The sequence below is a fragment of the Epinephelus fuscoguttatus genome, linkage group LG15, assembly GCF_011397635.1.
Source record: "Epinephelus fuscoguttatus linkage group LG15, E.fuscoguttatus.final_Chr_v1".
In the NCBI taxonomy this organism is placed as follows: Eukaryota; Metazoa; Chordata; class Actinopteri; order Perciformes; family Serranidae; genus Epinephelus; species Epinephelus fuscoguttatus.
The window spans coordinates 36832076-36976254 of NC_064766.1; the positions used below are offsets into that span (position 1 = coordinate 36832076).

Consider the following 144179-nt stretch of genomic DNA (forward strand, 5'->3'; position numbering starts at 1 on the left):
AATGGCAAGCTGCTGTTACCAGCCCCGACGACATGAGCTCAACAACATAAGCTCTCCCTTTCCAAAGAGCTCTTGAGGGGAAATTACACCCAGTGCTGAGGTCATATACATCGTGGCCACCGGCAGCCGGGTCACATCTTACTACTGTCTGTGAGCCTAGATCAGATAAAAGGTCTCATTGTAGGGTGCTGTTAACATCACCAGGTTATTACTCACATCATTACACCATGAATGTAAGGTGCATGGAATATGTCAAGAATAAAGAGATATACACTGACTGTCCTGTATATCAGGGAGGTTCATTTATATGCTACATAATCCTAGTGAAGCAGCAGTGCTGACCACCTCACTGCTGTGGTCACACGCCATTATGTAGTGTTACTTCATTTGCTCATAGTACATATTAACAGGAAAACAACATTACTAATATATCACATAAATAGCACATACTGTATTGGGTAATTTATGTGTGTATTTTTTGTTGCAATAGAAACAAACATTAGACTCATAATAAAACAAATGCAGACAATTTCTTGGTTCAACAGTCAACTGACCAATATGTCCTTTTAAAGAGTTGTCATGTAATCATAAGAAGCCCTCTTATTTTAGCCTGCGAGGATATTAACAGGTTTTTTTAATTATAGAGGAGCACATTCTCCTAACATCCATTAAAGGAATGCCATGCTAATTTTAAATCCTCGCAGCAGGCATTGGCATCAACAGAAGAAAAGTGGATGAGTTTCTCTTTAACAGCTGTAATTTGTGTTTTCCAATCACCATGCTGATTTCTGCTCATTATACTCCGGTTTCACACCGGTAAGTGAGCAAAGTTTGGATTGATTGACTCTAATTAACTAAAAAATGTTCCAAGCCATGGATTTATTATCATGCTAGCTAGCCACAAATGTCAGAGACTTTCACAAATTATTATCCTGTTAAGATAAATATCTTTGAAATCAAACGAGTGTGGCAACACAAGGAACATGTATTGTTATACTGATGAATTTGTTTGGCATGTTTTCTGCGGAGTTCCACATTAAAGACTCACCTGGGCAAACACTGTTCCAGTGTATTGTTAGGCTGTGCAGTATGACTGAATGACAGATGCTGTAGTTGCCTAAACTTTAAAGGAACACACTTCCTAATAACCTAGTGTGCTGTATAAACTGAGGGGAGTGAACAGCAGACAATGTTTTTACTCAAAATAAAATATCCCCATAAGATACAAGATATTAACAACTATCATATGAAGCAGTGCAGAGCTGCCTGGTCTACTCTATGTTAACAGAAGACCTATTCCCTCCTGTGTGCTCCAAAACTTGGCAGTATCTCCCTCATTGATATTTTAGACACAGTAGCACCTCTCTCCACTCACATTCTTTCCTTGACTCCATCAGCTCCATGGCTCAACTCTCTACTTGCTCATGAACAAAGACAGGACGGTTTGAGTGGACACCTCCATTTTTTCCCTAGATTTTGAAACCATCTCAAAACAGAATTTTGGTTAGCTCGAGAAGGCAGAACGTTGCTCTGATTCACTCGGCTTCACGTCAACGATCAGAAGTGATCACTGGAGTGAATCCACACGAAACGGGCCCATCGTCTGCATGGTGGCGCCAGGCTGAAATTGAGAATCATGCTGCCTGTAAATCAGATTGCAAAATCTGCCTTTATACAAAAAAATCTCCTAAAACAGCTTTGATGTATCACAGACTACAACAACACAGTGAGGCTTGTGCTGTATATTCCATCCTCATCACACTGAAACGGGAATCTAACATAGAAAATACATCTCAGCTGTCAAGTGGCCCCATCAGTATATCCACAGTCCACCCTCTTTAGAGCAGCAGCATTTAGGTGTGTGCACTTTGAGGCACGCTTGCAGATAAATGTGATGACATCTAGTTGTGGCTCACTTTCATTTATTTAGGGGATTGATTAGATGCAAAGAGAGCAGATAAATGTGTTGGGGAGGCACTTTCATTTGAGATATTGCCATATAGTCAGTAAGGAATATGAGATGGACTGAACATTTTTCTCTTCAAGGTGCTTTTGGAGATCTAGCGGCACCACGCGAGTAGTCGATATGAAGTACTGCATTAATGCCATTATGCAGGATGTTCTGTGTGTATAATCTTACACAGTATATTTAAATTCAAAGCTACAGAGGAAAGCTTTCTTAAAACTCCGATAAAACTCGCAGATAAAAAAAAGACTACACTAGACTGAGCCATGTTGCAGTCAATTATGTCTTTCTAATGTTGTTGTGTTCACACTGCCCCCTTCTGTCCCCCCGAGTAGGAGAGGCATCCAGCATATCAACAAAACAACAGCGTCTCTATCAACCAGACACAGACAGGAGAGGGCAACACATATTTCTAAGGAGCAGTCTAAAAGCATCGGCCTTGAGAAAAATCATGTGTGCACTCAAGAATCATAAGACCATCGTTATTCACTTATTTAGAATTTCTTATGTAAATTAAAACAATGTAATAAGTCTGTTAAGATATAGAAAGTATTATTTATCCAGAAACATTTTACTTAACTTTTAAAGTCTATATGGAACAGCCATTTGTGCTGTGTACCATTAGTATGACATTGTTGAAACACGATGAAACAAAAATCTATTTTCTACAAGTACTAAATGTGATTCAGTTAAGATACCAAATTGAAAACAGTGTTTCCCCCGGGTTCTTTAGAAAGCCAGTGGATAGTACGCACACAACATCCTTTTGTGCACACTATTTACCCCTGGATTGCTTCAGGCTAATGTCTCAATAATTTTCACTCCTTTCTCAGGTCCTTCCCACAAAGGACTTAACTAATGATCCATGGACAAAATGAAGCATTTAAATTTATTCATTAATCATTCATCTCCAGCTCATTGAAAATGCTAAACTTCCACAAAATTAAGATTGAATATTGAAAAGTGATTGAGGGAGACAGCTCTCAGAGAGTGAGGAGAGTGGAGGAGTGCGGGGAGCGGCAACAAAAACAGGGTCTTTCAACAGACAGTGGTGTCTACATGGGTATGGTCAAGGTGGCCAAGGTGTACTAAGTGCTAGTTAAGGTCACGGGGTTTCACTAGTTGTAATTAGATCTTGGAATCTGGAGAAGCGTAGAATTTCTGTCAACACTGCCTGTAATTATTCTCTTTTCCAATTAATGGTGACATAGATTAATTATCTGATGAGGCAAAGCCAATTGCAATCATTCACCCAGCTAAAATTAGATCAGTCCTGACAGCAGCATGAAAGTCACCTGTTTCATTGTTATGGATTTGCTGCAAGTAAAGAGGGGGGAATAGTGAAGCGTGCTAGGGTAAGTAAGTTGTCTGGTACAGGTGAATGTCCAATTACACTGCTATTTGAACTGAAGGCATCTACTCATTCGATCCTGGACTGGCTTGTTTGTTGACCCCGGCATCATCAGTGGTAGTAGAGTCATCTGTCAAGGATTGCAGGAACGCAGAGATGAGCTGAATTTCTGCTGACAACCCCTCCTGTTTGAATAAGAGAATAAATGAAAACAAGCTAATTAAGAAAATGCTGTTTGTGAAGAGAGGCAATGATACAAGCTCCTCGCTTTATGTGCATCCCACACACAGCTGATGGTGAGTCTACATTTGTGGAAGTAAAGTTACCATCGTGTTCTTATTTTTGTGAGGGAGGAGAACAAGAGGCTCCTGGTGAACCATGTCCAGGTTCAGTGCTCTTCTGTTTTAAAAACCTCAGCATCCAGTTTTTCTATTAAACTGCCTGGCACTGTCAACCAGCTTGGGAATCTGAACTGGCCTAGCCATGCAGAAATTCTCTGACTAACAATTATATCAGAAACAGGATCTTGGATTACAGTCCCCTGGGACTGGGGCAGTGGGCGTCTGCTCCAATCATTACTGGCCATTCAACAAGGCTCTGCACTGCTCTCCGCTGTTAGCCATTGTCAATTATGCCATCCCTAGTGTAAACTCGCAGAACACAAAGCTGAACTGCCAGTTCTGGCAGGAGTGTAACAGGATGACAGCCCGCCGCCCCCCACTCCCACCACCACCCCCGCCCACTCCCACCCGCCCACCCTAGGGTTCCCCAACCTTCCTCCCCTCAAGCTACTTTTGAGCAAACTGCCATTTGGCTTCTGATTCGAGCACGCCTTAGCCGTGAAAGCTCTAACCTGACCTCTCTCACGTTCTGCTTGTGGGGTTAAGTGGACATGATGGATTAGTATGGGCCTCGTCGGGATTCAGCCTGCTTTAGCTCCAGTCACAACTGGTATCAGTTCAATTGATTTCTTCATTTCTTTCTCACAAAGTGGCAATGATATTGATAATCTATGCATCATGTGTTTGTGAAGCTGTGTTTAGTAATGACCGACTGAAATACCCGGTGCATAATCACTATCTAAATACTGTCAGTGCATTTCTTTGTGCATCATAAGACCACAATAAAGGTCTTAATATTTAGGTAATCATGCAGATTGCGTGTTCCTGCCTGCTCATAAACTCATAAAGGTTTTTTTCCTCTTTTCTCATAAACGTTGTACTTTTTGGAGGACAGACGCTGAGCCGGACTGTTCATGAGGAGCCTGTTTAAAGTGAGTGTTGCCTGCTCTGATGGACCCTGTGCTGAGCTGTGACGGGTGACGGTGTGGTGCGCTTGAATACACCAGCTCTTTTGTCCTTCACACTCTGCAGCTCCCTGATAGCTCCTCCCCCTGTGCCCCACTCCTCCCTGCCTTGAGCTGTGATCTGCTGGGGCCTTTTGAGGCTGGGCCACTGAGACATGGCTGCTCCCTGTAATGTCTGGACCAGACCCATCAAAAAAACATGTCAGCCGTCAGAGGAGGAGGAACAGAGAAGGAAACCACTTAATAGTATTTTCACTAGGTACTCCCCTGGAAAACCTCTAATCAAATCTGACTATATTTCGCCTCCAGCCTATCTGATAAAGTTGCATTTGATGCGACAAATTAACCAACAAAAACAAAATAGAGATTTTGCACAAAAGCCACACATTGCAACTGACAAACATGGATAGCTGGGGTCTTTGTATGCCTGACTGTTGAGGCAAAGAGGAAGTAAAAAGGGTGGAAGTAGTTCATGGTATGGTTGCATGCCACCTGGCTCTGCGGTACTGCTGGACAGGACATTTCATAAAGATTCATCACTGTCCCTCTGTCCGCTTTGACCTCATCTCACATCACAGCACAGATTAGACACCGATTATCCTCTAATTGAGGATCCTTACTTCTCAACCTTGCAGAATATGCCGCTGCTCTTCTGCAAGACAGACAGAAGGTTATTCTGCTCACAAAGAAGAGGCTGCAACACAGATATCTTCCATGTGGCATGATGAACTCACTCTGAATTAGCCAAAAATGCCTCCTGCTAAACAGGAAGCAGGCTCAAATGGTAATGTGACCAAACACATAGTGTTGTGTATATAGAGTTATCTAGAGAGGCAGAGCAAGCCTCAGACACAGGGTCACTGCATAGGCACTCTAGCAGACACATCATCCATCACATGTGTCTGTGATCTGATGAGTGAATGTATAGACTGTAATGTAACAGTGGCGTCTTTAACTTTACCATAGCAGTGAGGCACAAAGCCTTGGTGGATGTTTGCCTGGCTGCCCTTGCTTGGCAAAGAAGACACAAGGCAACTGACTAGCCGGATGAGGCTCAAACAATGCCATGCATAACATGGAGTTACTGTAGTATGAAAAAGAATACGCTTCCATCCGGTAGAATACCTAGACCGGGATAAAAGTTGAATAAAGGGATTTACCATTTAAATGAATGGTGACAGTTTGTGCAGTTTTCCAGCCTGTTTTACATGTATATGTACAAATACCTGGGCTGTTTTTATTTTCTGGTCGGTCTCTTGAGAAAGAGCCTGGCACCGGTCCAGTTCAGCCTGGCTGTAGAGGCTGCGTTGTTCTAAGTCTTTCACCAAATCTTTGTGCATCCTCTTCTGCAACAAAGAGAGCTAGGGGGAGAGAAGGCAGAGAAAAGGAATTGGTAAGGCAGGAGAGGAAATTAATGGCAGTGTTCAAGAAGAATGATGGAGGGGAATAGAGAAAGCAGTCAATAGCCCATTCTGCAGTACACGGGCCTGACAGGAATTTCACAGTCTCTTGGTTTCTCTGCCCACTCGTGTGCACTCATCAGAATCCAGTCACATCTGGCTGCCAGGATGGGGGGTTAATTTTCTCTAAATGCTTCAGCAGTTTTGTTCTAGCCGAGGCAAACTCTGTGACTGCAAAGCTGATGAGTAAAATATTTCTACTTCACCCAGTTTAACTTTATACCAATCCCCTCAAGACATATTTTACACATACACACAGAGTCATGAACCCCCCACTGAAACCAGAAATTATTCCTAGTCTCTTGGAAAGACATGCTGCTTGCTTTATTATTTGAACACAGTTTCAAGCAAAGAGGTTTAAATTCTGATAGATGCCATTGCTTTTCTTCCCCCTCCATCTCTCTACTCTTCCTACAAAGCTTATCATTGCTTGGCAATGTGTTCCCCAGTGCATTGAAAACTAAAGCGAATTAGCTCAGTCATCAGCTCCTGAAGGAAAGACAATAACAAGAATGCTCTTTATGGTGTACCCTGTTAAAACCCAAGAGCTGAAAGCCTCCACATAAACAAAGCAATGCTTACATGTACAGTAGAATCAAGAGGATTTTTACAAGAGGCACACACTGGCAAGTGCTATCAGATGCTAATTAATCAGGTTGTTTTTTTTAATCTACAAACAAGAATTTTGCTTATTTGATTTATGTATTTATACTTGTTGAATTTTCCTCTTTTTTAAAAGAAAAATTATTATCTAATATTACATAAGTCAGCTCATGTGTGTCTTCAGTGGACAGTAAATAAATAGGACATACGTCTTCCACTACAAACATACAAAGCTTTCACATTACACAAAATATGGAACACTTGTGAGGCTGACTGAGACAGTATCTGTATCTGAAGTATATTAAAGCTGCAATCTGTTTTAAGTAATACATGTTTTATATCCCAGATGTTATGATGTTGTACGGCACATTCACAGTCATATTTATACATCTATTAAGTTATGTTGATGGTGGTTGTTGTGTTGCATCTGTCCTGGGTGACAATGGTAATAAAAATAGAATAACTAATAAACTACCATCAGTGGTAGACACCGTGTTGAGATCCTTTACTGAAGTAAAAGCAGTAATGCTGCAATACAAAAATAATCCATTACAAGTAAAAGTCCTGCATTGAAAATGTGACGTAAAGGGTCAGTGTTGGAGATATCAAGATCAAGATGTCACTCAGCTTGTGGTGCTTAAAGGGCCAAAAAATACAATTGAAAAGCTCAATGGTAATGTCTCTTTCCGAAAATAAAGCCCTGGTTACTCAAGATAATCCTTAGACCTTGTTGTGAGCAGTTTCACATAGGAACTATTTTCTTTCTACCGAACTACACCCACCAACTGTATCACTGTGCAGAAGGAAGTGTGCACCTACTCATGGATGAAGGGCTCAGGCTCATGACAGCATGAGATGTTAATGACGTCCTTCTCGGCTGAGCTGTAGTGTTAGCTAGCTCTGTGGTGCTAGGTGAGCTAGCAGTAGAAGCATGCTTTCTTCTACGGGTGTTCAGTAGAAAGAACAAAGTTCCTACATGAAACTGTGGATTATTTTGATTAACCAGGTCATTATTTCTGGAAAGAGACATTGCTGTTGAGTTTTTCAAATGTATTTATTTATTTGGCGCTATTTGGAGCACCACAAGTTTAGTGCCATCTACTTCCATTATACTGGAGAGAAGTCTGACATCCCAATGGCCAATAACTCACACCAAAACACAATCTGTGGTTGAACTGTCCCTATAAATAAAAGTATGTAAAAATCATTAGTAAACGTTACTTTAAGAATCAAAAGTAAAAGTACTGGAGCATCACATGTAAGTAGCATTTTACTGTGGTGGAGCTAACTGTAATTATATAATAATAATGAAGTGGTAGTTAAAACTGTAAATCTGTGTATAACTAACTCAAATATGTATTTAGGTATGATGCAACATGTACTTAGCTACATTCCATCGCTGACCAACATTCAAAATATGTGCTTGGTGACACTTCACTCAAGATAATGTGACAAGCTTGAAACTAGATGTTGCACCATATTAGCTGCATTTTAACATGATGTCAAGAGTTAATAATTTCAGTTTTAAAGGTTAAACTGTAACCTCTGTAAATTCAAATTCCAGCTATGAGCCCATTCGCAATCATTATGTTTCAGGTTTCCATGTTCGAGATGCTTTTTGTATGGTTTTGGACAAAAAAAAAAAAAAAAGCAAGGTACAATGACGCAGGAATCTTACCATACTTGATCCCAGTAAATATTTAAGGCCTTATATTCTGTATAGTAGTTGTCTTGAAAGCATTGCACGGGTTGTTTTAAACTTGTCAGGAAAGCCTGCTGTCAGGATTATATTTCAATACAGATGGTTTTCATCGTGTCTCTCACTTGAATATAATAAAAGAGATTACGGGCTCTGCAAACACACAGATGACTGGCGGGAGGCATCTCACACACACATGCACTAATGTTCTGATCTCTCAAATGATCCTGACAATGTTAAATGCATTTACCCTGTTGCCTCCAGTTACAAACAGATCAATTAAGGGCAATCACATTGTGTAATATATGCACTAACTGGGACATAAAATGCCAACATTATAAGGCTAATTGTGAATTTGAAACAGGAAAGAAGGTTGCTTGAATGTCCCTGTATAAATCAGATTAAATGTGATCTACATTACAGAAACATTGTTGATTATAAGCTTGTTATAAAAAACCAAATTCAGGCATAAAACACTAGCCAAGAGGCTGCTGTTATAGAAGTGTAGAGTTGAAACAAACAAAAATGGTGAAGGCTGAATCCGGAGTAAAAGAAAATCAGGCTTTGATCATGAGCGTGGAAAATCCTGTCCACAGGATTTTATTTTTGCATGCATTTTTCACTTGATAACATTCATGCAGTTAGATGAGGAATTGCTCAAGTAAAGGTATTAGTCATTTTTGGAACAAATAATATGAATTTTTCATTGCAGGAGCAGTGTGGCTTCTTCCTGGTGTTATGCTTGTCATGTGTAATTCTATTCCAGTTAAATAGTGTCAAAAACTATAAAGATTAAACAGTAAAATGCTGCTGAGGTGTCTCCCTCAACTAGTCAAGACCTCTGGTGCTATTTTAGCACTGAAGGCACATTCATTGTCTGATCCTAACCTGTGTTTGCTGCTGATCCCTAACCAATGGTGTGTGTGAGGCGGGGGTGAGCAGAGGCAAATTTGTAACATCCCAATAATAAAACGCCTCACCTCTGACCACCTTACAAAAACTATAATCAAGAAAATGTAGAAGGTATAGTATTTACATGTACCATCAACCTCTCTCTTTACTCCCCTTGGTGGCAAAACTACATAGCTATCATTACATTATGTCACATCGATCATCCTCCTCCACTCAAGTTATCTCATCATTATAAGATTGCTGCAGTCACCTCCTCACCGGGCGCCAAACTAATACCTTCTTAAAATAACTGCCCATGCACAGAGCTCTATGGTGCAAAGTATAATAGCATGGACGAGAACATAAGATAACAGAGCAAAAATCCTAATTCATAAAACATAATTAAAAAGAGAGGAGGTGATAGTGAACACCACAAAAGGTTATATAAACCATACCTGTGTGTAATAATGAAAGGATTTACGTGCACGGTTCTTCTCGCTCAGTGCAGACACTTCCTCCCGTTTGGCCTCCAGAAGGATCTTCTGAAGACCTTCGTACTGGCTCGCCAGCTGTTCGTTCTCCTTCAGTGCAATTTTTAGCGCTTCCTACACACACATGAAAACAAAAAGGTTTAGTTAAAACTGTAAAGATACACAATATGTTTAAAGTAGCTATGATATAACAACCAAGACACAAGCAGGCGCAGGGTCGGCTGTGAACCAATATTATACTGTAACTACTGTAACTGTGGCACATCTACACTACACTGTGACTGGTGTTACACTGATACACCTTCTTGTCTCGCTATCATTCTGATCAATTTAGAGATTTTGTGAAGAACTTTGTATATCTTGCAAAACAAAACTGACTGGAATCATTTTATGTACAATATAAAGAGGCACAACATTACTGTGGTGTTAAAAACTTCAACTAGAGTCCCTCTGTGACTGAATTAAGTGGTATCAGAAACTCTGACTTTAATAATGACATTAACAAAGACATCCTATTTGATGTGGATCAGTCACTTCATGACCAATCTGATTAATAACTGATTAATTACAGTCCATAACACAGAGATTAAACAAGGTACAACAATATATTCACTTTCTATGGAGACGTTTGGAGCAAGTGAACAGTTTGTTATCCTGTTACTATTTTTTCAATCTTTAATACAGTGTTATACAGTATGGAATCAGTGCATGGTACGGGTGTCGCACTTAAAGCTAGACTGCTACGTATCTTCTCATACATTGTGGGTCAAACAGCTGCGTATACTAAAAACAATGATGTCTTTGGCTGCTAATATTACAGCCGATCCTTCTAACACTTTCTTTTGGCGAATATCAGCTTTTGCCATCACGCAGATGATTTAGAGTCCCACAGGCTCGATTGAACAGGTTGAGGAGCTCTTTGGTTCCTCAGTCTGTCAACCTATTAAATCAGAGTATGGCTTCTAAGTAAAGTGAGGGTACCTGGGTCAAACACTTAGTGTAATAGGATGATTTATATGTTGTATTGCATCCACTATTCGTAATGTCTGACGTGATTTGTAGCTTTAGTAGTATGGTTTTGTTATCTAGTTAGATTTTATATTTTTGTATTTATGTGTTTTAATGTGAAGCAGTTTTTGTCCCACAATGATAAGTGGGGAAAAAAAAGTCAGTTTTGGCACTGATACAGATCTGGTGTAACTAATTAGTGTGTCCCTAACTGCCACCAGTATATACCAAAAGTTACAAGGATTGGAACCGAGGACCCTTCACACTAAAATGTGAATTTTACAATCAGAGCAATCAGCATTCATAGATAGATTAGTGTTAGTATGACGATCATCTCACTAATATGTCACCACAGCTAGCAGAAGAACAGTTGCTGAGGCTGCACTATGTGCAGTGCAGATGTGCAATACATAATCAATGACCACATAGATCAATGTTTCCATGACACATACAGAAATATTTTATCCGTGGACAGGAACTGGAGAGTCAATACACAGTACTGTACATACTGTATAGTGACTGTAACACCACACCATTTAGAGGATACTTTACTTTTATGTGTACGTACAACACATTACATGCTCTCTGTGTTTGTGCTGTTAATTGAGGCAATATAAATAGCACAGATACAACAATGGACACTTTTCTGGGAAATCAAGCAAATAAATCAAAGTGAGTATGTGTCTCTCTGCTTGTCCTCTTTTCATTTGAACAATGTTCCCCCAAGTACTGGATATGTGGCTGGTGAATATCTCAACTCTACCTGCAGACATAATGAAGTGTGTCTCTGCAGTAAAACAGAACAGCACTAAAGTGATGAGTTTAACCCAGCAGAAAGAGGGGCTGTAAACATGACAAATGCCTGCTATTGATTTCAGGTTTAATTACTCCATGCAGCACTGACAAAGCCCATCTGATGCTGTTGTGAAGTGTAAATGGAACAAATTACACTTCATTGCCCATAAGAAACTGATAGCGTCGGCAGTTTGCATTGTTTACTTTGTGCTCGCCAAACGACAAGCCCTGATCAAATCAAAAAATAGGTGCATGTATGAAAGGCTGAATACTTTCAGACATGTATGGGTTGATTAGAGATAACCACGGATTCCACGGGGATAACAAGCTTAACTATTTCACCTTGTATCTTTTAAAAATCTGCAGATTGTATTTAATGCAGCCACATACTAATTCCCATCAGGCTATTAGCTCTACTGACCTGTATTTTATAGAAAAGAGGAGCCAACCTACAGGAGCTTATAAGAGCATAGTATGGGGTCAGCATTTTTTAGAAGAAATCTCTTCTATAAGAAATATCTGAAAGAGTCTAACCATTCTGCTTCATGCACTGTGGTTTCTGAATGCACACTCTGCTTATTATGTTATGCTAATGCAGACATTATGTGTGCTTTATACTGGTCTCAATGATTAAAGTGACCAATTTCCTTCCAACTTCAGACTCTCTCTGATCTTTTTATTTGCTGAGGAGTATTGTTGTTATATCATCTTATTTCGTCAAGTGAAAAGACTAAACCCTTTTTTGCATGGCTAACTTTTATCTGGCTAATGGGAGTTGTGTCTATGTGGAAGACTTCTAATTCTTAAATTGTCTCACGCCAACAACTTCTTTAAAGTTGCTGCACTTGGATGCATGGCGGCTTAAGCTCCATTGCCTTTTCTTGTTTTGAACTAATGCATTCTTGATCACCGTTTAATGAAACTATATACCACATGGCGATTTCACATTAGATAAGCCATGTGAAACCCCCATCAGCAAAGAGGCTCTGGCTGGGGCTGATAATCCTGCAGATGAAAACCTTACAATAAATAGGGGTTTCTCTTACAAAGGAGTGTTCAAATACATGCCGTTTTGTGCAGAGTGTGCCCATGTTTTACAACAGCCTATTCCTGACATTAATATAAAAAAAGGTCCAGATTATATGCTTATTTGATATTGTGAACTATACGCTTACATTGAAATTGCTATTGAAAATGTTGGCCTACAGGTAAGAAAACAGGCGCAGCATCTCACCACGACACGCATCATCAAATTCGTCCAGACAAAAGACTATAACAACAGTGAGTTGTCATTTGTGGGAAAAGCACTTAAACAAGATTGACCATGGCTTGTAATTTTAATTGCACACAGCTCTTTTCTCTGCATCTTAAGGGAAGTATTGTGACAAGCAATGTGCTGACACTAATCCACAAACAAATAAACAATGAGATGTTTTTTTACAGCTTGTCTCTGATTTCACAGCATTTGACACAAACAAAGTCATGTATTTACAGAAAGCAATACTGCACAACATTTTGTTACCTTCGTGTCTTCCAGTTTCTTTTCTCTTGCCGTAATATGAGCAGTGTGTGTCTGCATGGATCGCTGTGTTCGTTGTTGGCAGTTATTAATATCAGACTGCAAGGTGCTCATTATGAGAGCAGCTGATTTGTTTTTGAATTCCTCCACATCAAAAACACTTCTGGAAGGAGAAAGCCAACACGTAAAACGATTATTATTTTTCTAAAATTAGTTTTGAATATCATTAATATATGATTATTGCATCAGTGGGGGAGACGGTTAGAAACGTATACTTCAAAACAAGGCATGAATTAAGAAATAATCAACGTTAAGATTATCAGATATACTGTATAATCAAAGAAATACTTTTTTATTTTCTTTTAAATAATGCTGATTTGGAAGAAAATCATTATTATAAACTGTGATATTCAGTGTTTCCTGTGTATAACTAACTCACTGTAGTTCTGCTATGTCTCCTGTCATGCTTTCAACTGTTTCTTCCTTTTCATCTGAAGCATCTCGGTATTCTTCGATCTTCTTCGTAAGGTCACTGATCCTGCCCACGGTGTCATCATATCTTTTTACAGCCGCACTGTGTAAATCCTGGAAACAAACAGTTGCATTAATGTTAAAACCTTATTTTCTTCATAGTGCTTAGAGCGAGAGATTATTTTCTTCCACAAAAGAATGACATGATAAATAGCTGTGACTAGCTTTGTGCTCAATGAGCTTTACAGAGTAAACCTGACTTAGCAACTGTTCTTTGATTCAAGAATTGCTTTATGCAACCCTTAACTTTTTTTTGTCCTTACCTGAGCAGCTTTCAGGTGTTCACATTTGAGTTTTTTCTCCTTCTCAAGGTTGACTAATATGTTCCCGTGTTCACACTGAATCTTTTCCAGATTTTCTGTCAGTTTTTTGATTTTCTATACAAACAAAAGATTAGTCACAGATGCAGTTGATATAAAATTGTAATAAATAAACTCTGGCTTTTCTGATGAATTCTCTTCATCTTGCCTGTAGTGCTATTTTGAAGTCTAGACTGTTGTGTTGTAAGTTGCCGAGTGTGTTTCAGTGGCGATATCGCTGGTAGAAATGTCTGCCTTCTCTCAAATATAATGGAACTAGATGACACTCAGCTTGTGGTGCCCCATAAAAGACTCAACAGCAATGTCTCTTTTTACATTACAGCTCAGCTGAGGTGGACGCCATTAATGCTTACATCTTGCACTGTCATGAGCACGAGCCCCTTGTCCATGAGTAGATCAGGGTTCCTTCACACATTTCAAAATTCCACTCTGTTCTCTCACCAAATAATTGCCAGATGAATGTAGCCATGTTCTGGAGCTCATACAAATCCATTAACACAAAGTCCAGACGAGTTCGTCTTTGTCCAAAGAGGACATAAACTAACCGGTGCTACCTATACTTTACTATATTTTCCTGAACATATTGAGTAAATGATACTATATTTTTTGTCTCTTTTATAAATAAAAACAGAAAATGAGTTGAAAAAAGTTGAATAATTTTATTTTCACAGCGTCTCTGCAGCTTTGTTTTCACTATGTCCGTGGAAACAATGTTGAACGCTGCCATGAAGGTATGGTTTCTATACACACCATAAATAGTCTGTTTATTTTTCTGATGATTACATCATTGCATAACTCATAACTAATAAAAATTCAGACAAGATCAATATTCATGATCCTATATGCAATTCAAAAGTACTGCTGTATTTTCTGTCAAACTAATTAGCTAGCTGCGATGTCTGGATTTGGTACAGTTGTAAGGCACTTCAAGGGGCAGTAGTCTGGTAACATAAATATTCTATCATACTTTATTTTCTTTTTCTATACTTCTCCAAACCTGGAAATTACTAAAATCCAATTCCATACTTTTCCATTCTGCACAGGAACCCTAATAGATGCACATCTCCTTCTGCGCTGTGATTCCGTTGGCAGGTGTAGTTCAGTTGAAAGAAAATAGTTCCTACATAAAACTGCTCCCAACAATGTCTGTGGATTATCTTAAGTAACTGGGTCATGATTTCTGTAAAGAGACATCGCTGCTGAGTTTATCAAATTTATTTTTTTGTGCCATCTAGTTCCTTTACATTTGAGAGAAGGCAGACATCTCCACTGCTGATATCTCCAACACTCAGCAACCCACACTAAAACAATCTAGACTGATAAATAGCACTCCAAGTAAAAGGAAAAATATGTATTTTTGATTTTGGGGTGAACTGTCTCTTTAGATATATCATTACCTCGTTTTTTGTCTCCAGTTCTTTTGTTGCTGTGGTTGCATCTTCCAGTTCTTTCTGAAGTTTTTTGTTAGTTTGCTCTGAGCTTCTTTGCTGTCGATCCAATTCTTCCTTTTTATTTGCACACTGACCCTAATGCAAAAGATAATACCAGACAGAATGTCATTATCCCTAAGCCTTAAAACATGTACAGAGGGTAAAAACAGTAAGAGGAAATGTAATGGGAGTGGGATGTATAAATTTATGCAATTGAATACAGCCGGGCATTTAAAACTATCTTTATGAAACGTATAATGTTCGGTTTTTATTGAGACTGTGCTTTGTGAAGCTTCACCTGTTCATACCTTTCATCAAAGCTATATGCTTATACAAAATGTTTCTCAGACACTGAAGAAGTTCGCAAAAATACAGTGATATATTTTGAAGATTTCAATTTAAATCTACTTGTTTGTGTCCCAATGTTGTGATTACATTTTTCCTCTCTGAAGCACCTCATGAATTTACCTTCAGTAGTTCCAGGGTAGCCCTCTGATCTGTCAGACTCTTCTTCTGGTTTTCAATCTCTTTCTGTAGAGCAAAGACAGAGCCCTGAGTAAAACTGAGAAAGCATTTGGTATGTCGCATTTCCGTTACAAACTGCGACCCATGCAGCATACATAGAACATGTGCATATGTTGTCACTGACCCTGGCCCTCTGTTCTTCCATGAAGGTGAGCTGCTCCTGCTCCTTCAGTTTAGTCTGAGTGACACTGCGCTGGGCAACAACGTGGGTCAGTTCCTCCTCGGCCTTTTCCCACTGCTCGTCATTGTCAATGATTTTCTGGAGCATCTGCTTCCTCTCCTCACGCATCTGCTCCACTGCTTTCTTACTAATAAGATCACATAGAAAAGTAATGGTAAACATACATAAGTGGCCAACTACTGTATATAGTAGTACAAATTGGGGATGTTGTATGTTCATTCATGGTTTTGGCTTTGACATTGTACCTCTCAGAATTTTTTATCCTGTAGTCTTCGACTTTCTGTTCATTGTCCATGTTTTCTTTATGAAGAGCTGCAAAAGCATCACACTTTGAACGGAGCTGCTCTTCTAAGCGGGAAACCTGTGCTTCACCATGGAGTCTCTGTGGATAACATAACATACAGTGTGCTGCTGAGTGGATGCACTTATCCAACGCCTTACAGTACAGTGAATTCAAATATTATTAGCATGCATAGCTCCAGTGAGGGTCTAATTGTAGTCTGGTAGGTATGAGCCAGACTCCATCCAATGAACTATCAAAACACATCAGCATTATCAAGAGATGTCCAGTTTTTGTGACACAATTCAAACACTATTTTTACAATACTCACAGTTCTCTCATTGTCTTCTTGCAATTTCTTATTCTTTTGCATTTCTTCCTCATAATGAAGTTTCAATTGCAAAATCTGTTATAAAAGGGGGAAAAACAAGAATTGGACTACTTTTGTAAACTGTTGAAAGAAAACAGTATAAAAAAAACTTTAAATTATAAAATATAGACAAAGTCAGTTACCCTATCTTTTTCTGTTTTCTCGAGCTCCATCATTTCAGAGATACGTTGTGTTGTGGCGGCATACTTCTCTTCTGTAAGTGCCACTGTCTTTTCAGCATCCTGTATTTCAGCACCTACCGCTTTCTCAAGCATCTTCAACTGGTTTAAATCTTCCCTGGAGAGAATTTTTTTTAGACTTTTGTTATTAAGTTGGGGGATTAAAGGCAGGTTTTTATTTAAATTCAGTGTTTACTAAGGGTTGGGAATCACAGGGTTACTCATAGTACAATGCTGTCATGGAAGTGACGGTATCACAAGACATGCGACTCATTATTGTTGACATATTGCAAGAAAGTCATCTACAACGCAACAAGATAACTAACTGAAAAGGAAAACACACTCTTTACAAAGCAGAACTGAAACCTATATTGATTTTCTTTACTGCATCATTGAGAGTTTTTCAATATACTTTATAAGAAACATGACTTAATATCGGCTTTGTCAGCATCAAAGAATACATTTAAATGTTCAGGTTTAAAATCATGCCCATTCCTTTATTTTTTATCAGGACACTTGTATTCAAATCAATTTTAAAGTTTGTTTGTAGTCAGCATGGTTACCTCCATTACAGTGAATCTTGTTATGTGGTAAAGCAGCATTAAGCAGAAGTATTGTTGCTATGGTTACATGCAGTTTAATATACCTTGCACAATGATTTAAAGCGGTGATTACACTGTTAACCATATCTTTGTCTGTGGTGTGTGTATATGATTTTAACGGTCACATGCTAACCAAACAGAAACAAGTTTTTCCACGGATCCTAAATTTATTGATGCTTTCAGTCAGGGCTATTAGGGGGCAGATAGTCAACCAACGTTAGTCGACCAGGTCATTAGTCAGTTACGCCTTGTCAAAATAAGTCAAAACCTATATGACTCGACCATGTGGGAATTTAATTTGAAAGGACAGACACAGGAAGTGACCACGCTCAGCAGTCAGACAGGAGTCAGGTTATAAACAAATCACAGCCGACAGATATCTTTCCCTTCTTCTGTAAATATTCAGGCTGATAAATATGGAAAAATTGATCATGTTAGTGCAGGGCTACACAGAGCTTTTCATCTCTCCTACAAACAATAGGCCTACATAATTATAAACAGCACCTGGAAGAAGATCAGCTCTGCACGCAGGATTTCAGGTAAACAGGCCGCTATACGATAAGACGCAAACTGTCGCCGACATCGCGCTTTCCAGGTTGTTAAAGATGCAGCATTTGTACGGCCCCTAGTCTACAGGGCTGGTACTGGCAGTTATTGCACAGGCTTGTTAATAACATGTCGGGCAGGAAATCCAAAGTGTGGGATCATTTTGATGTAGGACGAACTCTGCAGGCAAATATTTGCCTATCATTCATCGACTACAAACATGACGTATCATCTGAAACGTGGAAGTAGCTACATGCCCATTAGCCCACAGCGTCATTAACAGGCGGCTCGCTCAGTGTGTGACGTGCACTTGTAGATAAAATATAGGCCTATATTAATGAAGGTTCATTAGTACAGTTTTGTATTTCTCTGTAATGTAGCACAGTGTTAACAATGTTACTGATACTATTCTTTCTCACACCTTCAACTCAAACCACTGTGTTGCCCCGCCCAAAATATATATCTTAATAATAAAATTAATATCGTAAACATGCGGGCGACTAGTCGACTAATGGCCCTAAATGAGGACTATCAACTAGGGAAATTCTTAGTCGGCAGCAGCCCTATTTTCAGTGGGAATTGCGTATTGAACTGTTTAACAACTATATGGTCATTTAGCACAAATGATGAAAAGGGGTTAAATACATCTGACTTCAGTCCAATGAGTCCAGTGTGTTTATTAATCTACCAGCTCAGCCACCTCCATGTTGAGAGCCATATGCAGACAATCCCGGCTCAGACTCTAAATCATAGATCAATGTCATATACAGCTTCTTCAACCACTCTGATTTAACAAGTGATTTCACTAGAAGTTGATAAAAGATATTAAAAGTTTTTAATGAACAAAGTCTCCAGTGCCAGTTGTACTTTGATGGTGGACCTGTACATTTTTAATGCAGTTAGGACAGATACTCACAATCTCTTAGTCAGCTGACTCGTTAATGCCAACAGTTCACGATCCCATGATATCATTTCATTTTTGGCTTCTACCTCCATCTCACTTAGCTCCTTCTGAATCAGCAAGAGAGCACTTTGTGCTGTTGAGTATTCTTCATCAGCCTAAATAAAGAAGGAAGAGAATAATGGGCTTATTATTTTCTTCAAATATTACTTGTGAACAATTCATATTCTGAATCCCACACCCACAGTAGGCTACCACCACAAGCCAACAGTGCGGCCACACACTTAAAGTGTTTCTACGCTTTTCCTTAGCTTTGGCACGTCTTAGAAAATTCAGAAAGCTCAAGCCTAGCTATTAACCTTGGGCTTAGCCTGGTTTTAAAGATTAACACTTGAATATCAGAGCTCAGGGTTACCGTCTTCAAAAGGCTCACATCCAAAGACTTATTAAGAGGTAATTAAAAAACAAACATGTCATTTCCTCTTACTGAATCAGTCTGGTGATTCATTAAGTAACTATAAAGCTGCAATGCCTCCCAGTCAAAGCTGACCACTCGGTATCCTATCCATCACTATTCTCCCTACTGGTACACTTTCATGGCATATTTGCATGTTGGCATAAAAGGGATACTTTGCCGATTTTCAACCAGGTTTGTATCATAACAATGTGGGTAGTATGTGTAAATGAGCTCCTTGCTCTATCAGCTCTAATTCACCAGATGATGCATTTTGACAGATTCTCACTGGCTCCAGGGCTAATACTCAAACTAAAGATTGCATTACCTTTTTTGTATGCCTGCCACCATGGACACAAATGCTGTGTCTCAAATCGCGTACTTCTGTACTTACACTTAATATTTTGAGTGCATAAGTGGGTTCACACTGAGAAGTATGGAAAAATGCAGTGCACTATGAGTACCCGGATGGTGCACTCAAAACGGTCAAGAAGTTGAGTGTGGAACTATGGACACTTCTCGCACTCAATGGTCGCCATCTTGGCTAAGTAGCGGAAGGGGAGGGACCACTTTTCAAACTGGAAATAGCGGCCGAGGACTGTGTGACCGTGTACGTCACTGCATTGTACAAACATGTGTTTTTTGCACTAAGCACCACTATACTGTTGTCAGGTATAAGCCAGCAGTATGTTTATTGGGTTAATTTAGCAGTCTGTAATGATTTGGTACCGCGAACGATAACGCGAATGCTAATGCTAGTTTGCTAACTAGCTAATTTGCGGTCGTCATTTCCGGTGAGTGCACAACGGCCGTGTTTGGTTTGAGACAACACTACCCTGTCGAAATTCGCGCACTACGCCAATGAGTACATAGTGCACGTAGTATACTACATGGAAGTGTACTAACGGAAGTATGTGATTTGAGACACACTAAAAGACTATAATGCAGATCTCAGACATTCAGACCAAACTCTGAACAAAAAGTAAAACTGGGCAGAGCTGATCAAATAAAAACCAAGATTCTGTTACTGTATTGCCTATTTCTTGCCTAAAATATCTTCAAAAATAAACTGCAGTGCACTGTTTGGCTGTGATACAAGGGTTTGTGAACAGGTAGTGGACGCCATAATGTTTTCCATTTTGTAAAAACGGAGGCTGAAAAACTGAACTCAAACTGTAAAACTAAGCAGTGCTGATCAAATATAAACCAAGATTGTGTTACTGGGTTGCCTATTTCTCACCTAAAATGTCTTCTGCCTGTTTAACTGTAATTTGAGATTGTTTGTTACTAGCTGGCGGCCACATTGTTTCCTGTGTCTTAACAAACAAGCTTGCATTACATCACCCACTAGCAGGAGTGTGTATTGGTCTGGTGCCGTGCATTCTGGTAGTTGTAGGTTTTCTACCTCTTGATTAAAAACGAATGCCACAGCCCTTTTCCTCTGTTTTCTCTGGCCTTGGAGCACAAACTTCAAAAGTATCTGTGTCTTCCTGCTGTATAAACAGCCTAGTTTTGAGACCATCTTTCCAGCAGTGAAATACATCTTTAAACTCAAAGTAAGGTAAGGTAAGGTAAGATAAGGTAAGGTAAGGTACAACTTTAATGTCCCCGTAGGGCAGTTTGGTTTGCAGTCAGTAAAGGGAGACATAACAATACAATATGACAATACAGCTCACACACAGACACCAAGACCACTCTCAGGACAAAAAACAACATGACCTGGCATCAATGACCATTAAGGGCAACTACTGCAGATGGGACAAAGGAATATCTGCACCTATTGGTACAGCATTTTGGAAGGATAAACCTCTGCCCTGAAGGAAGCAGCTGAAACTCAGCATGTAAAGGATGCAGAGGGTTGGACACGATGGACTGAGCCCTTGACATGAGCCTCTCCTCAAAAAGCTGTGTAAGATTTTTTTAGCTTAACCCCAGAGATCTTAGAACACAGCTTGACCATCTTTTCCAATTTGTTCTTATTTTTCAGACTGAGATGGCCGAACCAACAAATGACATTAAAAGAAATAACAGATTAAATAAAAGCGGAGTAAAACATTCTCATCAGAGTTCTGTCTACATTAAAACTTCGTAGCTTCCTTAAAAAGCACAAGTGCTGGTTCAGCTTTTTACATTGGCCATCTGAGGCTGAATTAGGTCAATAGATGTTGCTGCATCCTGACTTGAACTAAAGAAATTAACAAGTAGAAAAGCTAAATGAAAAGTCAGGGAATTATCAAAGTTATTAGGACTCATCCCCCGGGGACCACGAATGTCTGTACCAAATTTCATGGCAATCCAGTCAATTGTTAAAATGGAATGATTTTACTCAACCAAAATGTTGGATGGACACTGGACCAATGGACCAACAAACAATGCAATCCCTAGTGCCACGCCACTTGTGGATTAAAAATAGTTAGAAAAGAGTGAGTGGGTGACTAAGATAGAGCGGGGAGAAACTAATCTGAAAATTTACTTTACTTGGTGCTGGCTCTATTATGGTTTCTTGCTAAAAAACTAAAAATGTATCTGTATGGAACTACTATCAAAGACAAAACCATATCCCTTGCAAACACAAGTGTCTAGCCTTTGTGGGTTTGTAAATATAAACACAGAAATCGTTTTTAAGATATTAACAAATCAAATTAGAGGTTACCTCAGCTTGTGCAGTGTTGATTTGATTTATGATGCCTTTCTGGAGTTCCAGGTTTTCTTTAACAATAGGAATTTGTTTTTTAGCGAAGTTGATGTCTTCATGTAAGCTCTGGTTCAACACCTCAGCGTGTGACAGTTTCTCCTGGGCTTGCTCAAGTTTCTCTCTTTCCAGTTTTAGCTGCCCCTTTAGTTCGGTGATGTCTCTGATGCAAGCCTCGTGCTCTAGAAAAAAAAACAATAGTCAAAAATGAATTAGCAGGTTTTTAATTGTTATGAAGAACAACAGCATCACAATATTTTTATGAGAGGATAACACACTTCTCTGTCACTGACCTTTTTGGACTACAAAAGAGTGCTCTTGTTGCTTCCACAGTGAAATACTGTCAACTTTGTTCTTCAAAAACCTTCTCGTTTTCTTCTCTTTGCGGAGAGCTTCCTCTGCATACTGACGATCAGCCTCCAGCCGCTCAATCAGATACATAGCCTCTCCAAGGACATCATTTATTTTCTTCTCTAGAGGCGTTGAAGGACAACTTTCTAGAGGATGAAAAACTTGACAAGATTCTGGTATATTGGATAGAACTGTATCATCACTTTCAACTCAATAAACAAAAGCATAAGCAAGTAAATACATTATTGCAAAGTCACGTTAACATAATTTGACCAAATAGAAAGTGCAGTTAAATATATTGATACATCATGTTCCATAACAGAGGTGGATACTGGGTGGTACAAAAGACAAAAGATGTGAACCTGTAACTGGGACATGTAGGAATTATTGTCACACTTATGCCCAACTATTACAAGAATGAAACACCTAAATCTAGAGCTTCTGCAAATGTGTGCTGCTCTTTTATTTGCATGTGCATTAGGAAAAGTGTGTACTTTTCCTAATGCATCACAAAAATAAGATGAAATACTTTAGAATTGACTGAAAAGGAAAAAGAGGTTCACCTGGTGCAGTAATTGCGATGCCTTCGATGAACTCTGTAAACATCTCAGAATCCGTATCCAGGTCTCTGGACTGAAATCTGATGAAAGGGAGTTAAACTAATATCATATTTTAGTTCCTACTGAATATATGAAAAAGAAATAATAAATCAAAACAACAAAGGATCTCACCTCAAAGTTTTGCTGTATTGGTGCTTGTCCTGATTAATCTGTGTCTGATATTTTCCAGACTGGTACAAGACAAATATAAATGCCTGTAATTTGGCGTTTACTTCTATCTGATATTTGTCTTACACTTTCTCACATGTGTGACATCAGTTTACCTGCTGTCGCCAACTGTCCACTGTCTTCTTCAGCTCTTGGATATGGTAAATAGCTTTATTGACACATGGCGAGGGACTGTTGAGCAAAGCACAAGTGCGACGTCTACCAGAGCAGAGGGCTTGAAGATCTGCTTGATTTTGAGAAACACAAAATATTGAGATCTGTAAATCCATCTTTAGTTCAGCACGAACAACTGTGCCAGATAAGCAATTAAAAGCTTACCCTGTTTGCAGGTTTCCTTAACATAATGGCACAAAACATTATATAAATACCACACTGAAGAACCAGCCCTCATAGGAAACAAAATCACAGAACAACAGACTTTTGTTGGAACAAACACTCACCCTACTTCAGTAACTTTATTTTGAAAAGTAATTACAAAAATGTATTTGGCTGTGAAAGATGTTCTGTGATTCTTTACTTTCTCTTTGATTCTGGTTGCATAAACTCTGCAATATATTGGAGGCATCAGTGAGAGAGCAGAGACAACTAATTTGAACATCTCAAGACAAACCCAAGGGCACAATTCTTGGTGGTGAAAGGACGCCATCTGGCTGACAGAACGGGTAGAAAAACAGCAGTGATGCAGATGCCAATACTTCACATGAACTTCTGGAAAATACTGACTTAGTCTTTTGTCTATATTATAGTGCCAAGACATAAAGCTCAGTGACTGGTAAAAGTAACATTTAGGCAAATTCAAAATAGTGAAGATTACAGAAGACCAAGTTTTAATTCAGTCTCTAAATGATTAATTTAAAGCTTAGATTTAGTGTAGCAGTTAATCTACCACAGCTACAATTCACTTCTGTATATATGGAGCTGAAATTTCAGTCCTTGTGTACTATGTTGTGGTGGTGAGGTAAACTCTTTAAGGGATTTCTCACAGAAGTTATGTACATTGTTATCAGTGACATACAGCAGTAAGTAAACAGGAAACAACCACAAATATTTATAGGCTGTTTAGAAAAGCATGTTTTTAAAATAAGTGTTAAATTAAGATACAGTATAATGCGAATCACTTTTGTACAGCCAACAAACCTGTACAGAGACGTACATTTTATTACGCATTTTCAGCAGCGATGTAAGATACCAGGTAAGATGGAGGTGATATTTGTAATGGTAATGTTAAAAGAGAGAATGGAAGAGAGATGTTCACAGTAAGCAGTATATTTTAATCACTTTAATTTATTCAATTTCCCATTGTTTTATTTTGAGGTCAAGCTTTTTGTCATCATTTTCTAGATGTATGGAATACAGATGGCGAACCATTGGTGGATGTGTTTCTCTGCTTCAATCACCTGTGGGTGTGCGTTCAACTCTGCAGGGTGGGGACCTGACCCCAAATCCATGTGAACCTGAATACACACCTCTGACAGGAGAACCAAGGATATGCACACCTACAAGAGTATCTTAAATTGCACCACCAGGTGATCTTACACCTGTCATCAAAGCAACATCTGGTGTTGCCTGGCACCTTTTTAAGGACACTCTCACCATGTTTGGGGTAGCTGAAAGGCCCCGTCATTACAGTCAGACAGGTAAATGACCACCTTGCGTAGATACAACCAAAACTATCAAGGACCTGTAGATAAACAAGTGCTCTAATCAGTAAGAAATAGGTCATCAACTGTAACCTTTCCCATCTGAGATAATTAGCAGTTATCCTGCCATGATCATCCACTGATTAGAACAATGGCTCGTGAGTGAGCTGACTCAGACTGATACAGAACAGTCGAGGAAAAACTGTGGGGAGACCCGAAATGAAGGCCATCTGTTGCTGAGCAGTTTAGATGAATAATACACAGTGAAAGAACCAAGTGGGGTAGGAAGGTGGTGAGGTAATATGTCACCAGTGGGCTGAATAAGCTCTAAATCATACTGGCAGGGTGTATTATAGCCACAGAGCAGGCCCATGTGAGTCTGAAGGCCAATCACCTTGTTACACCTGTCATTTCACTAATGATATTAGATATTTAAATGTAATTATCATAAAAATTTATTCGCCACCTTAATATAATTTTTGAAGTGCAGTCGAGTCGGTGCAGACTACAGGCTGCACGTAGTGTGTGTGGGCAGCTTCCTCACTGTCCTTGGGAACACTGTGGTCTGCAGATGAACTTATTTGTAGGCAATAAATATTAACTACACTAAAGGGGAACAGCGCCTAAGTTAAGAACTCCAATATGGTATTTCTATGGTCCAGGAAAGGTCAATCAACATTTACTGTCTATAGACCAAATCACAATGTTTATTTACAAAGACGTCTAGGTAAAAATCCACGTGTCACAAACATTAAAATCAAACGGCGCTGAGCAGACATGATCTAAATTAGTTCATTTTGAGCCACCTAAAAAAATCAATATCAGTTAAACCGTAAGCTATATTTAGAATATTTTCACCGCCTTACTTTGCGGCCAGTCAGACAGTCTCGATTGCTTAGTATATACGATTAAGTGGAGCAAATATTCAAATACAGCATACACTTACACAGGTATTGATTTTTTGAGGTGGCCAAAATACGTTTTTGATGCGGCCCTGTTCACAGCAGTATACTGTTTAGCTTCTGTACTGGTAGATTTGGTTTAGCAAAGATGGTAACATGGCTCAAATTGACAACAGAAATCAACAATTTTGCAGATTTTACATATCTCAACAATGGTAATCAGTTGCCAGCTTTCTACCGGGAAGTGATTGTTGTCAGTGTGATGTCACCTTGATTTGGTGTATAGAGCAGCTCCAGGATGTGTTCTTAATCGCATACTTGTACTTTTTCTTTTAGTATGTACTGCAGCTGCCCTTAAAGGTACGTACTGTTGCATGCAGTATGCACACAATCGGGACATACTACTTTCTCATGACGTTACACCCTGAACTTTGACCCTCTTGCTTTTATATTTGTTACCTTGTAGATAAAACAGACACCACTCACTGAGTTCTCCAGAGACGGAGATCAACCTGGAGCTCTACTGTTAGTTTGCATCATGTGTAGTTTGACTTTAAAGTTATAACTGCACAGATTGTGGATTTTAACATATCATATTTGCAACAGTGAAATTACATCTGCAGTTCTCTGTCGTATTGTTTGTGATATTTGTGATTATTTTGTTCAATTAAACAATCAATATTCCTATTGTTACTATTCGACTGGTCATCACTGGTTACCTAAGTGCGCTGTCATCCATCATTACAACTTCTGACAGCTGTCAAACAGCTGTCAGAAGGTTGCAGCTCTGTATCATCCACTGCGCAGAGGATTGTGGGTCAGAATAGCCAGTAAAGCACGCTGGCTTGCAGACTGCAACATTGGACCAGATGTAGTAGAACATCCTGGTATTTCTGGCATACTGCATTTCACATACTATGTTTTGGGACATGCTAAATCTTTTCTGGCATACTATATAGTACGGTAGTGCGGGAATTGGAACACACAGCTAGTCTTTATACCTTATGACATCACAAATTTGAGTTTTAGCAAGCTAGTTTTTGGATTTGGGAGAGAGTTGTTCATGTTAACTAAGATTTTGGACTGTCTTAGACCGTAGGAAAACATGTAGGAATTTTGAAAATGGGTGTAGTCCCCCTTTAAGTTGTGTGTTCACTGACCACACTACTTAGTTTATATCGTCCATATTTGTTTGTAGGTACTTACAGTGTCTATATGTTGTAACAGGGTAACGTTATCTCTATCAGATTTTACGCCTGTTCAGACCTTTAAAAAGTTAGTCAAGGCGAACTTTTAGACCGGAAATGGATAAGTGACAGTGTGATTTATTTCACAAATTAGCTAAAGTAGTTATCAAACAAATCTAAGTGGACTCTTCTCACCTTGTGGACTGGGTCGTCCCTCCGCTGATGGGAATCTGAGCGGTTTAACGTTTGGCATTGCTGCAACTTGTCCGACAGGATTGGAAAACACCACCAGGTTTATGTCCTCCGTCCTGTGGAAACGTGAAGGCGTTGACGTTCAACGTTTACCTGAAAATATGGAAGGTAAATGCAACGGTTAGTTTGCTAATTTATTAACACATTACATGATATAAGTTTAATATCTGCCGTTAATCTTTTGGACAAAAGTAAGCTGATGTTAGCTAAAGTTGCGACCGTTACCTTCACTCATCTCGCGCTCTTAGCTAACGTTAAACTGACGGTTAATTAACTGGGCTAATGACAAATTAATGAGCACGGGGGGGTTGTTGTCATGGCAGAAAGTGAAAGCGAAAAATGGCAGGCTATCAACTTACTCGCATTAATACACCTGTGACTGTCAGCTATCTGTTAGCCATGGTGAAGTTTGTCACTGTTCTTCTGTGTGACAACGCTGCAGCTGGCCTGTAAAGAAAAAAGCCCCCCCCCTCCTCTTTTTTTCTAAAGTTTTGTCCAAATGAATCCACTCAAGTTGCCGTCAATCTTCTGCCGAGGTTGCTTAGCAACAAGGGGCTGCGCTTGGAGAGGGCGAGTTGCGTTCAAGAGCGGCAGTGAAGGTTTGTGTTTGTGTTTAGCAGCACTGAGGGGTGTTTCCGACTCGTTTCATGTGAAGTCAGGCACATGTTGTTAAGGAATAGAATAGAATAGAATAGAATAGAACAGAATTATTATTATTATTATTATTATTATTATTATTATTATTATTATTATTATTATACTTATTTTGTTTTTATGCACATTATTTTAGGAAATGATAGTAAGGCTGTGTACTCAAAACACATGCATGGTACTTTATAATAATAATAAAAAATAAAATAAAAATGATAATAATAATAATAATAATAATGGTGATTGTTATTATTAATAGTAGTAATATCATCTGGATTGTGCTAGACTAAAAATCTAAACTTTAAACCCAAATATATATATATATATATATATATATATATATATATATATATATATATATATATATATATATATATATGGGTTTAAAGTTTAGATTTTTAGTCTAGCACAATCAAGATGATATTACTACTATTACTAAATATTATAATAATAATAATAATAATAATTATTATTATTATAATAACAATCACCATTATATATATATATATATATATATATATATATATATATATATATATATATATATATATATATACATATATCTGCAACACTATATCAATAACTATTACATATTACATTATGTAATAGTTATTGATATAGTGTTGCAGACGGTTTGGACAGCTAAAATACTTCAATGCAGATCATGTGCAAAATTATATATATGTATATAAAAGAATATATTTATTTTATATATAAAATAAAATAATTTTGCAACCACAAATTTAAAACAAGGACATTTCGTTCTTGGGTTGTAAAGCCTAGTTAAAACAATAATAATAATAATAATAGTAATAATAATAATAATAATAATAATAATAATAATAATAATATTTAACAAGGCTATACAACCCAAGGACGAAATTTCCTTGTTTTAAATTTGTGGTTGCAAAATTATTTTATTTTATTACTGTTAGTCCCCTAGTGTGTTGGGGTTGCAACCCAAATAAATATGTAGGGATCAGTGTTTTATTGTCCTAATTGTTCAACCACAGGAGGAAATGACAAGAAATGAGTCTGTCACCATCTCCAAAAAAGATCTTTAGTTTTGCTGTAGCCTGAATTAAATTATGATGATGAATATTGTCTTCATTCAAAGATTTACTGAAAGGGCACTTAACTCGATGACGTCATTTTCCCAATGCTTCAAAAAATCTTAAACCAGTAGATGAATGCATCTTTGCACACCACTTTTATGAAATGTATGAGTTAAACTGCTTGCTTTCTCTGTTTCTCTCCTCTTTTTGTATCAAACTTTAACATTTTGCAGCCGGAGCACTGACGCAAGTGAAGAGATTCCGCATTACGTCATCGCGAAGGCCACATACAGGAGGCAAACGCTGCCTCTATTCTCCTCAGCCAGTAGGCTACGCTACCCGAAAATTTCCACAACACAAGCTTTGCAGGAGAGCGGCACAAGATCGGCCGCTTCGTGCAGTGATGCAGCAGCCCACACCAAAGAAACCCTGATCGCACCGCGGGACACGACCGGCTGTCGGATTCCTGGATGGAAAACAGTGATGTTGCATGACATGCCTCGAAACAAATTGTGGTAAGTCTTGTGCAAGTGCGCTGCTGCAGCTGCTGGAGGCTGGCAGAGCAGGCAGACGAGCGACCTTAACCTACTTTGTCACTCTGGGTGAAATGAGTTTTCCCGATCAAGTTTCAGCGATAAAAACAGGGCTGTGTGAGGATAAAAACATTAAAGAGGGGAGCCCTGTATGCATGGAGATATTCCTGAAACAATGAGACCTTTGTGTCGCGTACTCACAGGTGTCTCTGGCGTGACAGGTGATGTCTGAGCTGAGTGTGTACCATGAGGTGCTTGTTGCCTTTCTGCCCTTTTACCTTTGGCCTGTGGTGGAATTTAATGTTTTTGTTGATGTCCAGAGGGCAATGTGACCCTGTCTGTGCCCAGCAGTGCATCTCTTTTCAAGCTTGTGATTACATATGTAACTCTGTGTTGGCTATCACAGAGTCAAACAGAAAACATACTGTATCTCCATTTATTCCCGTGTGTCTTCTATTTTTCTATACTTTACACAATTTGCTTTTTTTAGTTTGTGCAAAGAACTCCAAAACAAAATCACAGCACCAGCAGATTTGTAGCTGTACTCTCATTTAACACCCAAAGTTTTGGCCTTTTTGCAGCTGAAACCATGGTGATCATCAGCAGGCGACAGAGCGCACAGGGCCCTCCAGCAGACATCACCGGCTGGTACCACAAAGGAGGAGAGAGAACTGTGTCTCTACCTACACAGCATTTACCACAACACTAACGCACATCACTGTGCTGTGCTGAGCTCTAACTGATTAACCTTAAGTCAATGGCGCAGCTTTTTCATTCCTGTCAGGGGATGGGATCCGGATGCCGGTGTAGTTTATAGTCTAGTGATGTAAAAATAACTCTGGCCAATCAGTGGTAACAGCTGCGATGTACTGTACCGAGCCGGCCAAACACAGATTGCTCTGTAACTCAAGTAAGTGCTTGTGTTTGGAAATGTTGCATGACAATCTGTTCCAGCATGGAGGAGGATATAAATTAACAGCACTGTCCACAATGTTTTATTAAGCTGCTACAGAAATAGCCTCACAATGTAAACAACTCACTAATAAGGCATTTTTGCAGCTGAATTTTCGTCCAACAGAAGTTCCCGCAGCGTTAAAAGATAGAGTGAGTCATTGCTGTGAGACCCTCGGTGAAATTTTGGCAGAACCCCTGCAATGTTAATGTTTTATGATGATTTGCTCTTTTAAGGCAAGTTATTTTCTAATGCTGCCAGTATGACAGTGCCACAGAGAAAGAGTAATGTTTGCTGGGCACATGCCAGGAATGAGGTTTGGGGTCTGCAACTAGAGAGCCAGTAAAGCTGTACAAGAATGTGGAGCCTTCGCATTTGTAGTTAAAGATAGAGGCAGCACAGGCTGTATCCTAGCTGACAGTTTCTAATTTCAGATATCTTCAGTCGGCCCCGTCCATTTGGGGGCTGCTTTTGTCCCAGTGTTTCCTTGTTAGAAAGGAGTTTTTGTTGTGTACGACTGTTTCTAGAAAGAAGGACTTGGCTTGGTAATAACTCAGCTCAGGCTCGGGCAGGGGAAAGGAATACGACCATGGTGCTTTATGAGAGGTATGTTGATCATCTCGCTCCCCTCGCTGTCCTACACTTGGTATTGGCTGTGCTGGTTTAATATCTGCTCTTGCAATAGATTGTATCAATCTCAGTTATTTCAGAGACTGAAGACAGACCGCAGAAGGTCACATGTCTGTCGCTCAGGATGTGTTTGTGTGCTATGTGGAGAGGATATCAATGTTAATCTATAAACTGGTGCATATTTGTACAGTTTCACATCCACTCACTAAGTAAGTGATGAATGGGCTTGCATATCCATTACTTTCAAGATGACATTGGACTACATGCTGCTGGTAGTGGCCTGACACTGCCAACATTGTTGTTATTGCCCTAAAACTGATAAAACACTGTTTGTTTTTTACAGGGTTTTCAAATGCACCACTTTCTAATATGAACTCTAAAATGATTTTGTTTCTTATGTGGATGTTCTGCTCTGTCTTGTCGTGATAGATATGCAGTTTTTTTTCTGTGGTAGCGTGCACTGCCAAGCTGTGAGCTGATTTCCTGTAATACTTGATTCTGTAATTCCAGGTTAATTTATTAGCTTAATCTTTTTCCTCTTAAACCGGATTTCAAAGATTCCTAGAGCTATGTAATTGACTGCCTATTCTGACTGGAATCAGAGGGAAAAAGTACACTGTTGCTCACTTTTTAACACTAGGTGAATTCTAATTTCCACACCATGGGTCTCTGCAGTGTAACATTTGGGTCTGCCAATTAATGTCAGAGTAATTTGAAACACCATGCCTGAATGATCGTCTTGCAGAAAAAAATGTGTTTTCGAGCCACTCGCCCAAGAAGTGCCAGTGTGCTCTCGACTATCACCGCACCAAGCATTATCTCATAGAAGATACTGTGGAAAAAACTTTTCTCTACAAACTTTGCTTGTCTGCAGTGGGAGGTGTAGTGTGTGTGTGAGTGAGTGTGTGTGTGTGTGTGTGTGTGTGTGTGTGTGTGTGTGTGTGTTGGAGTTAGGGGGGGTGATTAGTACTATGTTTTTACGAATGGAGCGGCTGGGATCTTTGCTGCCATGGCAACAAACCACATGACTAGGTGTATTAGATTGCCTCGGACAGTGTGCAGCGAGGCATGGTGTGAGCATTCTCTCTGCCGCTCTGCCCCTTTGAAAGTCTTGTCCTTGTCTTACTTAAGTTTTTCTTCTGTGCCCCCCCACCCCACCACCCACATTTCTGATAAGCACTGTAGTGTGCTACATTCAATTTGCAAATGTACTTTTGAAACAAAATGAAAAAGTGAGGTCACTGTGTATTTACCAGGGCCGGATTGATCTGCTGTGGGGCTTCAGGGGTAAAATGAACTGTGGCCCCCTTCTGCTCCCCCATTAGCATTTAATTATTTGTTTTGGCTAATTTAATTAAGCATGAAAATGCACAATGCAAACACAACATAGCCTGAAATAACAAAGGCCTTAAAGCGTTGCTGCTTCCTGTTTTTCGGTTCTTTCTAGCATAGCAATAGCATGTGTGTTAGCATTGATAGCACATACACTATGAGGTGGTGGTTTTCTCCACCTCCTTCACCTGAAAACAATGACCCCAATAAGATGAGGGTCAGCAGGCCACATACGCTTGATCCAATGACTTGCATTTTGGGAAACACTGCTGGTTCCTCTATGGATTCTCATACTACAGAGCCAGCACTGCGTACTCGCCCCAGCTGGAGAAGTGTGCTGGGAGACTGGCCAGAGGCTGAGTGGGGAGTTTGCAATGTTCCACAGTCTCTCATAGCTTTTTTTAGTCATGTAAGAATAAATAAACAACTCTGTTAAGTGCCAGAATCATATAAACACAAGAATAATAGCTGTCATGAAAATACCTTTGGCTATTTCAGTTGGAATCATGGATGCATTAGGAGAACTGGATACAGTATTGGAGGCGGGGCCCCCGTTCATTCCTATGGAAGTTGCTCAGTGGCGCAAAAAAGTGAATTTTCTGAGGTATGAAAGTACCCAGATCTTTTGCAGACCCAGATCTTCTCGTGGGGCACATATAGAGCAAGCGCACTCAAGACTTAAAACCGCCGAGCATGGCTGGCAGTCAACTTCTGACATGCAGTTTAGCACTCTGCTAACTTTAACAGGGATAAAATGATTTGTTTGTGTAGCTGCTCTGGACTTCTTTAAGTGTTATTTGACGGACTGGATCAAATCCCAATTGTGAAACAAGTCATTTCGCGGGAGTTGTGATGCTCAAAAAAATGTATCCACTGATGTACAGACATTGCTTTCACAATGTAAGTCTATGGGGAAATGTCTGTTTGTTTTTTGGGCCCCATAGCATCACCTGACGGACCTGGTCGTTGTAATCCCACTATTGGCCATTTTGTAAAATTAGCTTCAAAACCCAGCACTGTTCACACAGCAACGGCTCTCAACTAGTTCTTTGGTTCAGTAGGGGTTTGTGCTCATGACGATAACCAGCTAGCTCACGTTGATGTTTATTGGTTTGCTGCTCAGACGCAAGGAGGATGACATATGACCTACAGATGGTACTATAGTCATATGTCCTCTTTCCATTTTAACAACTACCTTCTTTTTTAACTTTGAGTATAAAATTATTTGTAAAAAAAAAAAAATAAAAAAAAATGGCGAATTCTGTAGCTGATCAACATTGTTAGCAAATGACTCAGAAAAATCTGATCACCATCACAAAGATGTCAAAATACGCTTGAGTGGAGCTTTAATATTTCAAGCTAGATTTGAACTGAGGGCCCCTGTATGAGGGCCTCAAGATTAGATAATTATGCAGATGTTGCCTTATGGCCCTTATCATTTCAGTTGATATTTAAAAACAGATGTGCAGTTTATCAAATAACCACAAACTAATTTGCTAAAACAACAGTTTGCTAACCCTGTGATTATCCAATCACAGCTATCCACATGCTGAAGCGCAGCATTCGAATTTAAGGACTTCACTAGAACGAAAAGACAAAGTGTTTGAGATGATTCTGGGTCAGTAGAGAAAATTGTAATTACAAATGACATTGTTACATTTATAAAATATAAATTTATTTCTAAATATTTTAGGGTGGCACAGTGGTGCCGTAGTTAGCATTGTCGCTTCACAAAAAGAGGGTTCCTGGTTCAAACCTGGGGTGGGTGGTTTGATCCGTGGGGTGGGGGAGCCCTTCTGTGTGGATGTTCTCCCAGTGTCAGCATGGGTTTTCTCTGGGTGCTCCAGCTTCCTCCCACATTCCAAAGACATGCAGGCTGAGTTAAATGGTGACTCTAAATTGTCCGTAGGTGTGAATGTGAGTGTGGATGGTTGTCTATGTCTATGTGTAAGCCCTGTGATAGTCTGGCGACCTGTCTGGGGTACCCGCCTATAAAATTTTAATTGTTAGGTGTTCAAATTTGGAAAATGTGAAGTGGCATCATTTCTTGTTTTCCTCCTTATGTAACAGTGCAATTTTATTTCCTGCAAGGGGGCGCAGCCTCAGCGATTTGCACTTCCCATGCCAGCTGGTCTGTATGTGCTGAGCGAGAACAGGGAGCTTGACAGGCATAGTAACAGTAACTAAGGGGTGGGGCTTAGTTACCAGTGAACCTGGAGCCTTTGGGCCCTTTGAGGGTCTGAAACTTAGCCTGGTTGGTTTCTTGCCTTGGTAATTGCTATTAGAACATTATGTAACAGTTAATGACATTTTAATGTAACTGGGAGTTTTTAAATGTCCACAATGGTAACCAGGTGGTGAGTGTTTTAAAGATTCATTATACACAGTGGTATTTCAAATGCTCTGTGAAGCTTCTGAAAATACAGCTCAGTTTAGCAGATAATGTCAACAGAATTAAGCTGAAAGCAATAGGAAGAGCATATTTGGTGATTGAACAACGCCTTCATTGGAACTGTTTCTGTGTACACAGGCTCTGACTTTACTTTCTCTCCTCTTGATCAGAATGATTGAAGACTTCAGGCGGAGTGGTGACAACATGGCAGATAGAAGGCAACTGTTTGTCGAGATGAGTAAGTGCTCAGGGCCACAGCTCAGCGTGATCTATGCCGGGCTGTTTTACTCACTGACCATAAAAACGGCAAATTCTTCTCTGTAACTTTCTTGTAAAGCAAATATCATGAAGATCAAGTGTCTCCAACCTTGTCAACCTCATTGATTTTAAACACTGACGGACACACATCCAGTATGACCTCATGCTCTCTCACTATTTACAAAGTGAGGCACACTTCTATGGAGACCCAAAGTGTTCTGCATTACACGAGACGTTATAAAGTGAGAAATCATAATGATAAATGCAGACAAATGAGACTGTCCTTCCCTAAAAAACACCTCATAGGTAATTTGTTAAGCAGCTTATTACCACCCATATTTATGTTTATTGTTAGACTGCAACTTCTCGTGGCAGTAGTAATCATGATGAGAGAAAAAGACGGTGTGTAAAGAACAACACTTGTATGCATAAACAGGAGGTCAGGGCTGATGGATGGGTCAAACAGTCATAAGACTTTCACCCAGGAAACTGCTGTTTGTGTCACTTGTAAAACCAGAAGCCACATAAGCTTTCATGATGTATGTAACATATGTCACATACTTAACTTAAACGATGTACATCAGGTTTTCCCACAGAATTAGAATCCATGGGTTTTGGTAGCTGATGACCCAGCATTGACGGTTAAGTTTCGCTTTCACAACATCAAGCATTCTGCTGCTCCATCTGTGCCCAGTGTACACACTGTGCCTCCATCTGTGCCCAGTGTACACACTGTGCACAGAGAGTGTGGTGCAATGAAAAACCGAGCAATGTTTATATTTAAATAGCACTCTGAATGAATGGTCCAGCCACAAATAAATGAACGTGTGGGAAACCCTGTTCATTACGTATGTCATGTACGTAACAAACGTACTTATTTTAACCCCAAACCATGATCTTGTCGTAAACCTAACCAGATAGTTTTGATGCCTCAACTTAAAGACCACCCTTTTACAATGTTACAACCACGTGTTAAAAGCTGCAATCGTTAATGGTCATTTATGTCATTTTTGTGTTGACCTCCTGCCACCATTAAGGCCACTTATTTAGGAAATGCTCCTGTGGGTTGTAGTAGAGATTATTTTATTTTATTTTGTTTTGTTTTATTTTATTTTATTTTATTTTACTTTATTTATTCATCATAATTTGTGAAATTCCAGGTTTTTTTAAGTAAAAATAAACGACATGAAGTTTTAATTATGATAATATATATCGTCTGTATTTATTTATATAATTACTTATTTCATTAAATCATTTATTTATTTGATATTGAACTCTTTGGGCCTCCATACACTCTCCTTCCAGAGCTCCATGTTATCTATGAACTAACACTGACATTTCCGATGTTATTTAATGATGACTAATTCTTCCTCAGGGGCTCAAGACTTGGACTCTATACGATTATCGACATACAGAACAGCCTGCAAACTCAGATTTGTGCAGAAGAAATGCAATTGTGAGTATGATGCAGTGCACTTTAACTGCATCAGTGTGCTCAGTCCTTTCCATCAAAGTGTTTACATTCAGTTTTCCTGTTTCCAGTGCATTTGGTTGATATTTGGAACGTCATCGAGGCTTTCCGAGAGAATGGCATCAATACCATGGACCTCAACGCTGAGCTCTCTGTGGCTCGTCTAGAAGTGGTACTGTCCACCATTTTTTACCAGCTGAACAAGCGCATGCCCACCACCCACCAGATCAATGTGGAACAGTCCATCAGCCTGCTGCTCAACTTCTTGCTGGCTTCCTATGACCCGTGAGTAACACGTCACGTGACGTGTCGGCGGCTGGCTGTGTACTCTCTCGTCTGAGGTTTTGACGTGGGCTAATGTAGTGTGAAATGTGACTCTGAAGTGTCTGCCAGAGTGGAGTGGAAATACAGACTATTTGCTTTCATAATGTCACAACATGCTTGTGTACAGTAGAGTATATCTTCAGAGATTTAAGAGTCAAGCTAAACTTTTTTTTAAGATAGTGCTCACTGTAGTACAAGTTTGTCTTTAAAGGGGACCTATTATGCTCAGTTTCAGGTTCATACATGTATTTTGGATTTATACAAGAACATGTTAACGTGCTTTAATGTTTTAAAAAACACTTTATTTTCCTACTGTGCTTTAGCGCCTGTCTCTTTAAACCCTCTCCTGAAAAAGCCCAGTCTGCTGTGATTGATCAGCTTTTCCACATCTTCCATCTTTTGGCATCTCTGTACTATAACTGCAGCAGGAGGTTGACTGTAATGGAGAATAGCAGCACTTTTTACCATGAAAAATCACCAATAAAAGCTTCTCAATACAAACTGGACATGCTCCAACAGGAATGTGATCTGAAATCAGGGAGAAATTCACAACATTGGCAACCAAGATTACATATTTCCCTGATGTTAGCATGTAGCTACATGTACGTAAGCAGTATACTTGCAGTCGAGAAATGATGTAACAGAGAATAGCAGCACTTTTTACTTTGAAAAATCAACAATAAAAGCATCTTATACAACTGGGCATGTTCCAGCTGAAATATGATCTGAAATCAAGGAGAAATTCACAACATCAGCAACCAAGATCACATGTTTCCCTGATGTTAGCATGTAGTTACATGTACGTTAGCAGTGTACTTGCAGGAGAATAGCGGCACTTTCTACCATGAAAAATCACCAGTGAAAATGTCTAAACATAACCGGACATGTACCAGCAGGAATATGATCTGAAACCAGGAAAAAATTAACAACATCGGCAACCAAGATTGCATGTTTTCCTGAGGATAGCATGTAGCTACATTGACATTAGCAGTGAACTAGCAGCCTAGGACTGTAGGAGAGTATAGCAGCATTTTCTACCAAAAAAAAAAAAAAAAGCTTTTAAACACAACCAGACATGTTCCAGCACAAATGTGATCAAAATGTAGGTAAAATTTACAACACCAGGAACCAAGATTACATGTTTCCCTGATGTTAGCATGTAGCTACATGTAGCAGTATAGGCTACATAATGGAAACACGTGGGCTGTATCCGAAATCATTCACTACCCCTGCTCACTATTTAGGGAGTTCTATTTAGAGGATGATATAGTGAACTTATCTGCAACATTAAAAAGCATAGGCCTACATACAAAACATGTCATATCAACGTGGGCTGATGAACCAACCTGTAACAAATACTAACATATTTGTGATAAAAACATGAAATTATACGGAGCGTAATTTACAAAGTACTTTGTGGCTGTTTGTGTTATGTTGTGATGCACTGCTCTGCTCACATTAGACATATTAATAACACCGGCAGACAGACAAGCGGAGAAAGAGCAGCGTTATTGCAACCTGTAATGTTTTGTTTAACCTTTGTTGTGTTGAAGTTTGTTTTACCAGTCAGTCATGTAATAACTTGTGAGTTTAGTGTATAACGTTACATGTAACAGTCCACCATTACAGCACAAATCAGAGCTAGTAGCGACTTAGCTTGCTAACATTAGCTAGCATTAGTAGCCCTACTCTGTACAGTAACTGTTGCGCACCAAAGAAGATCACTCGCCAACTTCTTTTTATGTGTTCAGGGACCGACTATACATTAAATTGACATTTAATTACATGGTAAAGAAACTAAAACAGACGCTGTCTGTCCCACACAGTCTGTCGGCGTTCCTTCGGCGCGTTGCATGATGGGATATATTGCTTGGTTCGTGACCCTTGGTCGTACACTAATTTTCACGATGCCTTGTGGGGTGGTTTGAGTCCACTATATAGGCTATAATAAAACCCACTATACATTTGGACAGCGCTTCAAAATGGTGAATTCTCTGTATAGTGAGTAGTGAGTGATATTGGACACAGCCTTGCGGTAGCATGCCTGGAACAGATGACCATATAAAAAAATCTGTCATGAGCTGATGTCTTAGGGCCGTTTCATAGTCGACGCAAAGGCACGCAGATAGGAATGCATTGGGATGCATCGAGACGCATTGGCCGCCATGATGCGTGCTTGTGTCTCAAAATGTGTTGTCCATGTTTTTTGATATGCGATGCAGCAACGCGTGGAATACCATGGGTTGCCAGCGGGGGTGATAATGCACGCGATGTACTTGAAATTAACCACTTTTTGTTATTCATAGAAGAAGCAGGTATGAAATATGGCGGGCGAGGAGGAAAAACTTTGTGATGTCGTACGGGCACACCCCCCATTCATATGACAGTTCTAGTGCCCTGCACTCTCATAAAATAGCAGTACTAGCTAGCTGGAATGTACCGCTGACTCTGCTACCCCCTATAGCGCGAGCGATGTATTGCATTTCAATTGTCGCCCGCGTTGCTTGCTCGCGTTTCGTGCGGCGACTATGAAACGGCCATCAGTTTAGCCAGTGTAGAAATAAGCAGTTGGAAACAGAGTACTCAGACGTTTGTGATCAAATATATTACTTTAACATAGGTATACCTCATTATTTGAAATTTTGGCTATATTTATTATGAACATCCTTTATTGTAACAGTATATATAACATACACAATATGTCCCCTTTAAAGGCCTTTTGGAAAAATTATTAAATTCATAGGATGTTAGGCACTGACAGCTTCTTTTAATATAATCTATTACCACAACGAAATTTTGTAATTGTTCCTTTTTAGGGAGGGCCATGGCAAGATATCTGTCTTTGTTGTGAAGATGGCCCTAGCAACCATCTGTGGAGGAAAAATCCTGGATAAATTAAGATGTAAGCAACACAACAAATCCTTATTTTACTTTTAATTGTGAAGAATGAAATTAAAATCACCCTTTTTACCTGTAATAAATCAGCTAATTTTATTCATGCAGTTATTAGTCTAAGTAATGCACTGCTTTGGAATTTCTAATACAAACTTATTAGTCTGTCTTCTACATCTCTCTCTGCTTAGCCTATTGTTCCTAAAGGAAGAAGCGGTACTGGCCGAGCTCTTCATGGCTGGAAGAAGTCATTATTCATTATCTGAAGGATAGGGTTTATTACATAATCTACAAAATCCGTGGGAGCAGTCGCAATGGCTCGTGAAGGGAAATAAAGGAGGGTTATGTTGCTGGTGTGTTATAACAATTGATATGAATAACCGCTTTACTTTGTACAAATAAGTGGGATAATTGTATTGTGTAATGCTGTAATTAGCCGACTGTGGTGGCAGCTGACAATTAGTTTGATTCATTTGTGTGATGTCTCCCTACATTGTTTCCAGATATTTTTTCACAGATATCAGATTCTGCTGGCATAATGGTGCACTCGCAGTTTGACCAGTTTCTGAGGGAGGTTCTTAAATTACCCATGGCGGTTTTTGAGGGACCTTCTTTTGGTTACACTGAACAAGCTGCAAGAACGTGCTTTACACAGCAGGTGAGGGTTCATTAACCACAGAGTGTTCCTGTGATTGTTTTAGCATTGGCGTTCCTGTTGAATCATCTCACTTTCCTCTGCGCCCCACGTCAACAGAAAAAGGTCTCCCTCAATACATTCCTCGATACGTTGATGTCAGACCCGCCCCCTCAGTGTCTGGTGTGGTTACCTCTCATGCATCGGCTCGCCAACGTGGAGAACGGTAAGACACCATGCAGAATATTTATAACTATGGAAAGCTAGCGGGCTGGGAGGATGTAAAGTTCAGCTTTGCATCATAATCTTGAGTCACCGCACACGCACAGTAGAGCAGACACACACCTCCAGTGAAAATGACCCATAGGGACCTTACACCCTGTGCATGAGTGTGTGTGTTTATCCGTATTTGTGATGCACTCATCGTCACAAGCCTCCTCCATGTAAAGCAGGGGAAACAGTCACATGCGTGCACAGATAAAGGTGGTGTCAGACTGATTTCTGCGTATTTGGTCAAAATGAAATGAGCATTAAAACAGAATCAACAGCACATCTGTGCTTAAATTAATGGAAATGAATCCTCTGCTCTTTGCATTGTGCCAGATATCTGGGTTTACAATCACATCTGTTTGTGCGCATGTGTTTGTCCATCTGTGTGTCTGACCCCTCCTCCCCTCCCTGCAGTCTTTCACCCGGTCGAGTGCTCCTACTGCCATACTGAGAGTATGATGGGCTTCCGCTACCGCTGCCAGCAATGTCATAATTACCAGCTCTGTCAGGACTGCTTCTGGAGGGGGCATGCCAGCGGTTCCCATAGCAACCAGCACCAAATGAAGGAGTATACGTCATGGGTAAGGGAAGGAGAAGGGGAGGAGGAGAGGGGCGGGCTAAGGGAGGTGTGTCCGCACTGGACCAGTCACTGTGGCTGTTTTTCGTTCTGCTTCACGACGATGTAAGGATGCTGAATGTTTGATGCAGGTGACAGCATTGCCGCAGCGATGCCATGTGTTTAGAAAGGAAATTAGTGTCCTCTGAATTTGCTCTTGTTTACCCCTAGAAATCCCCCGCAAAGAAGTTATCCCATGCCCTCAGTAAGTCACTGAGCTGCGCATCCAGCAGAGAGCCTCTTCACCCCATGTTTCCTGAAATGCCAGACAAACCTCTCAACCTAGCTCACATTGTGTAAGTGCATCTGCTTTCTTTTCTCTCTGGCTTCTATCGCAGATTTTAAAAGGTTTGATTTCATCCCTCAGCTGATAATTATCTTGTAGCTGCCTCGAAGTCTGAAGTGATTCCAGTCAATCTCTTGGGTCAACTGATCAATGGGGCTTAATTATAGCCCTGGGAATGATTGTGATCTGCAACACTGCTGCTACCTTTTCCTTGACTTGACTGATGCTTCGTGTTGTGGTATAAATAATGAAACAACAGCCTACACAAGCACAGACTGTAATGCTGCTTATAAAGGGCAGGTATAGAAAGATACAATAATGCTATATCTGGTGCAAACATCAGTCCCTACCATGTTTATCTGTGTTTATTATTCAAGTTCCTCTCTTTTTATTCATAGTATGTTATATCCCTTAAAGGGACAGTTCACCCCAAAATTAAAAATACATATTTTTCCTCTTACATGTAGTGCTATTTATCAGTCTTTGAGTCCTTGAGATATCGGCTGTAGAGATGTTTGCCCTCTCTCTAATATAACAGAAGTAAATGCCACCCAAAAAAAAAACCCATAAATTTGAAAAACTCAACAGCTTTGTCTCAAAATAATGCGCAGACCTTGTTAAGAGCAGTTTCATGTAGGAACTATTTTCTTTCTTCCAAACTACACCTCCCAACTGTATCACCACGCAGAAGGAAGAGTGCATCTACTCACAGATGAGAGGCTCTTGCTCGTGACAGAGCAAGATGTAAAGCTAACGTTACAGCTCAGCCAAGGAGGACGCCATTAATGTTGTTGAGTGAAGGCAGACATCTCTACAGCCGATATCTCCAACGCTCAGCAACTCACACAAAAACAGTCTAGATTGATTAATAGGCTACATATAAGAGAAATAATAATGTATTTTTGATTTTGTTGGTCGATTTAAATTCAATTCAGTGAGCTTCATTGGCATGACAGTTCCTAAGTGTTGCCAAAGCACAATGACAATTTAAGACATGGAAAATTCACAAACAGTGTATTAAAGCGACACTTACCTTTCTGGAAATTTTACACTTTTCTTTGTTTAGGTTAAAATGCTATTAATAAGCTGATGGCACACTAAAATGTAAGTGAATTCCACCAGAGATAAAACTCATAATTATACCATTCTCATATGGTTCTAAGAAAACTCTGACCAATCATTGCATTTGGACCAAATGCAATGATTGACCGAGCGTCCTGTATGTCTCCCCCACCTGGAGACCTCCGACTGACGTAGGTACTCACGTAACATTAAAAAAAACTCATCAGTCATCACTGACCACGGATAAGTTTCAAAACTCTGGGGTTGCGTTTGACTGTGCAGGACAGGTAACGTTATGTTTAGTTTGCTTCTATTATGGCATATAACATATAACGTTATATGTGACAACACAGCATCCAGTTGCTAAAGGCTAATGTTAGCCTACTGTAACGTAGCCTCTGAAACATTAACATTATCCTCCTTGTGGGTTTCCACTTATTAGTAACGTTAGCGCTACTATCTAACGCTAGCACTGTAACCTGTTCCAAAACTCATCAGTCATCACTGACTCCGGTTGAGTTTTAAACTCCGGGGTTGTGTTTGACTGTGCAGGACAGGTAACGTTATGTTTAGTTTGTTTCTAATATAACATATAACGTTATATGTGACAACACAGCATCCAGTTGCTAATGGCTAACGTTAGCCTCCTGTAGCGTAGCCTCTGAAACATTAACGTTATCTTCCTTGTGCGTTTCCACTTACTAGTTACGTTGATGATACTATCTAACGCTAGCACTGTAACCTTATTTTAAAACTCATCAGTCATCACTGACTCGGTTGAGTTTTAAAACTCTGTGTTACACTCGTTCTCCTCTTCCGTGTATCTAACATTACCTTGCCAACGCCCACGTCTATCATAGACGTAATGAGCACGTAATGGAGGAGGGGGATGGGACTTTGGAGGGAGGCAGGAATTGTGGATGTTCAAATTTTTTCTAAGTGCTGTAAGAAATGCAAGAAAGGTAAGAGTTGCTTTAATACAAAATCATAGACATACATTTCAAAGAAAAAACCCTCATTAAATGAAGGAGTAAATAAAAAGGCAGAGTGTGATCTGTGATGAAATTAACTATATGTTGGTTGTCTCTTAGGCTGTGACATGCACTGACATATCTTGCTGCGTCTATGGCACTGACACTATTTTCTCCAAGTAGATATTGCAAGAGTGTTTCAAAATCTTGGAGTGAACTGTCTCTTTAAGCAGCCAAAAGGATTCATATTTGTGCTGCCAGTTTTGTAGAATTAAATGTCTGCTTTGGAGCCTGAGGGGAGTTTTGAAGCCAACACCAATATTAGTATTTGAGAATTAAAAAATCTGATAATGATACAAATCAGTAGATGCAGTTTTTTTTTCTCACATAAACACATGAACGTTTTTTGATTGAGGATCCCTTAAATTTGACTGGAATTCAATATTTAGTGTAATCTTTGCACTCCTGGGCTGATTGTAATAAATGATCTCCATTCCTTTCCTTGTTCGATACTTTCCTCAGAGACACGTGGTGAGTTTGCTTTGATTACTTTACACATCCCAAAATGTGTCTTTGTGCATTTTTGTGACCGTAGATTTAAATCCTTTGTGCTAATTCTATATAGCAGTGTCAAGTCCCACCCACCCTAGCCTACTGACAGTCACTGTTGTCCATTCCCTTTTAAACACTTGCTGTGTTTGTGGATTCACAGATTCTTTACATCATTCATTGCATGTATTCAATATTTCACAAATCCTATAACTAATCATGTCGGACTTTGTTGCCACATCTAGGCCTGTCACAATAATTACGTTATTGAGTTGTCGTATGATTTATGGACATCAGTTTGATCATTTTGCCACCCTCAGTATTGCCTGTTGTGTTTACATGCGTGTTTGCGAGTACATGATGCCAGAATAAACATCAGGGTTTTCCCGAACATTACAAGAGTTGGGCGCAACGATTCTCCCTTGTTTATCACTAAACATTTGTTTCATGTTTAGGCCGCCGAGACCAGTGAACATCGCCAATGACTACTCACTCTCCCACTCCATGCCTACATCAGGGAACCCTTACTCCACCAAAAAGTGAGTACAGCCCTAACAATGGATGCCCTGGATTTTACTGCAGATCTTTTCAGTTTGCCACACTCCCTAAAGGCCCCATCCCCTGTAGACTCCGTGACCCACACTGTCTTTATTTTCTCGCCTTTATTTTCCAAAGTGTGTGTGTGTGTGTGTGTGTTCGTGTGTGAGCATTTGTGTCTTCCTCTTTCTTCCTTGTGGTTTCCTGTGCTGAATGTAAATGGCTTGCCTTACAGCAAGAATAATGATGTTGAGCAAAGAAAGCCCCTGACTGAGGCTGCTCCACATCTGTTGAAAGGGAGAGGGTAAGTGACACAGGTGTGCATATGGGAATGTCTTTGTAGCTCAGATGCATGCGTGAACTAATACAGATAATAATCATAGGGCATAAACTAGAGTGCTTATCCTCCTAAGGAACTAGTGTTCTCATAGAGGGGTTGATATTGTTGCACTCCAGGGGCTATTTCAAAGACGCTGGAAGAAGCATGCATCATAAAGATCACCTGCAATTAGTTTGGAGTGTCTGTTACAATCTTTTCATTCACACAGAAATGGGAAATACTAACTGCCAGTTTCAGATATAATTTGCTTTGATTGTAACCCTCAATCTTCTCTATGTTGGAGCTAAGACAGTTTAAATTCCCAGGCTCATTGATTATAGCGTATGGTTGGAATTAACTTGTTGCTTTCAGTTGCTGTTGGTGTTGTTGTGTATCGGAAGATAAAAGAAATGCTGGTTGTGTTTTTACTAGTGAAAGGCCTCTGAGCTCCTCTGCACCTGCACTTGATGAAGAAAGTGTTTCTGTAGGGAACACCACTCCCTTTCATACACAAAATACAGATGTGAGCGTTCTTCAGGTCATGCTTGATGTGCATGTCAATGCATCTGACACATTGCGGTTACTGTTTGTACGGACACCAGATAATACTTACAGGTGAGGTGCCCTCTGGTGGTTTACTGGCCGGCTTTTGCACAACAATGACTGTGGATACCTGATTATATTTAAACTTTATGACGAGGGTTTTGACTTTAAACAGCTGGAAGACTGAGAGAGACAACTTTTAAAGGAGTGGTTCTAAAGACAGATTGATGCCAAAATGGTGTAATCTTGGTCAGGCTCCAAAAGCTTAGACCCTGCACTTCCCAAAATGCAGCACAATAAGCTTCCTAACAGGCGAATGCTTCATGCCAGCAGTATGCAATGCAAGCTTTACATTACTTTAAAGCTGCACTGACCAATATTTTATATTTAAAATATATTAAATGACTGCGTAATGTTTAAATTGGCTTGCTCATAGTTGCTCTGGCTTGTAGCCATCATGATGAGGTCCGTATGTACTAGCTGGTAGAATTTTTTTCTGTTTATTTAGCTGCTTTGCTAAAGGAGCTTTAAGGAATATTTCACCCACAAATTGATCTTTTTTTGGTCAGTGACTCACCCTGTGTTATGCTGAATTTTTTTTTTTGTTTTTCTCGCGTGCTTCTACAGCGAACGAAGAATCCAAAAATGTAGAAAATTCTTGATGAGTTGAAGTCTTAGAGGGTCTGTGTTTAAGAACGGCGAAACTATATCAAAACATCCATTTGCAAACTCTTATGCAGCTCATGCAGTATGATCCAAGTCTCATTCATACAGTCGTATGCTCAGTACTTCCCAAACACTATCATATTTTGCTAAAACCTACTATTTAAAACACTTACACATACAAGTAGCGCACCAGGGTGAGCACGTGTGTTTGAACTCCGCTCAATGTGCTCTCTCAGGCATGTTTTAAATTGTGGGGTTTTGAAAGGTGTTAAGACACATCAAAATTATTTTCTCTAACCGCTTCTCCTGTTAGGGGTTGCAAGGGGCTGGAGCCTATCCCAGCTGACAGTGGCTGAGAGGCAGGGTACACCCTGGACAGGTCACCAGACTATCACAGGGCTGACACATAGAGACAGACAACCATTCACACTCACATTCACACCTACGGACAATTTAGAGTCACCAATTAACCTGCGTGTTTTGGGAGCTCTGGAGCAACGCTGACTGTTGGGAGTTCTGCAGTTCTGAAGGGACGCTTCTTCATCCACTCTGGGAGTCTCCCATGATTCAGAACTATTACTATATTGGATAAAGGTTCATGAACGTATAAAAAACATTACCCAGACTAACTTCGAGTTCTGCCCCAGGCTGTATGTTCTCAGTGACCCACAAATGACATCTCACTGTGGAGCCAGGGTTTTATTCAGACCTGTATAACAGTGGGAAAGCAAATTATAATGAGAAACTGGAGGAAACCAGGTGAGCCCTTATTTAAGGAATGGTTCACAGAGTTAGCAGAAGTTGCATCATATGAACAAATCTCTTACAGTTCTAAAGACAGGACAGAGAAATATATGTGGCGAAGTGGAGAAGCTGCTTGGAGTACGTTGTGTGTGTGTTCGTATCTTGAGGTGAATCCCACCCTACAGGGCGCTCTTTTGCACACTTTTTGTGTGTCTGCGAGATCACAGTTGATTGTGGTGCATATTTATGTAGGAATATAGATTTTTTTTTAAGAATTACTTATGTATTTTTTTTTAATTATTATCTTATTTAGTTATTGTGTTTTTTCCTCTCTTGTGTATGTACATATATTTGATTTGGTTACATTCGGTGACACGTTTATGCTAGGAAAATAAAGTTCAACAAAATATTAATGAAAGAAAATAGTGGAGGTTTTAGCAAAAAATAATGTTTGGAAGGTACTGAGCTTACAACTGGATGAATAAGGCTTATACTGCAGGAGTTGTGTGAGTTTGTAAATGGATATTTTGACATAGTTTTGCTGTTGTTAAAGGTCCAGTGTGCAGGATTTAGGGGGATATATTGGTGGAAATGGACTATAATATAACAAGTATGTTTTTTTTTAGTTTATAATCACCTGAAACAAAGAATCGTATGTTTTTGTTTGTTTGTTACAGTAGCCCAGAACGGACAACCCAGTCACGCTAAATAGGTCCATTTGCATTTTTTGCTTCAGCCAGCGCTAGGTCAGAAGAAGGCAACCTGCAGCTCTTATTGCATTCTACAACTGTAAAAATGTGTAGCCTATGCATCGACTTAAAAAACGTTTTAACGTTTCATCACCAGGTCGTACATCTACGACCTGGTGCCTTTCCCTCTAAATTTTGCTGAACTTCAGTAGCAGTGGCTGCCTGGAGTCTTTCTATCGAGGCTAGCTGTGGATTCCAAATCCAAAAAAGGAAAAGACCTGAAGAAAAATAGAGGATTTAATAGAGTGTAGACAGATTCATTTGCTTTCACCACCGATGCTGCACAGTTAAAGTACCAAATGGTCATAAATAGCCCACTGCAGAGTAGCCACCTTGGAGTAAATCATATAAATGAATGCATAAGGTTTTTTGTTTTTCTTTTTTGGGCCAACAGTGGCTCAAAGGTTGCCGACCCATGCGCTAGCTACACAGGACAAGTTTCAGTTGCTTGCAATCAGCAACTTCACCGCTGAATGCTGCTAAATCCCATGCACTAAACCTTTAAATGCAACTACCTTTTACTTCAATTCATCCGGAAGCTTCTCCTATTTTTAATTCTCTGTTCACCATGGAGGCATGCCAGAAAAAGCTTTCTTCATGAATTGATATCCAAATGCTAATTTTTTTGATTGCTAATATTTTAAGTTATCTGGCTACAATTCAAAGGCATTATAGCTAACATTTAAGATGCACATAAATAAATAAATAAAGTCGTGAACCTCCATAATGGCAGCAGGACTGGTTGCTATAGGAGTTTGCGATGCAGGTGGAAAGCCTCTATAAATACAGCAGCTACATTATAAAGACTGTGCATGCTTGACATATTTTGGCTGGCAGATTGTTTGACTTATAAATAATGACTGTCACTAGTTTTAATAATAGAGCACTGAGTGATTGATGCTTGCAGAATGTAAACACGCAGCCTGAAGAGTCTTTTTTTTAATGCTTGGCATGTCTTTATTCGTGTTTCGAGCCTTCATCACTGGAGTCTCTCCCAAACATAATATGGCCTTGTTTCTCTCTAGTCACCCATGAAAGGCTGCTTTTCAGCCGCTCTCCTCCTCTTCCCCTTTGTTGCACTTTCTCCTTTTCTCCCTCTCCGCTGCCTCTCCCCTCTCGTCCCCTGTCCCTCTATTGTCACCTGTGTAATGTCGTGTTTTATGTTTTGTGAAACCCTGCACTGTTCCAGGTTGAACTACAACCTCGATGTTGCTGATAGACTTGCAGACGAACATGCTCTGATTGGCCTCTATGTGAGCCTACTCCAAAACAACCCCAAAACATGGTTAGTTTGGTGTGCCGCTGTGTTTGCCAAACACCAGTGGAAACCATGTGCTCTGCTGAAGTGCTCCCCTCCCCCCTCCCCTCGCAATCCTTCCCCTGAACTCACCTTACTCTGAATGTGTTTCAGCCCTAACGCTGCATGCTGTCAGCTTTACAAACTAGTCAACTCGACCTCTGACACTTCTGTCAACACATTGTTATTCAGCTGAACTGTATCCTAGTTTATTTCTACCAAAAGATCGGTATGTATTAGATTTGATTCTGAGGTGAAATATAACAGTCCTTAAAAGATCTTCTAAGTATACACATGACTACATAATAATAAAGGCACAGTATGTATTTTTACTCTTACCTGTAGTGCTGTTTATCTATCTAGGTTGTTTTGCTAAGTTGTCGAGTGTTGGAGAATATCACCTGTAGAGATGTCTGCCTTCTCTCAAATATAATGGAACTAGATCGCACTCGACGGCATCAGTGTCTCTTTCCAGAAATCGTGACCTGGTTACTCAAGATATTCCACAGACCTTGTTGTGAGCAGTTTCATGTAGGAACTATTTTCTTTCTTCCAAACTGCACCTGTGTCACTGCGCAGAAGGAAGCGTGCATCTACTCATGGATGAGTGACTCGTGCTTCAGACAATGCAAGACGTAAACGTTAATGGCGTCCTCCTGGGCTGAGCTGTAGCATTATTAGCTCAGCGATGCTAGGTGAGCTAGCACTAGATGCGTAGAGGTGTAGTTCTGAAGATAATAGCTCGTACATGAGAGACTTTGCCGTTGAGTTTTTCAAATGCAATGTTGGGCAAGTCACTCTCAAAATGTAATGTATTACTAGTTACCTTCATTTGAAAGTTGCTTTACAATATAGCTCTCTGTGTAGAGTAATAAGTTCCTTATTACACTACTTTTGTGTTACTTTCACCAAAATGACCTCAGAGGAACGAACAGGCATTTTAAATGGATGAGGTTCATGTTGTTTCACAGCAGGTAATCAAAGCACAGAAGCTCCACATTATTACAGTTCATTTTAAATCCAGTGCTGCAGGTCTGACCCATTCATGCATTCACAAACAGTGGTTACCTTATATTGAAAATAGTTTGATGATATGGAACAATTAAATAGCCTATACCATTTAAAATAAATGAACAGCCTGGGACACAGGGAGGGTCAGGCAGAGGATCATAGTCTGATATTCATGAGATATGGATAAATATTTATGGGCCTGTGATATGAAACACAATAAACAAATATTGAGGTTAGCACAACAAAAACAAAAAAAATGGTGTGCGATCAAGTCACGATGACTAGCGCAAATGAATACACCGGAGCTGGAGGACCCACTTGCAGGTTCCTGGTGTGCCGGTCAGCTACAGCAGCACCAGAGAGAGTTATTTATAAGAACGGGACTGCGTGTCAGTGTTGCTCTGTAGTTGTAGGGGATGTGAATAGAAACACATTCAACATATAGTAACATCACTTACATATGTCAATCACCAGCCAGCTTCTTATCCCCGCTGCTTTCAGGCAGCCTTATGATGCAAAAGCAGAACTGGAAACAAACTGTACATGACCACTGGCACCCTTCAGTGGATGTGTTTCTTTGGTGGTGCACTGAAGGAAGTGGAGCGTTTAAAACAATGAAAACACTAAACAGTTTATTTTGGGTGGTGATGCACTTTGTGACATTGTAAATGTAATAATATTATCTGAAATCCTTTTGGTAACATGTTATATTAGTTTGTTACTATTAAAAAAGTAATATATTACTATTACGCCTTACTCCCAACACTGTTTACATGTATTTTTTGGCGCTCTGAGCACCACAAGCCGAGTGCCATCTAGTTCCTCTATATTAGAGAGAAGGCAGACATGTCTTCGGCCGATATCTCCAACACTCTGCAACTCACACCAAAACTACATAGACTGGTAAATATCACTACAGGTAAGAGGAAAAATATGTATTTTTGATTTTGGGGTAAACTGTCCCTTTAAGTTAATCACTCATCAATCCTAAAAATATTTACAGTAGAAAAAAAGGGGTAAAATAGTCTCATATTTGTCCCATTAAAGTTGTATAACTCCAAATCTCTACAGCAGGTTAGTTAGTTAATTGGTACCAAATGCTTTAAATACTTTAGCTGCTGTTTGCCTCAGATTTGACCGCCGTCCAAGAATGTAATCTCTACATAAGCAGGACTGGTGTGTGAGCTGACTGGTTTTTATTTTAACACTGGGAATGTGACATTCTCTCCTCTTTAAATCATGACTGCTTGTTTCCTCACTTACAAGCAACATGAAAATAGGGACGCCTGTATTTGCTGTGTGTGTGTGAGCACTAATATGCTTGTGTGTGTGTGTGTGTGTGTGTGTGTGTGTGTGTGTGTTTTAATGCTCCTTGCAATGTTATCTATCTGTATTATATTAGCAGCTCTCGCCTGTTGTAGTGCGTGCGTGCATTTGAGTGCTTTTACTGTACGTGTGCTTGGAAATACCTAACCATATTTTGACTTCATCAGTGATCAGACTGTAATAAGTAACCTCTCTGTGCTTTAAATACAAAGCGAATGATTACTTCACTTTTATGTAATAACCCAACTTCATTCCTGCTTTTGTGGTTTTACATAAATAGCTTATCATGGTTACACTGTTGGCTCTGCTGTGAAACTTATCAAGCTTTCCTGCCAAACAACTAATCTGACTGCTTGGAGTTTCTTCGGTTTTTGCTTTGTCTTCCTGCATGGTTTTATGTCTGCGTAGCTGTGTAGTAACTGTGTTGTGACTCCATATTCCTCTCCACCAGTTTGCTGGAGAGCAGTAACCATCAAGATGAAGAGCACAGTCTCATCGCCCGCTATGCTGCTAGACTGGCTGCTGATGCTGCGGTGAGATATATATATGTATAAGACATTTACTGCTCACAATTTTTCATCAGCATCTACTGCCAAAAGCCTGTTGTTGATGAGAAGAAGGTTTAACACACGCTGCGACTCTACCTGTGAGAGTTTCAGTGCTTTTATTGTTACGATGATGAAGGGATTTACAAGTGGTGCTTGTTTCTAACTAGACCTGTATGCCTGTTTATGCTCTTGATGGATGGCTGGTGACTTGACTGTTTTATTCTCCTCCCTGTGAGATATTAGATAAGGTAATGGATGACATCATCCAGAGGTAGAGCCGGCTCACGTGATGTCTCTTGCTTGGTTTCTCCGACAGGCTCAACAGCAGAGGATCCCCACAGACCTCCCCTGCTCTCTGGATGCCAACAAACAGCAGAGGCAGCTCATTGCCGAGCTCGAGAGCAAAAACAGGTTAGGGATGACTGCTTTGGTGATGCTGTTCAGCTCTCTTCTGTTTGTCTTGTCTCTTCTTTTTGGTTTTTTTTCGACTCCACAACAAGAAATTCACCTTGAGAATAAACAAGTTCCTGGTCTGACAAAATAAACAGACCTCAGAGCACATTCATGCAGCATGAAAACTACCATTGTTATTATTAGAAACGTTCAGGATTGGAACCTAATGAAACATTAACATTTTTAAGGAGATAAGTAACTGTATGTGTACTTTATAAATTACAGGCCAATGAATATCAGATTATGTGAAGCAGGTCAAGGCCTGTAACACTGTCTTCACGCCACGACACACATCCACACACAACTCCCATTCCTGACCCTCCAACCCTTTTTTCTCTCCCCTCCTTTGCTTTCTTTGTATTATTATTCATCCTTTTTTCCTAATTTGAACATCTAGTCTACTCAAACCATTACTATACTTAAAGCTGATGTGTTTTAAGTATTTATTATATTATTTAATTTCCTAATTTATTTCTATTTGTGGAAAATTATCTGCAAATCATATAGTTACAGCTGAAAAAATAAAAAAAGTGGGCAAAATTGCGAATACAATTTTATAAGTTGCTAAAACTGGAACAAAAACTAAGTTAAAAAATAAGTAAAATAGAAAAGGAGTAAAGACTTATCACTGAGAGTAACAGCAAATTAAACATTAAAATTACATCTATAAATAATCGTGAATAATGAAACCAAAGTGGAGACAAAAGTTCAATTACAGGCAACAGTGAACAATATGAAGGTTTTAATGCAGCTATAATTTAATATTTTTATATCAACAGCAGATCACGTGACCACATGTATATGACGGCGGGCGGTCTCATGTGGTGAGGAGCCCGCAGAGAGTTATCACCTGACTGTGCAGTTACCTTCAGCTCTGCAGAGCTTTATAGGCTCACTGTCACACTGTCATGGCTCGAATAGAACGGAGACATGTTTAATGTTGTTAGTAGCACTGTGCTTTAAGCAAAGTATCTGTTGTGGAAAAAATCCAAAGCGTATTTCACCTCATTGGTTTAGTTTTTGGCCCAGTATCTTTGCTGTTTTGGGTCACTCTCTCTGCTCTTGTAATGTTTTTTCTAAGCAAATTGCAAAGTTAGAAACTAGCTGGTGAACATAGTGGAGTATGTAGAAGTTAAAGCGCAAAATATTTCCCTCAGGAGTTAGTAGCAACGAAACCAGCTGAAAGAGAGTGAATATGGGACTTAAATTCATCAGATGGACACGGATTGATGTTGCTCCGTATCTGTTGACTGTGTTAATAGCTGAGGTGATAAAATGTTCACAACTTGTTTCCACTGCCCCCAAGTGGCAAAAACAAATCAGTTATTGCAGGTTTATTTTTTTCCTAACTTCAGTTTTTACTGCCTTCACACATACCAAGGTGTTATAGTTTACTAAACTGAATAAAATCAAAAACTGTGTGTGAAAGAAATAGTTAACTGAAATAAAAATGAAAATTAGATTTAAAAAAAAAAGAAAGAAAACAAACACAAAACTAATTAAAATAAAAACCTAGAGGAAATCTCAAGTTTTAGTTTATATCTTATGTTTTAGTCTTACTTAATTTTGTCACATTTGTCAACACAACAAATATCAGGAGAGATTGGTGCATATGTTTATTGAGACCTGGATGTCTACAAGTGAGTCAATTGCCTTGACAAACTCTCGTGTTGATATTGTAAAACCCATGTTGCCCCTGACAAACATCCCCGTGTTATAATAATAATAAAAAAAACTAAAACTAGTACTGAAACAAATAAAAACTTAACAAAAAGAGACATTTTAAATCAATAAATCTAAACTGAAACAAGCAAACCAACTGTGGAAACCAAATGAAACTAAATTCAGAAAAAGAGAGGGATGACAAACGTATATCAAAACCTTGTGTCGGGTACTCGTGAATGGGAAGCAACAGGATTGACAGCAAGGCAATCCAAAAAATATAGAAAATGTAAAGAAAGAAAGGAAATATTGAAACAGCCTTTATTGTAGTGGCTAAATCATTAAAAGAGCTGACATTTTTCGACCATTGCAGGTCTTCATCAGGGCTTCAAAACATTTTGAAAGCCCTAATATTTCCTTCCTTGTTTTCCATATTATTTTGGAGTCCCTGTTTTCCTGTTAAAACTAAATTCAATTGAAAACAAAATTGAAAAACTAATGAAAAATACATAACTATAATAACTCAGATAACTGCAAAGAGGAAGTCACAGTTCACAGCTAGTGATGCAGTTTACAGCACTGTTTTCTTATTCAAACTTTTGTACAAAATTTACATTATTGTCAATGAAATTATATAGTCACAGTGATGGGGTAATTTTTTCCATCACATATTTTTCCTGCACTGTATCTAACCACTGTCGACTGTCTGGTGGGTCTGTTTCAAGTTTCTTGTAATGGTCTTCCTGCCAGCGCCAGCTGTGAGTAGGATTTTGACAAAGTAATTATCTCCTTTCAGCGCCGCTTTAGTTATATTATATAAAATAGAGCACTTGTTGGAGATTATATTTATATAAAAGAATAATACCTCATTCAATACTGAATTCAGAATGGCTCTATTTTGGGGCAACTCCAGAGGAATTGTGCGTCTGTATGGCCACATTGCCTCCAGCGTGTTCATGCCATAGAGGCTGTTTGCTTTTTATGTTAGGCGTCATAAAGAAACAAATCAGGTTTTTCCAATTAAATTCTCTCTGTTTATGTGAATTTGTGTATATCTGCAGTGCCACACACACATGATGCCATTGTTCTAGTTTAGATTCAAACACGGTCCGATTTGGACAGAGTCCACAGTATGATCATTTGGAAGGTCGTTCCAAGGACCACTGATGGATTAGTGAATGAACCTACTGGGCACAGGCCCAGGGGTCACCTTGACCTTCACCTGCTGAATGTCTCTCAAATTAATATGAGCCAACCAGGAGACTCAAAATGACCATAGAGAGACACAGAAAGACCAGAAATAGATGCAAAGGAAGGATCTGCAAAGAGACACAAAGTAACTATGAAAACAGGCAAAAGAACCACAAAGAGACATAAAAAGACAAAGAAAAAAGACACAAAATTACATTAAAGAAATACAAAAAGATCAAAAAGGACACAAAATAAGGAGATATAAAATGACCAAAAAAAGACACAAAATTACATTAAAGAGACACCAAATGACCAGAAAAGACCCAATATTACCATAAAGAGACTCAAAATGACCAAAAAAAAGGACAAAATTACCTCAAAGAGACACAAAATGACCTTAAGGAGATATAAAATGACAAAAAAAGACATGAAATTACACTCAAAAGGCACAAAATGACCTCAAAAAGACACAAAATAACCTCAAAGAGACACAAAATTACCCAAAAAGACACAAAATGACCTCAAAGAGACACAAAATTACCGAAAAAGACACAAAATAACCTTAATGAGACACAAAATTACATAAAAGGGACACTAAAGGACCAAAAAAGACACAATATTTCCGTAAAGAGACTCAAAATGACAAAAAAAGACAAAAAAGACACAAAATAACCTTAATGAGACACAAAATTACATAAAAGGCACACTAAAGGACCAACAAAAGACACAATATTACCGTAAAGAGACTCAAAGTGACCTCACAAAGACACTAGACAAAAATAGACAGCATATGTTAGAGCCTACAGATGCACACAAAAATACTTCAGAGAAATGACCAAAAGCATCATCACACTGTACAACTTGAATTATCTCAGAGACACAAAGATGACCAAAAAGAATGTCTACTCTGCAGGAGACGAGAGAACTCATGGTGCAGCTACAACTAATGATGCAGAAAGACCACAAAAGACACAAAATTACCTCAATAAGACACAAAACGACCTCAGGGAGACAAAGAGACACAAAACCACCACAAAGTCTGTGTGTCTTGGGGCCTTTTGCATTTGTGTGCCCACTGTCCTATAATTCGCCCATACAAGAACATGTAGCACTGTAACAAAATGCACCTCCTCAGTACTTTGTGTTGATCCAGGGTTATACAGACCAACCATGCCTGAAATATTAACCTGTCTCATTTGTTTATGCCTGTTACAGAGAAATCCTGCAGGAAATTCAGCGGCTGCGCCTTCAGCACGAGGAGGCCTCCCAGCCGCCACCTGACAGGGGTCAGCAGAACCCCACTCTTCTGGCTGAGCTAAGACTTCTCAGGTAACTCTGTCTACTTTCATCCTGCGGCGTGTTTATAACAGACACGTTTGCTTAGGCTGCACTTGAACGTACACTTCGTAATTGCTTACCTTTCCTCCTAGACAAATGAACAGCATATGTTAGAGCCTACAGATGCTCATCATACACGTTTTTTTCTCCTCATTTTGCTGTTGATGTGACATTATGGCATCATCACACTGTACAACTTGTTCCCTCTGTTAGGCAACGCAAAGATGAGCTTGAACAAAGAATGTCTACTCTGCAGGAGAGTCGCAGGGAACTCATGGTGCAGCTGGAGCAACTAATGATGCTTCTCAAGGTACCACAGACGCGCCTTTCATCTCTGTGACTTCACAGCACTCAAATACAGCACACACAGATAAGACGCCTTCATCATTACTGAACGAACACATACTGTTTCCTGTTGGGAATAAAAAGGCTGTGGTAATATTGTTGCAGAATCTTTTGCAGATTATTTACACGAGCACGTGTAGTGTAGCTTGGGTTTTGTGTTTCTTATTTTGAGGCAGGTGATGAGCAATATGGCTGATGATTAATTTCCCTTGTTTTACAATGTATCCCAGCTGTGGGTGATCACTCCAGCTAATGTAAAGCAAACACTGCACTTTGCAGAGGAAAGAAATGTGAGCAGTTACCCAACATGGCCATTAGAGGGCGCACATCTGTAGCAGTCAATCTCTGCTGAGGCCTCTTTTGTCATTTTTCAACCACATATATTAGAGGCAAAGGACATTTACATATGTTAGTTAAGATTTTGAGCTATAGGTGAAATATCTGCCGTTGTGTGTCACTAACATGAGGCCTTATTACAGAAACTTCTAGAGTCTGAATTCCTGTCTATTTGGCTATTACAGAACAGGATTTCCCAAGTTAGGGATCCTAATTAGGATGGCATAGATCCTGTCCTAATTAGAAATTAATTGCCAACTGACAATGAAAGTGAGGCACAAAATGAAATATAATGATTATAATGATAAATATGTTGATAAATAGTGAATAAATAATTGAGATGAACAATTCTCCCCCACCAACAGGTCTCATGCCTCCGACTTCTCGTACCTTAAACTGAACACCCATGTTTTTACGCCGGTGACAGCCATGGTCAGAGACACTGTGTGGTTTTTTGCCTTTAATGGACAGGACAGAGTATTAAGCGTGAAAGGGAGAGGTGACATGCAGCAGGGGCCTGTGAGCCAGAATCAAGCTCACGACCTCTGCAACAGAGACATTCTTCTGTGCACTGGGCGCACAGCATTCACAGGTACACCACCACTCCAGAGCTACGCAGCCTGCAGCAGCCATTCCTCCTCTGTCCCATCTACCTGTTGCGCCTCTCTCAAGAAGGCCTCGAGGAATTTCCTCAAATTTCACCAATGTCAACTTCTGGTGATTAGATTGATTAGATTGAACTGCAAAATCAAATTTTGGTGGTAAAAGTCACTGTGACCTCTGGCAAAAGTCAGCCATTATTCATATAAATCTTTCATAAGAATAAAATGATGAAGTGATGACATTTTATAACCAGAAGGTCAAAGGTCAGCTTCATTGTGTCATCATCATGTTCTGCAGTAACAATTTTCTAGCCGTTAGAGTTGAAAATGTGTGTGAAGCATCCATGTTTTAGAATTTGTAGCTTCTGGGGCATCGGTGACTTAGTGGATAGAGCAGGCGCCCCATGTACAAGACTGTTGCCGCAGCAGCCCAGGCTCGACTCCAGCCTGTGGCCCTTTGCTGCATGTCACTCCCTCTCTCTCTCCCCCTTTCATGCTTAGCTCTCGTATCAATTAAAGGCAAAAATGCCCAAAAAAATATCTTAAAGGGAAATTTCGGTTTATTTCAACCTGTCTCCTATCGTCCTCAATTTGTTTCAAGTGACTAGTGACATAAAAATAATAGTTAGCATGTTAGCCGTTAGCCTAGATACAGCCGGGGCGCAAAAAAAAAAAAAAGAATTTGTAGCTTCTTTGCGGCAACATCCATATTTGAAGTATCGTCGACCATCATGGCTTCATATGAGTCTGGACAGACATGGATGTAAAGTGTGACTGCAGCTTGACTGGTTGGTGAAGGCATCCAACCACAAGGCAGTCATTTTATCGATGATAGCAAGCTAGCTAGCCGATGCTAAGTGGGAGCTGTTGATATTATGGCTCGTCCATCTCGAGTAGCCTACAGGTACATTCTAAATATAGATACAGGCGTGAGAGGACGAGTGCCGATTAATGAATCAAATTTACAGTTATATTTCAGGTTTCGAAGTTAAGATAAAAAAGGATGTCTGAGATAGGACAGGAATTACATCTGTAATAGGAAGATGGGACATTTCCTATCTTTGAAACTTAAGTTAAGATCGGACAAGCAGTTATGATATTTTTCTGTAATGAGGTGACTGATGAAGATTAAAACATTTCAGCAGTTTAGACCTCTAACTCACCTGGTAGATTATGTGCCCCATGTCTATCCTTAGCTATACTATCAATGAAAGGCAAAAAAGCCTTTATCCACTGTGAGGATCCAAGGACAGAGGGATGTCGTATGCTGTAAAGCCCTCTGAGGCAAACTGTGATTTGTGATTTTGGGCTTTATCAATAAAATTGAATTGAATTTTTTAAGTGCCCTTTCTCATTTGTACATGATGTCACACATGGCCTTGTTATCCAAGAGTCTAGACAGATGATTTAAGAGCAGGATACTGAGCTTGGGATTATGCTCCATCACACCTGACAAGACAACATGTCTACGCCCCCCCCCCCAAAGAGGATAACCTTTGCTGCGAGAATATCTTCTGCAGCCGACAAGGCGGGAGTTCCTCAAAGCCTCCATTTACTGCTCACTATACTGGCTTAAGTGGGGAGGATATCAATCTAATTAGGCTAAAAGGATCAATGTTAATCCATTAAACTTGCATGAGGAAGCCACATGCTTGTCACGTCCTGGAGGAATTACGGATTGGATTTTCTTTTGGAAATACCCGATGTAATGTGGCTGTTGTTTCATGAGCCATAAAATATTGTTTTTCAGTTGGAGGAGGAACGGAAACAAGCTGTAAGTGTGAAAACTGTGAAGCAAAGAGTGGCTGAAATTACACTTGGGTTCAAAATGATTGCATGTTTGGAGGGAATGCTTTGTTGTCGTCTGGTGAACACAATGAATCTCCAAATTTCAGACACAAAGTTTTTCACCCGACGGCAACTGGTGGTTTGGTCTGTGGGAATAATTGGAATAGCTCTCGGAGAGAAAATCTGTTTTAACAGCATGCTGAGTTTTCTGAACAGTACTGACGTGACTCCATTTATTGTCCATCTGTAGCATGTGTGCAGTGTTTGTTACTTACAAAGCTATTGTGGTGTACTTTAAGGACAAATTAGATTCTCTGTTGACCAAAAAAAAAAATGTTGAACTGAATGGTTTGTGGCTGTTTTTTGGAGTTTGATTTGAGATTCTTTGCTGTGATTTGAGAGCTGAAATGAAAACAGTTATTTGGTGCGTTATTGGTGGACAGTTTGCTTTAATAGGAACCTTTTGACTCGGGTAATGTCACAGTCTTCTTACAGTCTTTTACAGCATTGTTTTATCTGTTAACAATGGCAACACAGACGCACTTGTTAATTCTATGGATATATATCGGTATTAAGATATTACGGTATTTCAGAGTATTTACAAATCCCGAAGGTATGATTTTCAATACCGTAACAAATACAGATGCTCCTCTTTCCATTAAACTGATACGGAGATGCTGTATTGTAGTGTAGTGCACAACATGCACCACCAGAGGTCAGTCTCTACTGGTGGGAGATGCAGCTGAGATTAGCGACATGGCATCTGCGAGTGGTTGGGATAACGTTACAGGACTGTTACAGGAATTTTGCCACATGTAACTTTATCTTGAGATGACTTCTCCCAACTACAATAGCATTTCAGTAGCCACATGATTTTATTGAACGCATCATCACAGTTACCTGGTGCCGGTATGCCACCTGTTCCTATACAACCAGTACCTCAGAAATAAATCAAAATGCAAATTTCAGTGCCTCGTTTCAGTGCCAGGTTGTGTGTGCAGCAGGGAAAGCGCGTATATGTGACAGTGTTGCGTGACACCAAGGCTGCTGCGTTAACATTAAATGTTAGTTCAGGCTATTAGTCGGTAAATAAATGCTACGACTCCTCAAGACCAGAGCCAAGTGCCCATGTCTTGCTTGCTGTCTGCTGATTAAAGTGACAGGAGTTAGCTCTGAAGTTAGCGAGCAAAGTTAGCCTCACATTGGAAACTGACCAGGCTCCCTTAAGGTGGACTGTTAAGGTGGACCACCTATTCTCAATGTAGTGACAATCTCAGCTGCTCCCAAACAGATAATCGAGGAATGCCTGGCTGCTGAATGTCTCCTCAGTTATGGAGACAATTACTGATCCCGAGCAAATTTATTTTGCTGTTATTGTTCTTAGTTGTGGTTACACGCTGTCTTTCCACCTTCCTACGCTTGTATTTGCAAAAAAAAAAAAAAGAGACAAAACACACAATTAATAAAATTAAAGATGAATTTGACTGATAGCATTTTTTTTTATTTTCAAAATGTCTGTAGATTTTGCAATAAAATTTTTATTGAGAACTTCTTTGGCCACAATAATAGTGTAGTGAAATTCTGATATTGTGCCACAGGGTGTCTACAGGTCCTTAAAAGGTCTTAAAATGTCTTCAATTAAGTTTTCTTAATATTAATATCTTAATATTTCTTAATATAAGGCAGTAAAAGTCAGATTCGATTGGTCTTAAATATTTTTGGTCGCAAAAATTTCTCCAGCCTGACAGACCCAATGACTGCTTATGATCAACGAACAGACCAAAGAATTGCAATAATAAATAGAAGTTTTGTTTTCTTTTTACAGTAAACATATTAAACTTAAACTCACCCAACTGTTGTTATACCTGTAGACACCCTGGTGCCAGCCTGAGCGTGCAATGCCTACATAACCTGCTGCTGTAACACAAGAATTTCCCAATTTAGGATCAATAAAGCACATCCATCTATCTCTGTAAGCATGTAAAGCGGTGTGTGTGTACGTGTGTGTGTGTTGCAGACTCAGGGTCCCGGCTCTCCACGCTCTTCCCCCAGCCACACCATCAGCCGGCCGATCCCCACACCGATCCTCTCGGACTCCGCCGGCACGACCCCAACGCACACACCTCAGGATTCACTAATGGGTGTGGGAGGGGACGTTCAGGAGGCCTTCGCTCAGGGTAACACAGTCGCACAGAGAAAAGCAAGCACCTGGTTACGGATTTGTAAAGTTTGGTTGGAAGTGAAACTTTTCTGTGTTTGTCGTAGGTCCAAGGAGAAATCTGAGAAACGACCTGCTCATTGCTGCTGACTCCATCACCAACACAATGTCATCGCTTGTTAAGGAACTCAATTCAGGTAGGAAGCAATGGAAAAAGTTGGTGTTTTGCTTTCTGAGTTTTTTGTACAAAGATTCATTTAAAATATGTCATCCCACAGAGGGTGGAAGTGAGACTGAGAGCACTGCAGATTCAGACTTTGGACGCGGTGACCTGTTGGCCACAACCTCTTCAGATCCCTTCTTCACGTATAAACCAAGGTACTCATCACATACACTGCAGGATGTAACTTGCTTTTGTACCATTTTGGAGAACATTATCTTTCATTTCATAAAGGGTGGTCCAGCGTATTCTGTGCTAAAGGAGATAAAAAGGAGGCACTGAAGCACCTTCCTCTTTGACGAGCTCTTGTCACGGCTGCCCCTTCAATACTTCTGGGTCATTTCACCCAGTTAGGAACCTTCCTAAGTAAAAAAGACCATTCGACCGCAGCCCTGTCTTCTGTCACAATACTTCCAGTTTTCAGGTTCACCTCTGATCTCACGTCTTAGCTTAAAAGTGCTCGTTATCTGTCACAGAAGTGCCAGCGCTGCGGAGGAGAGCTTTGAGAACGATCTGGAGCAGCAGCTGGAGGACGAGCTCAAGTTAGAGGAGCTAATGAAGCATAGGCAGGAACCAGACAAAACCTGCATGGTGAGTTTTAGCCTTCTAGGAGAGGGTGGCATATTATTTGTTCTGAGTGATTAAATTACACCTTGTCAGTATTTATTCTGACCTGCTGCGTGTGTTTTGGTTGTGTGGTACAGGTGACGCTGCAGCAGTGACTGTGTTAGTCCAGGTGACTGGTAAGCATATGAAAAAATGAAATGTATCCTTTGTGTTACTGTCAGACTTTTACTTTCACTTTTACATGTAGTTCATCATTACAGTGTCTTTTTTAATGACTAACTGAAAACAAAAGCTGTACTGGAGGAAGCACTCGCCCATTTTACAGACAGTGATCAGAAACCTGGATAAGTGTTTGGTCAGGTTTCTATTATTCAGCAGTTTTAGGCCCAAACTTGAATTTCCACCGTGAAAAATTATATTTTATATATTGTAATATTTTTTTTTAATAATAAAGCTGTGGTTCCCAACTGATTCAGCCACATGCTCCAGATTTCTCCTTAGTCGTTAATTCAAGGTTCATACTGTTTAAAAAATCCAGCGTCATACTTGTGTAGTTTGGTGTCTCTGTCAAGTAGCTATGTGTTAGTCAGTCACTCTAAAGCAGGAAACAGCACTTCAAAATAAAACCTCTTTGGTAGAAATGCACTGGATTTCAAATAAAGATCCAGATAAGCTAATTTGTCCATTCAGAATGGACCCGTGATCAACTTTTGGACCGCGACCCACCAGTTTGGAACCACTATATTAAATCATTTATTACAAGCTAAGGGCCAACGTGTGTCCTCACACCACGTCTCCCTCTTCTCTCCCTTACTTTAATAATCTGTCATCTCATGCACGACAGGTTTAGCAGAGCGGGCTGCACCCCTCGTACATCTAGTGCCCACAGTGGTCCATGGTGATGCTGCGTGCAGATGCTCAACGCTGCATGTTACACATTTCTTTCCCATTGCCGGGGAGGAAGTACTTGGGTCAGAGATGATTTTAACAAGGCGTTACTACCATCTCTGTTGACCAGCCACGTTTTCACCTCATGTCAACTAGCCTGACAGCTTATTTAACACGTTTGTCGTTTCTGTTTTTAGCTTTAAAAAACAGTGATTCTAAGAATACTCTCTCTCTCTCTCTCTCTCTCTCTCTCTCTCTCTCTCTCTCTCTCTCTCTCTCTCTCAGGACAGCATCCCAAAAATATGCCTGATAGTAAAGTTAAATTTTACCTTTAAAAAAAAACACTTTTGTGTGTAACTTTGTCTGGGAGTTTCAAATGTGGCTTATTTTTTGTAAGCAAGAAGACAATCTAGCTGAGCATGTGCAGAGTGAGTGTAATCACTCTAAGAGCTCATTTATACTCCCTTTACGCATGAAAATAAATACGTTTTATTTACACATCCATAACTTCATGCGTCTTTTATGATGGCATAGATACAGCCAGTAGATGGCACCGCAGGGCAGAGCCAAAAGTAAACGGCGGTTGTCTGTGAGGCCATTAAATACATTGTAGTATGTGGACGAAGAATTCTTTTCACCATGTAACTGATTTCTTCTGTTCCACCATTTTAAAAATGTCTTCATCATCTCCTACGGTCGTATCTCGCTTAAAATACACTACACTGCCTCCACTATCTCCGGTGGTACTGCTGCGTTTCGTCCATATCCGTTAGCTTTTAGAAAATGTGCACAAATATGGACAAAATGAACACAGAGTATAGACAGAACGTCTAAATAAATGAGCCTTAACTTGTTTCTGATTGAAGAAATTCAGGGTTTTACAACCATCCCTTGTTACGACTGTCCCTGGTCTCCCCGTCTTCAGGTAGCACATTTGGGATAAGATGTTTGGTGCGTTTCTGTCAGTAACATTCTGTGTCCTTTACAGGTGAGCAATATGAAAAGCAACAATACACTGGATGAGACGACACTGGGCCAACGGTACAGAGCACTGAAGACATGAGGAATTTAAGTTGAATAAGTGGCCGAATCCAACCATAGAATACATTTATGTAAAGATATATTTTTTAACCAACCACATATTTAAGGTAATACTGTGAGCTGATGTAAAGAGATTAATTAGTGAGCTGTCTGTTACACCACAGGTGCCATAAAAACCACACAACTTTGGGGATTTATTTCTTATTTTAGCCTTTTGATATGAGTTGTGAAGCAAATGTACAACTACACTGTTAGTTCAGGGCGGCAAACCTGATTCTTTCAAATTCTTTCTGCAAACAGCGAACCAGGTTTACGTGTTTGTTTGTCTTCTGATTTAAGATACAAACCTGGGTTGGAGGTGAAATTATAGATGGTAAAATCTGCAATATTTTATAAGTGTATAACTCCAGATTTATCCACTAGTCCACTGATTTCTTACTGTTGCTGTCAAGTGGCTTTTGTATTGTTTTTTTGACTTGTTTTTCGGCGCAGGCTGATCAGATTTTATTTGATACATTAGTGATTATAATGCACACATGCCTTAGCTGATTGGATGACCTCTCAAATGAGCTCATTCAAACTGTCAATGCAGCATGTAGCTAACAACAAAACACACCTGTCTTCACTGGACAAATGAGGTTAAACTCATTAAATCTGATGCTGGGAGGTGATGAATATGTACACTGTCTACATATAAACTGTCAGTTAGATATAAGATGGATTGGTCCTGGAAGTGTTTTAAGATACAGTGAAAAAGATGTAACACAGAGACTTCCAAATCACTCAAAGTCAAAGGTTTACACTGGTAAGGGCATTGAACAATTTGTGTTTACTGTCAATGGTTTATGAATTACGGTTTTCATTATTCGCCATTGTTTCATTTGTTAGCGTCAATGCTCGCACACACAAGTCTCTGTGTGATTTGCACACCAAACATACACACTCTTGATGTATTTTCTGAGTGTGCGTGAAAACTTTACTCAGTCACTTTGTGGAAAAGTGGCAAGCCAATCTAAAATCATAAATGTGTGAAATATATCTAGTTTGATTTTTGAGCAAGTTCATAGCAGTGATTTTGCATGGTGGTGATGCATAATAAAGTGTTGACACAATATCACAATTTTTGCCTATGAACTCCTTTTCTCTTTCTTTTTCCATTCCAGACCGGCACACTTCAATTGGCTTGGTTTGGCAGTGCACATTTATTATCTGTCATAAATGCACTGTTGGCTGCCCTCAACCTATTGTCTATAATTCATCACATAGACCCACCATCTGAGGTAACATTAAAGCAGCCATCCAGCACTGAATCTCACAGTCATGTGAATATTAGGAAGGAGAATTTTCCTCTCAGGCTCAGGCAATATTAACAGCATATGAACTGACTTATATTACACTTTATTAGCATTATTAGCCGCACTTTTTAAAGACATCGACACAAGTCCATCGTTTTAACACTCAAAAACAGCATTTATCACATGGATCTAAAGCATCTGTCATCAGGTCTTTGCATAAGTACCACAGTCTGTCCACAACATGTCTTTTATTTATCTCATCTATGTTGCCTCCACTTTATCAGCATAGTTAACAAAGCAGCTGTAACAGAGATCAATTTCACACCAAGCCTCTTCTAGTTATCTTTTGTGTAAGTGCATGACTGCACCCTGGTGTTAAAACATGAGGAATGCAGTTGTGCAGTTCTGAACATCAGGTTTATTTAATCAAATATGCAAACTTTGTGCACTGTATTTCTCTCTGTGGAAAACAGTGTTGCCCTTTGCATAAAATTTAATATTGATGATAAAATTGAAAGCAGTTATTTTACTATAAGTCTTTAAGTTGCTGTCTCAGCAGCCAAGGCCCTTGAAATTCACATTTTCCCCACAGGAATTTAAGAATTTACAGTCAGTCTAATTCTGTGGTACACAGGATTAGACAAATTCTCTTTATTATTTTTCTATTTATGGTTTATAAATGTTGTCACTTAACAATTTTTAGTTTGAACTGTCAATTTATAGAATAAATAAATACAGAATGAAGACATTAATCGTGAAAAATGGCCATCACAAATTCACAAGAGCTCAATTGACATGCCTTGTTTTGACCAAACCCCAAATATATTCAGTTTACTTACGTAGAAAATAAAGAAAACCAGCAAATAATCATATTTGAGAAGCTGGGATGGGCTAAAATGCTCAGATATTAAACTAAAAATAATACAAATGTAAAAGAAATAGCAAATATTCACATTTCAGAAGCCATAACTGGAGATGTATTCATTTATTTGCCATTTTTGCTTGATTAAACCACTGTAATAATGATTCAAAATGTAGTTTTAGTGTTAACATTGCACCTCACACGCCACACCATAGTGTTCTTTACATTGGCAAAAAAGCAGGTTATCATAATTTTTATTTTATTTTTTAGATGTCCACGTGTCCCTCTATTTTTTATGTATATGTAGGAAGAAAAATCATGGTAAAATTAGTCGTTTTTAGCGCTGAATAAATATTTAGTGGTTCAGGAAAATCGTGTGTGTTCCTCTCTGTGGGGGAAAGTGATGTGACACAGAGCGACAAGACGGAAAGCTGTCGGATGTTCCTTATGTTCAACGCATCAAACCCTGATTGGTCAACCTCACGACAGATGTCACATGCAGACCAATCAGCTGCGACACCGATGTAGCGTCTTCCAATCAGCTGCCCGCTCTCGGCTCACCGTGTAGTGAGAATGGGTGTTTGAGGGTGGGGTGACTCAGCCGGAAAACTGCTTTTTTAACACCTTGTAACCTGCGGATTGGAGTTCACTGGTGAGTCTCAGTTGCTTTGCTGAACAATTACAGTGTGTAGTTTTATGCGAGACGTACAACACGGTGTGAAAATGCCCAAAGCAGAGCGTTTTACGTGTGTGTCGGTGGCTCGTACGGTGATGGTACCCGGGGTCAGGGCATATGTCGGCTGTCACTACTCTCACAAAGTGTTGGCAGGAGCAAAATTAGCTTACTGTAACTTGGCGGTTAGCTACACAAGATGTACCACCGTCACTGTAAGTACCGTCCGGCTTGGTAACAACACTCTTTCTTTTGCTTTGCCATTGTTTGACTGTGTAGTAGCTCGCTTTCCAATCATTGTATCTCATTTAACTGTCACTGCCAACACGAAGCTGAGTTAGCTTCATTCACAGACTCACTGCTGCTAGCTGCTTTGTTGCAGAGCTGCTTTGAAAAGCTCAGAAATTAGCAAAAAAAACTGTTGGTGTTTTCCCCAGTTAAAGCGATTTCTGAGCAGTGGCGTGCAGTGGGGACAGACGAGGAGAAGAGGGGGTGATCGTGGGCATCCTAGGTCTTTTGTCTGGGTTGCAGAGTTCCTCTTATTTCAAACTGCAAACTTAGCTCAACCCACAAGTTGCATTTAAAGGAATAGCTAAAAAAAGATGCCATGTAAGATAGATCAGTGTGAGATCATCAGAGCTCCCTCTTCTCTGGTTCTGGCCCTCCCTGACTCATTTTGTGCAGGTTTGAGGTTTTCCTGAAAATGTTGCTGCACACGCATGACTCTAAAAACCCTCCTCTCATTAGTAACCATTACCTAGCACACAATTTAACTGGCACAACCTGTAATGTAGAGCAATACCTGACCTCCTTGATATTGAGGGCTGGGTCTGTAGGGTGGAGCAGCTACCCCTCACCCACCCACTTGATCTCAGTGCAAGAGAAAGCCTTGGGAGATATGAATGTAGAGAGCAAGCACAGCTCTGTGTTTTCCTCTAATGGAATGAGCTCATGTACAACGGCCGAGTGATTTACTGTAGCCTAACAGCACCAACAGAGACTGTAAGGCAAGTGTATGCAAAACACAGCAGCTGTTATAGCTAGATTATCTTGCTTGCATTATGTGTTTCTGGACAATTGCCCACTTTTTACTACCATAGCTACTTAAACCTCGATCAGGCACAAGAAATACACCACACCAAAAATACAAAACAAAGCATAGGTGCCGGTACATACAGTAAGATCACAATTTTCCAAAATTACAACATTGGACTTTGACAAATAAATTTGTCTGACATTTCTTTTCATGGCTTGCTGCATATTTAGTCTGTATTTTTATTGCAAAAGTTTCAGTCCACCAGTCTTTACACATTTGAGGCCATGTTCAAATGGACATTAACACTGGGTAAATAAAACGCAGCACCCCAATTCATTTCAGATGTGGGTTGACAGGCAAAAAGGTGGAACGTGACTCATTTTTTGCTGCAGTTAAATACGTGTAAAGGAATAGATCACCCCAAAATCAACAATACATGTTATTCCTCTGACCTGTAGTGCTGTTTGTTAGTCAAAATTGTTTTGGTGTGAGTTGCAAATGTCGGAGATATCAGCCGTAGAGATGTGTGCCTTCTCTGGAATTTAATGGAACTAGATGGCACTTGGCTTTTAGCGCTCAAAGCCCCCAGAAAAAATACATTTGAGAAACTTAACTGCAATGTTTGTTTCCAGAAATCATGAGCTGCTTACTGGCCTAACATTTTCATCTTTAATTCTTAGGCTTCACAGTCCGGACATTTATTTTAAACAGCATGTGCGTGCTTCACCCCTGTTGTGACATCTGCAGGCCTGTCACACTGCGAAGTGAAGTTCATTTCAATGACAGCTTGGTGATAACTTTGCCACCCAACTTAGCCGTGGCACAGTACGGGATGCACTTGTTTGCTGCCCGTGTGAACAAGCACACAGTTTCCCGATTTCCTGCTGCCCCTGAAGTTTGACCATGTCATGCGTTTGCCGCTTGATGCCTGATACAAAGCAGACCTTTGTGCTTGCTGTTGTGAGATTGTGATAAGACCAGCTGTCACTTTCCAGTCTGAAAGGGCCTTTAGCATTGCTGTAGTGGAAATGTAGCACAGTTTGCTTTTGGAGACATTTCTAGTGCCATTTAATGAGATTATGCTTTATGTTTGGCTCTGCAGGAATTTGTGTAAGACTTAAAGTGTACATTTGACCCAGTAGAGGCAGGGGATCCTGAATATATGTCCTAAGAGAGTAACCACCCAAGAGATGGATATCCTGTATTTAACCACTGCCTTGATTTATTTCTAAGATTTTCAAATATATTAAAAACACTTGAAGCAGTTGCTTAAATACACATTTCAGTACAAGGGTGATTTATTGCAGTCACAGTCAAATATGCAATCCGTGGCACATACATCCGCTTTGCAGACATGTGACTTTTAAAAGCTTCTGTGTGATTAGTTAAAGCTGAATACATGAGAGTGATGTAAATTATGGCCATAATTTTGCAGGAATTTGGAATATGTGTTGAAACATCTGCAAAGCAAAGCTTCAGCAGGAGGCGACTACATCACGCCGTGGCTATACATACAGTATGGAGAATGAAAATCCTGTTGAGTAATAGGCTCAGAAGTGTATTGAAATTGGATTAACTGTTACAGCAAGACAGAACTAAAAATGTAGGTCAATAGTATTTGGTAAAATTAATCAGACGCCATTTTTTTGGAAATTTATCTTTATTAGATTTATGAGAGAATTATGAGAGATCAGTCTGTCTTCAGGCTCTGTGTTAAAGTTCATAAGAAAGTTGTGGGTAAAAAGTGACCTCAACTTTGGCCTGATGGTGGCACCAGAGGAGCTGTTTTATGTGAGCACACACATGGTGAGCAAATGTGAGTATTAGCCATCCCTTACCCAAGTGTAAAAGCAGCGATGGACAGTTTGGAACATTGTTTGCCATTTTGACAGAAAAAGAAACTGCTGACACTGAAATTGGAGGCGGACTTGTACGCTTTGGAGTTAAATCTTTCTTGATATACCCTGTTAAAATCTTCTAAAAGATGCTGTATTTCCACTAAGGCAGAGCTTTGATAAGTTTGTGCCACAGGAAGCAAAAAAGGTGTGTGTTATAACAGCACATCTTGCCTAGCGACCTGGCTCGAGCTAGGTTTAATTTTAAAAAGATTACAAATTTGAGTACTTCATTTGATAGTATTTTTTTAATTCATTCAACACCAGTCATGTGAATGGAAGCTCTCAGTTGTGTAAAATGCCACCTGACACCACAGGCATGTAGTTTTGGTGGCATCTTGGCACACTGAACTGCCAGCTCTGACACCATGCTCGACTTTCCCACGCCACACACTGTATTGGCTGTAGCAGCTGTGGTAGTGAGCCAATCATACGTCAAACATTAAATCAAAGAAGGCTTGCAGTGATTGGCTCTGAGCATACCTATACAAATAGTTGCTTTGGGGGGGATGTGGGAACCCAAGACATCGAATGCAGGTATCGTTTGACTGGAGAAGTTTTGATACTGCTTGTTACTGGGTTATTTTGGTCATGACCTTAAAGGTATTGAGTTCAGATACCCAACCCTAGACACGGCTGACTGTCACAAGACTACTTTTTGGACTCATTCTCACACAAGAAAACTCAGAGGAAAAAAATGTTTACGCCTAAAAAAAACATTTGAGGCATTACTGGCCAAAAATGTGAGTTGACCTTTGGACTGATGGTGCTGCCATAGATGGATCGTTGTATTGATCTCAAAATGACTGTCTGCGTTTTTTAAATTCAACACAGGAGATGGTCTTTAAGGTGAAGCAGCAAACAAGGAAAGAAATCAAGGCAGTAGAACAACTTTACAGAATAAGCTGTATTGTTTTCCCAGAGGCCTTTGCTGTTAGGGTGTGAAAGTCCTGACCACAAAAGAGTTAGAGGCCGTGTGATTTTCTGGACACACTTCATGCATAACATTCCTGTATTAAACATCATAGCTGTGTTGGTTCTGTGGCGTTATGGAGCTGTGTCATCCAACCAGTTTTCCATCGTACATGACCTACTGGTCTACATGCAACAGCTTCTTATCATTGATTACTAACCACGTTCACATAAAGTCAGATGGAGTCGGCCTTGACTCATACAGATCTCTTAATATCAGGGGTGTAATGATTCACGGGAATTTGGACACGTTGTGAGTCTCACAATCTGACAAATTTCAATTTTCGTCTCAATATAGCAAGAATAAATTAAAGTTAAGAATTACGTGTAAATGCAGCACAATACTTGACTGAAACAGTGTTTCCTCTGAGCCACTCACAGCCGTTGCTCAGCAGTAAATACAACAGAAAACAAAAGCAGTGTTTTTACAATAGAAAACAACAGATGTGGCAACACAAACAGGAGATAGCTTAGCAACCACAGGGCTGCCACACAGCACCACGTGCACTGAATTTAGGTCTTTGAAGTATAAAGCACAGTGTTACAACCCTACTGGATATTTGTAAATTCATACATGTTATAAAGCTAAACGATTAGTTGATTAATCAAATGAATCGGCTGTTATTTTGATAATCAATTCACTATTAAAGACATTTATTGTGCAAAAATACACTGGTTCCAGCTTCCGAAATATGAATATTTGCTGGTTTCTTAATAATCTATGATAGTAAATTGACTATATTAATATTTGGGACTGGTGGTCAGACAAAACAAGATTACCTTGGGCTTTGGGAAGTTTTCTCCATTTTTAATGACATTTTACTATCCAAAAACAATCAGGATTAATTAGGGATATTTTTATTACCCCTTAACCTACTGACTATTTTCTCGCTTAACTGATTTATGGTTTAGTTTTTAGTGAATGGTGAAAAATGTCCATCACAAGTTCCCACAGTCTGACCAACAGTCCAAAATAGGGCTGGGCGATATGACCAAAATCTCATATCCCGATATAGGTCATTTCTTATCCCGATAACGATGCCTATCCCGATATAGCACATTTTAATCCAATGAATAAAAAGTTGTCCCACATTTTTCTCTCGTTACACGATATATATCGTGATATCGCACAGCCCTAGTCCAAAATCCTAAGACATAAAGTTGTCTGTCAGTAAATAACATGAAATATTCACACTTGAAAAGCTTGAACCAGTTACTTTGTGCCTAAAAAGGACTTGACACAATAGATTATCAGTAGGGATGCACGATAATATCGGCACGTCATCCGTATTGGCCGATATTGTCTTGTAAATTAACTATTGGAAACGGCCCACATGCTGATAGTATTGGTACGTCATTGGTATCGGCCAATATCAGCTTTAATAGATATAATGTACTACCAGACTCGGCCAACATGCTGATTATATCGACACGTCAGCCGTATCGGCCAATAACGTCTTTAAAATTAACTATCACAATCGGCCAACATGCTTTTAATATCAGCATGTCATTGGTATCGGCCAAAATCAGCTTTAAAATTAACTATCAGAATCAGCCAACAAGATTTTTCTCATTTTGAACAATGAATAAATATAACGTACACTGTAAAGCAATGTATTGTATGTCTCCATCTGCTGGTGGGCCATCACAGTAAGCGTATGCATGCGTAATAAGATGTTAATTCCACTACAGAAGACTTGATCACTAAACTTAGATGGGGAAAGAAATAAACATGTCAATATCGGTATTGGCCAAAAGAGTTGTTATATATCGGCATATTGTATATCGGCAAAAAAAATCTGATATCGTGCATCCCTAATTATCTGAATTGTTGCTGATAAAGTTTCTGTTGATTAATTTATTAATTGATTAATCAAATAAGCGACCCATTGTTGCAGCACTTAAACATTTTAGCAGTTGAATTGATATTTTAATTCATGTGGTTAGTAGTCAAAGTATTTTCTACACTTCCTCATATCATGTGTTGCAATCATTTTCATCAGCACCATTTGTATCTATCTATTAGGAGCTGCTTGCTTTTTTCTTTGTACCCACATGTGTTTGCTGCTGTCATCATATAATCACCTAGAGATGTGAAGGTGAAACTGGGTGGGCTGCATTTTCCTTTTAATCAGATCCATACTTCCCAGATACTTCCCACATGATTGGGTCTGGTCTCTGAGCATTTGATGAGCTGTCACTAATCTGCATCTCAAAAGCGACTTGCATTGATCAGATTTGGCGACGGTGCCTTTTTTTTTTTAAGCAGTGATCAATGTAATTTGGTGTACTGAAATAGCCCACCATAAGGAACAGGCAGCCAACCCCATCAGTCACGTGGTGCAGGGTGCAGCAACGTCATTAGGGCAGAGATTTGTGAAGAATAAGCAGACAGAAGGGAAAGAGCCCCGGAGGTGCGGCATTTTCCAAGCATTTGCATCGTTCCTGTTGGTTTCCTTTTCCCGGCCAGAGAGAGAACAGAGTATCTGTTCAACATTTTAGAGACCCAAATGCCCGGTCCCACCCAAGCCCTTTCCCCAAATGGAGAGAATAACAACGACATCGTCCCGGACAACGGAACCAACATCATTCCTTACAGGAAAAATACAGTGCGGGGAGAGCGCGCCTACAGGTAAATCAGTGTACTGATCCGCATTTGATTTCATGTCAGTAAGATAAATCCTAAAAGGACAAACACTGCTGCAGACAGAAACCTGCATTCCGGCCTGGTCCTCCTCCTCGTCGAGTGTTTGGTTTTGCTTTGCACCCATCCGCGATTTCCTTGTTGTCTCCCAGTGTCCTGTCATGTTCGCTCCCTAAAAGCTCCCTAAAAGCTCAAACCCCTCTCCTGCTGGTGTGTAGCACCCCAAATTAAAGCTGGCACCACTTTAATGTTGTCAAGTGTGGTGGTGCGCAATGGCACTGGGGGAGTGGATCGCTTGTGAAATGACAGGGATACACAGACAGCCGCCCCTGCGCTTCTGCAACTGCTGCCGCCGCTGCTGCTAGTATATCCCCATCGTGACATGACACATCGCAGCTATCTAATAACACACAATATCACGATATGTGTGTGTTTACGGGGGTGTTTTAATGCATGTACCCCCCTCACTGCTGCCACACAAGCCTGAATCCTCCCCCTCTTTGGACACACAGGCATCAGCCCAGCCCCGGTGTCGGCTGCTATCCCTGCCCGGCTAACAAAGCATGCTAGCTGCACACACATCCGCTTTGTTGACATGAGATCGGCTGGCCCAGTTTCCTTCCTTCCTTCCCCGAGAATCAGTCAACCGAGGATCTGCTCCTGCAGTGCTGTGATAGCCCAACTTTAACTCTCAAGGCTTATTATTGCCCCGATGATCATTTAGCATGATTTAACGCCATATCAGTCGCCGCCATAAACCAATAAAGATGGGTGTTTTACTGCAGCTGTCCTGCTGTTCCCTATCATTGAATTAAGATTAAAATGTCATGCTGCAGTCTTCATATCTGTCATGGGAATTAAAGAGGACTGCACACTTGATTAATGTATAAGTATGATTATAACTTAGTGCTACTTTATCATATTTTTGCGAGTATACAGGAAGGATGGGAATCACCAGAGGGCCCATGATACCATGTTATCACCATACTGTAGTCAGGGTACAATATTATTACTATTTTTAAAGTTTTGCGATATTGCCGTCACATATACTGCGATATATTGCGATTTCTTACCTTTCTTCGAATGTAAATTACGTTCACAAACTTCTGTTTTATCCAACAAGATAAAGTTTCTCACATCAGTTATTTTTAGTGCAGCAAAATATGTGTAGTGGACTGAAAAAGCTGTTTAATTTGTTATTTAGTAGGCTACCCAACCTTTAATTTGTATTTGCAGTATTAATTGATTTAATTAAACAATTGATACTTGGCATCTATGTATTGATACTGTATTGACACAAAAACTATTGCAATACTATCAGGTTTTGCCCCCATACCTAGCACATATCCCTAGCATGTTACCAAATTGGCTTTAAAGGACTGATTTCCACAGACATACCCTGTATTTTTGCATTGCATTTAAAAGTTAAGACACATATTGACAGGCAAAAGGCAAACAAGGTATTTGTTGACCTGATAAATAGTTCAATTTTCTCTCCGCGTGTCTTAGATATACTTGGCTGTTTAGCTAATCCCAATGTGGGGTAAACAATGTTTCTGTTACTAAGCGTACTATGCTTTTTTGACATTGTGTTATGGCCATGCTGTGTTACTGCTCAATCTGTATCTTCAGGATCAAAGTTTGAGAGCCCTGATACATTTTTTTTTTGGCACATGCCATGGTATGCTTTCATTGCTTGTATACGGGCCTGAATATGCCTTGTGTAAATGGGGTAGGTGTCCTGGAAGCAAGCAGGTAAAATTACAGCATCATTTTAATCTGACGTTGTTACGGCTTCTGTTTACCATGCAGGTAAAATCAGATTAAAGGATCCCAGGCACAAATTCAAAGAGGGCCTACAAGGTCTGCTGCAGCCTAGGTGTTAGGATAAGAAAGGTGCATTGCTAAAAAGGTGTGTTAGAAAACTACTTGGATTTAGAAACATGTTTTAAAAGAGCTGAAGTCAAAGCAACATAATAATGAGATAAGATTTTGGAATCTGAAGCGCTCTGGTTTTCGTTTGGTCAACGTTACTCGGACTACAGGCACGTTTGAGCGGCAGTAAACAGTCCGTGTGGGGAGGTGGAACACATTGGCCGAAATGCAGTCTTGGAACCCGTCGGCGACTGTCGGACGACGATTTAGCTTTATATTAGATCAGGGGTTCTCAACCTTTTTCAGGCCAAGGACACCTTCGCTGAAACAGAGACAGAGCAGGCAGCCCCTGCTACATGTGTTTTATTAAATTGTGATTAAACTGAGCCCACAATAATGTGTAGAGCGGCCTTCGGTGCCATTTACAAACATCCTTTTATGGCGCATACATTACTAAGCTACTTAAATAATAGTTATTTGAGAGATTCATAGATGTATACATCATGTTTTTAAACGTCTCTTGCTTGCAAAGTTACAAAACAATCCATTGTGGCTTACAAGAAAGTCTACACTTGAAATAATAATATAGCTAACTGGCAAATATGTTTTAATAGTATGTAAATATTAGCGAACTAGTTTGCCTCGCTGTTATGGACAGGTGCTGCACAGTCATTTAGCACGAGATAGCTAACACGATATCCCAAGGATCATGGGTAACAGTTAGCCCATCATCAGGGTTGTGTACTTTAAATTAAATTGTTGATTTTTTTTTAACAAATATGCCAATTTATCTTAGTTAATAATGTGTGGGATTCTTGTTAATGTGTATTCTCAGACAAAAGAAAGAAAACCTTAAATCAAAACTTAAATTACTGCACATTAATTGGGCAGTCCGGCTTGCAGTAACTTTGAGGACCCCCTGTTGAGGACCCAGATATTCCATTTTTTTAATCAGCACTCACATGCAGATATCTATTCATAGATATTAACCGAAATGAGCGGCTCACGGAAGATGAAGACACTTGTTAAACCGGTTCTCTGGAAATATTGGCTGCTGCCCTCAGAGGCTTATCGTCGTCAGTCAAAAGCCAACGGGTTTCTGAGACTGGCAACATGACAAACTCACTTATATGTTTTTAAAGCCATGCACTAAAGGCTTGGTTGTTTGTTTCATGTGTACAGTTCTTTTGATGACAACTTAATTGAGAAATAGGAAACAACACCTTTATTCCAAATGCATTGCTTTTGTGTCTAAGAGTTCTTTTTCTGTTGCAGTTGGGGGATGGCGGTCAACGTATATTCTACCTCAATAACCCAGGAGACTATGAGCAGGCATGACATCACTGCCTGGGTTAACGACATTCTCTGCCTAAACTATACGAAAGTGGAGCAGCTCTCCTCAGGTGAGAACACAGTGAAACACTTCTCTCTATCCTCTTCCCTCTGCTTGTGCTGCGTGTGTCAAAGAAGCTGTTTGAGATGTGGCGCATGTTTAAGAGATTACATCTTCGCCTGTAGAGCACAGGGTTAAAATAAATTCTCTGTAAGATGGCAGTTAAAGCAACCTGTGGAAACATGCTCACCTCTCCCTGGCAGAGAGTTGTCTATAAATAAACTTGTAGCCTGCCGTGTTTTCCTGCTGTGACTGAGTAATCCAATTTCAATCACTCTCTGCCCACAGAAACAAACACACACACCTCTTCTGTTAAGGTGTAAGCTCCTTGTTTGATGCAGATTACCTCTTATACACTCTGTAGTTGGGTTTATGTGAGCTTTATCCGATAGCTTGGACGCTAACAGGTTGAGCTGGTGCCCTGTTTTTCAGATGGTCTAACTAGGCTTCGGTATGGCCATGTTACTAAGAATTTGCATTTATAGTTTTCTTTTTAAGGAAACCGGGTCATCGATCTGGACATAGAAAACGCTCCCAGGCTTTTATTTTTTTATTTATTCCAGTGGATTTTTTTTGTCGTGCAATGGCAGGCATGATAAGTCCCAGCCTATATCTGGACTCTAGTTTTCTAATTTTCAAGCAAGGGATTATGTACTCAACTGACATTTTATAACGTCTTTAGGAGCTGCCTATTGCCAGTTCATGGATCTGCTCTTCCCTGGCTGCATCAGTCTTAAGAAGGTCAAGTTTCAAGCTAAATTGGAGCATGAGTACATTCACAATTTCAAGCTGTTGCAGGCATCCTTCAAACGGATGAATGTGGACAAGGTGAGTTTAATCTCGTTATGGCTATCTGCATTTTCAGTGCTGCTGTGCACTGTGAGTAACTTGCATGAATTTTTCCCCCTTGATTCAGATTATTCCCGTGGAGAAACTTGTTAAAGGCAGATTTCAAGACAATCTTGATTTCATCCAATGGTTTAAGAAGTTCTTTGATGCCAATTACGATGGTAAAGAGTATGACCCGGTTGCAGCCAGACAGGGTCAGGATGCCATTCCCCCACCTGACCCCGGTGAGCAGATCTTCAACCTGCCAAAGAAGTCTCACCATGCAGCCAGCTCCCCTACTGCAGGTAAGCGTCATCTGCTTTTGCTGTCCGAGTATATGTGAAATGTTTGCAAACACAAGGGCATGTTGTCATTTATGTACCTAGCCTGTGGGGGTATTTATTTTTACATCAACAACTCAAGCGCGTCCAAGCTCTGAACACAGACACATTGTGTAATTTCATGTGAGAGAATAGCAAAGGTTACGCTCAGACTGCAGGCAAATCAGATTTGTTTCTCAAATCAGATCTTGAAGACAGACTTCCCGCACTGTTATTTGCAAGTAAACAGACCAGAGGTGTGTGTCCAGAGATCACCAACCAATCTGTATAGGTTGCTGTGGTAACGACGAAGGCGTTGGTAGCTACATAGCAACACTGGTGTCGAATCTTTTCAGCGTGGAAGCATGAGAAATGGAGGTCCTCTGAACAATTTGTTTTGGCACTAACTGTTGTTCCTCATGTTGTCGTCTTTAGTGCTCTGTTGGTAGCAGCATGGATCTGCTCAGGACTTTTGTCACTCTGGATTTGATGCTGTCATTTTATTTTTTGTTCAAAGACATTTTGAAATCGGATTTGAGTAGCCGGAGGGTCTGGACTGAGACACATCTGTGGAAATCCAATTGGAATCACATTTCAAATGGATTAAGACTTCGTAAAATCAATCTGGACATCCCAAAAAAATGATTTTGGGCTGGCAGTCTGACCAAGGCTTAAGTCACTACTAGTTGCCAGCCACCCATCCCTGAGTAATAAACCCTCTGTCTGCTGTAGGAGCATCAAGGTCGAGCTCCACAACCCCCAAGTCCTCAACACCAACATCCAGACCCTCGTCAGCCAAAAAGATCCCTGCGACTGCAATTCCAACTCCTGCCAAGGGAGAGAAAGAACTGGAAGCACAGGTCACACAACTTACGGAGCAGGTACGTTCATAAAAACGTCAATTCTTACAATAATTCTGCCAACCAACAGTTAGACCACCAAACTCTTTGTTTGCTTCAGACTGCTCACATTCCTACTTCCAACACTGACTGTGTTCATTTGTAAACCTCACTGATGGTAGTAGGGCTGCAGCTAATAATTATTTTAATTATGGATGAATCATTTTATCTGTGAAGTGTTTTGAAATAGCGAAAAATGCCTAAAATTATAGAGTCCTCGATCCCAAGGATGCATTTTTAAATAGTGTTTTGTGTCCAGAATGCTAAGGACAAAGAAAAGCTTTGAAATTATTGAGACAATTAATAGATTGAAATAGTTGCAGATTAATTTTCTGTCCATTGGCTGATCGACTGATAGTTTCAGCTCCAAAGGGACAGTGTGCTTTGAGACCAGAGAAATGCAACTGAACCTAACTAATTAAACAACATTTTTGAACACCTCCACTAACAGTTTTGCAGCAACCTTTAAAAACACTATTTCTTTTTCTCTAGAAAGTTTATTAATCTCTTAAATAAAAGACTGCCTTCAACATGAAAAGGTTGACCAACATCATAAAGTATCTAGTCTAACAAATGTGTTTCACTTTGGCTTTGTTGATGGGATCATGGCTCATTCTTGCTGCCAAAGGTAATTTTAAATATTTACTGAAACAGGGATTTTTTTTAAATTTTATTTTCTCTGCTGATCAGTGTCTTATTTACCTCCACCGTGATTTAATGTGGTGAAAAGAAAGACATGCAAAAAAAATATATATATATATATTAGTAAATAAAATCCAAGATGCAGTTAAATACTTTTTTAGACACTGTATGTGGCTGATTAGGTTTAAAATTTAGAGCTGCACATACACAGTTTAGTAAAATAAAACCTGTGTCATGTTGTTTCATTATGAGATCCAACATGTTTCTGCAAATGTATTGAGTCATTCTGAATTTGAGCTGGAACGTGTTTATGTGGTGTGACCAGTAGCCAGCAAAACCCTCAAAGTATTGAATTGAAAATTAAATCAAATGAAGAGAATGTTTGTTAGTTTTACTTGACACATGACGAAATGGAGCAATAGGTTATCTAAACAGTGATAAAATAAAGATTGAGTTCCAATCCATACAGTAATCATTGAAGTGACTTACTCTGGACAATGTTAGCTTCATGTGACCTGTGCACTTTAGACAGCTTGTGTCAGGTAAAAAAAAAATGAAGCAAGAAATTTTTCAAATAAAAAAATACAATAAAATTATTATTATTTAAAAAGTTATAAACAATCAAACAAGGACATGACCAGGAAAGAGTGCTTCAAAAGTATAATAATTCTGTAACATAATTTTAAATATTATTACAAATATAATAAATATAGTTTTTTCCACCATTTTTCTTTTTCCTATTTTTTTAAAAGGAATTTTATGAATCTATTATTTTATTTTATTTATTTATATTTTTTGGGACATTTCTTACCAATTTGCTCATTGCCTTTTTTTCCAATGTTTTTGAATGAAATCACACCAATTTGCTCAGGGCTTAAAGGCTTATAAATACTTGTGTAAGGCATCTGAAAGTGATGTTGTTCTAGGTTTCAAAGGGTTAAAAAGTCTTGTTATTGAATTAATTTATCTAAAAATAAGGCCTTTATTGTTATTAAAATGTCTTAAATCAATTTTTCAAAATTCTTAAATATGCAAAGACATTGGAAGTAGGATTTTACGAGTTTTTTTTTCTGATGTTTAATTATAAAATCTCAAAATAATTGATAACGTTTAATCATTTTTAAACAATTTTCCAAGTGCATGTCGCAATAACGTCATACAGATCAGGATAGCAGAACCAACAACGCTCATTTTGTGTTCAAACAGGATGCCCAGAGCAGAGGATCCACTGTCTGCTAGCTAGCTGTCACTGTACCCTGGATGACATAGGGAATGCAAATTCAATGAAAATTGGTTATTTAACCAAGATTTTGTGACAATGCTATAACTGGTACAATGCAGTGCAAACGAGGCTCGGTGTGTTTTATGCAAAAACATTTTCAAACTGCTCTCTCTCCGAGAAAACTCGTCAACAAATGCCAGATATTACCAAGTTCTGATCTGCCCTTGTCTCCACCATGAAACAAAGAAGTCAGGTTTTATGTTGCAATTAAGAAATTTTCCCTAACCCCACATAACTGATGTCAATTCATGTTTTTTTTTCCAGTTTCGTTGATTGTAAAACTGGTCTTAGATTTAATTCCCAGTGGCTTTAAAAAGTCTTAAATCTAGCTGCCTTAAGCAGCACCAGTTTAATGTAACTCTGTGCGTGTGTGTGTGTGTTTCTCTTCTGTTGGTTGTCCGGTTGCGTCTGTGACTGCTTATCTGTCGCCTTTTGTCTGTAACCAAAGTCCACATAGTTTGTCTGTATTTAAATATTGATGCTAACAAAGAATAACTTTTTATTTTTGTAGTTGAACACATTAAAGTTGGCACTGGAAGGAGTGGAGAAGGAGAGGGACTACTACTTCAGTAAGCTGCGAGAGGTGGAGCTGCTGTGCCAGGAACAGGGTGAAGAAAATGCCCCGTTTGTCGATCGGTTAATGGAGGTCCTTTACGCTTCAGACGAACAGGTCAGTGTGTGACTTTTGATTGATCTGAGCAGGATTCAGGACAGTTGGAGGCTGTTTTTTAGATAAGCAGTTAAACGCGTGAGTCCCATTTTTCCTGGTGGTAAATCATGTGGAACTTATTGTGGGGTTGAAAGAGATAAGAAGTCAGTCTTTGTGTGTAATCACATGTGTTTGCCTCGGAGCATTCTTCAGCAGCACTTCTATTAAGCTGTCTTTGCCCCCTTGTTTGTAGGAGGGAGCAGAGCTGGCTGAGGGTGACGGACAGGAAGTGGACCAGCAAGCCCATGACGAGGCGCCAGATGATCAGCAGGAGGAGCAGGATGAATACTGACTGCCATCATCCCTCACCGCAGTCACACCCCTCTTTTTAATATGTGAGAACTGTTAAAGGATTTTGATTTTTTCCTCATGGTTTATTCTTTTTGTTCTCTCCAAGACTGAGCACATGAAGCAACCTCCTGAGTAGAAGCACCATCACAGTTTTTTATTTTATTTTTTGTACCCCTCTGCTCACTGTTTGATGTTTTTTGTGACTTTTGGTGAACTGCTGTGGCAGGTTTGTGGTGACGACCTCCACCAGCAGAACAAGCTCAGACCATCACAGAAGTATCCGAGGACTGTGTGTGTGTGCGTGGGTGGAAAGTCAATTCAAATCCTACAGTAGACGTGATGAAATGCTGAAGTTTAGACGGGTAGCTGTTACCTGTCAGTGCAAGTGTTACCTTCCCAGCTTCTGTCCTTTTCATTTTATTTTGTTTTTATTTTGCATATCAACAATATTAATCACAAGAATGCAATAAGCAAAGCCCTGAAAGGGCTCGTAGTAGCTCTTATTTAACCCCCTTCCATATGTTGCACTGACATTTGACTCTGTATTGGACAATCTGTCCATAGACCCTCACCATATTTATTATTATTACGCCTTAGGAATAGTGCGAGTGTCTGCATTGCATCCTCATGAAGGAGGACAATACAGTCAATGCATTGTGAATAAAATGTAGTGTAATGCCATCTTATGACTGTTTGACAACTTTCCTCACAAACGACAAGACTTCAGATAATCAGTGTGCTCAACAACGTGTCATTCACACCATACAAGGTGGTTCGGTAATAGAGTTAACTTTGGTATGCCATAAACGTAGGGACGGAAGAAACATTATTGTGGAGTAGTCTTATTATGATGCAGCGTTTTAAGTTTTAAACCTCAGCTGGAACTTGTGGTCTGTTCAGATTTCAGATGTTTTCTTTTAAAACCACAGGTCTTAGGGAGAGTCGGTTCACTGAGTAATTTGCCATGCTATATTCCAGTAAGTACATTGTATACCCTTTCTTAATATTGCATTTACTAATATTGGACTGGGCAGTGCACCATAATGCTTTAGTTATATATTATTGTGTAAATGAAAAGGAATGTAAACATGTACTGTCAATAATTAATGAATGGTAAATGTGTTTTTTCATGTCCCACTCATTATGCATTCCCCAAAAAACGTGTTGCATGTTTGCATTTTATTTGTGAATAACTTGACCTGCTTTTTACATATTTAATAAAAAACAAGTATGTTAAGTGAGCTTTTTGTATGTTTAACCTGCTATTTGAAAGATGTTGAGATTCGGATGGATTTGCTGTAATAAAATCACGTTTTGAGTCCATGGGAGTGTCGTCATGTGACTCTAGCAGCAGCAGCAGCATTGGTCATAGTTATAAGACCTAAATTAAGACAGCTGTAACTATCAATAATAATTTATGTCTTTAACTGAGGCTTTTTTCATTAGAGTAGAGGCAGAAAGTTTCTCAATCAGTGATAGCATGAAACAGGAAGTGAGCAATTTACATGTAGGATTGTATAATTATTATATGATAATTTAACAATCTTGGTAAAAGCTCAAATACCACAGTAGGAAAATACTGTCTTTACTCAAGTTAAAGTACAAAAGTACTATCAACAAAATAAAAGTATTACAAGTAAAGGTACTCAATATGAAAAGTGCTAAATGCCTATATGATTTTATTGGATATATTAAAAGATAAGCAGTATTTTAGTGTTGTATCTGTTAGCAATGGAGCTACTATTAACCATGCTGGGTAATTCTGTTAAACTATAGTTGTCATTAAAAGGTCAAGTGTGCAAAATTTAGGGGGATATTTCGGGGTGAGTGTATTTTCTTATGTATATAACCACCTGAAAATAAGAATTGTTGTGTCTTCGTTAACCTAGAATGAGCTGTTTATATCTACATAGTGACTGGGTCCTCGTCTACGGAGATTGCCATGTTTCTACAGTTGCCCAGAATGGACAAACTAAACACTGGCTAAACCACTGATGTTTGAAGAAGATATTTTTTAGGGCATTTTAGGCTTTAATTGACAGGACAGACAAGTGTGAAGGGGTGAGAGAGAGAGAGGGAGTGACATGCAGGAAATGGCCACAGGCTGGAGTCGAACCGCGGCCCCTGCGCCAACAGCCTTGTACATGGGGCGCCTGCTCTATCCACTAATCCACCGACGCCCCATTCAGTGTTTTTACAAGTTTAAATCACTGAGTCTGTTTGTTTTGGAGAAAAAGAGACCTCTGCAGGTAATTCATTCATTCATTTTCCGTAATCACTTATCCTGTAAGGGGATGCGGGGGGACTGGAGCCTATCCCAGCTGTCATTGGGCAGACTGGTGTGGCAGAGCCCTTCTGTGTGAAGTTTGCGGTTCTCCCCATGTCAGCGTGGGTTTTCTCCGGGTGCTCCAGCTTCCTCCACAGTCCAAAGACATGGAGGTTAATTGGTGACTCTAAAGGTCTAAATGTGAGCGTGCGGATAATTTAGCTCCCAGTAAAAACCTCCTGGACAATGAACACTGAATCAATTCTAACTGCTAAACGCCACTAAATTCCCCCTAAATTTCCCTTAAATGTAGCGGACTAAAAGGTTCAAGTGCAACTTTGAAGTGCTTCTTAAAAAACGACATTTTATTCTGCACCACTACATCATTTATTGCCTTGATTGATAGAACAGCTAAGATAGACAGAGAAGGTGAGAGAGGGGAACAAGACACAACAAAGGGCTGTCGGTCAGAATCGATCTCAGGCCTATATGAGGCGTACACTGCAGGTGAGCTACGGGTCACCCCTGCACCACTACATTTAGCCATATTTACAGCTGTATTCTACTGGTATGCAGAGCTAGATTTTACATGCAAAACACATCATCCTCCAAATTATGATTTGTTATCAGCAATATGAAAATGGGGTAAAGTAGGTCAAATTAGCTCCACTTTGAGTCACTCCGACTGTAAAATTCAGCAAACATTTCAATACATGATTAATAATGACCAATAATATAATGTACATGTACTTATGCACTTTTATTTGAGTAATATTTTGAATGTAAGACCTAACATACTTATAACAGAGTAACATTACTTCTTCTACCACTGCTGAACTGTAGTGCAGTAGAGTTATAAAGAAACAGGAAATGGGAAAACCACAGTAAATTAGAATATAGGTGCCTCAAACTTTCACCTTTTCTTATCAGTACTTGATTAAAATGTACTTAATTACTTTCCGTCATTTCAAGCAGGTCATTATTTTGCAGAGGTAAAAGAAGTATTCAGATTTTTTACTCAAGTTCAAGCAGCAATACTTTAACTTCCATATCGAGTTTTCTAAAATCTGGGGACCCTGTATTGAACACATCAAAAGCGTAAAGAGTCAAGCTGATTAACCACACCATAATTGTACTTTTTTCCCTTTAATTGGCAGTGTGTTACCTTTTATCTTATTACTACTGTATTATTATTGTTATTACTACTACTACTATTATTATAAATATAATAATATTTTGTTAATTTTATTTATTTATTTTATTTTAATTAATTTCATTTTTATTAATTTAATGTTTTTTCTTCTTTCTGTCCTGTATCCCTTATGTCTGTTTTTATATTGTTAAAATGTAAAAAAAAAAAAAAAATAAATAAAAATAAAAATAAATAAAATAAAATAAAAATTCAGAGATACGGTTTATTCTTAAAAAAGGAGCAATACCACAATGTAAAAATCCTGCATTCAAAATCTGACCTTAGTAAAAGTGTACAAGTACTGGAATTAAAAGAAAGCCTACTCAAAGTAACAAAAGTAAAAGTATTATGCATAATGGCCATTTTCAGACTCATTTTTATTACTGGATTATAATTAGTGATGCATTAATGTGTCACTTTGATGTTGCAGGTAAAGGTGGAGCCAATTTAAACTACTCTATATACTGCTGAGTAGCCTCTAATTATTATTATTATTATTATTAATAATAATAATAATAATAATAATAATAATAATAATAATGATACCTCATCATGTGTTAGTCGATTTATATTTTGTATTAATAACTAAAAAAAAATAAAATAAAAAAAATAATTGCCCATAAATTGTGGTGGAGTAAAAGTATAAAAATGTCAATCCTCAAGTAAAGTACATGTACTTAAAATAATAATACTTGAGTAAATGTACTGCGTTACTTTCCACCCTCCTCCCGTCCACGCTGTTGGATAATGAAACACACCCCTCTCTCCGCTTCAGATTGAGCAACAGCTACAGCTCCGGCTGTGCTGCTAGCTAGTCTGCAAACTACTGAGTTAGCAACCACCGGCAAACCGCTGCTGCACAACAGTGGGTTAATATAAAGTATTGGATGATACAGTGTTGTGTGGGCACACACACAAACTACTGCAGCGGCTTTAATTGACTTTATTTTGTCGCCATGTCCTCCAGAAAGGTAAGAAACGTGCTGGCTAGCTAGCTAACTTAGCTAGCTACATTGCTAGCGAGTTTAAGCTAACTTTAAGCTACAGGCTAGTTAGCATTAGCAACAGAAGTTATGTGCCTCTGCCCGCCCACAGCTGAGGAGAGTTTACCTGTCAGTCATGTCTCAACTGATTTGGTGTTATATATACTTTCGTTATTATCACAACAGATACACTGCTGTTCTAATTTAATGCTATAAACTAAACTTGATGCAGGAGAGCCAGCTCAATGAGAATCAGGGCTAAGTGAGAGCTGTTAAACCAGTTGTTTAATTTAGAGGTGATAAATGTGAGTTGACCTCCTGTTCTCCTCTTCCTCGACATTTTTTGTAGCGTAAAAGAAACTGCAAGGACGTTAAGTGTGTTTTCTTTCCGGATGATGTCGACAATGGTTTGCAAAAACTGGGGAGAGAGCCATCATCACTGTCCTCTGTGTCCACTGCTAAGAGCTGGGAGAGGTGTGGGGACAGTTTCCTGGGCACTCCAGTGATGAAGGTTGATAACTGTAACACCCATCATGACATGATTTACACACATATAATACTCACATTTCTCCAACTCTTATGCATAAGTCCCCTGTTGCTGTGATTGTTGATGGTGTTGATACTTGTTTGTGTTGCAGAACCTCAAGTCATCGGGGAGGAAACTGTCTGACATCAGAAAGTTGGCTCAGTCCCCTGCTTCAGGTAATTTGTTGTGCAGTCAAATATTGTGTACGTAATCATAGGCAGCGTATTGCATACAGTAGATGTCAGTCAGCACACCCCCAGTTTGGAGAAGCAGGCTGGAGTCCGACACATCAGCTAAGCAATGTACTGCTGTGGAAAAAAAAGTTGTTTTTTTTTTAGATCGACTGCACTAGTATAGCGCTTTTCTAGTCTTCCAGCTACTCAAGGCAGTTTTTACACCACATGTCACACACTGGTGGCCGAGGCTACCATACATACTGCCACCTGCTAGTCAGTAACCATGGCTGTCGCACGCTGATGGAACAGCCAGTTCAGTATCTTGCTCAAGGATACTTTGACATGCAGGCTGGATGAGAGGGTGGTCAAACTGCCGGTCTTCCGATTAGTGGATGGCTCACTTCACCTCTGAGCCGCAGCCATCGTACCTAAAAAATGTCCCACCAAAAAAGATCAGTGTCAGCTTAAGTGTGTGGTATATTGAGAGTATTTCCAGTGTGTTACCTTTCTGTCAGACCACCCATTCTGATGGGAAAGCCTTTAACGACTTCAGTCCCCATCTATGCCCTTGTCAAAGCCACCAGACTCCATTGACAAAAACAGTAATTTTAGCGTGATGAATGCAGGAGCTGCTGGTCTGCCACTGCTTTGATCAGTTAGGTAGTTTGTGTTATTGTGTGAATTTGGTGAACCCAAACTAAACGCCAAAGTCACACAGTAACAAGCACAAAAAAATTATTGAGGCAGCAGTTGACCAGTGGTCCCTTTGCCCAGCAGTATTAAATCACTGCTTTTTTCAATGGAGTCTGGTGTTGAAGAGAAGGGATATAACAGCTTCATTTCCCAGTTGGAAATCACTGTCTGACATTAAGGTAAAGCAGTGAAAATACTCTCAATATAGCAAACACTTAAACTGGTACTAGTTTTTAGGTGGGACTTTTTTACGTGACCCCTCCACAGCAGTACATTGCTTAGTGGGTGTGCTGACTGACATCTACTGTATGTATCACACTGGCTATAGATAAGTACGTCATGCAACCCCACTTAAAAAAAACAAACACTCAAACTCAAAACATTGATTCACAATTTTGTTACTTGAATTAACGAAGTAAAATAGCTATAATGTCCACACACAGAAGTATACATTGTCTGAGTGCTTGTTTTGGTTTGTGTGCACCTGTGGGAATATGTCTGCATGGTTTTAATCATTAAAATTTCATAGACACCTCATTATTTCTCTGTCTTGTATTTGCCCAGTACAGACCAGTGCTGCTCACTGTGATGAGGACCCAGTGCACATTGCATGGAGCTCCAGTGACAGTGAACAGTCTGATAATGAGACCCAGGAGAAGCATCTCTCCAGAGTTGTGGCTCAGCAGCGACAGCGTCCTCAGAGACCGGGGAGGCCCTCAGCTCCCATTCAGTCGTACATCGGAACACTGCGCATGCTCAGAACTGATAAAGGTAAATTATGTCTGTTGTGACTTGCTTACGGTGCACTTCAGCTTTTCATGAGCTCACTATGCATAGTAAAAAAGACATATATACTGCAACACACTCTGATGTGAGGGTGGTGTTGATCTTGTCATTTAACTTGTGGCAAGAAAGTTGTAACTCAGGGCACACTTACTAGCTTTTTCCAGGGTTTTCTCAGTTGTCATGTTGACTCAGCTGTCATCCTGAGACCCGAGGAGGGAACTTCAGGCACTTGTTAAGAGCTGCACAATCTCCACTTACTGATCCACTTCATTCCCCTCCACATGCTCTGAGAGATGCAGTATAGAGACGCAAATACTTTTGAAATTGGTGCTGTATGACAAGAGAAAAAATTGCTGTGGCATTTGCCTTTACCGAGAGACCGAAATCCTACAACTACCTGAATGCACTGTGCCGCACTACACCAATAAATGCTCCCGCTGGTGGATGACGTAATGCGAGTAGCACATCCGAAAACAAAATGGCAGCCGGCTGGTAACAAACAATCTTGAATTACAGTCAAACAGTAAGCTGAAATATGTTTCAGAAAACATTTTAGGCAAGAAAAAGGCAACACAGTACCAGAATTTTAGTTCATATTTGATCAGCACTTCCTAGTTTTACTGTGTGGTTTGTGTTTGAGGGGAGGGCTCTCTTCCCTCTCTCTCCCCATCTGTTTCTATACGCTTTGTGCGGTGGTGGTGGCAGGTATACAAAAATGAGGAAGCACAATCTATAGTTTGAGCAGCAGCCCAGCGGTCGGTGAAATTTCCATAGGCCCGTTTCCACTGAAGAAGTTCCTGGTACTATTTGGGGAGCAGGAACTACTACTACAGGAACGTCCTCTCGCTCGGCCCTCTCAACCGCCGTGTCTCCACTGAGAGAGCGGAGTAGGAGGAAAGTTACCGGGCTCTGGATGTGACGTAATCGTTGCTCGACCATTTTGACCGGACGACGCAGCAAAAGAAACAAACAAAGAATAACAACAACAAAGAAGAAGAAGCAGAAGTACGAAGAAGAAAGCAGATGCGACTCCTCGTCTGCTGTTTTAAAAATGCCGGCTATTTTGTCGCTTTGTGTTGACGTCACATCCCGCCTTGAGTATATCCAATCAGCACCAAGTAAACACCAAGCCCCACCCAGGAGTTTTTCGGGGCTGTTGTGAGTACCTACTCCGAGGAAGGGACTTGTTTAGCCCCTGTAAAAGTTCCGGAACTCTGTCCTTCGGGGGTGGTTCCTGCGGTGGAGACATGCAGCAGCGGCCCCGGCCCCGTAAAATTATCCCAAAGTTCCTGCGGTGGAAACGGGCCTCATGTCATGCCAATGAGCAGGGATATTTAATGCACTGGCAAGACGGAGGGAAGTTTAACACAGTTCATTTACACATAGTACCCACATTGTTCTCATACAAAGCTGATTGAAAATTGGCAGAGTATCCCTTTAAGAATATTTTGCCAAACTTAAACCTGTTGCTTTCCTTTATGATTTAATTTTTTTCTTTAGATGACCCTCCTGTTATTGACACAGACAGCGATCTGGATGAATCTGAGGAGGATGTTGAAAAGGACAGTGGGCAGCAAATCTCTGAATGTGAATCAGAGCCCTCTGATGAAAAACTGGAAGACTTCCCTCTGGAAGCTGCAAATGTGAGTGAATTACACTAACTCTGATACTTTATGTTGCTTCAGCCTGCATGTAACATGCAACACATTTTCTCAAGAGTGTTATATATTTTAATGAACACTAGATGGCGCCACCAAACCACTTAAATTCTACAGAACTTATTAAGTCCAGTGTATGTTTCTAATTATAAGTGTATAGTTGAGAACCAGTGCATGCAGTTATCCTAGAAGTAGTGCCATAAGCGTCAGTACTTTTCCTAGAGTCCAGTGAGACACCAGATGATATTCTCTTCACTGTGTGTATTAAACCCGATGAGCTTTAACATCAGTCTTGGCTTCCCTGGCATGAATGCATGTGTTTTAGTTTATTGCAACTTGTGTTATAATATTTAATTTTCAGTCTTCATATCAGTGTTGTTTTAGTTATTTTCATTAAATTTGTTTTGATTGACCGGTCACCCATCACACCACTAGGTGGAGTGTTGCAGTCATGGTCCCATGTCCTGAAAGGGCTTGACAGGCTCAAACCAGCATTGCACTGTGCTCTTTCTAGGTTCAGGTTGTACTCCAAACTGTCAAAGTTCACAGGCTGAGGTAGCAATAAAGAGCTGACGGAGTGTGGAGGGAGAAGTTGCCACTTATTCCCTGATCCAAGGCAGATGTTGAAACAGTTGGGAATACATGAAAATGAAACTTTTGTGCTTAATTGAAGGCAGTAGTTGCTTTTGATTCTCTGAAACTCAGATGCACAAAGAATGAAACCATTTCAGTAGGGTTATACTGGAAATCAAAACTTAAACTTAGCTAATTAAGCTTATGTTGAATGTTAAGTTTATTGTTCAAGCAAAAATGCTAAACATTTGATGGTTTCAGCTTCTTAAATGTGGGTATTTACTCCTTTTTTGTGTTGCATCACAGTCAAAACTCCCAAAAACATTCAATTCACTGTTTTTAAGACGAAACATGTCATTCGGTGACGTCAGCTTGGGCTCAGAGAAATTGTGATGGGCATTTTTCACTGCTCTGTCAATATTAATTGACAAAATAATCAGCAGATTCACAGATAGTGAACGTAATCGCAGAAACGCCACGTAATACGATGCGTTCATTGTGGTTTACTGAACACATATCTCCTGCTATTTTATTAGACAAACACATGTGTGTTATCATAGTAGCCAATCTTTTGTGGGCCCTCCTGTGTGCTGCGGAGACTTGGATTGACTGTTCCTTCTCGGAAGTCATTCAGCAGCAGTGTTTGTTAAAGGCAGGGCTGGCACTGACAGAATGTTCAAGGAGTGGTGAAGGTGTTGTGCTCAGGTTCAAGACTGCACACAGCGTTCAGTCGTCACAGCACATATTTACAAAATGTAATTGATCAACTAGATGTGGTCAAATTACACAGGTGATGTGGTTTTGTAGATAGTGGTTTATGAAAATGTTCTTGCACGTTTTGGTGATGGTTGACGCCGGTTATCAACTGAGTAAGCTAGTGCTGTCAGTGTTGATTCTGAAGATTTGAAACAGTTTGAGTACGCATTTTCCATAGTATCGATACTTTTGATACCACTCTTTTTCAAGGTATTGTATGGAAGTTATAAATTCCAGTATCATGACAGCACCAAAATCAGCACAGTACTGTAAAATTTAAAAAAATCAAGGTACCTTTAAATAGGGCTGCAGCTAACAATTATTGTTATTGCAGATTGTTTCCCAAAGCCAAAAATGATGTCCTCAAATGTCTTGTTTTGCCCACAACCCAAATATATTTAGTTTACCGTCACAGAGGAGTAAAGAAACCAGCAAATATTCACATTTAAGAAGCTGGAATCAGAGATTTTTGACCAAGATTGGCAATTATTTTAATATCTGACAACCAGTATTTTGTGATGACGTGCTCAGTTTTCGCAGGGTGTATGTTGAGAGGAAGCCTGTAGACAGATTGACATCACCCCCACAGACCCAGCTACTTCCTCTTGTCACAGTTTATTTGCTGCTATCAGCTCTTTGGGGTCAAACAAGATTTAAGATCACCCAACAGGAGGCTTGTGGTCAGAGGCCTACTAGGCAGAGAGACTCTTACGGGTCCTAGTTTTTCAAGTAGGCTTGAACTGGAATGTATACATGTTGTGTGTTTTTTGACAGTTTGATTGCTCATAACTCAAATCCAGATTCAGTAATGGGAATAGCATTTGGGTATGTGGCGTTTTATTTTAACATTACAAAATCACAATACGGTAGAATTTGATTTAATTTGAGCAGCAAAATGGAACAACCTAGTTTGAATTTTTTTGCTGCCCGGAAAGCTTGCTCAAATGCTGCCAATTTTAAATCAAACCGGATCTAACAGGATACAGAGGAGAACATCCTATTCCAAGTCAAAGTTTAATATTCCAGATAAATGCAGGGCTGACTCACTCGACGTATATGTCTGCCAGATTTCTGTGTTATTGTACTAGCGCTGAATGTGGATAGGCGGAGCTGTGAGGGCGACTTTGCATCTCAAGGCCAAAGAGAAAGGCCACTTCCCAGATGGAGCGTGTCTCGGTCCGCTAACCTCAGCCGCACAGAGGGTCAGCGACCTCCAACACATCAGTGCTCCTCACTAGATCAGGGATGTGTCATCAGAGCAGGACTATAGACGTGTTTTTACTACTGTTTGTTCAGGGAAACATGTGAGTGGACGAGGCTGCGCAGAGCTGTGTACTCACAATGCTTTCAGTGCCGGGTGAAAACATTTTTGAGCCGGGGCCAGGAACATAGTGTTCCTTTCTCTCTGTAGCTGGTTAGAGTGTGACGTCTGCTGGCACGCCGCCTAGCAGGGTCAAGTTGATTCAAATAAGAGAGCACGTTGGCTGACAGAGCCTGGTATGCTGGTCTTGTCTGCACATGACAGGAACTCAGGTTTCTTGTGGATTTTTCCATGAGAACTGATTCCCTCAGGTGCAGTGAGCAGTGATACAGCAAAAAAGATTTTGTTTTGTTAACGTATCTTGTGAATTAATCAGTCTGACTGTGTAGCAGTGTACCATATCCACCCTGTGCCTGATTGACTTCATTGTTTTATTTAATCTTTAATGACTCAGTGTGAATTTACCGAAAGCTGAGGCCATTTTAAATATCTAAAATCCCCCTGATATATAGTGGCATTTTATCTGTGATTTAACACTTTTAAAATGATTGAATTAATTTAGATATCTTATTTTAAAATTGCGTCAAATTATTATGATTATTTTTTTTTAAAGTTAATTAATCTGTAATTATCACCTGATCCCTAGATGCCAGAGCTGGAGATCTCAGGCTACGTTTCTGATGGCGAGAGCATTGAGGGCACAGTGACCTCGAGCAGACTGGACACTGAGAGCCAAACTGGTGAGGGCAGCAAAAGGTCAGTCAGTGACTGGGTCAGATCGGCTCAGGCGATGCTGCAGACGCCTGAGAAACCGCAGTCCAAGAGGGAGTCCAAGACCCCTGAAGACTCCGCCAAAAAGAAACGGAAATTTCAAAGGTTTGAATGTTCTTGTAACTTTAAAGACACGTCAGGGAATTCAGCTCTTTGTGTTGTGATGCTGATTCTGATATCGAAACTCTCTGATCCAATACTAGTGCTCACTATTTCCCCTCATTTAAAGTATGTGTGCTACAGCATGTGGAGTCATTGTAGTGTAAGGTGACATGGGGCTGAGAAAACACTCAGAAAACAGTCAACATTGAGCACAGTTTAATCCATAAGGTTACATACTATCTGAGAATATATTGCATATATTTTAAGAGCCATACGAAATCGTTAATCACATTTTTCAATGATGAAATCGTATTTTAAATGTAGCTGAAACGTGCGTCACTTTGCACTGTACATAATGAACACTGCACACCTATCAAACATGACAACATCTCACTAAATAAATGTTAATAAGTAACTGTTATTGTTAAAAATTTTGGCGGGATATTGTGTAGGAAATTAAGTCTTTAGGAAACATGACTGATTATTACAACAGCATTTTCATTGGGTGAACGCAATTGCATAAAATACCATATACTTAGTATACACAGCATTCAGACTTGGCCCCTCCGCCCTACACTGTGTGCACATACACTGCAAGCTAATGTACAGTTGTAGGAGCATTAGATTTGATGAGCAAGCTAACTAGGCTAACCACAGCAACTTCCAGTAGACAGAAAACAGGTCGACTCCACAGACCACCTCATCTCCGTCCTCTCTCTCAGTGCTCGCCAGTGAAAGTGAAAGACAACTCCAGATTCTGAATGGGCTTTGTCCACGTGGCATTTCGTCTCGCTCTGTTTTTGTGGGGTTTTTTTGGCACTGTGTCCGCAATTTTTGTAGCATCCTCTTGGATGCATGCTGCCTACAATCTCGCACCTGGTCGCTACCTTTTTATAAAGTCCTGATCTTAGCTGCGTGCTGTTATCGGCTGGGGCATACACACCTGTAATGTCCTGAACACAGCAAAATAAGAAGAGAATACAGGCAGAGGGCAGGGTCTCTGCAGATAAATACACCGCCACACATTTCTCGTGGGTCATAAGTGATGAATTGGAGGATTTACTTCTGTGTGAATCTTTAAATGAAGTAACTATGCGTTCTGTGAATGTGCGACGTGTAGCTGATACCTGATTAAAACTGATCACTACATCCGTCCTGCACTTTATTATTCATTCCAAGTGTCAGAGTCTATTGCCTCATAATAAAAGCAAACAAAGTACCAAGACATGTTTCTTGCTCACTGCCAGATGACAGTCAAACTCTGGCGGCAATGTTTCCATTGCAGAACTGACGATGAAAGGGACACCTGGTGTCATGATGTGGGTGCTAAATGTCATTGGCAGCTCCAAGCCCACCAAATCTGACAGATCTGTAGTCTTTGACAGCTTGTGTTTTGCATCAGAAAGTCTCTGTCTTTGAAATAAACAATTTTGCACATGCTTTTGTTCAAGCCGCGTGAGTTTATCATGTCATCTGTTGTACCCTTGTGTTTGTTTGTTGCACAGCGGAGGTCTGGCTGAGAGGCTGAATCGACTGCAATGCAGACAGAGGTCAGCTGTGAGCTTCTGGAGGCACCAGTCCGTCTCTGACACCTCAGCAACAACAGGTGATGCACACAGACTCTACTATACTCTCCACAGGATGCTGCACACTTTGACCTCTGGACCACAGCTCGCATTTAACAATGAACTTTGATTTGTGAGTGGGATGAAGCCTGTCTCGAAGCAGGCGTGATTCTTTTCTATGTGTACGGAGACGCTGAGGAAGTGCCGGCTGCAAGTTGATCAATGTGGCTCTGAACTGTGAACTCAGTATGTAGGTGACAGGAAACTGCTTGCCTAGTTCTTTTTTCCTTTCCGTGGTGAACCAAACCACTTGTTTTCTCTAGTTAAGTATCTCCTTGTAATAGGACACAAGCAGTGACTTAAAGGTGACAGTTGATCGTGGAAAAAGTAGACACCCACCTGATCCAGCTTCGTGGTCAGTAGATGGTTTGATTAGCGTAATGTGTGAAAACTTAAATGGAGGGTTTAAGCGTGGAGGTTTATATTGACTTAACCTCATTTTCAAAGTCCAATGGTGTTTTTTTTTTTTGCATCGATGACAGCTTCTGTTTATGTAGAGTTTTCAGACGGTTAAAATCCGATGGCGTGCAGAGTGCGTAATTAAACCCCTTTAGCAGAATGTGTTCCTTTCCAATTTGTCCCACTCCCTGGTACACGCTTAACAATAACAACACTGGCTCGATCATGCTGTTACAGGACACCTGTTTATCTTTGTTGCTGTAATTTCGGCGTGTGATGTCAGTGCACTTACACACAGGCCTCGAAGTGTTTCCTGACACGATGCCCTGCCTACAACTTATCAGATCATTATAGGCCAAGAGGAGGACTTAAGGACGTTCTCAGTTTTGGCCCACTGCCCGCGTTAATTCTGATTATTTTGTAATCTGGGAGGCACAGAGCACAAATGAAGCACTTAGGATTCATGTTTGGACAAATGCATGTTAAAACTTAATCACTCTCCAGCGATCCCTTTGATATGATTTACTCATATCGTATTAAAAATCCCCCCTCCGGCCACTTTCAAGGATTGTTAACGTACACAAGAACAGATCTGCATTGGCTGTGAGCTCTCATGCTGCCGTTTTCACAATTCAGTGCAATCAATTTTACACACAATATTTACATGCAGCCAAGTTGCTCTCTTATCTCAGTGTGATTTACAGCTTCAGGGCATTGTCTCGATTTGCTCTTCTTAAGTATCTCTGTCGACTTTATGGTGCGGGCCAAAAGCACAGTCAGCGCTGTGGTGAAATTCCAAACATTTGCACACTCACCCAGTGGGATTCACTGCGTTTCATATCCAACTCAGCCTGAGTCAGTAACAGCTTTACAGTTATGCAGTGCGAATTGTTCTGATGCTTAAAGTGAATTACTCTCATAACGCATAATGAGTCCCACAGAGAGCAAGAGTCCGTGAGAGCATGAGTACAGTCTTTAAACACACACACACACACACACACACACACACACACACACACTCAACATCTGTGTTGTTGTTGCTGTGCTCTCCAGCGGACAGGCCTGGTGTGCTGGTGCTGGAGGTGCTGGAGGTTCAGGAGGAGTGCAGCATGCAACTAGCGCACTGTGAGCACCACCGGCCTCTCGGAGAGGGCCACCAACACAGTCACCCTCTTTGTGAGGAAAGAGCTCGTGTGCTGGTGCTGTTCAACAGAGAGACTGCAGCCCAGCTGATTCCCGCGCCCAGAGATATCGTCCACATATACCCGCCATGGTGAGACGATACAGTACACGTCACCCTCACAGTCCCCATCTGCTTTAAAATGTGTTTTGCTCTTTGTTTCTTCACCTGGATGATTGCACCCTCACTTTGCAGAGTGATGTACGTGCGGAATCTGACACGAGAAGACTGTTTTCAATTTAATTTGCCGAAGGAGGAAAAGTTTTTCTGTGCTCAATTTAAATCTGAGATTGATACATGAACAAACCAGCAGGATATTATGACATCACAGCTAGTTTGGAGCCAATGCTGGGCCCATTATGCAACAATTCGTTTAAGACGAATTGCAAGCTGTTATAGGAGTTTGGATGGGAGTTAACAGTTATTATCACTTTTAATTAATCTGCTGATTATATGCTTGATTAATTATCAGGTCTATAAAATGTCTGAAAGTAGTGGAACATGCACGTCATAATTTCCTAAAGCCCACAACCATCTTAAAATAGCTTTTTTTGTCCAGCCAACAGTCGTAGATAAAAGGCTTACAATGATTTTAAGTTTCGCAAATGAGGTGCTGAAAAAAGTGACTTGTGATTAATCAATTATCAAAATAGTTGCCGATTTATTTTCTGTTGATGGACTAAGCAATTAATGTTTCAGCTGTAATAAGGATGGATACGTTTCACACGAGGGGTAGGGTGACAAATTTGTGTGACAAATGAATACTACACTGATTACTGCAACTTTATCTTGCACTTCCTTGTTTTTGATTGTTTTGACATCATCGTGACTTGGTCAGTGATCCAAAACTACACACACAAAAAAGACGCAGTTACACAATACAAGACTGACTCACTGAACGCAGGACAAAGAGTAACAGGATCTCACAGAATAATGCTGAGGAGGCAAACGGATTCACAGATTACAACACATACATGTGTAGGTTAAACACTAAGAAATGGTTAATAGTAATTCTTTGGAAGTTATAAAAACTAAAGTATTTTTAATGTTTTTGTGTCTGATTATCTAATAACATCAGTGTTTTGAAATTATCCAGTATTAAGAGATAACGCTGTAGTCGGCAGCTGCAAAACAGGCTGCAGTGTAACCAGTCGGTGCATTTAGCACTGTCAATTTACGTCCACTAAAAGTGCTTGTTTTGCCACTGACAGGCTCAGATTGTTATTTTAACTGTCTGACAATGTTATGGAAAGGACCCACAGATAAATAAAACATTTTTCTTTATGTTTAGCTTGGCGAGAGACACGTATAGATGCAGCTTTATTCTTTTTAAAGCGAAAATGACATGCAAACTGCACCAATTACCAGTACTAGACAAAGCCACCAACGTAACGATTATTTGAATCCTGCGACATTGTATCAGTTAAAATGAGGCCAAATGTAGCCACAAACCACTTTATTCATTTACTTTATTCACTATACACAAAGAAGTGAATCACCTAATAAGCAACGAGATGTAACCCTCACCCTAATCTTGACAACCTCTCAAGGTTTATGCTTCTGCATACCTACGACGCAGAGGGCTTTGCGGAGGCGTTGCGTCCCTCTGCAACCGACGCAGAGACGTGACGTACACCTCCGAAAAATTGTAACCATGCGTCGAGGCAGCGCAGACCCAATGCAGACAGCAAGAACTATGATTGGTCCTTCAAACTACATCATTTCCGGCATTTCGCAAGGTTTCATTTCCTGCTGCAGTACCACAACTCTGCCTTGAGCCATTCAACGGGCGTACAGACCATCAGCGCAGTCACCTCTCTCTTTGCTATCATCGTAACAATTGTAATAAGAGCATTTGTCGGAAGATAACAAACAATGAACCACAGATGTCACAGAGTCTAGGTAGGTATATAGAAGAACACCGCGCACCCAAGCACTTTGGCGGGGAATTGCATAGCGACATAGACCAACAGGACGCAGAACTATGATAGGCACACGGCAACTGCGGAGCAACTGCGTGCACGTTGCGTCGAGTGTACGCAGAAGCATAAAGAAACTTTAAGGGGCGAAGGTGGACGATCATGTAGGTATGCTGGTCGAGTTACGTAGCTGCTCCAGCTGCGTTTATACCTACTCGGCTTGATTGATTGTTTGTCTCACTCAAGAAGAAGTCTGAAATCTTGCGCACTTCTTCACATTGATGAATCAGCTAAATATTCAGCCATGACACTGAAAATCTTTCAGACAATACTAAGCTACACGCTCTGTACTCAAACGCAACAAACTCTTCCCGGCACTCCTCTCTCCATCTCTCACTAATGTTTTCATTGTTGTGTTTTCACCAACAAGTCACCGCTCACGAGATTTCAGAACGACACTTCTCCTTGAGCGAGACTTTAAATGATCGTGCAAATGGTTTTGTCAGAAAGGTATAACAAGCAGTAAAATCAAGCACTTTAAGTGGACGTACAATGACGGTGCAAAATTGCCATGGGTGGTTACACTGCCTGTTTTTAATTTCAAAAGTTAATGTCTGCATTAGTCACTTTGACACAAAAACAAGGGAAAATATGGTCCAGGTTGAAGAATACTGAAGTTTTCCTGTTTAAAAACGCGCTGTTTGCAGCTCACATTAGTAAGCAGCAAAGGCCCAGATGTGAGGGCAGGGTGGAGAGGCTAGGAGGGGGCGGCGTGTGTGTGTGTTTCTTGGGATTGTTTTGGAGTTGGAGCGAGGAAGCAGTTGACTCCAGCTGTTGGGAGTTTAGGTTGAGTGTACTCTGGAATATCCAGGCTGGCGGAAGCGCAGGGGCCTCCTCAGCGCTCTGACGTCACAAACAGCTCCAGGGAATGCTTCACATTCCTCTTCCTGGCAGTAGTTAGGTCATTTCCAGCAAACCGGGGAAAAAACACAGTAGGATTATTTTCTGGAGCATTTGGGAGCAGAGCGTGGAGGGAGCCAAAGGAGTGAGATTGAAAACACATGGTGGTTGGAGAGTATCTCTGGCTTTAGCACCTCTCCTTTCCTGTTGTATTCTGTTCCTGAAATCACAAAATAGAGTAAAGCCCCCTCCAAACACTTCTACTCTTTCAAAGAACAATTACTCCTCTGAACGATCGTATTTAAATCCCCTTTTGTTTGTGTTAAATACTTTCTGCAGCTACAGCATTTGGTTTACATTTTAAATCAATCAATTTTCTAACTCAATAAAAAGTCCCTAAATCATAACCAAGAACAGCTGACGACATGGTTAATGTTCTCTGCAGAGATTTTCATTTATCCAACTTCTACAGGGACACGACAGGCGGAAGATGAGTGGAAAAACCCGGAATTTAAAGCACACGCATGTCTGGTAAAATTCCTCTTATCAGTTTCCTGTGTGACACTCACCAGGGGTTAAACTCCTCCACAATTCCTGTAGTGAGTAGGTTCGCTCCTCCCACCTCCCACGCCTTGTTGTGAGTGGGCCGATGCCTGAGCGGAAATACCTGCAGGGATTATTCACTTACGAGCTGTGACGCCAGCAGCCGGGGCCACTCCTTAATTTGACTACCTGTCTGATGATGACAGCTGCCCACTCACCTGTTCACAATGGGGTCACACACTTCCTGTGCGGGTGTTGTACCTGTTCCCGTGAACAGTACGTTCCGCTCTACTAACATGACTGTATAGCTGTCGGTGATTAACTGATCTCTGCTCAGATGTTGGACTGATAAACATTTTATCTAAAGTTTAAGTACTCATGCAGAGTCAACAAGTTCATGTGAGCAAAAAATGTGGTTTGGTTTCAGAGTGGCAAAAAGACGAAATAAGATTAAGAAAAGATTAGTAGAACAAAGCTTTTACCCAGAAATAACGTCATATTGTTTAATAATGAAAATAACATTATATTCTTTAGTTCTGATACATTAACATGTAAACAGTACTTTGCTCTTATAGCTGACTGAAGTAGCGCTTATTATAATGTAATATATCCTGCTAGATAACACGCTGTCAGGTATAGTATTGCATTGTGTTTTATGAATGGATTCTATGTTTTAGATTTAATCTTAATCTGAAAAGTAGCTAATAAATACATGAAGTAAAAAGTGCAATATTTCCCACCGACATGTAGTGCAGTTTTTGTACTAAGTGGCATAGTATGGAGATACTCTAATTACCTCAAAATTGTTCTGAAGTATAGTCCTTAATTAAATATACTTAATGTAAAGTAATGTTTTTTCCAACACTGTATGTTTCAGTGTAAAATAAAACAGCAGAGTTCAAAAACCACTTTTGTTTTTGGGTGTTCTATGGATATCTATAGCTAGCCCTGCAAGTAATGATGATATTCATTCATTCATTTTCTGTATATTTACCGTAATAGGCTGGGGCCTATCCCAGCTGCCACTGGGTGAGAGGCAGGGTACACCCTGGACAGCTCACCAGACTATCACAGGGCTGACACATAGAGCAGACAACCACTCACACTCACATTCACACCTACGGACAATTTAGAGTCACCAGTTAACCTGCATGTCTTTGGACTGTGGGAGGAAGCTGGAGCACCCGGAGGAAATGATAATATGTGTTGTTTATTATCATTCTCAAGTAGTCTGAAATGTTATTTATTGTCATTATGCTTGCTAAGTCTAACTGGGAGTCAGTTTTTATTCTATAATGTGACTTATAGACAGACAGGATGATTTGAATAGTGTAACCAGTGAGTCTCAGGTATGTTGATTAATGACTACAGTTATTGACTGTCAGAATACCAGCGTATTAATTTACCGTTGACTAATGGATGATTCATCCAAGTGTCTGCGCCAGCGTGGTAAAGCATACAGTATGTGCTGGATGTGGCGAATGCATACCGTTGTGTCCATTAATCTTGCTCGACTGCCGACAGTGCAGGGGGTGGAAACAGAGCCGTGACCATGTATAGTCAGGTGAATGCAGTCAAGGACAAAAACCTGAAAATACTACCTTTTCCCAAGATGACATTATATATTTTAAATGTTATTTATGTGTTGATTTAACTCTACAACAAGGCTGTACAGATCAGAGCTGCAATGACGATGGTCGATTAACTGATTAGCTGATTGACAGAAAATTGAGTGGCAACCACTTTGATGACTGAGTAATCGTATTAGTGTTTTTTTAAACAAAAAAGCCAAACATTTGCAGGTTTCATGCTTCCTAAACGTGAGAGTTTTATGCTTTTCTTCATCATACTTGATGATAAACTGAATAGTTTTGGATTTTGGGACTGTTAGTCAGATAAAACACACAATCTGAAGACGTCAGCTCTGGCTGTGGGAAATTACACAGCCATGTTTTACCATTTTCTGCGATTGACAGAACGATTAATTGAGAAAATAATGGATTAATCAATAGCGTTAGCAACGTTACAGGTGTGTAATTGTGTCCACCCTCTTCCTACGTTGTTTGCTATAGAGCTTGAATATCTATTTAAATATCTATCTTGTGAATATATAATAATATCTATATTATGATTAATAATGCTCCACTTTTATTTCTAAAAGGAAACAGTATTTGCACTTAGAGGGTCGACAAATTATTAGAAACACCTCTCAGTCTAATGTAATTCAATAGAAAGACATACTAGAGCCTCTAAAATGACCAAAACATTCCCCGAAATAAAGACAGAAACAGAACCTTGCACCAGCCTTACACTTACCACAGACAAATTTCCAATGTCCAAATAAAATAATAGGAGTTTTAACTCAGTTGGTGCTCCCATGATCTCGATCGTGTGGTGTAAACTGGTTATAAAACAGCCCCAGCCATCTTGAGTCAGTCTTTTCCTTGTCTTGACATTCAGCAAAATCAAACATCTTTAACATTATCGTTAAGTTTCTAGTCTTGCTCGTGCAAATAGTGAATAATTAGTGCGCTCTTTAGAGCACCAAACAAGAAGCAGCGAATCAGGTAGACAGTTATGATGGAGGGGACTGCACGAGGGCGCTAAAATAAGAACAAAGTCTTGGTTCTCTTGGACTGTGGATTCGGCGTGTACCTCGTTTTAGTGAGAAAATTTTCATTGTTGAAACAGTTCACCTTTCCTCCCACTAAAACAGTACACCTGACCAACGGAGGCTGGTGACAAGTTGAGGCCACAAAATCCAAAATGTAAATTGCATGCAAATACAGTTCATCTTTATGGGTTATATTGATGCCAAAGTGACAAGAATACTGTTGACACGTGTCCTTATTCCTTGTGTTTTTGTGGATACATGAGGAATTGTAATATGTAGTATTTCTTAAAGGGAGTTTGGCGTCATTTTTTCCACCAGAAGCAGGATGGGAAATAATCCCAAAAGGAATCTAGTTGTAGTCTTGCAAATAGTGACCTTGCAGGATTCGCACTCTTTCCAAAGTCTTTTTAAAGTCTCTTAGTGTATGATAGGCGTGAGTGTATGTGATAATTTGTGTTGTGAATATTCTCTTCTCCTCCTGTTTCCAATGCACATCCAAACAAATTGTTGTTTTCCGCTTTAACCGTGTGTTTAATTTTTCTGGTTCAGCTAGACGAGCTGCGGCACGTACAGCAGTTCCAGTCACACAGTGCTCTTGGCTCTGAGTCAGCGATAAGCCATCACTGCACCATTATCCGTGTCACATGTGGAAGATATTAAGTCGTAACTCAAACTTACCACAAACAACGTGCCATATAATTATCTGGCTGTTAGTCAAGTTGTTTTATTCTCAGAGGCGGTTCCACTCAGGTGTGTGTGTCCTTTACCTTGATTAGCTGAGACACTTGACCGGAGATGTTTTTCTGAGATATTCTAGAGAAGTTCAGCTTCTCTTTCTTGGCACACACAGATGAGTGAAGTTCAAGATGGTAACAGTTAAAAAACGGGCAAAATCAAACATGAGAGCACTTCATGTCACACGTACGCAGTCTTTGCATTTGATTCGGTGTTTTTCATCAGCGAACCTCTTGGCCTGTTTGATTGTGACCGGTGTTGAAGTATTTTTCCACACATGATGTCACATTTGGAAAATGTTTTAATCAAGCTGTGCAGCACTGCGAGGCGCAGCCTTTTAAGAACCTCGCTTACATGGAAAATGTATCTTTTACCTCAGTAAAAGAGGACAGACGCATCCGTTGTGTTTTTTTACGTGCCTCGGAGGAGTTGAACGTTTTTGAACTTGTACTTTGCGCACGGTGGTACCTAGTGAAAAGACCTGTGGAGGTGGATGGTACCTTATCTGAGTTTGACATTCAAACAGTCTCGAGCTCTCAGCCCCCCTACGTTTGTGCAATGATCTCCTACGTTTGCTGTAGAGTAAAATCTGAGTCTTTGCATCTGTTATCAACAGAATCACAACACAAGCTGTTGATCATTGCCCAACACTTTAAATATGTTTAATTTCATGGTGAATTCAGTGTTCCAAACTCGTGCAGAGCAAAGGCACAGAATGCAACAGTAACATTGAAACAACTGCTGTACCCTGAATCTAAAACTAATGTACTTAATCTCTTTGCAGGCAAAGTCTTTCCATTCAGGGTTTCAGCTGTGACATTATTCTGAACACACACTTCAGCCAGAAAGTCTACTCTGCTAACACACCAGCCAGCAGCGCCGTTCCTAGGGGCCTGCTCTCAGCAAAAAGGTGCAGTCCCTATGATCTGTGCAAAATATTTGGACTGCTGGAAGAATGCAAAACCGCAGAGGAGATCAGTGCCAAACAGGTGTGTATGCTTCGATTCCAAAAGAATCACATGCCTTCGCTTCAATTACCAATTCAAAATGTATTTATAATGAGTTATAGGTTAATGTGAGACATCAAACAAACCTTTTTAAGCCCTCTTTAACTCTTGTCACTCACTTCCACTGCACACACAAATGTCATCAGTCCAATAAGCCAGTGACCATAAGGCAGAGTTCAACAATAAGGACTGTCCGATTGCCCAGGGCAGGTAAAATGCAACGCTGGGCTAGTAAATCAAGCAACTCTCTTGCCTGATCAGGCGAGTCGTAAAGAAGAATTAAACACATCCTGATTTTTAGAGCTGATGTTGCAGGTAGCTGCTGAGTGAGCCATCTCACTTCCTTCTCATCTCTGAGAGTTGCACATGTGCGGTGCCGTGAGAAAATGGCGTTGGCTAAAGACAAAGTTCATGAGCTGAAGTGCAAGCAAGCATTTCAGTTATCCAGAAACAGGAATTAAGTTGGAATTAAGTTGTGCTGTTTGCTGCAAGTTTGAGAGCAAGGTGAATGAAATGAGCTCATTTTTTATGATAGTTAACTTTGTGTTGTTATTTGATTACTGCTAATAAACATAACAATTTGTATAGGAGGCAAGTAAAAGTTGACTCTGTTTCTAACCCACTTGCCTGACCACCTCAGTGAACAAACAAAAGAACATCAGTGTTGAACCCTCTATAAGTTTGTCGTTGTTTATGTGTAAAAAAACAAAATTGAATTGTCACACATCAGGAAGCTTATGTCCTCACTCATTCATAAATTCATATTAAATCACAGGTGCAACTGTGCAAACAGCACATTCTGCCACAGCGTTCACCGCTTTCACTTCACAAATATTTTCACACAGAGAACAATAAATAGTCTCAACAGAGTGTTCAACCTGCTTCACTCAGAAGCAGGTGCATCAGTCTCTGCTGCAGGGATCTAAATCTCTGTTTTTGTCTTGAGCAAATATTAATAAATTTTGGTAACGATTGAATTACTCCTGAAAAATATGGCAGCATCAGCCATGCCCTTCTTCTCCAGATTTCTACTGCAGCGTAAGAAAGTCATTCTTATGGTACACACTGCTCACTGCGGTCATGTTTGTTGACAACAAACTGTACGCAAATTATAGAGTGATGGTATAAACTGTGAGTAAAATTAGTGTTTCGTTATGTGTTCGTTCGTTTCTTCATGTCACATACACAAATGACAATTGTTTTCATTATAAATCGTTTGTTCTGTCTTTATCAGGTCAGAAAAAAAGTACCAAAAATGCTTATTACTCACTTTCATCAGCAATTATTCATATTTGAGAAACTGAACCTGGCATTTTAGTTTAAAAATACTCTTTTATCGAAATATTTGCAGATTAATATTTGATTATTTAACTAATCATTGCAAGCACCATCTCATTTTCCTCCCTGTCTCCCCTTCAGGTTGCTGCCTCTGATGCTCTGTGCAGTTTTGGAGGTTTAGGAGTTTTGTCAAGACACTGCCTTTCTCTCCTCGAAGCCATTGAGGGGCTGGGCCAGGCTGGCTCTGTGGGGCAGGACGTGGAAGTGGTGGTCCAGAGAGTTTACTCCATCCCTGTGCCTGACTGCTCTCCTGTGTCCATTCTCAAGCCCAGACTTCCTTCAGCTCCTCCTCCTGCAGAGAAAGGCAAAACCAGGTACAGCGGCCCAGTGAGGCCTTCGGTTTGTCACTCGGTGCCAAACGAGACTGGGGAAAAAATGAATCACATTTTATCTCCTGTGTATGCTTTTCTCCCACAATGTAAATTACTCTTTTTGTGAAAAACTGCATGCTGGTTTCCTTGGGCTCAGGCCTTGCATGCTTCTCCTTGGTGGCACAGTGTGTCTAAGTGGTCGAGCTATTGTTCACAGCGCGGCGGGCCCCACAAAGTGCTCACGCTGTCTCCAGCCATATGGCATTGCTTGACAAAGGACACAAACATTTCTAATTGAATCCAGCTCCTCTGTGAGCGATTCTGGCCAATTCTCAGGAAAGACAGCATGATGTTTTCAGAATCTCATGCACCAGCAAGCCGGAGTTGAATTGGTGCCCACTCACACTCTGCTGGGTGGAACAGGTTTGCAGCAGCTTTTATTACCTTAATGTTATAAAGAAAACCACAAGTATATTTTACATGGATGTAAAAATGTCACGCCTCTCACTCGCAGCATAACTGAAAATGTACACTTGTGTGCGAAGGGATGAGATTTGTTTTAGCTTTGGTTACATTATCCAGTGATGGCCCACGTTACATTATTTTCATTGAAAAATGTGTATTGAGCTCGATCACACGATTAGTTGGCCTTCAGAAAATTATTTGTGACCTATTATGATAACTGAATAATCATTTAAAGGTGACGCTCAGAGCATCAATATAGCAGCAGACCACAGTTTGCTAGGTAAAGATGTAGGGGTATAACTGAACCGCACTCCCTCTGTGCGAGTTGTAATCCGAGCTTCTCTGTTTTTTGCTGTGGCAGCCGGTCCGATGGCGCATTCATGTTCATGCATTTGAGCCCATCTGAGTGTATCCCACTGGCTAGCTAATTGCCACTGCTTTGCACACGCCTACTACGCCCGATAACGCAGTCACCAGCCACAGTGGTGGAACGTTGTCGTGGAAGTGTTACCCCCCCGATATATTAACGCTGTTAGCTTTGTCAGTACTGTTGTCGTTTCGGTTGAGCCACCTCCATGTTTGTTTGTGACGTTAGAGGTGAGAGCCGTGTGGAGGCAATCCTGGCCCGGTCTCTGAATGTTGTATACTGCACCTTTAAAGGTCGTGTGTATAGGATGTAGTGACATCCAGCAGTGAGGCTGCAACATTGCAACCAACTTAAACTTCTGTGTGCCAGACATGTTAGAGAACTACGGTGGCCAACCAGAAAATGCAAATGGCTCTATTTTTGAGTTTAGTCTGGGCTAAGGTACCAAAAACACAACGATTCTTATTTTCAGATGAGAATGAACGCTATACTCAGTACACACTGGACCTTTTAGATATTTTTTAAGAAATAAGGCAAAACAGTTTTTGGTTCCAGCCTCTCAAATGCGAGGAATTTAGGCTTTTATTTGTCACACATGATAGTCTGATTATATTTCCTCTGCAACAACAAGACATTTGAAGGCATCATCTTGGGCTGTGGGAAACTGCAGAGGGTATTTTTATGACAATTTATGGACAAAACAACTAATAATTCAATCCAGAAAAAGACACGGAACAACATTAGTACTCATTTTTAGTCATCTTTTAGTCACCTGATGAATGTATGTCCAATAGTAACTCTCTTTTAGTTATGTTTTTGGTCTCCACCACTGCCTGATGTAGATATCGTGCTCACTAGCTGCTAAATGCTCCACTATGTTCTTCACTGAGTCACTAACTTTGTTTGCAATTTAGTGTAGAGTGGGTTTATTGGACCTTTTCTCCGTAATGTGGCTGCCTGGTGTGACTGGAAATGATGCCGATGAGAGAGAGCAGTGAGAGTCAATCAGACAGTAAAGTTGTTGGCTGTGAAACTGAAACAAAGAGCTGAAAGACACTGAAATGCTGCAGAGTCAAATGTTGATCCTCCCGGGTTTGTAACTGTGTGTGACCAGTTTCACAGCATTTGTAGTTGTTTTTCCGTTGTTGATGCCAGAATATTGATTCATGCAGGTTTAAAAATGTCCAGTTATTTTTGTTATTTCAATAGAAATTACTGAGAAACACTTTTTAACCAGTGACGTGGATCAGCTTTGTACAAAACATTCTTGCAGTTTGAGCTTTCACAGCTTCCTGTGTTATTGAAGTGATTTAGAGGTTTACTTGAGTAGTCTTGTTGTAGTTAATGAATCAGTGAATGTTCTATTTGAAGCACATCCAGCAAGCATGACCTTTAGTTGCCTGGCCCTCCCCAGGCTTGTTGTTTTAGCTCTTTGCTGAGTAATAAAAGAAAAGCGTTGGTTTCTCTGAGTGGAGCGGCCCCGAGGGACGCTCTGTGGTGAAGGGAGAGCCCCGGTCAGCTGACATAGCTAACTGACTAAATGAGGGTCCGATGTAATATGACACTCGTTCCTGCCATGCTGCCTCTGCGGCTGGTAAACAAACGCCGCCCTCTGACCGGAAACACTCCTGCCCTTCCCTCCGTTTCTCCAGAACTCAACCAGAATCAGCAGGCTCGGGTGGTAGTCACAGGATAGAGGTTAGGAGGTGATCTCAAGGGCCTGGGTTCAAAATATGTGGGGGATGCTGCCCGCTCATTGAGACTGATTCTCTGGAAAGTGATATTTTTAACCTAAGTCCTAAATTTTGGTTTCGTTTTTACCATTGTGCCTTTTCTAAAATTCAATAAGGTGTTAAAGCAACTAACTACTCCGTCACTTTCATGCCTCTTTATTTGAGGTTTTGCTGTGAAAAACAACTTCTTGGTACATTGTGTTGCTTATAGTACTCTTCCAGGATGCTTGCCTGCTTTAGTTTAGTTTAGTTTACTTCGCAGCCCACTAGCCCCATTCTGTATAAAGACAAGGACAGTTTGTGCCTCTCATGTTGTGTCCCCAGCCTCTATGACTCACTCCTCTGGTCAGCACACTTATTTGATCCTTTTGTTGTTTAGCCTCCATGTTAACACACACAGGGGAGGAGGCCAGTATGATATTTATGCCTGAAGAAGATGTTAAGTTCCCGTAAATTCAGACTAGAATAAACAAGAAGATTAACTGTTTGCAGGAAGTGAGGAGAGGCTAGTTGTTTTTTTTTCCTCTGTGGAGAAGGAACACAATGTGCTGCAAGGATCCTGTTACAACCGTGTTTATCACTCTGCCTGCGCTGATTGGTGGACAACACATAGGAAGGAATCCCGCCTGTCCGCCCCCCACCAATGAGGCCTCTCTGCTGTATTCTTAATGCGTGGGTCACTTACTTGTGCGTTGCCAAGTAATGTGCATGCGTACACAGTGTGACTGTGTGTGTGTGTGTGTGTGAGTGTGAAGGAGTATGTCTGTGTGTTTGCACAGGCTCAGTGGATCGTAGTTCCTGGAAGAAAACCTGAGTTCCTGAGAATTCTGTGATCGCTCACAATAACAAATTCCTGAAAACAGCTCGCGACTGAAACCAGTGACAGAGGGTTTTTATGGGAGTGAGGGGTCGCCGTGTGAGGAAGTGGGGCTGTGAAGGAGGGCCTGAATGGGGAGGTGGTTGTTTATGTCAGGCTGGTACCACCAAGAGTATCATCACCCGTTTCTTCGCTCTCTGTCAAGTGTCATATCAGATTTCATGAGAAGCTTTTGCAAGTTCAGACAAGCTCCACTAAAAGTGAAAGTGTATATATTTTCCCACCAAATGTGACTCTGGCAGCTGTAATCATATTATAGGCAGGGTCATAATTGATTTATTTATTGATGTAGGTTTAGCTTAGAATTTTATTAAATGGCAGTTGTTTACAATTAAGTAAAGAGTTCAGCATGTAGCAGCATTTTTAATGTATTTATTTAGTCATATACAATATCTTACGTGCCTGTAGTTATGGTAAGAGGTAAGTTTAGTCTTTTTATATACTTATTTTATAGTTATTAACAATGAATTGATCCTGCTAACAAGTATTTCCGCTGTTGTCAAAGCCTCTTTCTCTCCTCCTCATGCCAAACACTCCTCCTTTGTTGTTCAGACATGATAACAAACACATCAACAAGCCGCACTGCTGGGTCACATGTCTTTCATTGCGCTAAACATGCACACTGTAAATCATTTTGAGTTGATCCCACAAACACCATGCTGCTGTAAATACTCACAAGCGTACCAAATGTGTACTCAGAGGCAGCTAAAAATAGTCTCCAATAAACAAACTATTTCCACCTGTTTGAGTAATGCTTGCTAAACGCCGTTATGCCCAGGTGTTTTAAGGAACTAATTAGCCTTTGAAACACAAATCAAACGGTGTATTTGTGACACATTTTTAAAGATTAACGTCTTCAGTAGGAAACTGTGAGTTTGATCAAGACGGCCCAGGGCATTGCTGATTTAGTTTGTTTTTTTGAGGGATTTGTTGACAGAAGAAATATGCAAAACATGGCCAGCCTTGAAGCTGTACGGGAAATCTGTATGCAAATTTTTGGAATGACAGCTATGCACACAGGTGTGGATCCGGTGTGAATGGTCCGCATTGCTGTCATGATCGGCACGTTTTTCGAATGTCCAGTCCTTGCAGCACAAAACCTTTCTATGTTTTCCAAAACCATGAAAGGCGCCGTGGCAAGCGGCAGCCTGTCACAGCAGCTTACACCTTGTGATCTTATGTACTTTTAGGATTTTTCTTGTGTCAGTATGTGTGCTGTGTTCTTGTGATCTGTGTCTTTTTTTGTCATTATTGCCCCTGCTGCTGAGGACATTTTAAATTTCCCCCCTGGGGATTAAATAAAGTATATCTATCTATCTATCTATCTATCTATCTATCTATCTATCTATCTATCTATCTATCTATCTCTAGACCTATCTTGGGGCTAACTACATAAAACAAAGACCAGTCGCACCACAAAATGTGATGCTAACGCTAGCTGTTTTGGCTAGCCGTGACCAACATACCCTTAGCAGTTGCTGGGTGATCTCAAGCCTTTTATTTTCCTTTATTTAAACCAAGTTAATAAGACGTTCCCCCATTCTGGCAGCAAGCTAGCTCTGATCTAGAGGCAGGCTATGACATAGGTTGGTACAAAGTATGTTATCGGTCAAACATATATTTCCGCAGGTGAAAATTTACTGAAATCAAAGTCCATCCCGGTACATTTCCTCCCGCACAAATGTTCTACAAGAGTGTGAAAGCATTCATAAGAACCCGCATAATTGTGCTTCAAGTGAAATGGCTTTTATTTATTAAGATGTTGCATGCATTAAAGGTGTAGCTGTTTCCCTAACTTCAATGGCTGAAATGATTAGTCACCAACAATTTTGACACCATTTGTAAGTCATTTATCAAGAGAAAATGGCAGACATTTTGTGGTTCCAGCTCCTTAAATGTGAAGATCAGCTCCTTTTATTATTCCACATTTAATGTTTGGGTGTTTGGGGTTGTTGACTGGTGAATCAATTTGAAAACATCCATGCAGGTAAGCATGTTTCAAGGCGCCGTATGTAAGAATGTAGCCAAAATGGTTACTCTACTCAAATTCGAAATACTGCCGCGAGTTGTGTCTGCTTTCTCTGCTGCTAACGCTGCTGCCGTGATACAGTGGAGGAGGAGCCAGCTGCTAATGCTGTGTACCGGGACACTGCTAATGCTGCTTGCCATGCTGCTAACGTTTGTTTCTCAATAAAATCAGTTGGGTCGATGACCCACCTGCACATGGGCTACAATGTATGATCGAAAATAAGTAACAGTTGAAAGTATTCGAAATGTCCATCCCCATCTAGCTATGATGCTAGTTAGCCAACTTTGGCTAAAGCTTACCTGTCGAGGAGAAGAGTAGCCTCTTCGACATCCGATTTCAAATTCTTCTCCACTTTCAACCGTCTCCACCGTTCAAAAGCATCTCCTATATAGACCCTCGCTTTGCCTCGAGTTTCGTCTTGGCGTTTTTGGGAATTATAACGAGGTCGTTTGGGTTTAGTCGCACCGTCTGCCATTGCAGCTCAGTCGTAACTGTAACTGATGCTGAGACTCTGACTGTGTGACTGGTAGACGGCGGTGGGTGGCGCAACAGGCCAAAACACAAATTCAAAACATAAACATGATTTGTGGACCGTAATTTTTTTTTTTTAAATGCGAATATTCTGGCTGTACTATTGTTGTCAGTGAGATCAGTATGTTATATGAACATTATTCCTTAGTCTCTGTGACATATTAGGAGGATTTTACAACTATTTGCTTTAGATTTCTTACATATAGCTCCTTTAACCTTTTGACATTTAATAGACTAAACAATAAATCAAAAGACAGATCAATCAGTGTAGAGAATAACTGTTAGTTGTAGCCCGTTGGTTACAACATGTATGACAGGGTTCACTGTAGGACTGTGGCCTCTTCCTCACTCCAACATAACTAAGTATTATTTTTGTGTTTTGAAAGAATGTGAACGTGTCTTTCAGGAATCACTTTTTCCTGAGGCATTTTCTTGTCTGACTGGACAAAGTGATCAACATGTCAATACATGATTAAAGAGATAAATACAAAGTGTGTAAAATGGACCGTCCACTTTGCTCCAGCAGCTTGTCACATATGGAGAGCATTATTTTTTTCATCAACATTCCTTGTTGTTTTAACAAGATGTGCTATATAGGTTGGATTTGGGATTGTGAGTAGAGCAAACAACTGAGAATAATCTTGGTGAAAACATTGGCTTTCACCACCAGAAGTCATTTCAGGAATGTTATTGAGATATCTATTTCCAGGTCTCTCAAAACAAACAGAGTCAGACCCCATGTTTACCAACAGAAGACATTTATAGGTCTAATCAGGTGGTTGAAAACAGTCTCAAAACTTTCCCAATGTCTGGGATGTGCGCATGCATGCACATGCATGATGGGCATGCTGACAGTCCTCCCTCCCTTTTTTTTTCTTCGTCCTCCTCCTCTTCTTCCCTGGCCGTTGCTTGTCTAACCAGGGATATGAACTCTACTGTTTACTCTCAGGGCTGGTACAGGGCTGTGTCTGGGCTTGACTAGCTGAGATACTGGAGCCTACAGCAGTTCCAGCTCCTTGCTCGCTGGGAGCAGCAGAGTGCAGGAATACACAGCAGCTCGCTGGCTCACAACTTTGTAGGCCAAAGGTCTTCTCTGTCAGCAGCAGCCTGTCAAACCGGCCACAAGCATTAACACTTACAAATGTCAGTGCTGAGCCTTTGCTGTGTATTGTCAGTGTGTCAGTGGGAACAGTGGCGTTCCATACGTATGAATTATTCCACTCTAGACAAAGTAGCGTAAAGGTGCAGCGAGGACAACAGCAGCATGCACAGGAAACTGAGATGAACTCTGCATACCAAGTATTGCATGTTGCCAAAGAATTAATGACTCAAATCTCAATTACAGTTAAATCACTTGTTGATTCCAACTTTGCGAGGCTGCCATGATACGTTAAGTGTTTAAGCTTCACTTACTCTGAGAACTTTTAGGACTTCTCATTTATGTTGGCTTTAAGGTGACCACCAAATTAAATATTCCATTATGTCACATCCATGGCCTCGGAAGGTTCTATAAGTATTTGTGAACATGAGCTACTCTCTTTCAAGTCAGTCTCAAACTTGTGATGTCATGGGTATAAAGTCTGGAGCTGCTCCATAAATGAACACGAGGCTGATTTATTGGAGCTACACAGTGATTTTCTTTTTTCATAGACAAATGGTATTTGTTCTATTGCAGTGTTCTCAGTTCTGGAAAAAAACATTTGCCCATATACTCAGGACTTTATCCCCTGTGACATCACAAATTTGAGTTTTAGCTTTCTAGTTTTTGGATTTGAGAGAGAGTTTTTAATGCTTACTAATATTTTTTGGACTGTTTTTGACAATAGGAATAACATGAATGGCTTTTAAATGTGGGTGTAGTTCCCCTTTAAAGCTAAAAGGGAAAACTTTTTGGACTTCAAGAACTGATGAAGACCCTGATAGTCAAAGCATTTTTGGGAATGTGAAATACTCAGTGTGCAGATTGGTTCTCTTTGCTCTCCGCAAAATAAAAGTAATTGCAACTTTTGGATTTCTGACAATATGAGATATAGATGCAAATATTTTATCCACTTTTTGCAAAATTAAAGTGCTTTTCATTAAAACAGTGATCCTCAAGGATATGACTTCAGAGGTGCCACGTGGAGTTTTTGACCAGTGGTCAGCCGCATGAAGGAGCTGCCACTGGAGCCCACTTGTGATGTTTCTGCAAGTGGGTTCTAGTTTTGTTGATATTGTACACCGTCACGAGATATGATTAGTCACGTACATATTTCTGCCGCTTGTTTCACAAGTTTAGGGCTGCAGCCAAACATTTTTTGTCATCGTACAGTAGTCTGTTGACGATTAATCAATCAGTTGCTTTGTCTATAAAATGTTAGAAAATGGTAAAAAAAAAAAAAAAAAATGTCGATCAGTGTTTCCCAAAGCCCAAGATGACGTCCTCAAATGTCTTGTTATTTTCCACAACCCAAAAATATTTTGTTTACTGCCGTAAAGGAGTAAAGAAACCAGAAATATTCATATTTAAAAAGCTAGAATCAGAGATACTTTACTTTTTTTTTCCTCTAAAAATACTCAAACCAGTTTATCAACTATCAAATTAGTTGATGATTCATTTCATAGTTGACAACTAATTGATTGATTGTTGCAACTGCAGTACAGTTTGGAGTGGTAACACACAGAGAAACAGCATAACTCCAGGGAATGCAGTAGAAAAGAAAACTGCTCACAAGTAAACATGGATGTAAACAACTCACACAATGCGTTTTGGTGAAAGACACTGAATGTAAACAGGAACTTTAGTTTGTTTTTGCCACAGGACACTTTTAACATGTTTAAGAAGCGTTAAGCTAAAGATCAGTGCATGAAACTAGTCTAATTTTTCATGCAGATTTTAACTCATTGCTAAAAGGCAGCATTACATAAATAAAATGAATTATAATTATGATTTTGTTTCTACTTTTTTCCCCAGGCTCTGTGTGCTCGTCCAGGACAGCTACGGGATGTTCAGCGTGGTCCAGCTCCACCTCCTGTCTTCCATGAACGACCTCCACCAGTACTGCCACATGTGGCAGGGGAGGACCTGCGTGCTGAAAGGCATCAAAGTGATGCAGCGGGTCACTCGAGAAAGGTGAGAGAGGTAGCTTTTCACCTGAATTTCAGCCCAGAGTCATGAGTAAACTTCAACCTGTGACCAATACCAATCTGTGATATGGATTTCTACTCTAAGCAAGGTTATCTTATCTCGCTCTGTAGCCATCTGGAACAACAGCCCTGGATAAATGCCTCAGGTCCTTGTGCTAGAAGTCCTTAGCCTCAAGATAAACCATCACACACGGATTTATTTGGCTTATATTATGTCATTGGCTTAGTGTCTAATGTGTGAATCCTCAGTATTTTAAACCAGAGCAAATTCTCCATTTTCATGCTTGAACGCCCCTCAGAAACATTAACACCCACATTTGCAACACAATGAGAATTTAACGCTCGCAGCTCATATGAACCTGATTATGCTGTCCTGCCGGCAGTGCAACTGTGTTTACATGTAAAGTGATACCGAGGTGCACGCTCTGTGTCCCTTGTGAGTTTCCATAGTCAGGGTCCCAGATTAGAAGCAGTTAGTAGAACTGACATGGGAACATTTAGAGACCGACTGGGGGTATGTTTACATCCTTGGTATTTTCAATGCCACAGCGGCACATAATGTCTCTGGAGGTTTTCTGTGGTCTCGACTGTGATGGATGGGCTATCTCTACTGCTCACACATGGGCCATCTTACTAGCTCAAGTGGAAAAGCACGTGGGCTGTTTAGGGATAAATCGGGCATTCAGTTTTTTCCCAGTTTCTGAGAACCGGTAAATATAGGCCTTCATAATAATGTATACCATACAGGAGGAGTTTGACATTTTTGGGGAATTTACTTATTTGCTTTTTTGCAGTGAGTTAGATGAGAAGATTGATAGCACGCTCAGACCAGAGTGGTTTCAGTCTTCTCTCTGCTAAACTCTGCAAAAATGTCAGTAAGCGTAATTCTGAAGTTGTTGAATTATTTCTTTATCAGTATTACTCTTTAAAGGGTGTGTGTGTGTGGTTTCTAAAGAAACAGAGGCCACCCTGTCATCTGTGTGAGTAATGTGTGCTTACTGTAGGGAGCAGTTTTCACAGGATATTTGCCTATTCTTGGACGCTTGTCAACTAAAATGAAACTGAACAGTCATCAATAATAATTTGTTTTTTCTTGGCCCTGTTTCCCTATGTTTTTGTGGTGAAGCGACCAATGGGGTCAACAGTTTGGTCCAGGATTGACTTACAGGGCTGCAGCAGGTAGGTGCAAAACAGGCTGCAGTGTAACCAAGAGGGACATGTGTGCTTCGTCTGTGTACGGCCACTAAAAGTGCTTGTTTTTGCCACTGACAGGTTCAGATTGTTATAAAAGTGTCTAACAACATTATAGAAAGGATCCCTACAGAGATAAACCTTTCTGTAAAAGATTAAAGGGAAATTTCGGTTTATTTCAACCTGTCTCCTATCGTCCTAAATTTGTTTCAAGTGACTAGTGACATAAAAATAATAGTTAGCATGTTAGCCGTTAGCCTAGATACAGCCAGGGCGCATAGTAGCGTCAGACCTGTTAAAACGTAAGTGAACGGGCAACCTTCAAGTGCAAAGTTAGTCCACTAAACAAGCTTTTTTTCCACAAAGACCGCCTCATATCGTTAGGATAAATGTCAGAGAACATATAGAAAACCACATGTAAACGTGTTGTCTTACCTTACCGGTGTGCTGCCATGTTTGTTTACCATTTAGCTCTGCTTTCCAAAGCGTGGCCGAAATCTCACGAGAACAACGGCTAACATGCTAACTATTATTTTTATGTCACTAGTCACTTGAAACAAATTTAGGACGATAGGAGACAGGTTGAAATAAACCGAAATTTCCCTTTAAGATCCTGTTTGTTTCAACAGAAACAGCCCTGAAGTTGCACCAGACCCATCGGACACTTTGTTTAAAGTCGGCAGAAACAAAATAAAACTCACAGAAGACGTAATTGTTCATCTTTCCACTGTTTAAACTCTGATTTGGTTGAACTAAACCTTTAATTTGCTCAGTTAGGTGTGAAAATATGTGCTGGCTCACTACATGCTTTAATTACTGTTTATTTAAATGGAGTCTGGTTAGTTAGGCGATGGCGATTTCGGGGTTGTTTCTGGCTAAACATAAAGGATCTTACTCTTTAACAAAGGTCTATCTCTGAAGGGATCCTTTCCATAATGTTGTCAGACACTGGGAATAAAAATCTGAGCCTGTCAGTGCCAAAAACAAGCACTTCTAGTGGACGCAAATTGATGTGTCATGTCCTCTGAGTGGTTACATTGCAGCCCGTTCCACCAGCTGCAGCATTCTCTCTCAGTGCTGAACCAATTTCAAAGATTGTTTCTGTTAGTCACCGGTTACTCTTTGACAACAGTGCAGAGACATTTTAAGATAACTGACTGCAAATCTAACCACAAAAGGCTTTAAAAAGGTGCATTAACATTTGCTAAAGAAGTACATGAGATCAGTATCAAAATCAAAGTGAGCTGAATGAGTCCTGTTAGTTTGTAGTTACTCATCCTCCAGCAGACCTCACTGGACTTGAATTGGCTGCAGAACCAGTTCCACACAAAGAAACCCTGTGATTATAGGCTGACTAACAGGTTGTTAACCGCTGGCTGATGTGACAGCACACACACACACAGACATGGATGAATAAGTAACATTGACGGTCCCACTGAACTCAACAAGTACTTCTCAGAAAAGAGACAATGAATCAAATGACTGACATTGACATGTCCTGTTAGAGTTGCAACCTGATGCTTTCCCCCCTTTTTAATTATTTAATCCTACTCGTTTCAGTTTGACGTAAATGAGACATCACAAAAGCACATCGAGTATGATCTAATTTCAATCTGTCATTACTGAGATTAAGAGTGTGGTGAGAGGATGAACGTCACTAATCAGGTCTTCTAACTGTGGCTGTTAAAATCACTTGCAATTGTTTCTCTAAACCTTGTTTTTTATGCACCACAATGATGCTGTGATTTATGTGGGGTGTGAACTCTTTTCCCACCCGTATCGCCCATATCTCAAAAACCTGCTTGTAAGAAATGTTTTTGTGTGTTTGTGCTCTGCCAGCCCGAGCATGCTCTCTGCTAATTTGTTAAAACAAGCTCTGTCTTAACAGATTCGTGTTTCAGTGGAAGTGAAACTGCCTGTGAAAGCTCTCTCTCTTCCCATTAGAGCCCCTTGTTCCCCAGTTTCTCCTCCTCCCCCCTTCTCTGTGCCCCCTCCTTACTTTTTTTTCTCCTGTTTTTGTGTCTCACTCTCAGGCGCACCAGGCTTTTCAATTTGATAGACAGTCTGTGGCCCCCAGTGATGCCTCTTAAAGATCATGGAAACACACTTGGTTTGTCCAGTGTAAGTTCTTATCATAGCAGGAATCACACATCCTCATATATATATATTCTTATTTTTATATAGTAGGAATTTAGGCTGCAACTAATGATTGTTTTCATTATCAATTAATCTCCTGACTTTTCCCTGATTTAATAATTGTTTGGTCTGTAAAATGCTAATCACAGTTTCCTAAATCTCAAGGTAACGATGTCAAATTGCTTGTTTTGTCTGATGGAAACCTCACACCCTGAAGATATTCAGTTTCCTATCACATACGACAGTGAAAAGCAGACATTTAGAAGCTGGAACTGGTGGATCTAGAGAGGTTTTGGCATTTGTGCCCCCAAAAAGTATTTAAAGGGCAAGATTTCCAACCTGGATACTATTTTTCCATTTTCACCCTGTAGCCAGCAACAGCGAAACAGGCTGTAGCCCTTTTTAAATAGGATTTGTACAAATTTGCAGGAAAGCCCAATCAGTCTTTTTTCAGCATTGGCAGTATAAAAACAAAATCACGGAGTGCAGCAAAATGCCACCTACCTACTTTTGTTTATAAAGAATGCGCCTTTTTTCAGGGCAATGGGGGGCGTGAGCAAGTAACAAAACGTGTAGCTCAGCGTGTGACATAACTAATGACTTGCGCCTTGCTCCGAGGGAAGCTGCGGCTGGTCAGTCCTTCGGCAATTCTCTCATAAGTCGGCCCGTCCTTCACCGTCCCCGTCATCTGACGGTTAATGGCCTCTTCGTTTGTGAGGACAAGGAGGGCGCACAATTCCTTGTCTCCCCAGTTGCTCATCTTTACAGTGTCTGTCAGGTTTGTGTTTCCCTCTTGCTACTAGCTGCTTGCTAATTCCTGCTATCAGCTGTTTCCTGTTTATCCACCACCAGTGGCTCGTACGTGCGGCGTCATCAACAGCTCCTCCCACAAGTCTTCAACAGCCCCTCCTGTGGTGGATGGCCACCTCGGTCTGTTTAAATTAAAAAGGTTCACCAATATGACCCTACGAGGCAGAAAATTGTGCACCTCGGATCAACTCGCCAATCCGGCTCTGTGTGTGTAAACGCTCGCAGCTTGCTGGCAAAACGGCCCAACATTTGCCAGAAATCTGGCAGTACGGCCACTAAGGACGCATTCACACTGGCGCTATTTGGTCCGCTTTAAACAAACCTTGGTCCGCCTTCACGGATAGTTCGGTTCATTCAGAGTGGTGTGAATGCTCATTGGAACTCTGGTGCGGACCAAACGAGCGAACCCTGGTCCGCTTGAAAATGGGGGGTCTCGGTTCACTTGCAAGTGAACCCTGGTGCAGTTAGCTTACAGTGGGTAATGCCAGTGGACTATCCAGCGAACCAAATAGAGGAAGTGACGTAGAGTGCAGGGCATTTTGGGTAGAAAAATAACAAAGCCAACAGCACGAACCGGGAGAAGCAGAGGTGAAAAGAAAGAAAAAGTTTGAAAATATCTCATGGGCAGACGTGGAGTAGTGAGGAGGTGCAGGCGCTTATTGATATATGGTCAGAGGACTATATATCCCTGGTTAGCTGGATGGATTTCCGCTTTTGGTCCTGGCCAATCGATGAGCCAGGTTTTCTTCTTCCTCATGGTTTTTTTCTTCCTGGTCAGTGGACGTTTCGGGCAGTACTGCCCCCAAATGAGCAGCTGTTGCAACTGCATGACGTTGTCCAGGCGGTTTGGTCCACTTCAAAAAGTGCAGTGTGAAAGTGACCCGAACTGAAGGTGTGAAATTTTTCGTCATTCCCCGCCCAATCGAACCGAGTCCCCCGGACTATCCTGGTGTGCATGTTTTTGCCACTGGCAGGCTCAGATTATTATTCCAAGTGTCCGACATCATATGGAAATGATCCCTACAGAAAAAGAACTTTTTGTTAAAGGGTAAGACCCTTTTTGTTTAACCAGAAACACCCCCGCAATTGCCATCACCAAACCCACCAGACTCCATTTAAATAAACCATAATTTAAGCCTGTATTGTAACAGCACATTTTCACATCTAACAGAGCAAATTAAGGGTTTATTTTAACCAAACCAGAACTGGAGATTGCTTGAACGGTTAAAAGAAGAAACCAGATGTTTTGTGAGTTTTATTTTGCTTTTGTCAACTTTGAATGAATTGTGTTGTACAATGATAAAATTACTGTTTATTTGATTGGAGCCTGGTTCCTTTGGTGGAAGTGATTTCAGGGCTGTTTCTGATTTTTATTAAAAAAAAAAAGCGAGAGAAAGGTCTGTCTCTGTTGGGATCCGTTCCATACACTGACAGACATTAAGAATAATAATCTAAGGCTGTCAGTGGCAAAAACAAACATTTTTTGTGGACGTAAATTGACGGTGCAAACATGTACTGAGTGATTACATCAGTCCTCTCTCACTGCTGCAGGCTGCTGTCATCTCGCTTGACGCTGGACTGTTTTCAAAAATCATTGTTCCCATTTGTCAGTTAGACACAAAACATGGGAAAATATGGTCCAGGTTAAAAAATATCAAAGTTACTCTTTAAATAATTAAATGATTGTTGATGATTATTTTTCTACTGCTCTTTTTTTTCCCCACAAAAAAACTCCACAGGGCACCTTTTGATTTACAGTCTTTTTTTGGCAGTAAAACAAAAATATACCATTACTGCATATTCAGAAACAAGCCAAGTGAAGAGTATGGTGGCCCTGAGAGCCTTACACAACACATAAAACATGGGCAAACTGACACATTCACCATGTTGACAACACATATTTATTAAAATTTAATTGTGCTGCAAATACAGACAACGCAGATAAAATTCAGAATTCAGTTGCACTTGATTGAGCTCTCAGGGCCAGCATAGAAAATTATGTTATGTTTTTAAAGATATAAGAAATTGCTTATTAAGAAGACAACTTACATTTAGCAATCAATATATTTTCTTAAACATGAAGATGCTTTTCACACGTCTTATTTTTACAGGAAGGCAGACCTGCAGGTCCAGCCCCCAGTTTCTGCTACCTGCTGTCTGGTCAGGAGAGCTCAGTTGAACCCAGCGAGGAGCAAACTGTTTCCCTGCTCTATCATCCGCCCACAAAACAAACCTTGCGAGACGTGCTGCAGGTGAACAGTTTCTCACACTCACATACACAGAACATATTTTAAATTTGCTGCCGATTGTGATAACTTATCTTAAGTGGGGTAATCTCAAACTTGTTTTTTCCTTTTTCAGAGTGATCTTAAAACCCGTCGCTGCAGTTTTGTTGCCACTGTTTTACACAAGAAAATAATGCAGGTACTTTTTTTTTCTCTTGTCCCTGAAAAACACTGATTTCCTTTGACTTCAGAAGAACATGATGAACATTATGTCTTCTAGAGCTCTTCAGTCATCTTTTTTGAGATCATTTGAACCAACAAACTGATAAGATTGAGCTCTGACGTAGAGCGGCAGCGTTCCTATCACTGTGTGTATGACAGTGTGTGAGGCCCGGGCGTTCTTTGCCATTGATTGGTGAGACCTTTAAACTTTGACCAAGATGAGATAGCAGCTCAGAACAAAGTGGTGGACTTTGCCTCACGCTCACACCACTGAGACACAGATATCCTTTTTAATGTGGCTGTATAGTGACCACAGTGAATGAATAATCTCATCAAAGTTGTTAAATTTGCACCTAATTAGTGCTTTGAAAGCTTTTCATTATGTCATGTTTTTTTAAAGTTGTCTCTTTCTAGGTCATTCTGTTTCTAAGTAATTCTTGTTGTTCTTTTCTGTCTTTGCCTGCCTTTGTGTTTCTGTTTCAGAGCACTGATGTAGGCCAGGGTGAGGTTTGGTTGGTGCTGACAGACCCCAGTCTTCAGGAGGAGCAGCCAGAGAGGCCATGCAGGCGAACAGTGGCCTTGTGTGTGAGCACTTCCTGTGTGCTCACTTCCTCTGTCCTCGAAGCACTGAATTCCCCCGCTGCCTGTCACATGTCATTCAGAGATGCCATCAGAGAACATGGTAGGGCTTTACGTGACCTGACCTGACATGCCACTCAACCACTATGTCATGTTTTATCTCACAGGGCTGTGTGCACAAACAGAGGCGGGAAGTCAACAAGCACATTTACTCAGGACATAGTTACAGTTACTAGTTAGTGTCAATGCTGGAAGAAGTGCAACACTATTACAATTCTCCAGTGAAAGTACATCATTTAAAATTCTACTAATATTAAAAGTAAAGATGTATTATGTACTTGGAGTATCATAAGTAAAAGTGGTCATGCAGTAGAGACCCCAGTGACTTATATATTTTTATGTAAAGTGGCTATAACTGATATTTGTATTATAACGATATGATACAATATACTTTATTTTCCTGTAAGGAAATTTATCTTGGACTCAGGAGCTGCACAAGTATTGCTGCCTTGCAATAATAGTCCGGAAGAAATGAAGCATCCAACATAAAAACATAAAAAGAAAAATAAAAGTATTGCACATATAATCTTACATCAAGGGCTCAACACCAACTTTTAAAAGTGGTTACCAGGCTGGCAACCAGGCCTCAGCTTTTGGTTGCCGAAACTGAAAATATGGTTGCCTTTTTTAGTCACTTTTTATTTTGGGTAATTAAGATACTTGTGTTTTATCTGATACTTAGTGTAATTTAAATCCAGGATTCACATGGTCATGAAATTCTTGTAAAAAGTTATGAAAAAAGAGAAACTGTTTTCCAGACCTGGAAATTATTTGGAATTAGCAGAATATTTCTAAAAGTTTTTTAATGTGCATTATTTTGGCTAAAATCCCGAAACATGTCAAATGTAATGTGAAATATGATCCTTGTATTATAAATTTAATATGTAGTGCTGCACTGCGTGACTGTTGAAACGTTACTCTTAGCATTAGCATATGCAGCTAGCACCTATGGCTATGGCCGAGTAAAGTTAGCAAGTGCTAATAGTTTACTCATCCGCAAATGCCTGGGAAATGCAGGTTGACTTTCGAACAACAAATATAATACATGGCTTAAGACAGGCAGGCCCTGCCCCTGTGGATGTAGGCTCTGCATCACAAGGTTTGATTTTGGCAACATGGAGGGAGTGGCTCTGGTCAGCCATGCTAATGGGAAACAGACTTGAGACAACCGAAAGGCTGCAGCCAGCATCGGCACATATTTCATGCTTGCCACCGCCCAGCTAGATCATGTTATCACTTTGTGTCTACTGCACATGCAGGCACAAAAACATAACATGCTGTATTCCAAACTACATTTTTGCTACAGTGCTTATCGTAGGGCCTGGCAGCACAGCCTTAGTATCACATCCTATGATTTCTCTATAGGCCTGGCATTTTAAACTGTGTAAATTAAGCTGTGGAATGTTTTGAAAATTAATTGGTTAAATGTGAAGGAACCTTGTAAAACTGTTAGTGCGTCTTAAATTGCTTTTCCATTGCTCCTAAACCAGTTGCATGTGCACACATGGCTCGTCTGGTTCCAGACTTAAAGAGCAATATTTATTTCTCTACATGCAATATGAATATTAACAGTTTCTTTATTTTAGGGTACACTTTATTGCTGTTTGCTGGCCCTGGTTTTTATATGTTAAAAAATGGTTGGCAACTGAAGGCCAAGAACTGGTTACCAATTTCTCAAAATGGTTTGCCAATGGCAACACGGCAACTGTTACTGACGAGCCCAGACATCAGTCACAGGGGCCATTTTTCAGTGGAATGAATACTTTTCCTTTTAAAAGAGAGCTACTATGTTTTTCCTGATTTTCTATCATACATATAATCTTACAGTGTCAGATGTTCATATCAAATGTGGCCAAAGTTTCTAATAATGAGAAACACATGTAAAAGTAATCCCTGTGAGGCTTCAGACCGTCTGAATACTCTCTTTACAGCGTTTTTTTCTACTCTCAAGACAAGCTGACATGAGCTCATAATAGATTTCTTTATATGGTCATCTGCTCCAGGCACGCTACCGCTAAGTGTTTCCATTACATTACATTACATTACACTGCTACATGTAGCTAACGTCACAGAAACATGTAGTCTTGGTTGCTGTTGTTAATTTCTCCCGGATTTCAGATCATATTTCTGCCGGAACATGTCAGGCTTTCAAGATTTTAGTTCATCAGGGTTTTTTTTAGTGATTTTTCTGGTTAACAAAAAGTGTCACTACAGAATATGTGCTGACCAGTCAGAGCAGACTGGGCTTTTTCAGGAGGAGGTTTTAAAGAGACAGGCGCTAAAACTGAGCATTTCAGACAGAGGATGACTACAGGTGTTTCAGCAGTATGAGGAAGATAAAATGTTTTTTTACATTAAAGCATGTAAACATGTTCTAGTAGAAACCCAAAATACAAGTATGAACTTGAAAATGAGAACAAGAGGTCACCCTAAGGTAAATTTTGTTGATTATATCTCTGTACTTTTACTTAAAGGGGAACTCCACCAGTTTCACACTTTAACGTCTGGTTACGGGTCGTAGAGAAGACTGCTGCATATGTGACATTTTTGAAAAAAATTTTTTTTCATAAAACACTTGATCTAAGTCTGCTGGTTTGGTGGTGAACACGATCAGTGCTTCTAATTACATTTCACTTTGATAATGTCCAATAAAGGTGTTCTCCTGTGTGCGGAGCAGTCAGTTGTTGAGCTGTGCTCTGTGGACCCCGACGGCCGTCTTGAGTCTTCAGCCACGCCAGAGCTACTTTCACAGTCGCTGTCCACGCCTCAGGCAAAGACCCTGCCCCAACCTGTGAGACTGGATCCCCTGAGTCCCGAGATCACACCCAACTCCCTCTGCTCGCTATCAGGTCAGTTTCTCCCTTTTCACCAAACCCTGTGGTTTTCATATGACTCGCCTCATCAGAAGTGATTCCTGCAGAACATGCCCGATGTGTTGTTTTCTCTGGGGGAGGAAAACCACTTGTTTTTTTCATACATTAGTTTACAGCTCAGCAAGAGGCCTTGATGTGGCTCCAAGGCATTGCTTTCTGCTGTTTGTTATTCAGTGTCCTCGGGCTGTCATTGTTTGGGCCTTTGTGAAATGAAAACACATGAAATTTTGTTGGATTCGTGTCAGTTCCCATGTCATTTTGTCAGTGAAATTAACATGCCTGCTCCCCATAAGGCTTTCAATTTCAGAGAAGGGTGCAATAATGTTGTGAAAATAAGTTACAGATTGAAGGAATGTTGCATTGTTCCCCCAAAATCCCTATTACATATAGTCTGCGTGCATGTTTCTTTAGATTTTTTGAGCCTTTTACGAAGTGCTTACATCCAGTACGATTGCCACAGCTACGTCGTTTATGTTGTAGAAACTTTTTGCAACTCAATTAAACTATAGAAGAACTGTTTTACTGCTTTTATCAACCACATTTGCTCAAAGTGTTGGTTTAAAGTTCCTGTTGAAGTTTCTTTCCAATTATGTAAATGTGGTGCAGGAAGAAAAAGCAGCCCAAATCAGATAATAAACTGCATCTGTCGACTTTGTGTCACAGTCGAGGGCAAAGATCAAACTGTGAACCCTCTTGGTTCTGGACCCTCTGGCTGCGCATGTTTGGCCAGGTGGCTGAAATAAATAAAACAAACTTATTATCTTTTGCACTCATGCGTGAATACTATCTTCTGGAAATTACCAGTGGAAAAAAGCTCAGACCGGAATGTACAAGAGTGATTTATCAGTGTCAAGTTCAGTATCTTATTTAAGGCCGTGTGCTTGTGTTTGCGTTGCAGCTCTGGTTGTTAAGTGAGATGGTGTTTAGGCAGGAATCACTCTGCTGCATTTATCAGCCCGATCTCAGATAAAAAATGAAAGGGATGTGTTTATCTCTCACACCCTGTCACAAACATACACACTCTTTGAAACCTATGCGTAGATCATCTATCGGTGTTTCTTCGTCAGTGTGTTTCCTTTTGGCATCTGCAAGTTGAAAGTTACTTAAAATGTAACTAAAATCGATAATTATAAAGAAAAGTTAAACAAAAGCAAAGCCAGGTTGAAAGGCACAGTGTGCACTGATGTGTCCAAAAGATGATTTTGCATAACTATGTTAGATTTTAACACTGCAGGGGTGATCGTGGGTGTGGACGAGAGCACTGCTTATTCCTGGCCTGCCTGCAACCACTGTGGAAGTGACAACATGGAGGTGTTAGCTGAGAGAACGTAAGTTTGCACGCTTAAAGGAACACTGCACCAACAAAGTGAACATTTGTATATCAGTTAGTCGTGTGTGTCACGTTGAATTTGTGAAGAAAACTTTGTTCTTGTGGCGTGTCTCCACGGAAAATGGTGAACATATTGATTTATTGATTGATTAGGGACCACGGTTAACAACAGCAGAACTATATCAAAACATCTGTTTACAAACTCTCACACAACTCGTGCAGTGTAATCCAAGTCTCATTTACGCAGTTGTATGCTCATTATGTCACAAACACATGTTTTCTTTTAGCAAATGCATGTGTTTGGTAAGAAATTAGTGTACAACTGGATAAATGTGACTTGGATTTTACTGCATGAGTTGTGTTAGAGGGTGATTTGATACAGTTAAATCAATAAATCAAAGTTTTCTTGACTAAATCAAGATAACAGCATGACTAATAGATTAACAAATGGTTGTCTTGTGGGTGAATTATTCCTTTAATCAAAAGTGCTTAATGTTCATGCAGACAAACATTATGGCAAATTATAACTTTATTTTTTGTCTTTTTTCCACAGTCAGATCCTCCACTGTGTTTCTTGTCAGTCGGTGGTGGACAAGCCGGACATGAGGATTCAAATGGAAGTGTTCCTCAGTTCTTCGTTGAATAATTGCACTTTGAAGGTTAAGGTGAGAAGAGTGTTACTTTAAAGGTTAATCAAGCTTCAAAAATCAATGTTTCAAGCCTTGTGATAAAGTATTTTTATTATTACACAGTGCAGCTCACGTGTGTTTAAAGGAACAGTTAAACATTTGGAAAATTTAATTTCTTGCCAAGTTAGATGAGAAGATTGATTCCACTCTCATGTCTGTAGATATGGCCAGCAGCCAGTTAGCTTACCTTACCTAGCACAAAGACGGGAAACAAGGGAAACAGCTCACTGGCTCTGTCCAAAGATTAAAAAAACAGCTAACAGCACCTCTAAAGCTCAATAATTAACATTTTATATCTCCTGTCTTTGATCCGTACACAAGCAGATGTGTAAAAGTGAGGATATGCCGTTTTATAGGAGGTTATGCGTCAGACTGTTTCTTGGTTGGGACCAATAACTTGTACCTGGTTTTACAGGTGTCAGTGAGCTGACTTGTTACCTTTGGTCGAGGGCTGGGCGTGATGAAGAAAATCAAATATCATGATATTTGATATCATCATCGTGACGATATTGCAGGGTTGACTGTTGATGCTTTTACAAAATATTTACGCAATGTTTTGTTTGATAATCATGAGTAATGTTGATATAATGACTAAAAGGCAAATAATAGAACAGACAGAACAGTCTGGTAAGTACAGAAGTTACATCACTTCACTGTTATGCAGCGTTTAAGGATCCAGTTAAATGAAAAATACATTTTCTGGTTTTAATCATGCGTCCCTGTGTTAACTGATCATTTATCTCTTGTTATACTGTATGCCAAATATATGTAAAAATAATCAGTACTTTTACATGAAAATCCCTGTATTTTCTTTTCTCGTAGAATGGTTTTAAATATCTCATGACTCATCCTGCAATCAGGGGCGTTTACAAAAGTACAGGGCTGCCCCCGACTAAGAATTTTCCTAGTCGACCAATAGTCATCATTTAGGGCCATTACTGTACGTTCAAACCAGAAGCCTCCAAAGAGGCAAAGTCTCTCACAGACACCCAAGAAGCACGACTGTCAAAATTTTTTGAGGCAGCTCTTGTTGCTCTAGTCGCTCATCACGTGACTCAGTGAACATTCGATCGTGCTTGTCAATTTAAAGGAGCCGCAAAGTGGACTACTGGCTTGAAAACAGCGTAGTTGCTGCTTGCTGTTGTCCAGTCTGTATTTTATTGTCGTTTTGCAAAATCTGTGTTGATAAAATGCTTTGCTTTGCTTTGCAGTATGTCATCCCATTCAAACCAAGCAAGGAAGACTTGCATGCTACGTCGCAACATTAGCCTGCAATTCTCTCCTCTCTTACTAACATTACACACTTTAAAACTCACCAGACCAACCAACCACCTCCGTGACGCGGTCCCAAGCCTCAGTCTTTTTATTTTGGTCTCTGTAACCAAACAGCCAAATATTATAAAGGACTGAGTGGGCACGAACGCAAGTAATAAACTTCTCGATATCCATTGTCGGAAGTGTGCTGTAGGAACTAAAGTTACATGGCTTGTTCTCTGGGACCCGCTTCATTGAAGCATGAGAACATTCCGATTGGTTGTTGCTGAACCGTGTCAGAGCTCATTACCATAAAGTAAAAAGTGTTTTAACTCCCCTCCGGACCGCTTCAGTCGCTATGGTCGCCCAGGACACACGGCTGACGACTAGGTTGCCCAAGTCGCCGGGCTCTCATTGAAAATTAATGACTTCCGCCGTTTTGGAAGCTCTGGTTGCTGTTGGTGTGAGCGTATAGATAGTCGACTAGTCGCTACGATATTAATTTAATTATTAAATGATATATTTTGGTGGTTTGAGTTGAAGGTGTGAGAAAGAATAGTATCAGTAACATTGTTAACACTGTGCTACATTACAGAGAAATACAAAACTGTACTAATGAACCTTCATTAATATAGGCCTGTATTTTATCCAATCAAATGCAAATTATTTGATTTAAACCCCTCTTCTCTCTCAAACAGTTTGTTTTTACAGTGCAGAAGCTAAAAACACTAACTTCTGTTTCACTGGGACCTTAAACCCAGGAAAAGACAACACTAATGATGTTATATAATACAGTATCTTTTCTTATCTCATAATATTGATATAATATCTGGACAGAGTCAAGCTAGCTGTTTCTGTCTCCAGTCTTTGTGCTAAGCTAAGTTAAGCTAAGGGGCTTCTTCATATTGCTGCAGACGAGGATGGTATTGATCTTATTATGTAATTCTTGGCAAGAAAGCGAGTAAGTATTCTACTAAAACTTCAAAATATTGCTTTAAGCTGGAAAAAAAGGAAAGCAGCAAGAAAAGTACTGTAAAAATATACATCAGAAGAATGACGGTGCAAAGAGCAGCAGTGTGGGAGGGCTGTGTAGAGATCAGATTAGGCAGACTCAAACACAAACAAGCATCCTCAGTCCTGTTGAAGTGTCCTTGAGCAAGACACTAAAACCTCCCTTGGACATTCCTGCACGTCAAAAGGCTGAATAAATAAAACCCTTTACTACATGTGCGTCTGCATGACAGCATGTTTATTATGTAAAACCTGCTGGGACTTTGTAATCAGAAAACTAAGTGAGCCAAACTGATAATAAAATGATATCAGAGTTCTTCTTATCAGGCGACTGATGTTTCGGCCCATTCTATCAGTCTGTTACACGGCAGCGAGCTCAGTCTGTCAGTGCAGCGTTTGGTTTTACATTGACAACATTTAGGTGATAATTTAAAAGATATTAATGTCCGCTTATCGTCTCATCTCTCTCGACAGCTGCAGAAGAAGACGATCATGTCCCTCCTGAACACTGCAGCACTGGAGGGTCACGAGGTAGGTGTGCGTTTACAAACTTGTTATGTAACTGTGGGCTGAGCTGTGCGGCGCATTGATCTTCTGTCAATATGTCCTGAAAACACTGTCATCTGTTCATGTCAGGGGTGATAAAGCCTGTTCTGTACTGAACAATAAAATCCCTGAGTCATGCTGGTCACTGATACCAATGAAGGAATTTGCTTAAAAATAATGACGTGTTCTTTCCTTCATGTCCTCTCTTTTTAGTGTTTTTTAAGTTTGCATTCAGTTTCTACATTTTAATTATGTTCCTGTATAACTAACATGTGGTGCAGCTGTTTATTTGCGTTGTAGACATTAATGGTCTTTATCAGGGGAGCTCATGAGTGCAGAATAAATTCTTAGATCAACAGAAATACTGCTGACCAATGAGGGGAGTGCAAGAGCCTTTAGTGCACCCATATTCTTGCAGCATCAGCAGATTTAAGAACTGTTTTTTCATGTGCAGGTAGTGGAGGATATGTTGAACAATAAATATGAGTTGTCAGCCTCAGACGATCTGTGCACGTAGTGAATAAAGTGTGTATGTTTCAGTTCCCAGGTTACGATGTGGAGAATGTCCTGGGAAAAGAGGTGGGCCCCCTCGCAGTTTACGTCCGAGTCGTCACCAGGAAACCTGCACTCTGGATCGGCGTGGAAGAAATCTGCCTCTGAGGCTGTCAGGGCAAGTAGCTAATGATATCAATCCTCAGGTTTCAGCTGGCTCCGAGGATCTGCACACTAGGCCTCGGTTTGAGCCAGTTCAGCCTCCTACCCCACCCCCTCCGAAGGCCTCCCTAACAGCTCCAGGCTGTGCTGAAGTGAACGGGCTGCGAGCAGACAAGGTCTTGTTTGTGTTAATGATATGTGATCCTGCAGACCAGGAGTTGACAGCCCAAGGGTAGACCAGTGGCATGCAGTCTGTCAAAGCATCCCACGTGGTTCATCAACTGGGGCTTTTTGGGCTTTTGGGTATAAACACATTTTTTTAAGCCATCCAAAAAACCTTTTTTCACATTATCTACCTCTGTATATAAGAAGACGAACAATGTGTCAATAAAAGTTGTATTTTTGCTGACTGAACTTTCTATTTCCTGTTGCACTCTCACTTCTTGTCTCCAGCTGCTCCCTCAACATAGATCATGTGCAAAGACTACTCACAGACCAGGATGTTTCTGCAGCTTTTCAGCGATTTTATTATAGATTCCATAAACAAAAATGTTTTCAAGGTTTCATACAAACTATATAAAAGATCATGCTCTGGCTCTTATACAAAGTTTGGAATTATAAAACATGTACCATCATGTCAGGTATAACATCATGTAAATGCAGTGGTAAAATAATTTAATATAGAGAAAAATCCCACAAAAATATGGCAGCAACATCATATATTTTCCAGTGCCATTATGGTAAGCTTAAAATACATCTGGTACAGATGGTAAAATGTCTGTTGAGGTATGTCTCCTAAAAGCTCAGTTCATAGAAAAATCAATCTGTCACCGGCTCTCTACATTCAAGGAGCTCGTAAAGGAGGAGTTGGGCATCTGCTTGAAGAAATCTCTGAGCCCGGTGAGCTCTCTGGTTAGCTGCTCGATAGTTTTATGAAGTCTGTCGTTCTCGGAGCTCAGTTCAAGCAGCTTCTGCTGCATGTCCAAGTTGCGCCTCTTGGCTTTGTCCCTGCTTTTCCTCACTGCTATGTTATTCCTCTCTCGCCTCTGTCGGTACTCCATGCTGAACCTGTCCACCTTCTTCCCCTTCTCTTTGCCGCTCTTCCTCGGGGAGGATTTGGCCGAGCTCACACTGGAGACAGGCTCCGGGGTGGTGGGGGGAGTCGGCTGCCCTGTGGGGAGGCTGACGGAGGTCTGAGCGCAGCTCTCGATCTGTGAGGGCAGGGATGAGGACATGTCGCTGTCACTCCAGTCGGACTCCTGCTTGATAGGCACAGCATACGAGCCTTTATTCAGCCCGATGTCAGCCTTCCTGTCTGCTGTGTACGCGGCTGACAGCTGCTGCATGCCGCCGGGCAGCACGGGGCTCTGCATGTTGTAGAAATCCACCTTCTCCTGCTTCACAGTGTTGAACAGGTCGAGGAAGAGCTCGTCGTTGCACAGCTCCAGGTTTGGCACGGCTGTCATGGACTCGATGTACTGGCTGAAGTCGATGGCACTCTCGTCGTCGTACATGGCAGGGGCGGTGCTCAGCTCCACCATGGTGCCGTCCTCGTCGCCCCTGCTGCCCGGCTTGCAGACCCCCTGCGGCGGGACGCCCAGCTTAGCGCTCTCGTAGAAGTTAGCAGGCTCCATCGCCCAACTCATGTTGCATTGTGGAGACACGCAGTGTGAGTCCAGGCTGTATATGTCACACATGAACACTGCTGACTCGCCCACGTGGTTTAGGAAGGATATAAACTTGTTCAAAAGTGACCCACAGGTGTGACAGCACAGCAGCCCTGCAGCGGCTTCACTCTCTGTGCACGCGCGCTTCTTCTCTTAAAAAAAAAAAAGAAGCACTCAGTGGATTGTAGCCCTGGTCTTTGACTGTCAGGGTCTTGTCAGTGACAGCTCTGAATCACTCCTTGACACTTCTCTGAGGCATCTGTACTTTCGCGCAGTGTTTTGTATCGTTGCCCCGCTGACGTCACACGTGCCGCCCTCTCGCGAGCCAGTCAAGGCAAAACGGAGGTCACGTGGTGTCCGTTCACTTCCCATTTGAGGAGCGAAGGGCGTGTTGCTCATGCCACCCACTTTTTACTACGATAGTATGAATGGTGCAGAGTTGTTTACATACTGAGGGCTCTGGGTGTTTGGGATTAACTTTAATTTGTCAGGAGCTCTATAAACGTCTGTCTCACACACATTGTTTACTGAAGTAACAAACAACATTACACTGCGACCTGCTTTTAATATGTTAAAGTGTTATCAGCAAAGTATACACTAATCACATGCTCTTAATATGAAAAGTAACTAGCTGTAAGTAGGGGAGTAAAAAGTATGTTAACCTCGTCTGAAATGTGAAGTATAAAGTAGCGGAGAATAAAAACACTCAAGAACAGAACAAGCACCTTACAAATGTGCTTAAATACAACATGCTAGGCCTGCAGCTATTATTTTCATCATTGTCTGATCTGCTGATTACTTTTATGATTAAATATTTCGTCTATAAAGTGACCAAAAAAGTGATAAATACTTTCCCAGAGCCAAAAAAAGGAAAAGAAAAGCGGCAAATTCTCACATTTAAGAAGATGGAGCCGATAAATGTTTGTTTTTGCTTTACAAACAACTGATCAATTAAAATAGCTGGCGATTCATTTGATTTAGTTATTAATCGATTAATCGTTGCAGCTCTAATATGTACTTTCCACCACTGGTTTTAAAAGTGGTCAAGCATGCGAAGTGTTTCTTTGGGAAGACCACCAAACCATATAAACATGACTTGTATTCCATATATTAGACTTCCACTAACCATGTACAGCATTACTATCATCATATGTATTGACAGCTAGATGACTACAGTCCTGATCTATAGTTTTAGTGTTTAAATGTCTGTCCCAGATGTGGTCAGATATACAAATTATTAGTATTTGAGGACATTAGATTAGGTATGAAGAAGTATTGGAAGATGTGTAGCCGAACATATTTCCTGATTCAACTTTATAGGAGCAATTGATTGATTAATTGCCTGACAGGAAATAAATCTGCAGCTGATTTATCATTTCAGTCAGTCAGTTTTTTGAGGGCTTTTTGTGCCAAACAAAATTAGCGATTTCAAGATGTGTCTTTGGGCTCTGTCAAACTGTGATGGACATTTTTTCAACTGATTATAAATGACTAAAAATAAAATGTACTCCAGCAACAATTCAGCAATTCACAACTTAAAGCTTATGTTGGCCAGGGGCGTACATTGTCAGGGCCAGCAGCCTGTTCCCTACTTCCTCCAGCCCCCTCGCTTGAACCACACCCGTCTTCAATCTTAGCCTCCATTTTGATCTCGACTACACACCTGTAAAGTTTGGTGACTGGATCTCGCATTCGTTATTGCACTGACAGAAATCAGACAGACAGACGTGTAAACACCTGGCGAAGTACTCATAACTGCTTCTGTAAAATGTGTCACCAGGACATTCTGCCATCATCACACACACACACACACACACACACACACACACACACACATACACATGCAGCCTCCCTAGGTGGCAAAAACACCAACCATCACGACATTGACGCGGCAGGTAATAATAACCATTTCTCGTAGCCCCAGTGAACACATGCTGGGAATTTGGCTGATGTTGTCTGTAGCTCTACGTTTACATGCAGCCAGAGAGCAAATTTACAGAGGGACACAGAACAGGATACACATCTAAACAAAGACCAGAAGCTTAACAAACAAGCAAACTTAAACATACAGTACAGCTGTGGTACACAGACAACAAACAAGACAGCTTTGAGCAAGATGTACTGGACACAGAGCCTTATAGACTGTCAGTACAAGGTATTAACATCATTACATTTTACTAGATAGAGAGATAGATAGATAGTAGACGTTTTGCATGCACCATATTATTGAGGTGACTCATGTTTACAGAACAAAATTAGGGAATGTGATGAACTGAAGGTGGTTGATTTTACCACAGGGGACACATGTACTGATACTTCTCGGAAACGCTCCTGTGTTTTCCCACTCAGGAAGTGCGCTGTACTTTTCCTCTGACAAGGCCCTTTTTGAAATGGAAACTGCGCCACATGGTGGTCAGTGAACGCACCTGCTGGATAAAGTCAAGTAAAAATACTTCATGTAAATGAAAGCCAAAGAAATGAATCATCAACATAATGAATGATGATTACATTTTGCAACAAAGAGGATTTGTTCCACTCACTTTTTAGTATGCCCCTACTTTAATTTAGTTTATTTAAAAGGGGGCAGTGCAAATTAATAGATACACATGATATAAAAAATGCCAGAATTACCAAAAATGCTATTGTACATCTGTAATCCCTTGGGTAAAATGTTACCCAAAGCTACCTAAAATACAACAAAGCACAAAAAGCACACAGGAAAGAAAAAGAAAACAGGATATACAGTATGTAAAAGACTTTGAACACATCAACAAGAAATTATTTAAACATGTAGCCTATTGTTCATCAAGTGTGTGGGCCAGTGCTAAAACTTGAGGCAAAACTGATGCAATATAAAAATGAAAAGCAATAGAGGCAGTAGTGACATATTCCACATGTAACAACACTGCAACCTGCTCTGAGAAAATTATTACCTTAACTACTTTAAAATTATGCACAGTTGGAAGTGATGTATGTCCAGCACCATCAAACATCTATAACCTCTTGGAAATATTCAAATATATTTGTAAAAAAAATAATAATAATAATAATAATTTCAAGTTACTGTATTAAAAAATGTGTTACTAAGTACAAAATCATATAAAAAATGCCATAGAATTAAATGCACCACGGTGAGATATGCGAGCCTGTATTATTATATGCCTTCCACGTTTATAATCCGTTTGTATTGCAAGTATAAAACTATTTAAACAATGTATTATGACGAATTTCTTTATATTTATATGCAATTTCTCACTTCCTGTTTTCATTTTTTTTATTTTCTTTCATTTTAGGAATTAACACTGTCACGTCACACGACTGTTTAATTTGTATTTTGCACTGTTTCAATAAAGAAAACGAAAAAAAAAGGTCATTTATTTTTGGACCAAACCAAGTCAAGCTCAGGGTTTCAATGTGTAAAAGCTCTCGCGCAGAAAGCAGACGTCGTATTTTATATATAAGATAAAGAAAACGTTTAGATTTATATCTATTTTACACTGTTTGTGTTTGTTTATAAAGATATTTTATCGTGCTTAATTAAAGTGTTAACCGCTGTAACTCAACATGAACCCCCCTCTGCAGTGAAGGAATCGGCCGGAAACAAAACCACGATGCCGGCCTGCTATTGGTCCAAAGTTCCCCGCGAAAATAACGTCACCCGCAGTTTCGCGCCAGATCTGCAGCACTCGGAGGTACACAGAAGAAGAGGTAAGAAACGTCTGAATTTGATTAGAATATTTCATATTAATAGATCGATCATGTTGATTGAATTCAACTGTCTGTTATCACACGTATTTGTCTGACTGTGCATCAACTTTAAAGCTCAGGTTTAATTGTTAAATCGGGTTAAACAGCGCAGGAAGTTTCAGCTTATTGTTTCCTCTGCAGCCACATGTCAAATGGTGGAAACGCTGTTAACTGACTCATCATTTAATAAAACAAGTAAAAACACAATAAGATAATTAAATATAACGCGTCACACACATATAAGTGGCAGAATAGTCTGATCAATTACAAATAATGTGAACACACTAAAAGCCTTATTTCTGAAGAATCGGGAGTTAACTCGATGCATAAACGTGAAGGAAAGCAGTATTTTAACTTTGATGGTTGGCTATGTGATGCCACACAACCGTTTCATTATCCCTTTATGTAGTTTAAACTGTAGTTCCAAATATTTTTCTTTCATTGCATGTTTTGCATGTAAAGAGTTCATCTGCAGAGAAACTAGAGGAGCCAGATGAATGTATTTAATAAAGATTAAGGAGTAAATTATGACATAATGGACATATTAAACCACAGTACTTGAAAACAAAGCCTACAACCTACAATGTGCATCAAATAAATGAGAAAATGAATGAACAAAACATGACTAATCAGAAACAGGGTGTGTGACTTGGTGATTTGGTGCACAGCATTAATCACAGTGCAAATATAAGAAGACTCCATATAAAATACAATTTTTTAAAAAAAAGTTCATCACAATAAAACAACACAATATTGAGGACTTTAAAGGACTCATTCTTACTTTCACAGTTAGGCCTAAGTTAAACATCAGCACCCTCAAATTTGACAAGTGAATACACCAGAAGTTATCGATCATATCTGATCTAGGCCTCACTTATAGGATTATATTTAGCAGGTATAAGGGCACGAAAGTGGAACTAAAATACAGTATTAAACCAAAAAAGTTAGGTGGGAGAAAAGGCCCGTTTAGGCCCTGCAAGACTGAGCAGACTAAAACAAAAGCAATAACTTAGTAAACAAAACAACATGCAGGGCAGGACTGCAGTTTTTTACAAATTCAGTTGATCTACCTGCAACAGTCAGTCTTTTAAAATGTTGTGGCTGCACAAAAAACAAACTCAGTTGGCAAGTGTTTGAAAATCATCCACCAGGTGTTATGCTGTTATGCAAAAAAAAAAAAACACCTGACAAACCAAGTTTTTGTTTTACTTACCCTGCACATGTCAGTAAAAATAGCAGCAGCCTTTCTTTCGACTGAACATTAATTCACTCATTCATTTGATCTTCAGATATATTCCAGCAACAATGTCTTCCCCAACGTCAACTCCTGGTGGCCGCAAACGAGGAAGGGGCACCGACCCAGCCACACGTAAGTTCACGTGTCCTAAATGATATGTGACTCTGTCCTCAGCTGAGATTGTAGGTGGTGAATGTGGGTCCTGTCTGTGTGTTCTGTTATTAACCTGTCTCTGTGTCTTGTGTATCCTCAGCCAGCAGCGAGGGCCCCACCTCGCCTCCCTCTCAGCGGCGCAGAGGCCAGGACTCCTCCACTGGGGACCTGATGCCGATGCCCACCTCCCCGGCCACCGACATGCTCAGTCCAGCAGCACCTCAGGACACTTCTCTGCTCTCCAGCCCACGCCCCTCAGGTACCATCACTCACAGTGTGCCTATTTTTATGGTCGGTTTTAGCTGTATCTGAGTGAAATGGAAGGAAGATTTAGTTGAGTTAACCCCAGTGTCTCCCTTTTTTTTCAACAGTCCTACCCAATGAGGTAGACATGAGCTCCCCTCTGATGTACGGGACCCCCAGCTCCAGGGTTGAAGGGACCCCGCGCAGTGGAGTGCGTGGCACCCCGGCCAGACAGCGTCCTGATCTGGGTTCAGTTAGGAAGGCTCCTCAAGTCGATCTTCATTCTGAGCAGGTCAGTGGAGGAGTCAAGAACATTATTTAGACTGTGGTGGACTGTTGTTGTAATAGCATGAGCCAGGATACGACGGTAAGCACGAAACCTTTCAGATAAATTAACACTTCTCACTTTTTTTTAATTCACAGCCAAGTGCCGATGGTACCGTCGCCAGCGAGTCAAACGCAGCCCAGAGACTGGTGATCTGGGGGACTGATGTCAATGTTGGCACCTGCAAAGAGAAGTTTCAGGTATGAAATCTTACATTTCAGCTACTGAAAAATGTTACCCACTCTTAGTGCAGAGGAGTACATTTTTTTTCTTTGCATCACTTTGCTTTCAGAGGTTCCTGCAGAGGTTCATTGACCCAACCTCCACTGAAGATGAGAACGCTGGTCTGGACCTGAATGAGCCTTTATACATGCAGAAGCTGGAAGAGGTAGGGTACTTAGTGTCATCTGCTGCTGTTTAGGCCGATCTATACTTTGTTTAAAGTCAGACTCTCACCGGATGATGTCTTAAATTTGATTTATTCCTATACAAGTTCTGGACATCTTTGCCAATGTAATGCAGAAAATGATTGATGATGATTTAAGAATAAACACAACAAGAAATCTTTTTGTCTCTCACAGATCAGTGTTGTTGGCGACCCAGTGCTGAATGTGAACTGTCTGCATGTGCAGTCCTTTGATGCAGAACTTTACAGGCAGCTCATCTGCTACCCACAGGTAATGCTCCATATTTCATAATATCTTTTATTACTTCCTGTGCATTTCAAAGTGGATTTGGACAATTTTGATCCAGATATGCCCCTGCACCGTACTTGCATATGTTTCAATCTTTATTTAGGTCTTTAAGTTAAAATAACTGATGAAAACTGAACAGAAATTGATCAGAAAAGTGCTTAAATAGCCCCATAATAATAAGTCAATGTTAAAAAGAGGATACTTATACTAGACAAAAACAATAGCTTATCCTTCTTACAACACAAAAATGAGATTTCATGACTAATGGAATTATTGTTTATTTACAGGATATTGTAAACACCTTTTTTTTAAGCATCATTGTGTTCTTGTTGAAGTTTGAGTTCTACTGTATATTTCTAGTGTCTGTTTTACAGCATATTGATGCTGATGTGTGTGTATCTTTCTCCCTTTGCAGGAAGTCATCCCAACCTTCGACATGGCCGTCAACGAGCTTTTCTTTGAGCGTTTCCCAGACTCCATCCTGGAGTACCAGATCCAAGTCCGCCCCTACAACGCCCTGAAAACCAGAAACATGAGGAGCCTGAATCCAGAAGGTGTGTGGATTCAAGGGTTGTGATGGTGCACAAAAGTCACGGCGCAGTTTATACCTTGATTTAGGAGTTGTGGTTTGGTGTGAGTTTGGTACAACAGGGGAAAAAAATAGATAAAGATAGTTATTTTTATTTATTTTGATTCAACAGTGTCAAAGACAGACAGAATCCTCTTGCTTAGGACGAGGTCACAACGTGCCCACTGCCAACTTTGGTTAACTACTTTCATAATAAAGATGAGTAACATTTCAAACACTTCTATGTGAACAATGAACAAAGACAAATGGCAAGAGGGTCACGAAAGGCTTTAGATCTAAGAGCACCTCTTATGCTGTGAAATTAAAAATACCAAAATACATTGAGTAATGGAAAAAAAATAATTCTGCATCAGTAGCAGTGTTTCAATTAGATTGTCCTTGGCTTTATTTAAACAGTAAAACCACCCAATCATTTATCATCCCAATTACTGGCACATGTGTGTAAGCATGTTGAATGTGCTTTCATTCACACACCCCACAACAGTGGAGCAATGCCGACACACCGTCCTCCTCTGAAGGCATATTTGGACGGGACTAGTATTACCTGGGGGCCTCTGGTAGTTGGTAATAATGGGGGAGGTTGTCTGTGATTTTAATCCTGTGTAAATCTGCCATGTCCATAATTTGTCAAATAAAAAATTCCCTGCAAATTACCTACCATATCTGGCCAAACACAGAGGTCGTGTGATGATATTACGTACAAATTGGCAACACAATGATTTGGGGTTGTATTTAGTATTTTTTTTGTCTTCTATGCACCATTTTTCTTCCTCTGTAGTAGTCCAGAATTACAAAGGCTACGTTGGTAATTCTAAATCAAAGTTTTGATGGCCTTTTGGGCTCAGGAGGCTCGTCTCGCTACACACCATGGAAACCTGTTCGCAGGAAAAGTAAACTCGAATCAATCAGAACAGCAAAATCTCGAAAGATGATGATGAGATTGATAACGTAACAATGTGTGGCAGAATCGTCTCTGTGAGGTTAACCCATATTTAAAAGAACAAGGGGGAAACACTCTACATCACCGCTAGTGATGCTGTGGAGTGCTATGGATGCACCTAACAGTGACTCCTGTACAGTGACAGTTCAGCATGAATACATAAACCATTACAGCCCCAGTAGCTTTGTATCCAGTCCATATGAAGTGACATCACACTTTATTAGGACGACCATAGCACGATATTTCCTCCCATATCTAGTGTGACTTCTGTGAATATTGTTTCCTGCTTTAATAAAATGTGAGGTATCAGCTCCAGACTAAAGCGTCTGTGTGTCTCATGTGTTGCCTCCACAGACATCGATCAGCTGATCACCATCAGCGGCATGGTGATCCGCACCTCGCAGCTCATCCCCGAGATGCAGGAGGCTTTCTTCCAGTGCCAGGTGTGCGCCTTCAGCACCCGTGTGGAGGTGGATCGCGGACGCATCGCTGAGCCGGCTGTGTGCCGCCACTGCAACACCACCCACAGCCTGGCGCTCGTTCACAATCGCTCGGTCTTTTCAGACAAACAGATGGTGAGAGTTCGATTGGGTTGATAATGGGCCAGATTGCTTACAGTCAGTGACACCTAATCCCAGAATATGTTGAGTGATAATTAGTGACATGTTGCAGCGGAGGTCATGACATCTGTTCATTTACTGATCTTGTTTTGCAACAGATCAAAGTTCAGGAGTCTCCTGAAGACATGCCGGCTGGTCAGACGCCTCACACAACTATTGTCTATGCTCATAATGACCTGGTTGATAAAGTGCAGCCGGGAGACCGCATTAACATCACCGGTAAGATTTCCTAAATCTCTACTGCGGCTAATGAGGCTTTTCATTATCGATTAATCTGCTTGTTATATTCTCTGTATATAAAATTCCACAAAACATTAGAATTTGACATCACAGTTTTCCAGAGCCACAGCTGATTTCTTCAGATCATTTTGTGTCTAACAAACTACCTAGTTTTGAGGGTTTTTTTTGCTTTAAGTGACTTTAAACATTGATTATATTAGAAGAATACTTGTTTGTTAACTTCCTGGCTATGGGCCAGTTGTTTATGCTCTAGTAGTGATACACTGACGTATCGAACAAACATCGGTATTGGCCGAAATTCGCCTTGTTGATGGCCAGTGGCCTACCGGCAAATGAGATGGCATTCAGTGATGACAGTGGCTGATGTTTTTCCGTGTGACGGCAATTTTGCGCAGGCTAAAAAGCAGGGCTCAACACGAACATTGCCCTGTCGTCCCAGGAGATCTTCCCCGTGACACATTCGGACTAAACTCACTATCAACGTGTCAGGGGAAACACCCTAATGGTTCCCTTATACGGCTACACTGTGGGCAGCAAATCTGTGTTGAAATCAGCTGGAGGAGAGCTAGTTAACGCTAACTGTTAGCTGTTAGCAACTGGCTACCAGAACTAACAGTTTAAGGAGGTTGCATTGAGTTACATTATGATGCGTTCAAGCTCTAGTCAGTAAAAATGAGTACTGGGCAAAGGTGAATTAAAACATTCTAAATCTAGTCTTGTAAAATATAGTTTTGGGTGAGAGACATGAAGGAGAAATTTGGCAGTAGTATCAGCTGTTGGCCACACTGTTTAAGTATCAGTATCAGCACAGAATTTCACAGTTGGTGCATCCCTAAAATGGTGAAAAATGGCCGCCACAATTTATCTAATCTAATTCCTCGAGCAACGTTCTTCATATTTCTTGTTTAGTTGGTCGCAGACATCCTAACAGCTTCTCAAATGTCCGTGCAGGTGTTTACAGAGCAGTCCCCATGCGCGTTAACCCACGCCAGAGCAACGTGAAGTCTGTGTACAAGACTCACATCGACGCCATCCACTTCCGTAAGACAGACGAGAAGCGCCTGCATGGTTTGAACGAGGAGGCCGAACAGAAACTCTTCACCGAGGACCGAGTGCAGACCCTGAAGGAGCTGGCAGCCAAGCCAGACGTCTACGAGCGCCTGTCGTCAGCCCTCGCACCAAGTATCTATGAGCATGAGGACATCAAAAAGGTGTGTGTGTGAATGGTTGCATGTCAAAACACAAGTGTTAACCTGTGCACGCATCCGGCAACAAGACTAATTGCAACACAAACTCTCACACTGTTTTGCATGATGCATTTAATGCCTGACGTGCATTTAAAGGAAAGCCAAAAGAAGTCTAAAGCAGTCATGAGCTCTGATTGGCACAACAGACAGTTTGATATATCACAGCAGGAGAACCGGGTGTAATTAATAACATTAATGACTCCATTAATGTTGGTGCACTACTTTCAGGGCTCTGATATTGAGCACGCCGGCTCAGTGGGACGCTTGATGGAGCTGGGCCATCGTTAACAAAATCTGTTTCACCTCTACGAGTCAGTATGTCTTTTTAATGTCACCGGAGCCGTCATTAATATTATCAGTCACACCTGTGTGTTTCCTGCTGTGGCAAGTCAAATTAAGGTTGAGTAGACCTCTAGGTAATGAGGTGTGCACCCACATTAGGATAATGAGATGAAGGTGTTAACATAAGTGTGATGATGTATCGCTTACATCAGACTTTATGAGGTCTTGACAGAATCAAATGCCGTCGTTTTAGTGGTCACAGAGACGATACTCTCTGAGGCAGAGCAGGGAGAAAGGATGAATTAAAGCCTTTGATTTTGTCATCTACATTGACTCATAAAAAACAGACTGATCACACCTGACACTTAACATCATAATTCACGAGTTCAAAGCTTACTTTATGTGTAATCTGACATTATTAGGAAACATAATTTGTTCATTTCCATAGATCAACGTCTGGAAAGGCATCACACCTTGGACCACATTCACCCTGAAAGCACTCTTAGATGGCTCCTAAATTAGCCTAAATGTCTCTGGCAAGGAGTCCAAGCTTAAGTGAGGAGGTGTGGTTGACCTCGTTTTTAGATGTGATGCGTTCTAATAAAAGTTGTGATTGGTCATTCAAAAAAGTAGAAATAAAAATGCACTCAGTGATTATGGGCAAAGAATAAACAATGAAATCAACAAGTCTAATCATCGTGTTGCGTCTCTCTGAAGACACGGTTTAATTATGAATGAACATCCTGAATATATTGCGAGCCATACTTTTAAATACGTAATCGCCATTTGAAAACACAGGCCTACTTGTGCAGTAGCTTATTCACATCCTTATAGTTGCTATATTTATTTGCTTAGGTTTATTTTTAATGCTCAGTGTTATGATCACTTTCATTGCTGGCGATACAGTGTTGTTGCTTTTGGTGTATCTCTAATGAGATCGACCACAAACCTTATTCCTGCACAATCTAATGTGTAACATTTTATTAACTCGCTGTCATTCAGCTTTATCTCTCCTGCCTCTGTGTCTTTCCCCCGTTCTCTCTTACCTTCACCTTAGGAGCTTACACCTGGGCTACACTGCCTGTTGGAGCTGCGCTGCTTAGGCGCAGTTCAGCTGCGCAACGTGTTT

General features: G+C 40.3%; 6 protein-coding genes across 17 annotated transcripts in view; 4 read left to right on the forward strand and 2 right to left on the reverse strand.

Moving 5' to 3' along the window:
• Positions 1–2841: 2841 nt before the first annotated feature.
• On the reverse strand, positions 2842–27728 carry LOC125901642 (coiled-coil domain-containing protein 178). 4 transcript variants are annotated; one of them, XM_049597399.1, is made up of 20 exons: positions 27580–27728; positions 27164–27313; positions 23335–23465; positions 23183–23241; positions 23015–23091; positions 22394–22573; positions 22062–22282; positions 18970–19112; positions 16870–17023; positions 16688–16762; positions 16322–16458; positions 16020–16203; positions 15839–15901; positions 15338–15466; positions 13884–13997; positions 13529–13674; positions 13093–13252; positions 9732–9881; positions 5850–5984; positions 2842–3502 (listed from the first exon to the last, which is right to left on the reverse strand). In XM_049597399.1, the coding sequence occupies exons 2-20, from the start codon at positions 27219–27221 to the stop codon at positions 3383–3385; spliced, it is 2436 nt and encodes an 811-aa protein (XP_049453356.1). In that variant the 5' UTR covers positions 27222–27313; positions 27580–27728; the 3' UTR covers positions 2842–3382. The 4 variants fall into 4 exon arrangements, with proteins under 4 accessions (XP_049453356.1, XP_049453354.1, XP_049453352.1 ...); XM_049597397.1 differs by having other exon boundaries at positions 22394–22597; positions 23335–23462; positions 27580–27727; XM_049597395.1 differs by having other exon boundaries at positions 22394–22597; positions 27580–27727.
• Positions 27729–29190: 1462 nt separating this feature from the next.
• On the forward strand, positions 29191–65547 carry dtna (dystrobrevin, alpha). 7 transcript variants are annotated; one of them, XM_049597401.1, is made up of 23 exons: positions 29191–29441; positions 34936–35003; positions 36399–36479; positions 36566–36779; positions 39635–39720; positions 40214–40368; positions 40465–40570; positions 41029–41195; positions 41402–41526; positions 44554–44637; positions 44871–44939; positions 48846–48941; positions 51742–51823; positions 52155–52249; positions 56360–56473; positions 56696–56792; positions 59516–59539; positions 61571–61730; positions 61819–61908; positions 61990–62089; positions 62408–62522; positions 62636–62674; positions 64375–65547. In XM_049597401.1, exons 2-22 carry the CDS (start codon positions 34937–34939, stop codon positions 62651–62653), a joined length of 2145 nt encoding a protein of 714 aa, XP_049453358.1. In that variant the 5' UTR covers positions 29191–29441; position 34936; the 3' UTR covers positions 62654–62674; positions 64375–65547. The 7 variants fall into 7 exon arrangements, with proteins under 7 accessions (XP_049453358.1, XP_049453361.1, XP_049453363.1 ...); XM_049597400.1 differs by lacking the exon at positions 29191–29441 and adding an exon at positions 30771–31017; XM_049597402.1 differs by lacking the exons at positions 29191–29441; positions 59516–59539 and adding an exon at positions 30771–31017.
• A 1588-nt stretch (positions 65548–67135) lies between these two features.
• mapre2 (microtubule-associated protein, RP/EB family, member 2) lies at positions 67136–83366 on the forward strand. Of its 2 annotated transcripts, none has more exons than XM_049598200.1 (7): positions 67136–67236; positions 76955–77082; positions 77755–77900; positions 77989–78205; positions 78953–79101; positions 81555–81713; positions 81946–83366. In XM_049598200.1, exons 2-7 carry the CDS (start codon positions 76962–76964, stop codon positions 82042–82044), a joined length of 891 nt encoding a protein of 296 aa, XP_049454157.1. In that variant the 5' UTR covers positions 67136–67236; positions 76955–76961; the 3' UTR covers positions 82045–83366. The 2 variants fall into 2 exon arrangements, with proteins under 2 accessions (XP_049454157.1, XP_049454156.1); XM_049598199.1 differs by lacking the exon at positions 67136–67236 and adding an exon at positions 73501–73792.
• A 2909-nt stretch (positions 83367–86275) lies between these two features.
• spidr (scaffold protein involved in DNA repair) lies at positions 86276–131216 on the forward strand. Of its 2 annotated transcripts, XM_049597786.1 has the most exons (20): positions 86276–86472; positions 86834–86995; positions 87123–87186; positions 88444–88650; positions 90166–90308; positions 93560–93789; positions 95292–95392; positions 96864–97083; positions 104486–104690; positions 106128–106360; positions 115313–115471; positions 118710–118797; positions 121734–121874; positions 121984–122046; positions 122553–122751; positions 125363–125557; positions 126816–126909; positions 127465–127576; positions 130340–130396; positions 130952–131216. In XM_049597786.1, exons 1-20 carry the CDS (start codon positions 86458–86460, stop codon positions 131069–131071), a joined length of 2808 nt encoding a protein of 935 aa, XP_049453743.1. In that variant the 5' UTR covers positions 86276–86457; the 3' UTR covers positions 131072–131216. The 2 variants fall into 2 exon arrangements, with proteins under 2 accessions (XP_049453743.1, XP_049453744.1); XM_049597787.1 differs by lacking the exon at positions 86276–86472 and having other exon boundaries at positions 86928–86995; positions 88449–88650.
• Positions 131217–131568: 352 nt separating this feature from the next.
• cebpd (CCAAT enhancer binding protein delta) lies at positions 131569–132992 on the reverse strand. The gene has a single exon (XM_049597788.1). It carries the CDS (start codon positions 132760–132762, stop codon positions 131893–131895), a length of 870 nt encoding a protein of 289 aa, XP_049453745.1. The 5' UTR covers positions 132763–132992; the 3' UTR covers positions 131569–131892.
• Positions 132993–136236: 3244 nt separating this feature from the next.
• Positions 136237–144179, forward strand: part of mcm4 (minichromosome maintenance complex component 4) — a 13795-nt gene continuing 5852 nt past the window's right edge. Inside the window, exons 1-11 of the mRNA XM_049598936.1 lie at positions 136237–136440; positions 137769–137848; positions 137970–138128; positions 138241–138404; positions 138536–138637; positions 138730–138825; positions 139019–139114; positions 139548–139686; positions 141016–141236; positions 141380–141500; positions 142473–142732. Coding sequence (XP_049454893.1) covers positions 137785–137848; positions 137970–138128; positions 138241–138404; positions 138536–138637; positions 138730–138825; positions 139019–139114; positions 139548–139686; positions 141016–141236; positions 141380–141500; positions 142473–142732 — 1422 coding nt within the window. The 5' untranslated portion in view covers positions 136237–136440; positions 137769–137784. The remainder of the gene's footprint in view (positions 136441–137768; positions 137849–137969; positions 138129–138240; positions 138405–138535; positions 138638–138729; positions 138826–139018; positions 139115–139547; positions 139687–141015; positions 141237–141379; positions 141501–142472; positions 142733–144179) is intronic.

What these genes read in the sequence shown, in the direction of transcription:
- LOC125901642 (XM_049597395.1), bottom strand. Translation starts at nt 27,221, where the DNA reads ATGCCAAACGTTAAACCGCTCAGATTCCCATCAGCGGAGGGACGACCC. An exon ending in GGGACGACCCAGTCCACAAG is followed by an intron (nt 23,466 to 27,163) that starts GTGAGAAGAGTC and finishes CTCAAAATCAAG; the next exon opens with CAGATCTTCAAGCCCTCTGC. An exon ending in CAATACAGCAAAACTTTGAG is followed by an intron (nt 23,092 to 23,182) that starts GTGAGATCCTTT and finishes CCCTTTCATCAG; the next exon opens with ATTTCAGTCCAGAGACCTGG.
- dtna (XM_049597400.1), top strand. An exon ending in TTGCTGGCTTCCTATGACCC is followed by an intron (nt 36,780 to 39,634) that starts GTGAGTAACACG and finishes GTTCCTTTTTAG; the next exon opens with GGAGGGCCATGGCAAGATAT. An exon ending in GAGCTCGAGAGCAAAAACAG is followed by an intron (nt 52,250 to 56,359) that starts GTTAGGGATGAC and finishes TGCCTGTTACAG; the next exon opens with AGAAATCCTGCAGGAAATTC.
- mapre2 (XM_049598199.1), top strand. Translation starts at nt 73,671, where the DNA reads ATGCCCGGTCCCACCCAAGCCCTTTCCCCAAATGGAGAGAATAACAAC. An exon ending in AGCCAGCTCCCCTACTGCAG is followed by an intron (nt 78,206 to 78,952) that starts GTAAGCGTCATC and finishes TGTCTGCTGTAG; the next exon opens with GAGCATCAAGGTCGAGCTCC. An exon ending in TCACACAACTTACGGAGCAG is followed by an intron (nt 79,102 to 81,554) that starts GTACGTTCATAA and finishes TTATTTTTGTAG; the next exon opens with TTGAACACATTAAAGTTGGC.
- spidr (XM_049597786.1), top strand. An exon ending in AAGAAACGGAAATTTCAAAG is followed by an intron (nt 93,790 to 95,291) that starts GTTTGAATGTTC and finishes TTTGTTGCACAG; the next exon opens with CGGAGGTCTGGCTGAGAGGC. An exon ending in GAGGTGTTAGCTGAGAGAAC is followed by an intron (nt 126,910 to 127,464) that starts GTAAGTTTGCAC and finishes TTTTTTCCACAG; the next exon opens with TCAGATCCTCCACTGTGTTT.
- cebpd (XM_049597788.1), bottom strand. Translation starts at nt 132,762, where the DNA reads ATGTGTGACATATACAGCCTGGACTCACACTGCGTGTCTCCACAATGC.